Here is a 144,179-nt window from a genome sequence, read left to right as displayed (position 1 = left end):
TCTTATGCAGAGATTCAAATATTTCCTAATCATGTCTCTATCTCAGCAAGGGCTGTGTCTTCGTAGTTTGTAAAATGCTGAGATGGCCATTAGGAGTAGGATGGACACCCAGAGTGCATTTTAGGACCATCATTTAAACACCAGCAAAGCAAGTCAACCGCCATTAGCCCCAGAATACACATCTCCGTGTTTCCAAAAGTTGCAGGGATCCACATCCAAAGACCCAAAACACATTTCTCAGATTGCCCAGGGATACACCCTGAGAACATAGCCATATGGTGTGCTCACAACTAACACTCCCATATAGACCACTAGGACATATTTGAAACTCGTCTGCTGAATTTATTACTTTTTTTACAAGACCAGAGATCTAAGGTTTCATTTCTGTTTTGTGTATGTGGAAATGCACGTTCTTAATAATTCTTATCAAGTACAGAATACTGAGAAAAATTTAAACTAATACTTTCTGAGCTTCTGTATAGGCTAATGATTTATTCTCCCAGGAATCTTTCTGCCATCCACCTATTCAAACTTCTCTCTCAATTCTTTCACATTCACACTCTTTCAAAACTGTGAAATGTAAAAATATGAAAATATGAAATATAAATGAAATGAAAATATAAAAATATGAAACATCCATGCCCACTTTTCTAATTTATCCCAATATTATCTTAATGCTCTCATAAGAGTGAATATGGAGAAGACTGAGAGATTGGAAATGTCCTATTTCAGATAGCTCTGAGCCCTCTTCAGATAAACAGCAGGCTACTACTATTTCAAGCAGTTGTTATTATCATTCCAGGCCTTACTGGATCATCTTTGTGAGTTGCTGTGATCCAAAAATCATGACCCTGAAGCCAATTCTCAATTGACATATAATGAGTACATCACCAAAGTCATACTAGAAAACTTTCTGGCTTAGCCGGGCCCTCTACAATCCAAGGTGAACTCCATGACATAATTCTCCAGCACAGGAGGACCTTAGGACAAATCCCTTCACAATACAGTCCAGAAAGTTGCTAGGAACTGATGTCATGATTATGGAGCTATAGTTTGAAGAATCTATCTTTGTTCTCATTAATCTTAAACAAAAAAGTAAACATTGACCCATATCCAATCAGAAGACTTCTGTTCTCCATCATTTTTTAAGGCTCACTGATAATTGACAGAAAATGCTGAGATTTATCATATCCGTCTTTTGGAAGAAAGCTCCCACAGATTTCTGGATCAGTGAATTCCCCCATCACTACTACAACATTTTTAAATGCCAAGGTCTCCTTGTATCTTGATAGTCTGTAGTATACCACCACTCAGACATCTTTCTGTTTCTTATTACCCTACCAGATAGTCCCCACTTTCTTTTCCACCCTAAATGCATGGTTTTTTCCTTACATGAAGCAATGTACTGAAGTGGAAATGTCATTAAGTGACCTTGGTCAAATCACTTTGGATCTCAGAGTCGGTTTCTTCATGTGAAAAATTGAGGGAATTTGATGCAAAGATCTCTAAGATCTCTTCTATCTCTAAAGTCTGTGGGGGTCCAGCCTCTGTGGGGTCCTTGGAATCTGACAGGAGGGATAGAGTCGGCGAAATGAGTTGAGTCAACAAGTGGGTAAAGGCAGAAGCAGGTTGATGGATTGTCAGCTGCTTGGATTTATTTTTATAGTCTCAGAATCATATGAAACAAGCAAACTAAAATCATTTCTTTGGTTACAAAAGTATACAATTTTCATCATTAATCACATAGTTCATGTGGTTACAAGTTTGATCATGTAGTGCTTACAAGTGTGATTATCAATCATGAAGTTAATTTTCTTGTCCCTGCTCAGACCGTGATGACCTCAACCTGCCTGTTGCCTAGTTTGTTGCTGCATAGTAAAGTTATTAATTAAACAGAACTTTCTTTGTAATAACCTTTGATATAATTTAATGGAATGCTTCTATGTTTTTGTGCCACATATGTAATGTTTTCGATATGCTCCCTTGACAACCCATAGTGAGGGTAGTTATGTTTGTCCACCTGTCCGTTGACTCCTTCAATAACCAATTTTCCTTTCAGCCCTAAATGTTGGTAGATGCTACGGTTTCTATGACTTTTTATCCTTTCCCAATGAACTAAAGCTGTTAGAGTTCACACATTGGTTACCTGTACTAACTATTCTCTCACCATCTTTATCATATATTCCTGTGTATGATAAGGGGGGCAAAACTGTTAATTTCCCTGGCATTCTATCTAACCCATCTTGTATCTGGTTTCCCTGTATATATTCTGACATCTCCCTGGAACTCCCAGTGCTGTATCTTCCAAAGATTTCATAATGCTGAAGCCTTTTGTATGTCTCAGGGAGAGGCAGTCCTGTTAAATTTGGACAGAGTCGGGGCAGCTAGGTGGTGTAGTAGATAAAGCACCGGCCCTGGAGTCAGGAGTACCTGGGTTCAAATCTGGTCTCAGACACTTAATAATTACCTAACTGTGTGGCCTTGGGCAAGCCACTTAACCCCATTTACCTTGCAAAAACCTAAAAAATAAAAATAAAAAAAATAAAAATAAATTTGGACAGAGTTCACAATCTGTTTTATTCAAGGAATTTCTCTGAAATCCTTCCTTTATAGTCATTCCACTATTAGGATGAGTAAGTTTTGCAATCAATAATAGACCTATAAATATGGGTATACATGGAATCCCTGTATATATATATATATATATATATATATATTGAAGAAGGAAATGTTGTTCCATCAGGCAGTGTGACTGCCTTGAGTCTTCTTGCCGCAACTGTGTCAAACAGCTTAGAGACCCTGGCTCCCAACAAGATTCCATGAATATCTATTATTGGACATGATTCTATTGCACTCTTTTTTGGCTAATCTATTCCTTTGACACAAGTTTTATTTTCTTCTAAGGTCCTTTTCAGTTCTAAATCTCTGGCTCTTTGTTCCCAAGAGTGCCCACTGTCCAGACTATAATATTCCCTTAGATAAGCAGCCCATATAGCTGATCCATTAAGACAGAAGTCTTAAGTCAGTACTGCACTGGTGAGTTTACTGGGCCTAGAACTGTGTCAGAAGAAGAGAATTGCTGGATGGCTATTAGGTCATGAACTCCATCTTCTCCCTAAAACAAAGACCTGTGTTTTTGCATGTGCCAAATTCTTCCCATGATGCTATGCTCCTAAAACATGACCCATCATAATATCCCAAATATTAAGGTAGGAGTTTTCAAAGATGTGTGGTGGATGGAGTGGGCCACCAGGGAGTAAGTACATTGGAGAATTAGTCACTGTAAAAGGCAGTCTTTGAGAGAGGGAGGTTTAGGGGGGCAGCTAGGTGATGCAGTGGACAGAGCACTGCCCTGGATTCGAGAGGACCTGAGTTCAAATTTGGCCTCAAGCACATAATAATTACCTGGCTGAATGACCTTGGACAAGTCACTTAACCCCATTTGCCTTGAAAAACAAAAACAAAGGGCAAATAGAGAGGTTTAACCAGTGAATGGACTTTCTGTCCCAAGAGTACCCAGTTATGGCAATAATTGCAGAGGAAGATCCTCAGGACATTGGGTGGACTCCCTGTGAAGGACTTAGGAAAGAAGATAAACAAGAGATAAGAAGATGTGGGTGTGCTATGATCTGGATTGGTGGGAATATTTGCATCAAGATCACAGAGCAGGGGACAGCAAGGTGGCACAGTGGATAGAGCACCGGCCCTGGAGTCAGGAGGACCTGAGTTCAAATCCGGCCTAAGACGCTTAATAATGACCTAGCTGTGTGGCCTTGGGCAAGTCACTTAACCTCATTGCCTTGCAAAAAAAAAAGAGAGAGAGAGAATAAGATCACAGAGCAAATGAATAAGAGAACCTGGAAAGTTCATTCTCTTTTTTGTCCCTTGGTTTCCTCATAAAGAGGGCATTGGACAGAATAGTCTCCAGGTCTAGCACCAAGGATTGGTGGCAATTTGGGCTCCTAACTGGGGCTTGTCTTCATTTCAATAAACTTGTTTTCCCCTTTTTATTTCCATGTGTCCTGCCCATCCTCATCTCTAAAAATGATTCTTGGGTTCTGCCAAGCCTGGCAGTCTCTGGAACAGCTAATGATCTGATTGACAGCCCATTATCGCTGTATCAACTCCCACCCCAAGCTGAGAAATGAGGAGGGGCTAGGAAAGAAGAAGTGTTTGTTTCTTTTCTAAAAATGCACATTTAAACTGTGGGAAAAGAGAGACAACCATATGCGCCATACAAACAGCCAGGTTGTACCAGATGAGGGTGGGGAAGGGGGGCTAGAGGAGTGAGACAGAGGCAAAGAGACACAGAGACACAGAGAGAGAGACAGAGAGACATGGAGAATACTCAAACTTCTTGGAACTTTCCAAATGTGATTCTGAGTGTAACCCAGGGATGGGAGCAGGGGGAGAGAGGGGAGCATCTTTTCTCATCCAAAGAGGAGACTTGACCTCTCTGGATTTATATAACTATATATTTAGGAGTGAGTATAGCCCTAATCCACAGCTGGTGTCAAAGTAGATAGAGCACTGATCTTGGAGTCAGAAAGACGGAGTTAAAATTCAGCCTCAGACACTTACCAGTTGTGTGACCTTGAGCAAGTCACTTAATCCTGCTTGCCTTGCATTCAAGGGCCATCTCCAGTCATTCTTAACCATATCTGGTCATTGGATCCAGATGTATCTAGAGGAGAATGTGAAACTGATGTCTCAGCACAGCTCCCCGTCATTCAAATCCAATTCATGTGCTTGCCATGACATCACCTCCCTGATGTCACGGTCTTCTTCAAGAATAAAGGACAAACATCAATCCCTAATCTCACCAGCTTTGGTAGATCTGATTGATCCCACTTCTAAATCCCCTGAATATCTATTATGGTACATCTTCACAAAAATTAGAGAGAACTGGGCCTCATGAACCCTGCTGAGAGTCATTGTGATATTGGAACTTAAGAGGTCTTAGAACTATACCATGAGAAAGTTTGAGACTTAAATGCAAGGAATTGGGTGAGATCATCAAGAAAGGACAAGGCTTGAGAACTGCTGCATTCCCAGGGACCTAGAAATTTAGAATCTAGAGATATGGGTCATATGCCAGTTTGATTTACCAGTGCAGTAAATATTCTCCTGGGGGAGTTGCACCCTGCATCCAGGACAGTACCAGGCTGCAGTCTGGGTGATCAGAAGAAATACTAGTTGCTTTGATAAAGCGGATCACTTTCCATGAAAGTAGATGTGAACCCTGGCCCTTTGCCAAGGAGAACACAGGGTACACCTTGGACCAACCCCATGTGACTGGTACTGCTGTAGAGATCACTGGGAACTGAGTCTGGGAAATAGACTCGTTGGAAGAGTTTCTCCACCATGGATGGACTAGGAGTGATCGAAGGAACTGTCTGTGGGATGTCACCAATGGCTTGGTCATTAAGCCCTAAATTATCCTCCATTTCATTGGGAACAGACATATGAAGTTCTGGAAAAAAATAGATGAGTAAGAGAATCTTTAATAGAAGTGACTACAAAACTTCTGTCTTCCATGGGAGCAACTCCATTCTTTCCTTCTTTCTTTCGTTTCCCTTTCCACACACCATGGATGGCCATTAGTGTTTATGGCCTTGGGCAATGACTTCTGGCCTGAAAGATGGGGAGACTCCAGTTAGATTCCAGATGACAGACACAGGCTTTCCACGGAGTTATGAAAGCCATCCTTCTCTGGTCCCACTTCTTCATCTGTTGGACTAGATGGATTCTCCATCTCTTCACACTCAGGAATTGGCGATCTGGGAACCCTTTGTTCTAACAGTCATCCCTCTTGAGCAAGAAAAGCCATTTTCTTAAGCTCCTCAAGGATTCATATCCAAAGACCCAGGAATCACACACACACACACACACACACACACACACACGAATAATCACCACTAACTCAGCATCCACACAATTAAGAAGTCTCAGCAATTATCTCAGTCCTCAATTACTTCGACTTGCACCTGCCCCTTGGACAGAAACTCCAGTCCAGAATATTCTAACTAGGAATTAAATGAGGAACTGTCAATTAATTGTTCCTATAACTACCCAAGTCAGGAAGTCAGCGAGAACACAATTCAATTCTATTAGGCCAATACTTACTGGAGACTTGTTGTATTCTAAGTGTTATGTTCCAAACACTACAGAAGGATTAGGGAACCTTCATCAGAATCAGTTATCAGAAGTCTCACTCTGCACCGTCTTTAATTGACCCATTGGATTTAAACCAGCGAATACCCTCCCCCTTTTCCATCTGGGGCAGCTCAGTGATGCCATATAGTGGATTGAGCATTATGCTTGAAATCAGGAAGATTCCTTTTGTTGAGTTCAAATTCAGTCTTAGGCACTTATGTGACCTTAGGTAAGTCATTTCAGCTTGCTTGCCTTAGTTTCCTCATCTATAAAATGATCTAGAGAAGAAAATGACAAAGCCTTCCAGTATCTCTGCCAATAAAATACTCAAAAAGTGGTCACAAAAAGTTGGGCAACTGAATATCAACAAAGTCCCATCTGTGTATGTCTCGATACATCACTTTCTCTATCTTCTTTTGTAATTGTGTCTCTAGATCTCTCAAACACACATATACATACATGCTCTCTTCAGATGATGCAGTGGATTGAGCACTGGCCTTAGAGTAGGGAGGACTGGAGTTCAAATCCAGTCTCAGACATTTGAAACTTACTAGCTGTGTGACCTTGGGCAAGTCACTAACCCTAATTGCCTCACATGAGGGCCTTCTCCGGTCATCCTGCTCCATATCTGACCACTGGACTCAGGTGACTCAGGAGGAAAAAGTGAAACTGGTGACTTAGAACAGCTCCCCCAACTCAAATCCAATTCACCTGCGTGTCCTGGCATCACCTCTCTGATGTCATGGTCTTCTTCAAGAATAAAGGACAAGGGGCTGGCTAGGTGGAGCAGTGGAAAGAGCACCAGCCCTGGAGTCAGGAGGACCTGAGTTCAAATCCGGCCTCAGATACTTAATAATTACCTAGCTGTGTGGCCTTGGGCAAGCCACCAAACCCCATTGACTTGCAAAAACCTAAAAAATAAAAAAAAAAGAATAAAGGACAAGCATCATTAAATACATACAAACATACAAATATAAACATACAAACATACATACATACATACCCTATTCTTATGTGGGTTTGCTTAGCTAAGGCAAAATTCTTTGCTGTTTGTTCACTCCCTCTCCAAGTTCCCCTCTCCCTGTTCCCAAACTCAAAGATCCTAACTCGTTTTTAAAGGCTGGTTGGGAATGTTTTCAACAACCTGTCAAATTTTCCCTTCAATGGAAAATTATAAATTATGCATAGAATATGTTAATTTTTACCTCATATTCAAGCAACTATACAAAAGCTGCTATATTTAAAGGACTAGTGATTGGCTGACTGGGATTCTAATGGTGCCTTCCCCATAAATGCCCATAGAATCCAGTCTGATAATGACCCTTGGATGAAAGTGGTTGTGTACTAAAGGAAAATACTAGGCAAGACTAACAGCACTCAGAAGTCTGTCTCATCCTTCTGTATTTCAATATATCCCGGACATGGGACTTCATCACTGACAAACTGAATCGTATCCAGAGAAGGACAAGGAAATATACGCTGGAAAATCTCTTAGAGGAACTAAGGATAGCTAGACTAGAGAAGAGAAGACTCCAGATAGAGAGGGGCATGCAGGGGAGGGGGGCAGTCCTATGCTCAATTATTCAAAGGACTATCATTTGGAAGAGAGATTTACTCTATTTCGCTTGGCCCCAGAGTGTAAAACTCAGGGTGGGGTGGAGAGCTGAGTTATAGGTTCATAGATGTAGCCCAAAGTCCAATGGGCTGCCCAGAGACATAGGCTTGTCATCACCAGTAGAGGTCTAACAAAGGATGGGATGCCATTTCTTGAAGACTTCCTGGACAAGATTCATATATCAGGGAGGGTGGTCAGGTGACCAGGAGGATGGAGTGCAGAACTTGGAGTCAAGAAGACCCAAGTTTGGATCCTGCTTCAGATAATTACTAACCTTGTGCCCCTAAGCAAGTCAATTAACCTTCTAGCCTCCTTAGGTATAAAATGATGGTGATGATAATAGCACTGAACTCACATGCAAAGTGCACTGGAGAAATACTAGCTCTCAGGTTGTACAAGGTGACTTCTCTTGTCTCTTACAACTCTCTCATGATTCTAAAATTATATTTTCTTCTAATTTATTGTATTGGTTGATGATTAGAAAGTTAAGAAAACCTTACTTCGTTAAGTATCCTTCATTTTACAAACTACCCATGACCACTTTCATCCATCTCTTGCCCTCACCCCACTCCCTGGCATAGATTTTCTTCAAAATCAGACTTTCAAGTTCCTACCTCCCATGAAGTTGCATGATTGCATGACAAAAGATCACATTTGTTCTGCTTGGCCCCCAAAAGGCAGACTCAGAAATGGGGAGGGGGAGATGTCAAACTAATTCACTCATTCTATATAAGAAACCAACTTTCTAACTATTGGACCTATCTCTAAATGGAATGGGCTGCTTGGTTGTTAGTGAGTTCCCCCAAAATGGGGATCTTTTAGTAAATAGCCAGTTCTCATATGTTTCAGAGAGGACTCATGCTCAGGTATGACAGTCCAGACTAAATGAATTCTCAGGCTCTCCTATTGCCCTTCAGTGGAACCATTTTGACCCTTAAATCCTGACTCCAGATTCATGGATTCCAGCCGATACTAGACCATAATGGATCATTTGACTTCAATCGATTTATTGAAATCAAGTCTTTGTAGGAAATGGAAGCAACCACAAATACAGACCCCTAAACACAACAATCACCTTTTCTGTTCCCCAGTTCAACCCCCAGATTCTAGGCTGAATTATCTTAGCCTTTTTGCAATCTGCTCCTTCTCCTCCCTGCACCCTGCATTGCTATTCCTAGTTTCATTAAGATAATTGGTGAACTAATTAACTTCCATAATGTAGGAGCCTTTCCTTGCTGGCTCCATCTCCAGAAGGGATGATCTGCTGGAGCTCATATTAACATCACCACCACAATGCCTGGCTCCTCCATCCTCCTGCCCCAAATCATCTCTGATTTTGCCACTTAGCACTCCTGTAGCTTTGTTCATAATAAACTGGAAAACAGAGCCTTGGGCCCCATTCCAATGGGATTGAGGAGAGCTCTTCACCATTTATCTTCTCTGTTTACCACAAGTAAAGGTTGGAATTAATGGAAAATATTTATCATGGCTAAGTAACAAGTTCAAAACACAGTTATTACCTCCGCCCAGTCATTTCAACTCACACCGATGCTTTCTCTTTTCCCTGCATAAATAATGGCAGAGAAAATATGTAATGTTTTCAGCTGAGCACTCCCTGAGGAAAGCTAGCCTAGGGTAGTGCTTTGCAGAACTTTGAGCCAGCAAAATCAAAATGGCAGATCACCATTGAATATTGCTGGTTCTGAGCATTAATAATAAAATACTGGGGAAAAGTGGACAAAGGTCATCTCCATGAGTGCCTAGAGTAGAATGAAGGCAATAGCTCAGAGATCTGACATCACCCTCTCCCTTAAGCCTCTCTTGATCTTCCCAGCTGCTTACTTCTCTGATCTCATAGTACTTTTTCCAGCCTCAGGGTCTCAGAGGTCTCACCATATGAATATCCCATCCACCAGGACGGACCTTCTCATCTTGTAAGATGCTCATCCATATCTTCCCACCAATCTTCTTTGGGGGCAGGGGGAATTTTTGCAAGACATTGGGATGAAGTGACTTGCCCAAGGTCACACCACTATATAAGTATCAAGTGTCTGAGGCTGGATATGAACTCAGATCCTCCTGACTCCAGGACCAGTGCTCTATCCACTGTACCACCTAGCTGCCCCTTTTCCACCAATCTTTCACTGAAGATCTCATTGAGACACTGGAGACCTTCTGATATTTCCTGAATACCAAGGCAGTTCTCTCTTAACCTCTCAACTTTGAAAGACCAGCCAAAGCTCTTTGCCGATCATGCCTTTTTCAGACTGTTTCATCTTTCTTACAGTCGCATCACCATTCCTAATTTGATCCAATCTATTTCCACCTACCATATGTCTCTGCAATTACCATTTGCCTACATCATTTCCACCTTTCAGGATTCCCATCAGATGTTCATTTTCTCTCTCGAATTGCATTTATCAGCTGTCCATGCCCCCCTGGACTGTGCTCTTCTAGGCTGTGGTCCTTGTCTCATCAGCTCTTGTATATCCCCAAGAATCCAACTGGATACTCATGGTTTTCCAATCCAATGTTTGAGCATCATGTAACCCAAAGCTCTGAGGAGTCCTGAACCATGCATGTATAGATATGGATATTGATAGATAAACTATAGATATTCCTGTTGACTGAAATCCCCCCAGCATCTCTGCCTGAGAATTTTAAGCAGGAGAGTCTAGAGGAAAGAACTGAAAAGAAAAGATTTCATTAGCCAATTAGTATTTATAGGCAAATCGCCCCAGTATCTTTACTAAGAAAACCCCCAAATGGAGGTCACAAAGATTGGATGACTGAAAAATGACACCACCACCAATGTGCCAGGCACTATCCTGAAGAGTGGGAATACAAATGGAAAATAGAAAAACAGATGATCCCTGTCCTCAAGGAGCTTCCATTCTAATGGAAGAAGCCAACCTATAAAAGGGGACTTAAAAGAGGTAGAGAAACAAAGAAGCTGAGACTTGATAGAGGAAATGCAGTAGACTCTGGAGACAAATGAGACAGCTGACCTGGGCATCCTTCTTAGATGGAGCATCTATGAGGAATCATTCAATCAGAGAGAGAGGCTACAGGATGGAAATTACTTCCAATGCAAAATTTACAAAGTTGGAGTGAAGCTTTAGGATAAAGAATTGGGGGGGGGGGCACAATAGAGGAAGGTCAGATGACAACCCTGAGAGAATTTGCTCTTGATTTTGGGCTATTAACATTTTTATCAATTGCTTGGATCATAGTCTAGACCTGCAGTCAAGAAGTCCTGAGTTCAAATCACTCAGCCTCAGTGTGACTATTTCCTCATCTTTCCATTTTCTGAAGCTCTTTAATGGAGATTTGCCAGATATTTTGTAGCAAGGATTTCTGTTTGGATGGGGGCTAGGCTTGACTTCCTCTGTTGCCTCTAGGAAAGAGTATAGACTCCCATCTCTCTGATTCTTAACTCCCCTACTTGTAAAATAAGGATAATCATTTTGTACTTCTCTGTTTTACCAAGTTATCAAGAGGATAAAATGAGAAACACTGATAGAGCCCCTTTAAAACATTAAACCATCATGTAATGATGAGCTATTATCATCCTAAAGTGTTTTCTTGACAACAGGCTGAATGGGAGATAGGAAGCGAGTTGTTATCACCATCTCACAGATGCTGAATGAGCCCAGAACTGCCTTGGCCAGTTATTGCTCCATCTTCTCTCCATAAAGAAAAAAGGCCTTGTGGCTTCCAAGGGCAGAAAAATGTAAGCTAATAAAGAGTGGGGAGAGGGCAGCTCAGTTCACATACCTAGTAGAGATCAGAGCCAGGATTTGAATCTGGATCTTCTGGTCTCATTTCAGGAATTGATAGGCTGTTGAGACTTCAGTAATTCTGAGCACTGGGGAACAAGACTTCTCAAAGACCCATTTACAACAATTAAGATTCAGGGGCAGCTAGGTGGCACAGTGGATAGAGCACTGGCCCTGGAGTCAGGAGGACCTGAGTTCAAATCTAGCCTTTGACACTTAATAATTACCTAGCTGTGTGACCTTGGCAAGTCACTTAAGCCTTGCAAAAACCAACAAAACAGCAAAAATTGGGATTTAGTGATAAATAACCATAATTATTACATAGCACTCATGTCCCAGGGTTAAATGAGATCATAATAATAAAAATTAGCATTTTCTAGCACTTAGAGATTTGCAAAGCACTTTGCATGTTATCTCATTTGATCTTTACAGCAACCCTATGAGGTCTACATTTTAATTTTTTAGGGTTTTTTTGGTTAGGTAATTTATTAAGTGTCTGGTTTTGGTTAGGTAATTATTATTTGGTTAGGTAAATATTAAGTGCCTATTAGGGGCAGCTAGGTGGCACAGTGGAGGGGCGGCTATGTGGCGCAATGGATAGAGCACTGGCCTTGGAGTCAGGAGGACCTGAATTCAAATCTGACCTCAGACACTTTTAATAATTGCCTAGCTGTGTGGCCTTGGGCAAGTCACTTAACCCCATTGCCTTGAAAAAAATCTAAAAAAAAATTAAGTGCCTATGAAGTCTACATTTTAATTTTTTAGGGGGTTTTTTTTGGTTATAGGTAATTATTAAGTGTCTGAGGCTGGATTTGAACTCAGGTCCTCCTGATTCCAGGGCTGGTGCTCTATCCACTGTACCACCTAACTGCCCCAGTCTTTGTTATTATTACCCCCAACTCATAGATGAGTAAATGGAGGCCCATAGAGAATTAAATGACTTGTCCAGGATCACATAAAGCAAAAAGGGTTTGAAGTAGTATTGGAACTCAGGTTCCACATCCAACATTTTGTCCACTTGTACCACTAGCTGCACATATAGAAAATATATATAAAATGAATTGCAAATTGAGTAACGCTATATAAAAACTGTTGTTATTTAATCATGTCGACTCTTCATGACCCCATTTGGGTTTTCTTGGCAAAAATACTAGAGTGATTTGTCATGTCTTCCTCCAGCTCATTTCGCAGATAAGCACACTGAGGCAAAGTGGGTAAAGTGACTTACCCACACAACTAGAAAGTGTCTGAGGATAGATTTGGGGGTTTTTTGGGGGGGGGTTGTTTTGTTTTTAGGTTATTGCAAGGCAAATGGGGTTAAGTGGCTTGCCCAAGGCCACACAGCTAGGTCATTATTAAGTGTCTGAGACTGGATTTGAACCCAGGTACTCCTGACTCCAGGGCTGGTGCTTTATCCACTGCGCCACCTAGCCGCCCCTTGAGGTTAGACTTGGACTCAGGAAAATGAGTCTTCTTGACTCCAAATCTGTTGCTCTATCACTGTGGTACCACCTGGCCACCCCATTCATCACTTGAACCATTTTCCGGAGTCCTGGTATAGTGAGGCTTCTCCAAGAGCCAAATCCAAATTGTGCTTTCTTTCCAAATAAAGAACTATATATCCCACAGACTCTTGCTTTGAATTTTCCCCTCCTGTCCACCCCTGCAAAGGGCCCATAAGCCCATCACAGAGAAGGGTCACCAAACCTCAGAAGAACTCTGATTCTTCAGGAAGTTTTCCAGGTACCTCCTGGTGCTTCTTTCTGAACCACGAGCCATCTTTGTAGCCCTCCAGGGTTTGCAAAGCATCACATAAGGTCTGGATTGTTGGTCAGAAACAGATGGACTGACTGGTCCTTGGATTCATTCCAACTCTGAAATTCTTTGACTCTGTGTTCAAATTGATCATTATCTCCATTTGACTGGTCAGATGCCAGGAAGGGTCAGAGTCAGGACACAAGAGTGGACCTCCCAAGTCTAGGAACGGTGTTTATTACAGTATATATTCTAAATATCGAGACTTTGGGGCTGCAGGTCTCAGGAAGTTTCAACCCTACTAGTTCAACCCTGAGCAGGAGTTAACTCCAGGGATGGAGAGGCAAAGAAAGGCCAAAGAGCAGATGAACCCAAATTCCGACTCTAAAGACTTCAGCTTCCCACTTCCCAAATCCTGATCCCTAATCCCAACTCTAGAGCAGGAGAAGAACCTTCTCCTGGTGGAGGATTATCAAAAAACCATAGACCACAAAAGAAAATATTTTTTAAAAATCCCATAGACTGCAAATCTAAGATGAGTCAACTGTGTGAGTGGGGCTGCCCAGAAGCCTTCAAATGGAAACATGGTCTCTATGACTATCCCACTGCCCTCTGCTTCATCTGGCCTCATCTGGCATTTCAGGTTCAATTCTGGGAGTCACGTTTAAGGAAGAAAGCGAGGAGATCGTCTAGATGGGAAGGCAATTTGGCTGCATAATGGAGGGTGTGGAGGTCAGCAGGTCAGGTGTGGGTGCTACTGGGTCCTTCTGAGGTCCCTTTAGCTCGGAAACTGGGATCTCATGATAAATCTGGGAAAAGTCGGCAGGAATCTAATTAGGAAAGTTGATCTATGTGAAACAAAGCAGTTTAGTAGGTGATCTGAGAGAGCAATAGAAGACGTTAAACCTTCTTGAGAGGGAAAGGAGTGATTTGGTCAGATCTATATCTTAGAAAGGGCAGCTTAAGGGGTACATAGTAAACAGAGTGCTGAGCCTGGAAGACTCATCTTTCTGAGTTCAAATCTGTGTGATCCTGGGTAACTAGTTCAATCCTGTTTGCCTCAGTGTCCTCACCTGTAAAATGAACTGGAGAAGGAAATGGCAAACTACTACCAAGAAAACCCCAAATGTTGTCACAAAAGACTAAACAACAATAGGAACATCTCATTGACAGTCATTTGAAGTATAGAATGAAGGGGAGAGACCTGAGGTTGGAAGAGCTATTGGGGGTGGGGGGATTAGCCTTAGTCTGATTGGTCCCATCAAGCAGAATTAGGAGCAATGGAATAAATTTTTTAAAAAAGGAAATTTTTTTTCTCGATAGAAGGAAAACCTTGTTGATGATACAAACTGGCCCTGAGTAGAATGGAGTGCTTTCTGGAGATGGCGGATTCCCATCACCAGAGCTCTGGTGTAAGATGTAGAGGGCATTCTGTCCCACTTGGATACGAATCAGATCAGCCACACTCTGAGGTCTTTTGTATACCAGCATGATGCTGTTCCTCAAATCTGCTAGGAAGAAAAGACCTCTCAACACTGGATACAGACCAAAAACAGAATGGGCTTCCTAGAGAAGTAGTGAGCTCTCCATCACAGATGGTCTTCAAGTGCTGACTGGCTGACAATGAATTTGTGGAGATAGGATTCATGTTCTGAATGGGTTTTCCACAAGTGACTCTCTGAAGTTGTTGCCAAATCTGCAGCTCGATCATTCCACAACTAGACTTGTGGTCAGATAAATTCAAGTAGCCCCAGAGAAGGCCAGAGAGAGATGCCATAATGGAGCATGCAAATGTGCTGACAATCCCAGTAATTAGTTTAAAACAAGACATGAATATGTTAATCTGATTCCTTTTGGAATTTAAATACCCATAAACCCACATCTTGTCAAATGGAACAGTAATTTAAACATTAGACCAATCCATTAGAATATTTACCAAGCCCTAGGTGACACCCAGTCATTACAATCCCTCCTTGAAAAGGGCCCAGAGCAGTGGAGGAGGGTGATGGGGAAAAGCCAAATAGAAGGATGGAAAGTCAACTTGGACATCTCTGCTGCCTTTCTGGCATAAGAAGTATAAGCTGCTCCTCCCACAGGACATGACTCCTGAGCCCATCACTTGCCTAATGGCTAAACTGGAGCCATTAGAGAAACATCGGTCTGAGTGGGTGGGGACTGTTGTTCCAGACCTCCTGACAGGCAGAGAATTATATGGGTAATGGGCCACTGAGGTTGAGTGATGGCTGCTCACTCCTTGCCAAAGGTGACGCGTAATGGCTTGTTCCGAAAGTCTTAATGTTATTAGACTTCCCTTATCCCTGGACTTCCTTTTCTCCTGCTGGTTGTGCAGTTTCATAATGAAGAGCCATCATTAGCCTAATAGAGAATTGGCTCCACACCCTGCCCTCTGTAAGAGGGGGAGCACTTGGCTCCATGCTCTAGATCCCAAAGCAACCTCAGGGCTAATGAACCCAAATTAGGGACCTGAGATGCAGGGACTCACAAGCTGCTCATTAAACTAGCACCAGCTTCAACTATCCAGTGATAATGGAACTCCAGTCATTCCCTGAATTCAAAAAGCTTTGCCTATCAGCCGGTCAGTGACCCACGTGGACCACTTGCCCCCCATGCAGGTCTAAGTTGGTTTAATTTGAAATACCTATAAAGTAAGGGGAGAAAGGCAGGAGTCCCACAGCCCTGGGCTGTGAACTCTATCACATGTTAATGGCAAGAATGAGGCACAGCTAAAGAATTCTGAGAAGGGACTATTCATTCAACAAACCCTTGTTAAGCCTTCTGTTCAATTGAAGCCTGTTTTCTTTAGCATTTATCCATCTCTGGGCTAAGTACGGGAGGAAAGTCAGAATTCAGATGAAACAGTTTCTGCCTTCATAGAGCTTAGTTCTAAAAGGGAAGAAAAGAATATATGCCCAGAATCTTGGAGTGATCCATTTGCTTCCACCTCTACCTGGATGGATGCTTCACCTGCATCCTTCACAGCTCCTAGCCAAAGGCAAGGTGGCACCATCCTCCTACATCCCTTCCTCTTTGTTCCAACAACCACCGAGCCCTCCACAGACTATGGATGTCCTTATTAAGGTCTTTGTCTCTCCTACTAGAATAGAAGTTCCCAAAAGACAGAATCTGGTTTGGTTTTCCCTTGTATCCCAGATCTGGCAGTTAGTAAATCAGATACCACACAATGATTTCCTGGAAGTTTTGCTTAGTGACTTTCAGTTTTCAGCTTCACAGGGCTCAACAAGTCATCTAGAAATTAACTGTTGAGTAACAAATCTGCAGCATCTTTGCCTTCAGGAAGTGATGTTTTTACTCTGATCCTCTTAGTCCTTTTCTCACAGGCCCTCAGCGATCAGTTCCCATTTCAAAAGGGGCCATAACTTGCCCTCTTTTCCTCTTCTGTAGGTAAAGAGCTTGGAGAACCACTTTTGGAGATGTTTCAGAGGGCTCCGAGAGGCCCTGAGGGTTCTTCATTTCACACTCAACTAGTTAAGGTGCCCCCACTTCCAGTGCTTTATTGAGATGCATGTTTGTCCAGAGGACTAGAGCTCGACCTCCATCCAGGCCACAAGGTAATGACATTTTCATGATTGATGGCATGTCATCTTCTGTCTCTTCTACACAATCATAACTAGAGATAACTAGGGTCCCCTCAGGAAGAAGAAAACAGCTATTGATGGGGAAGAAGAGGAGCAGTAATTCATCAATGGCCCATTACTTTTTGGGGGGATACAATGAAAAAAGCAAAAATGGGCCCAGCTTCTTTTCAGGTCAGTTCAATTTCTTTCCTATGATAGTTTACTCTGAATACTTGAAGGCCCATCATGAGGAAAAGGGGGCAGGCAGACTGCTTCCTGGTTCTCCCAAAAGGTATCTAGCTAGAGATCTTAACATGGAATCTACAAACTAGTTTGGTTTTTTTAAATATATTTGATGAAAATTTCAATATAATCGTTCTCCTTTGTACTCCTGTATATCTTATCTTGTGAATCTAAAATCAAGATTCTAAGGAGTCCATAGGCTTCACCAAGCAGACAGGGTCCCTGATACAAAGAAAGGTGAAATCTGACCTTCTCCAATTACAGATACCCCAAGGGGTACCAGGGCTGTCTATGATCACACAGTACATTGGTGGCAAAGCCAGACTTCAAGCTCTTAGTTGCTATTTCTGTTAAATTTGAGCTGCCTCCCCTAGAATAGTATTAAATGGCCCAGTCCAATCCAGGGGAGAAAGCACTATCCTTTATTTCAAAAGACCTCTTCTTTTCTGTTACCACCTGGATCTGAGACAAGTGGGCAAGTCACTTAACCTTTATGAAGTTGTTTCCTTATCTTTAAAAATGAGGGCTATTCTCTGCTGGGATTATTGGGGGAAATCAGAATTGTGTGTTATTATTATTAATAGTATTACTTCTGTTATATAATACTATTATATTATATTGTTATATTACTGTTATATACTATTATACATTATATATACACTATTATATATTAATAATATTAAAGTGTGAATTGAATTTCCCACCTTGCCTCATCTCCTCAATCCTCTCTCCTGTGACACAAGGACTAAGAAAGGACAGTAAACTGAAAGAGTCCAAGACTGGGGCAGGAGGGCTTCTCTGGGGCCTCCTTGGTTTGCTGCTCTCATCTATATTCTCCAAGTGAATGCAAAGTCGGTGTCTTTTTCCTTTGTGCAAACCAGTCTAATGAAGACAAAATGACTTCTCTGAGAAGTGTTTTCTCCTCACAGTTCATGGCCACCCGGGATTCAGAAGAGATTGAAATTGTAAACACATCCCCACACCCCACTCCAAGTTGCTGAAATGATTCCAGAGTCATCTCTGGGGTCCTTCAGCTGTCAGTACAGCCTACTGCCTCCTCACCCTAGCATGGCGCCGAGGCCAGAGGTGGGTGATCTGGGCTTCCAGTGCTGGCCCCAGCTCTCAGGGGATGAGAGGATTAAAGGGGGGAGAATATAGACTCCAACCCCTTGTTGTACAGAAGAAAAAACTGAGGACCTGAGAGAGGAAAGGACTTTTTCTAAGTCCCATAGTATATTCATGTAGAGATCCAATGGAAATTAAGAGTCCAAGACTGGAAATCCATGAGGGGAAGGACAGGAGAGGTGGAGAGCCAGTCGGAGGGACAGGAAGAATTGAAGGCTAGCAAGGTGGTTTGTGGCCCAATCACAAAATCTTTTAAAAATTGAGGCATTTAAGTTTATATTTGATCTAAGAGGTAATCAGTAGCCATTGGAGGTTTATTAAATAAGAGACTGACATGGTCAGGTCTGAGCTTGAGGAAAATTACAGCTATGATTTGGATAGATTGGAGGACAAGGAAGCCAGTGGTGAAAGCATGGCGATGATCCAAGCAAAAGCGGATGGGGTTGGGGGGTGTTGCTATATGAATCCGGAGAAGAGGACAAATGGGAGAAATGTTGGGGAGGTAGAAACAGTAAGATATGTCAATTGGTTAGACGTGAGAGAAGGTGAAGTTGAGGATGTCAAGGTTAAAAACCTGGTGAAATGAGGAAGTCTGGGCTTTGAAGCGCAGATTGGGAAAATAGGGGAGAAGGTGGTGTGTTTGATTTGGGACATGTTGAATTTTAGATGTCTCTGGGACATCCTATTTGAAGCATCCCATAGCATTAAACACTATCACAAAGTATATTGGTGACAGAACCAGGCTTCAAGCTCTTAGTTGCTGTTTCTGTTAAATTGGAGCCACCTCCCCTAGATAGTGTTAAATGACCCAGTCCAGCCCAGCGGGGGAAGCACTATCCTTTAATTCAAAAGACCTCTTCTTTTCTGGTTCCTTCTAGATGTGAGACAAGTGGTCAAGTCACTTAACTTTTATGAAGTTGTTTACTTATCTTTAAAAATGAGGGCTAGTCCCTCCCAGGATTGTTGGAGGAGAGGAAAAGAGGACTTGGAGCAGAGCCTCATACTGACACCTCTTGCCACAGTGGATTCTTCTTTTGTGCTTAGTCACTCTCTCCTTGACTCCATACAATGAACTCTTTTTCTTCTTTCAAGGCCCAACTCATGAACCACCTCTTCCTTGAAGCTTTTCCAATCTCCTGGGCCTCTTTGGTTGCATCTCTCCTTTATCCCTTCAACTCTGAACTTGCTTTGCCCTTTACCTACTACCTACCAAAGCCACTCCATGGACCATAGGCAGAGAGTCTGATTCTTCTCTTTGCTTCTCCAGTGCCATCCACACATATTAGACACGTAATAGATGCTTGTGGAATTAAATAGCCCTCTTCAAGGGGAGACTAGAGGACCACTTGTGGGAGGTGGTGTGGAGAGCTGTGTTGTTCTGAGATGAGTAGAACTGGAGATCCATAATGTGTCATGATGTAGTAGAAAGATTTTGGATTGGAGCCAGCAGACCTGGGTTCAAATTCTCACTTTTCTGCTTAATAGCTACTTACTACTCCTCTCTTGCTAACTTCTGCTTGAGGTTTCTCATCTGTGAAAAGAAGGGAGTTGAACTGAGTAATTTCTAAGACCTCTCTCAAGTCCAGGATGTAGGAGAATTGAATTGAAAAACTGAATTCCTGAGTGGTCCAGAGAATGACTGAGACACCAGTAGCTGGGAGAAGGATGTGATGATAGCTTGGAACTTGAGATTCTGCATCCTTACCCACAGAGGGAGGGACTCTCCCTGGGGCCCAGAGGCAAATAAAATATGTGCTTCATTAGCATGAGTAAAGAGACTGTAATGAAGTAAAGTAATATGGCTACATTAAAGTAATATGAGAAAATTAAAAACAAAAAAACATCAGAACCTGTGATTTGATGCAGCCTCTCCCACACTGAGAAAGCCAGAGTTCTAAGACTCCTTGTTTTGTCGACCTGCTTATTAAATGGCTCACGTTCACATTTGTCAGCACCCTCAAGCTCCCTATGCAGATAAATCCTGGGGTAGATGCCATCAATACGTGGAAATTAAGTCTTCTGAAGAGAAGTTTAGAGAAATCAGGAGAGTTTGCCTAGAGAAGACAGATATGGGCAAGGATGGACACAGCCCTCTAAACTCCTAGAATGGCTAAAGGAGTTTGCAGGAATGGGTGGAGAACCACAGTAGCTAATCTTGGAGTACTAATGGAGGAAAAAATATCAGGAGACTAGAGCTGAGCAAATTTCCTCTTAACTTTCAAAACAAAGAAGTCAAATTCTAGCATCTGCAGACCAACACATCTGGTGTCAATCGCTGGCAAAAAATCCCAAATGCATTCTTAAGCAGATGGTTTGTGAGCCCTTAGAAGAGAAAGAGGAAATTACTTTGAATCAAAATAGGTTCACCAAGAGCTAGTGATGACAGACCAAGCCATTTCTTTGCATTTCAGGGCTGCTAAATTGATGATTGTGAAAATGGCAGACACAGTATAATTCATTTAACAAACACTACTGGGTACAAACACTTTCTTGGGCCCAAAACTGAGTATAAAGTTTAGGAAAAAACATGGTCATTGATCTCAGGACTTTCCCAAAGGGAGATAAGATAGAAAAGAGATAATCATAATGAATAGTATTGTGCAACAAGGCACAGATTCATTCTAGGCTCTGATAAAGAGGTGACACTTCTTGCCAAGGTCAACCCTTTTAAATGGGCACTAGATATTAGTCTTCCCTCCTTTTCAGCAGATTGTCTTTCCCGTCACCCCCACACTCTCTAATTTTCTATCTCTTCCTATCTACTGGCCATTTCCATGCTGCTACATGTCACTCATACTATCCTTGTGTCTCTTACCCTTACTTGATTCAACCATAATCACCAATAGCATCTTATATCCCTCTTCCCTTTCATAGCTAAACACTTGAGAAAGCCATCTACACTCAGGGCTTCCATTTCCTTTCTTCTCACTCTCTTCGAAACCCTCTCATCCTACCTTTCAACTAAAACTACTTTATCAATGGTATCAATCATCTCTTAATTAACAAATATATTGACTTTTTCTCAACCCTCATCCTTCTTTGCAACCTCTCTGCAGCACCTAATATGTTGACTCTATCTGGATGATTTCTAGATTTCTGTGACATTGCTCTCTCCTAGTTCCCTCCTTCCTATCCAACCACTCTTTCTCAGTCTTCTCTGTTGAATCTCCATCACAGGTCCTCACTGGAGTGTTGCACAAGGCCCTGTCTTGGGTCCTCTTCTCTTTTCTCCCTATACTATAATCCCTTGATGATCTAATCTGTTCCCACATGTTGATGTTGGCTCTGCCTACCCAGTCAGGAAATGGGAGCAAAGAGGGAAATGATGCTCTTGTGATAGTAACCTGTGGGCATGGCTAAAGACCCACAGTAGATTATATTTGAGGAGTTTTGTCTGATCCCTATCACCACCCCAATCTCTCTCCTGAGCTTCAGTCCTATATCTACAACTGTCTATTGGACATCTCTTCAACCAGATATCTCAGAGACATCTCAAACTCAATATATCCCAAATAGGAATCTTTCTTTTTCTCCTTCCCCTCTCCTGAATTTCCTTATTAATGGCAAGGGCACCAGCACTCTCCCAGGTTCACAGTCTCAGTGATGACCCCTCACTTTCCCTCAAGTCCCATATTCAATCTTGGTGAAATCATGTTTCTTCTTTCACAAAAGAAGAAACCATCTACCATCTACCATCTGTTCTCTTTTGTCCATTTACCAGCTGCTATCTTAGTTCAGATCCTCATCTACTCTCTCCCAGGTCTTTAGATTAGCTTTCGACTTGGTTTCCTTGCCACAAATTCAGTCAATTCTTCTCACTTATCTACCACCCTGTTCAAAAAACTCCAGTGACCACCTACTGCCTCCAGGATCAAACATAAATTCCTCTATTTGACATTTAAGTATCTTCCCACCTGCCCCCCCTTACCCTTCCATTCTCACACTTTACACCCTACAAGCAATCTGTGATCCTGGACAAGCCATCTCCCCCCTCCATATCTTTGTACAGGCTGTTCCTCCAGGCATGCTGTCCTTCCCCCATCTTTGTCCCCAGCTTTGTCCAAAATTGTGTTCCAACTCCCCCTCCTACCAAGGCATCCTCAACTCTCCTCAATCATCTGAATTCTCACCTGGAAGGCTAATGTTGTGACATATGTGGGTCTACTTATGTACATGTTGTCTCCCCCATTTCCTGTGCAACCCCTGAAGGGCAAGGTCTGGTTTGGTTTTGCTTTTCTGTCCCCAGGCCCTGCCTGTGTCTGGCATCTAGTAAGCACTTAATGAATGTTTGTGATGGAATTATTATAAGGAGTACATTTGAGAGGTGAAAACACAGTACTTTGGGGGCAATGTGAGCAAGAGAGGAGGGGAAGAAGCTTCTATCTAGTGGCTGCTCTTTACAGATATGGACACAGAGCCTTACAAATATGATCCCATTTTGACTTTCCCAATGACACCAGGGTGGGGAAGGGTTCTTTACCAATGTGTGTGGGAGGGGTGGTCAGAGAAGGCATTTTGGAGCAAATGGTAGCCGAGTCTGACATTAGAGAATGGGGATGGATAGGATACCACAAAGAGGGAGACAAGACACAGAAAAGGGTTTGGGGAAAAGGCACAAAAGCAAGAAAATGAGAGGAATGCCCAGGAGTCAAAGAGTGGCTATTTAGCTGAAAACCATGTGCAAGGAGGAAAATGAGCAGAGATGGGCCTGGGAAAGGAGGACCAGTTGAGTGCCTGGGGGCTAGGCAAAGGAGGGGGAATTCACAGTATGTGAGTGAAATGGGCTGGACCTATAAACCTAACTTGTAGCAAGGTGTTATTCAAAGAGAACATTCAAGTGAAAGTCACCTTAGAGTCTATCAAAGACATAGATAGTCACCCCATTGTACAGGCAAGAAAACAGAGGCCCAAAGAGAAGTGGTTTGCCCCACATTATATGACTAGAAACCTAGAGCTCAGGTGTCCAATGCCAAGGGCAGAGAACTTTTCCTCTTCCCCCATGGACTCTCAGGGTTCAGTGCCAAGATTATGAGGTAGTAGTGATATCTGGCATAACAATGAGGAAAACTAATCCATGCCAAGAGCAAGATTGCCTTTCCCTTAAAGGGAAGACAACCACATGGTTCTTACCAAGAAATGTTTCAAGTACAGCTGGAGAGTTGAGGGAAAAGGCAGCTGCTTCCTCTAAAGTAGGGTAATCAATCAACCCCATACACATGTTGGGGTTAGTACTGATACCCCAAAGTAAAATATAAAGAGAAATCAGAACTAGAAATGTCAGTAAAGGCCCATGACCAGAGGAGAGAATCCACAGTTGACAGTGAGAAGCTACTCCTAACTCCTGATGACCATAGGATTTCTGAGTCCATCTCCACACAACAGGGATAGAGACAACTCAGGTGCTTATGAGGGCAAGGTTGGCTCATCCCTAGGCAGTTCTAGTGGGTTTCCTAACTCAAAGACAGGCAGAGGGATGCCACTTTGCTGGAAGTTTTCAGACATAGAAGATTCTAGCTAGGAGAAGTGGGAAGGGACTAGACAAAAGGGAAGGGTGTACTGAGGCAGAAGGAATGAAGAGGGCTTTTGAATGCAGAACCAATAAGTAAAAGTAAAGTTGTTGGGAGTGGCTAGGTGGCACAGTGGATAAAGCATTGGCCCTGGAGTCAGGAGTACCTGGGTTCAAATCCGGCCTCAGACACTTATTACCTAGCTGTGTGGCCTTGGACAAGTCACTTAACCCCATTTGCCTTGCAAAAACCTAAAAAAAAAAGTAAAGTTGTTGGGGCTTTCCACCCAAAACTACAAGGATTGTGAACAAATAACAGTATTATTCATAGATTTGGTTTTTTAACTTTTATAAGTAATCATTAACCCAACATTAATCATTAATTCACCAAAATATTTCTTCTTCATTAAGATTCATCATTTACAGGGGCGGCTAGGTGGCACAGTGGATAGAGCAGTGGCCCTGGAGTCAGGAGTATCTGAGTTCAAATCCGGCCTCAGACACTTATTACCTAGCTGTGTGGCCTTGGACAAGCCACTTAACCCCATTGTCTTGTAAAACTAAAAAAAAAAAAAAAAAAAAAAAAAAAAGACATCCTTTAAGTCAAACAGCAAAGCAAAATTCACTGACCCTGTTGCCTCTCCTTCCCAAACCAAGATCCGAATAATGCGTCACCATCGTGCCAGACATACAGATAGGCAGGCTGGCAGACAAGGCCATCAGATCTATCTCCCAAAGGCTCTTAGGGCTAGTTTTACAAGGGGCCACAGATAGAAGGGGTCTCTGGGATCTCTCAGAGTCAGCATTTCTACTGCCTTTTCAAGAGTTTCCAGCCTTCATTAGGAATGAGTAACATGGCCAATGGAGACCCCATTCATCTTCCATCCTTTCCCTCCCCAGTCCGTGGGCTTTGTCTGACACAGCACACATCCTTGGATCTATCCAGGCACCAGGGAATGGGCAGCCCTTTTGGGGTGTTTATTTGGTCATTCATTTTGTATGACTGTTTTGAAAAAAAAAAAAGGAACATCAGGGACTGCAATAAGGCGGGGTGTACAGGATTTAATAAAGTCAACCCGATGGGGGAAGAATCTTGCATAATCATTCATTGATGGAGTCAGAGTAGACAGTGGCTCTGCCACAGAAGGTCCATGGTTATTAATGATCCTCTCCTCCTGGAAGATAATAGTTAGGACTCTCCTAATCCTGGTAAGTTGAGGAGGTGTGAGGAAGAAACTGAGTCCTAGGCCTCTGGAGCAGATGGTGTGTGTTGGGAGCATCTGAAGGGGAAAGTTTAGCAAGCAGGAAATGGAAGGCCCTGAGGTTGAGGCTGCTGGAGGATGCTCAGAGGCATCCATGGAGTTCACTAGGGAAAGGGAGTTTATGTTGAGCCTCTCTGGCCAGACTCCTGGGATTTCAGTATGTTTTTCTTAATCAATCCTCATAAATAGACTCTAGGGCCTCCCAATTTGGGTTCTTTTTAAAGTATTTATTGTCCAATTTGTTGAACCTTGTGTTATGTCCATGGTTGGTAAATTTTTCCTTCTGGTGGCTTTTTAAATTTTTATTTATTTTATTTATTTATTTATTTAAGGCAATGAAGTTAAATGACTTGCCCAAGATCACACAGAGTCTGAGGTCAGATTTGAATTCAGGTACTCCTGGCTCCAGGGCCAGTTCTCTATCTACTGCACCACCTAGTTCCCCAAATTACATGGTTTTTTAACCAGAGGACTTAGGGAAATAAATAAGTCATCCCCCCAAAGGCCCTCTCCACCCTGTAGAGACCTTTAAATCGGATCTTCCAGCAGAATGTGGGCTTAGAGTCATGTCACCAAACTGCCATGAAAGTCCCTTCCCCTCCCAGGGCCTCAGTCTGCTCATCTGTAAAATGTAATTTTTGAACCAGAGACTCCAAGGGTATTATGAAATTCTGTGATTATTATTCCTGGCCCATATGTGGGCCTTGGAGTCAGAGAGACAGGGACTCAAGGGATCATCAGGATTGAGCCAAAAGGCACTTCAGGGTTCTCTCCAGTGGCTTGCCAAATAGTCCAGGTTACCTGATTCCAGTAAATCCAACCCTCCTGACCTCCCAACTCAGTTCTGAATTTGACATTCTAAAACCAAGGAAGTCCATAAAGGAGAAGCCTCCTGGATCCCACTGCCTCTCAACCTCAGAGTCTGGACCTCACCCTTCAGTCCCAAGGCTTCTGCTGCCTTTCATGGCTTCAAGGGAAGGGGTCCTGTCACCCCGATTTCAGTCTGTCCAATGATTAAAAGATGACTATTGTCAGACCTGAAGAGAAGAACCCCCAAAGGAAGAACCAGGACCAATGGAGGCAAATTTTGATACTAAATCAGGAAAAACTTCCCAATAGGGAACACTGTGCCAAAGTGGGCTGCACTGCCCCCAGAATGGTGAGTTCTCCATTCATGGAGGTCCCAGGCAGTTGGGAGACCATAAAGTGGATTCTTGGTCTAGAAAGACTTTGAGACTTCTATGGTCCATAGAAAAGAGATCTTGGCTCCAGGAATTGCTCCTTCCACTGAGTCAACTATACTCCCAACTCCTTAGAATTTTCAGTAGCCCCCAACCTTCTCAGAGCAAATTAAGACTTACCTAAGACAGACAGATGGCAGAGCAGTTTATTTATGATTAGATTAAATGACTGTTTCCCCTGCTTTCTTGGCCAGTGTGCATAAAAGGAAATGTGTATGCCCAAGTTAAATGTTGTATATATATGTGGCTGCTTTGGGGGAAAGGAGTGCCTTTAGGAAAGAATTAAACCATATGTTGGAGAAAGCTCGGCCCAGCTGTTGGCAGACTCCCCTCCAAAACTCCGGAGGCTTTAGCTGAGTTTCCAGTTGATGGAGCCCCCCCTGCACTGAGAGGAAAACACCAGAATCATCTTCTTCCTCTGTCCAGTCTCCAGAAGGAAGCTCTCCCCTGCTCTCAGTTCATCACCTAGAGCTTCAGGGATGGTTGTTCCCAAAGTTCAGAGTGGCTGACACATCTGGAGGAGATAGATGGGTCAGATCTTTAAAAAGAACCCTCCCCATCTTATGAGGAGGTATTGCCAGGATCACACTGTCCCCATTTTACAGGCAAGGAAGCTTTCTCAGAGACAGTGACTGACAAGGCAGACAGAGCTGGACCCATTCCTGGGGCTCCTGATTCAAGACCTTCCTGGTCCCAAGCTGCCATTCGATTGCTTGGTCCTGGCTCCAATGGATTGGATGAGCTATCCAGTAAAGCAAGGACTAGCCTTGCCCTGGTAACCCCAAAAAATAGGACCAGGAAGAGTGGGGGGAGGGAAGTCAAAAAAAAGGGGATTTAGACTTAATGGTAGAATAAATGCCCTAATTATGAGAATAGCCACAAAGTGGAATTGACTGCTTTGGGAAGTAGTGAGCTCTCCATCCCTGGAAGAGTTCAGAAATAGGCAGCAAAACCCCTCATTAAGGATCTGGCAAGAGGATTCCTTCTCAAGTCCTAGCTCCTCTTCTTTCTTCAGCATTTCTAAACATTTTCAAAATGCTTTCCTCAAACAGACCTCTAAATTGTTAGGTCATGTCTTAATATTCCCATGTGACATGTGAAGACACTGAGGCTCAGGGAGGAGAGACTGGCCGAAGGACCCCTGAATGGAATGCTTCAAGGGCCCACATGCCTCTGAGTGTCTGAGTCAGCGACTCTTCTCTTGAGACATCTGAACACGGAAGTTCTCTGTCCTCATCCTTTGGACAAATCACACTAAGAGAAAATTGTTGGGTGCTCAGTTTGTTCCAGTTTCAAAGTCATCATTATCTCCACCCTCTAATTTATTCTTTATTAAAGGAAAATCTTCAAATATTCTGTTTTTGCAATAATGATACTCAGATCAGTGCTAATTGCCTTAATTGAGCTGTTTATACCTCATCTTAGCCATTATTGGATGTGCACTTCGATCTCCTAATTGCCGGGCAATTACAAGGTTTTTATTCAGCTCTCCTATTGTTGAACTCAACCACCAATGTCAAATGGGCAACATTCCCTTGCATCACCCTTGTACTGACCTGGGTTATGGTTCAAGCCAAAAGTGTCCATCCTCCAGCTAGTGCTCTCACTAGAACCCAACTCCCCACTGGTCAATGGGAGACCCGCTAAGAGGCCTGTGCCCCAGTGAAATGCTTCCTTATGAATATTCACCCTGTGCCAGGAAGGTCCCTTATTCCTTCCCTCCTCAAATGCCACCTCTGCCTACACTTCCTATCTTCCTCCAGCCAGTAATTCTGCTGTCCTCCCCTATTTCCCACAGCACCTTGTACCTTCCTTTTTGCATGGATCTTATTTTGCTTTGTACTCGAGCTACTGGGATATCACAAAGAATCCGAATCAGAATCTCAGCACTTAAAAAGGATTTCAGAGGAGACCCAAGGCCAACTGCCTCTACAGTAGTCATTCCCCATTCACCAACACCTGGGACTACACTCTCCCCTTGGACCACATTGTACCAAGGAAAAGTAGGTTCCAGCCTAAGTAATTGTTGCAGAGCATTTACCTCCAAATGTGGCACAGCCAACCCTTGGCCAACGTAGGCCAAGGGTTGGCTAACCCTGAGTCCAGGCCACCTTCGTGCTGCCTCCAATCCAACCTCCATGTTGCTGGGGAACAACCAGCTTATCACCTGGTTTTCAGAAAAGCCCCCAGATTCCACCTGTATGAGTTCTGGCATCACTCTCCTGAACTTTCAACACTTCCCCAGTCATGCCATCTTCACCTAAAAAACATGAAAGGATGAGTACAGCAGAGACCACAAGGAAGGGCTGTGTTCACCCAGTTCAGGGAGGAAAATAAAGGACTAAGTCCTTGCTCCTCACCAAGAGTTCTACTCTAAGGGGGCGGCTAGGTGGTGCAGTGAATAGAGCACTGGCCCTGGAGTCAGGAGGACCTGAGTTCAAATGTGGCATCAGACACTTAATAATGACCTAGCAGTGTGGCCTTGGGCAAGTCACTTAACCCCATATGCCTTGCAAAAAATCTAAAAAAAAAAAAAGAGTTCTACTCTACCTACAACAATCTAACACAACCAGACAGGGAAAAGAAAGAAGGCTCACTTTGACCAAAGAATGGGTGCCTTTTGAACGTACCCCACTTCTGAGGAGCTCAATAACCAATCAGTAGACGAGACCCATTGCAGAATGTCCGCCAGGGCTCTGAGTAAATGAGCAGGGCCCTTCCATTGTACATTATCTCAGAGGCATTCTCCCCAGGCTTCTCCACATGGAAACAGCCTCCGCAGAGCACACGGTACATGCTCGCCAGCCCCCTCTACATGTAACAGAAAGTGGCTTCTAGACAGGTCAGGCAATGGCCCCTAGACAAGATGCTGAAATACAGAGCCCCCACCCTCCGGGGATGCCAAGGTTCAGCATGACCAAGGATGAGAGGGGATCCTAGACTGTAGAGTTCTAGAATGTAATCTCTTTGTGGGCTGCACCTACTTCACTTCTGTCTTTTATCCTCAGTATCCAACCGGTGCTAATGTACCAGGGAGAGGGAAGGAAGGAAGGAAGGAGGGAAGGAGGGAGGAAGGAAGGAAGGAGGGGGGAGAAGAGAGGGAGGAGGGAGGGAGGGAGGGAGGAAGGAAAGAAGGAAGGAAGGGGGGAGGGAGGAAGGAGGGAGGAAGGAGGGAGGGAGGGAGGAGGGAGGAAGGAAGGAAAGAAGGAAGGAAGGGGGGAGGGAGGAGGGAGGGAGGGAAGAAGGAAGGAGGGAAAGAGGGAAGAAAGGAAGGAAAGAAGGAAGGAAGGGAGGGAAGGAGGAGAGAGGGAGGGAGGGAGGGAAGAAGGAAGGAGGGAAAGGGAGAGAGAAAGGAAGGGATGGAGGGAGTGAGGAAGAAATTTAGTCCAACACATCCCTGCACAAGAATCCCCTTTAAGAATTCTTGGCAAAGTGATTCTCCGGCCTCTTCCTGAATCCCTCCGTTGCTGGCTCATTTCCTGCCTCACCATAGCTTGTATCCATTGCACATCTGGTCAGCTCTGATTTCAAATTGTTCTGATCTTGGAGCTCAAACCAGCCGTCTGATGCTTCCCTCCCAGTCCTCCTGGTTCTCCCCTCTGAGGCCAAGGAGAACAAACCTGACCCCCCCCCCCCAGATGAGAGCCTTTGCAATCTTGTCTTTTCTTCTCCAGGCTGAACCTTCTCTCTCTCTCTTCCATTGCTCCTTGAGGGAGCTTGTCTCCAGTCCTCCTACCTCTCCAGCGTCCAGGCCTCTTGGTCCCCAGGCCGGTCCTCCTTCCCCAACAGAACCAGTGGCCAGGTAGATAGCCCTTTACAGACAAGGGGAGCAGACAAGCTGAGCGTCCCCAATAGAGATCTGGCTGCAGATATTGGGAAATCAGCCCCAGGAACAGGCCCCCATTCCTCAAAGTCTCTCTTCCTCTCTGAGCAATTCTCCAAGTCCAGTCTGGTCAGAACATGTGGGCAAAGCAAGATGTTCTTTGGGCTGTGTTAGAAAGGAAAGGGGGATTCTCCAGGAGGCTCCCACTGCACCAGCCTCACTAGCAGAGGACTGTGCCTGCTGTCTCTCTCTGTGGCCCCTTCAGGACCCCGGGAAGCAGGGGCAAGGGTGTCCGGGGGCATAGTAGGATTGTTCTGCCAGTGCAGAGGATGGGGGATCTCTGTCCAAGATCAAGAACCAGACCTTGAGCTGGAGCCCTCACAGGCTAGAAGGCAGAAGTGGCTTCAAGACCAAGGAGGGGAAAAGGAAATCAAGCATCAAAACAGTCCTGAAGCCACCTGATCTCTCCAGCCCGGGGAACCTCTCAGATCAGAGAACCTCACTCCCTAAAGCTTGGGCTTACCTCCCCTGCTTAGTAACCCCTTTCTGGATGTGAATCCTGCCTCTGGGTTTAGAAAGTTATTCGACTAAGGCTCTCCTTTCTTGGACCCTGGCCCCCTGACAGCTGGTGCAGCCTCTGGATTCTGTTTTTAAGTGCATAAAATAAAATGCAGAGGAACCCCAAAGCAAGCAATTACACTGCAATACAGTTGACACAATATTTTTTCTCATTCCAGGTCAGGGGCTAGCTGAGATCTCTGCATAGAGCCCTCAGGGAGATCTCTGAAGCTCAAGTGAAGAAGCTTGAAGTCTTTGCTCCTAAGCCAAGGCTTCTTCACCTTGGAGGATCCTGGACCCTCTCTGGCGGGCAGGCTGCTGAAGTCTAGGGAGCCTTCTCAGAATCACAATTTTCATTTCATAAAATCAGAGGGCATACAAAGGAACCCAGAAGTTGGGGACAATAAACATACTGTTTTTCCTCTCCAAGCTCACAGGCCCCCTCAATATGTTTGGGGACCCCAGGGTATGAATCTCTGATTACAGTCCAAACCTTCTCTCAGAGATTTGGAGATCGAGGTTGTGAGAGAGGGAGGGACCTGTCCAAGGTCACACAGCTGCGATTCTAAGTCAAAGGCATCGCTGGACTGCTCTGGGGCCATGGCCCCCCACCATTACCCCGCTGGGTAATCCTCCAGCCTTGATCCAGTGCTTTCCCTCCCCTGCCCTGGCCTCTTCCTCTTTCCCCTTAGTGTCCCTCCAGCTGGACTGGTAAATGGGCCAGAGTCTCTGAAGGAAGTGTGTCCCCACAGAGCAGGTATCACAGTCGTACACTCACAATTTCACAAATCACACACACACACACACACACACACACACACACACAATCTCACATACCCACACAAAATCTCAAACACACATACACACAATCTCACACACATCTCACACAATCTCACACACATACCATCTCACATACACCTCACACAATCACATACACCCACCCCACAGTCACACACACATCACACAATCTCACACACACACATTTTCACACAATCACACACACAATCTCACACACCCATACAAAATCTCACACACACAATCTCACACACATCTCACACAATCACACACAGACACACACCACAGTCACATACATCACACAATCACACACATGCAATTTCACACTATCACACACACAATGTCACACACCCCACACAAAATCTCAAACACACACACACAATCTCACACACATCTCACACAATCTCACACACACACCACAGTCACACACACATCACACAATCACACACACAATCTTACACACATCTCACACAATTTCACACACACCCCAGTCACACACAGACACACATCACACAATCTCACACACATACAATCTCACACACATACAATCTCACACACACCATCTCACACACATCTCACACAATCACACACACACACCACAGTCACATACATCACACAATCACACACATACAATTTCATACTATCATACACACACAATGTCACACACCCCACACAAAATCTCAAACACACACACAATCTCACACACATCTCACACGCACACCACAGTCACACACACATCACACAATCACACACACAATATTACACACATCTCACACAATTTCACGCACACCCCAGTCACACACAGACAAACTTCACACAATCTCACACACATACAATCTCACATACACAATCTCACACACATCTCACACAATCACGCACACATCACATCACACAATCACAACACACACACACACACACACTTCCCCCCTCCCCATGCACTCATACCTTAGGAAGGGGAGAAGCAGCCTTTACCCAAAAGAAAGGGAGGGGAGGGAGCAGCAGTTCTCTCAACTAGGCCTCCCCGGTCCCCAGGTCCCAGGTCCCTCTGCCTCCATCTCGCCCAGCTGCATCCCTTGCCATGGAAACCGCCTGAGTCTTGGCTCTCCAGGTGTGCCAGCACAGGCTGGGGGCCGTGCCTGGTCCTGTGGCGCCCCCATGTGGCCAAGTCGGGGAAGGCCGTGGGCCCTCCAGCCAAGCCCATCTCTCTCAATACCCAGAGGAGCAGAGCCCAGAAGGGCAGGGCATGGGCTTGGGCAGCCGAGCCTCGGTCACCCTGCCACACATTCAGCTCCTTTATTCAGCAACCATTTGAATGCCTACTGTGTACAGAGCCCACAGGAGAAAGGATTCAAAGGAGAAATAATCTGGGGTCCCTGCTATACTGAGGCTCTCATCTCCTCCAGCAAGCTCTGATACCCTGGAGACACTGGAAATATTGGGAAGGCAATAGAGAGCCACGGAAGATGTTTGAGGAGAGGAGTGGCGATGCCAGATGAAATGGAGAGGAAGAGACAGACTGGAGGCAATCATCTGAATCAGTGGTCATGAGGATGATGAAGAAGAGGGGAAAAGGGCAGGTGTCAGTGGAGCCTTTAAGGCAGAGTACAGGCACAAACCCCATCTCACATCCGGCCCTCCAAAGAACTGCCTCCTACCTGTTGGCTGAATCTGAAATTGCACTTTTTTCTTTCTTTTTTCCTTTTTTTATATATACAAAACATTCAGGATTAAGTAAATTGCCCAGGATCACACAGCTAGTAGGCATCTGAAGTCATATTTGAACTCAGATCCTCCTCATTCCATGACTAGCACTCTATCCACTGCACCACCCAGCTGCCCCAATCTGACCCCTTTAAAAATGAAATTTTATCTCCTTCCCATCTCCTCTTCTCCCGGCCCCCATTTGAAATTCCTTTCATTGGAACCGGACAGAACCTTGCCTCAGCAATCACAGATTGTAGCCAGATTTGGTCTCATTACCTTAGAAGCAGACCTGGAATGAAAGGTGGCCCCTTCCCCTTTCCAGACTTATTATACACATTACACATCACTCACTCTCTGCTCCAGAAAAACTGGGCTCCTGGATGAGGCCTGAACATCACACCCCATCCCTCCCAGTGTCTCCGGCTGGCTCCTGTGTCAGTGTGTTCTCCCTCCCCTCCATCTTCTTCAAGCCTCAGGTCAGGAGCCATCTCCTCCATGAAGCCTTTCCTGATCCCCTACCCCCAGAGGGTTATACTCTTTCCCTCCCTATTTCATTTCCTTCCCTTCCATGTTGCATCTCCCTAAGAAAATAAGCTCCTCGAGGGTAGGCACTGTTTCCTCATAGTCTGTACCCCTAAGGATCTTGGGCCCAAATTCAAAGTCTAATGAATGTTTGTGGAGTTGAGTGGAGTTAAATTCTCGGTTTTCCAAAGAAATGAGTTTATGACTTTAATACCATGAGATTTTATGATGATGCATTCCAATGGGACTTTTTCCAGATGTGTTTCCACCCACTCTCTCTCCTTGCACAAATAGGACACCTAATGATACTTAATCTTTCCTTTCAGACTCAGGGTCCTCCTGAGGAATCAGTAGGTCTACTGTCTATCTGAATCTGACTTATAATCATTTTCTCTTTACTTTCTTAAGTCTCGAGTCAAAGCGAGTCCCAATTTAGTAGCATTTGCTGCCAATTTCTGAGATGTAAATGTTCACGCTAAAAATTTATCATACAGCTCTTTCCCTAAAGTGGAACTCACCAAAATGGTGAGGGTTGCTCCCTAGAAAACTCACTTCTTTTCTGAGGGGAAACCTCACCAAACCATTGGGTGATACTATGAGTCTGGGGAAGGAAGGTGGCATTCCTTGCCAAGGAAAACATTATATATCAGTGTTTGTGGACTCTTCCAGGCATGGAGTAGAACAATTCTGGATTTTGAGTCAAAGAGTCTGAGTTCAAATCTTAACTCTCTTCTTTGTCTCCCATTTGCCTGGAGAAAAAGGTCATTCCCCTCTCGGGGCTTCTGTTGCCTCATCTGTAAATAAATTGAGGGAATTTTGTGACCTCAGTGGCCTCCAGCCTGCAGACTGAGGACATGAGAAGCCTCTGGAGTTATTGCAAGCACACTTCTATAGGCGGAATAAATACAATGCCTTATAAGTCCACATATTGCTGTTTTTCAAATTTGTGCAGCTGCGGGGGTTATGAATCAAACCGATTCATTGAAAAGCTGTGCAGAATTCATAACAGTTTTTTTGTTAGCATGTATTTCTTTAATCAAAAGATGCTGACAGCACAATTGCTTTCTCCTCAGATCTGTGAAATTTGTCTATGTTTCAAAAGAACCTTTCAACTTGGAAAGGCTGGGGCCCAGTGGATGGAAAGAACTAGGGTGATATCTGAATTGGATATTCTATGACTGAGAATTTACTAGGCTGTGGTCAAATGGTAGCCTTGGGAGCTACTGGGACTTGGGGGCTGGAGGCCAGTGCTTCCTCAGTCCAATGTCTCCTTTTTCCAGTTTTTCTGTCTCCTCCTCCAATTTCAGAGGGCCAGGCTCCTGGCTGACATCACTGTCTCTATCTCTAGCGGGAGCACTTCTCCCCATCCCATTGGCTTCTTTTCTGCTGCAGTTGTAGTAACTGGTGAACCAAGACTTGGGGAACTCATCTGGAAAACTGAAGGGCAAGAGTCTCAAAGGAAATAAGACAGGGAACAAGGTAGGGAGAATGTGCAGAGGAAAGAAATACCTTTCTTGCTGTACCTCATAGTACCAGATCTCTGACTGTACTACAATGCTACAATCATCAAAATAATTAGGAAATGATCCAAAACTCAAGAACTTCATCAGTGGAACAGATTAGATACACAAAACACAAAAGCAAATGACCTCAGGAGGCTAGAATCTGACAAAGCCAAAGATTCTAAAGATTGGGATAAAAAGTCACTAGTTGACAAAAATTATTGGGAAAACTGGACAGCAGGTGGCAGAAACTGGGTTTAGACCAGCACCTCACACTTTATACCAAGATAAGCTACAATTGGATCGTTCTCTTGTTTAGTCGTACCCGATTCTTCATGATCCCATGGATCACAGCGCACCAGGTCATTCTATTTTCCACTGTCTCTCAGTCTGTCCAAGTTCATGTTTGCTGCTTCCAAGACACTATCCAGCTCATTCTCTGCCATATCCTTCTCATTTTGCCTTCAATCTTTCCCAACATTAGAATCTTTCCGAATGTATTCCATCTTCTCATTATGTGGATGAAGGATTTAAATATTTATCCAAATGGGTACATGACTTAAATATGAAAAGTCACAGCATAAACAAATTAGTGGAATAAGGGAAACTAAAATAACTCCCCTACTTTAATACTTTAGGATTCACAAATCATTTTCCTTTTTTATAATTCTGGAAAGTGGCAGTTTATAATCCCTATTTTTACAGAAAAGTAAACTGAGCCACAAGAAAGGGTAAATAAATTCCTCCTGGTTACACAAGTATCAGAGATGAGATTCCACTCCTCATTCTTTATCTCCTAAACCAGGATTCTTTTTCTTATGCTCCCACTCAGCCTCAGTCACATTCTGAATTAGTGAAGCTGCCAAATGATATGTTGCAGAAAATTCAATGCATTAAACATTTATTATTAAACAACTACCGGGGTGGCTAAGTGGCGCAGTGGATAGAGCACTAGCCCTGGAGCCAGGAGTACCTCGGTTCAAATCCGGCTTCAGACACTTAATAATTACCTAGCTGTGTGGCCTTGAGCAAGCCACTTAACCCCATTGCCTTACAAAAACTAAAAAAAAAAAAAACAACCCCACAACTACCATACTGGATACTGTGCAAAGTTCTGGGAATACCCAAAAAAAAAAAAAAAAAGGCAAAAGACAGTCCCTACCCTCAAGGAGCTTACAATCTAGTGGGGAGACATCAACTGAACACATATGTACAAACCAGCTTATATGTAGGATAAATAAAAATAATTAAAAGTGCAAAAGCCCTAGAATTAAGAAGAGATAAGGAAGGTTACCAGTAGAGATCATCTATATTTCAGCACTTCCAGGATCATAAATGTGAACTTTCCATCACTGTAAATCCAAAGTGAAGAAGTGAGTCCTCCAAACCTGAGAATGGACCATCTTTCAGACATTTAAAGAGACAATTGCTGCTTGAGGGTTTATGAATTAGATCAATAATTCCTAGTCTTCACCCTTTAATAAACAATCTTCACAAGGTTTTGTGCCCCCCCAAAAAAAAGTCATCTCTGCTGATTGCTACTTGTGTCATCCATCATATTCCCTGACACATAATTTCCTCATCTGTAAAACAAAGTGGGTGGACTCACTGGTCTAGAATGACTTCTGTAGTCCCTTCCAGCCTTAAATCTGTGCAGCTTTGGTTTTCTAAAGGTATCCTTCCTTGGTAGACCCTTCCAGAATCATCATTTGGACAGAGGAGGTCAGTTATACTTTTTGACATGTTCCTTCACCCCTGAAATGTAAATGAGAAACCTTAGGACCTTTTCTGAACGTGTGTCACCAGTAGCAAGAGAAAGTTCTTACAGCGGTCTGAGGTGCTGGCACAGACAGGAGAGGCCTGATACCAACTCTAGCTGAACAATTCTAGCAGAGGCCAGTCAGAGAGGAGTCAAGCTTCCCTCCCTCTCTGGGGAGGTCCTGGAGGCAGAGCAGTAAGGGAAGCCACTTTGTCTCCCCGCCTTCTCAGCCCCCTCCTATCCCAGGGAGCAGAAGGGGTCCTGAGCTGCCACTAATCACTAATAAGGACCCATCAGCCATGTTAAGCCCCTCATCAGCCGATCAATAGCCAAGAATGGAGAAGATTTAACATGATCAATGAACTGCACAACAGAATTAAATTCAGAGGCAAGTTACTCTAAAACTTTCCAGATATTTCTGCACTATTCCTCCTTCATAATCAGTCAGCCTCCTCCCTTGGCATTCACGACACTCATAATTAGGACCCCGGACAGTGACATAGTCAGGTTTCTACACATTTACAATTTATTTGGTTTTATTCCTTCCCCTCACATTTCTTCTCCCAACTTCTCAGGCCTCTTTGAGTCTTTTCCAACCTTCAAGGGCCACTCCAATCTCCTATCTTCCTTGAAGCTTTCCCTGACTAGCCCAGCCCACCTCTGGCACAAGATGGAACACCAGATAGCTCTCAGATAGAGACAGAGAAACATGAGTGTAATGAGAGTGGTTCAATGGAAAGGACATTGGGCATAAAGGCAGGAACGGAGGCACGGGATCTATCTTACTACCTGTGTGTGACCCTGGGGGAGTCATTTAAACCTCAGTTTCCTCATCTTTAAAATGAAGGAATTGGTTCCCAATGTCCTCTAAATCTATGATCCAGAGACTTCTAGGTCACACTTTTCAGAACCCTGGGCTATTCTAGTCTTTATAGTCCAGAAAAACAAGCAATTTGTCCAAAGTTACACAAACAGTTAATACAAACCTAGGCCTCCACTTCATCCTCCAGGCTCTAAACTCTGAATTCTTTCCGATGAACCAAGAAGGTTTACCATGGGAGTGTGTGGGAGGGTTTGTTTGTTTCCCCAGATTTTGGAGGGTCTTCATTTTGAAAGAATTCTGAATGCTGCCAAAGCAGCAAGGGGTGGAAAGTCGTACAATCAAAGCAGGGACCTCCTACAACTTCAAGCGCAAAGAAGTGGTGGGCAGCTGGGACAGAATAAGGTATGCTTCTGTGTATTGAATTTATTTGCTTTGTATTGTTGTATTTGTTCGTCTCAGGAGAGGACCCTATGGAACGAAGGGGAGAACTGAGAAGGAACAATAAGGGGCTTGGGATTGTTTTTTAATTTTAAGAGCATCAATAAAACATTTTCTATAATAAAAGAAAATTCAAATACTGCAATAATTTTAATTAAAAGATCACTAAAATGAGCTTAAATGTGAACTCATGGAGAAGAAAAGTGATAGTCTTGGGAGAAGACATCACAAAACATGGCTGCCTCCTTGGGGAAAGAATAGTGTATACATTATCAGCTAAGGTTTCTGTGTTGGGTGATTTTACTTGCTCTTCTTTGACACAAAGAAGGAGAAAGGAAAGGAGGAGAGCAAAGGAGAGGAAAGGAAAGGAGACAGAGGAGAGTCTCCTTCACTCAGAAGTTTTTTTGCCAATGTCTTCTGGGTCCCAGCCTGGCAAAGGGCAGTGACAGGTTCCAAAAATAGGAGTCGATCCAACTCTGCTACTGACTGACTCTGTGACATGAACAAGTCACTTTCTTCATTTTTCCCTCACCTATAAAATGAGATTGAACCATCACACCTGCATTCTTAAATTCAAAATACTTATTAATCGAGGTCATTGCAACTCCTGTCTCAGAGAAAGCTCAGCCAGAAAATGGTGATGCTCTGTCCTCATTCTCCATTCTTAACTTCTGCCTTGGAGTTAAAAGAGCTGGTCCCTAGCCCTTCTACCTCCATGAACTGTATGCTCTTGGGCAAACTCCTCCTCTTCCCAGTTCTATGTCAGTTTCCTCTTCTATTAAATGAAGGAGTTAGACTAATGATCTCTAAAAGCCCTCCCAGATTTGGATCAGGGCACTGGCCTGGGAGTCCAGAGACTTGATGAAACCATAAGAGAAACTTTGCAGTGGGGAATGTTTGATGCCATCCATCTCATGGAAAGGAGGGTAATCTTACTCTGTCTGGGTCACCAAGATGTGGTCTTCAAACATGATATGGAGGTGACTTTCCATTATAAAATGGAGATGGTCCTTCCTGAAGAATCACAGATTTAGGGCTTGGATAAAATTCAGTGATAATCAAGTTTGGTCCCTTCGTTTTACAGGACATTGAGGTAGGCACAAGTTAAGTGACTTGCCCAAACAGTAAGTGCCTGAGGTAGGATTTGAACCCAAATCTTCCAGACTCTTTAGAACCACCTAACTGCCTCCTGAATCAGCACCATAGTCCCTGCTCTGAAGTGGATTAAAGGAAGTGGCTTTTGATTCCTAGCAGAAGGAGGTGGATTTTTTAACTCCACAGGCTACATCCCAGGCCTTGACCTTGCCTTCCAACTTCCTCTGATTTCTGCCAATGAGAGCACTCTCTGGGTGCCAATCAACTTCCTTCTTTTCCTCTGCCATAGTAGCATCACTCTGATAGCAACTCCACTAAAGAAGTAAGGTCACATAGTCTTACCTTAAAGGAATAATTGGGTAGCTTACATTTTGATGATGGATTCCATTGTCATACATCCGAGTCACCTTGGATAGAATTTTATGGGCATCATGGAGCTAGTAGTTACCATGATGGTACATGTGACAGCTCTTGTCATTTCAGGTAATAAAGTTTGCACATTTGAGGGGTGATTTCCCCTCTCCAGGAAAGGTGCCTAAATCACTCTCCTTCTCAACTTAAATGTTGTCTCTTCATGACAGTCAACAAGAGACATTTAAAGTCAGGCAATTATATTTTAAGATCTAGTTTTGATGGTGCATTATGGCTAAGATCCAAGGATGCTGGGATCATACCCTAGAAGACTTGAAAAAATATCAGGTGTAATAAGAGCTAGGGCAGCTGGGATCTCCCACCTTCAACAGGTGAATGTGTGCCCATCAGAGGACTGACTGAGCATGGCTTGAATTGTGTACAATTCAAACATATTTGCAGGTATTCAAGCTTTTTCATTTATAGTTGGACTTTGAAGACTCCAACAAGGTCAAAAATACATGAAGAGAAATCATTAGGAATGATTGAAAAAGACAATCGAGCCCTCATTCATAAGGGAGCCATTCCATGTTCCTTGTTGCCACCTTCAGCCTATGTCCTAACTTCACGAAAAATACATAGAATAAGAAAATGATCTAATGAATCTCCATTTTCTAGATATGGTCTATTAAAATATACAATGATAGTTAAGATGTTTCTGTTGAGGGGGGATATTAAATAAATATTTATTTTTGAATACAATTTTTCCCACAATTTCACTTCCCTCCCTGCACCCTCCACAGAAGGCAGTCTGTTAGTCTTTCCATTGTTTCCATGGTATACATTGATCTAAACTGAATGTGATGAGAGAGAAATCATATCCTTAAGGAAGAAAAATATAACAGATAGCAAGGTTATATAATAAGATAACTTTTTTTTAATCGAAGGTACTAGTCCTTGGTCTTTGTTCAAACTCCACGGTTCTTTATCTGGATACAGATGGGATTTTCCATTGCAGACAGCCCCAAATTATCCCTGATTGTTGCACTGATGGAATGAGAGAGTCCTTCAAGGTTGATCATCACCCCCATGTTGCTCTTAGGGTGAACAACGTTCTTCTGGTTCTGCTCATCTCACTCAGCATCAGTTCATGCAAATCCCTCCAAATCCCTGAATTCCCATCCCTTCTGGTTTCTAATAGAACAATAGTGTTCCATGACATATACCACAGATTGCTAAGCCATTCCCCAATTGAAGGACATTGACTTGATTTCCAATCCTTTGCCACCATAAACAAGGCTGCTATAACTATTTTTGTACAAGTGATGTTTTTACCCTTTTCCATCATCTCTTCAGGGTATAGGCCCAGCAGTGGTATTGCTGGATGAAAGGGTGTGCACACTTTTATTGCCCTTTGGGAGTAATTCCAAATTGCTCTCCAGAAAGGTTGGATAAGTTCACATCTCCACCATCTGTTGGGGGTTTTTAAAGGATGTTTGTAAGAACCAGGGAAGCATTTAGTAAGTGGGGAGCACTTGGAGATTCTGAGGCAGCTAGTGGTAAAAAGAGGGGGGGAATGCTAGGCCTGGAGTCTGGAAAACCTGAATTCAGATCCAAACTCTGAATTACCAGCTGTGTGATCCTGGACAAGCCACTTAGCCTCTTTTTGTCTCAGTTTTCTCATCTGTAAAACAAAGGCAATAACATTTCCTTCATTACAAAGTTGCTGTGAGGACCAAATAAGATACCATTTATAAATCTGAAAATTGTCATATCTGTGGCCTTCTCTCCTATGCATGTGCTTCTGAAAAATGCAGAAGGAAATCGCGAATCTGGACTGATCGAATCCATTGCAAATTTGTGTTACATAATCTCACCTGGGCCTTCACTGCTTCAAGGTAATTAATTATTTTGCCGTCCTCTGATTAACGTGCTATCACCTTCTTCCAAATCTTGGCTCCCATGGCTCCTCTTCTCTCACCCTCAGAGCTGTGGATTTTACCTTATATTTTACTTGAAATAATTGCAGTCAATCAATGTGAGTCCTGTCTTTTTCCTCCTCATCTCACTACCCAGATGCCTTCCATCTCTCTCCTCTCTCCTCTCACATGAAGAGATGACCCTTCTCGCAAAGGTCAATGCTTCTACTTGTTCAAACGATCCCATTTTATCCTCTGTCCTTCAATAGACTGACCCATTGGTCATCCCCATTAAATTACTTGTCTCCACTCTCTCTCTATGGACTGTCCATAAACCCACTCATGCCCTCCCACCCCATCCTCATTCGATCTACCCATTCCCATTGGCTACTGTCCCACATTTCTCCTCCCTTTTGTGAGCAGACTCCTTGAGAGGACCTACAATGGAAGCTTCCAATTGCCTTCCTCTCACTCTCTACTTAATTTTTTACATTTTGGCTCCCACTTCTATCATTCAACTTAGTCTGTCTTCTCCAAATAAAGCAGTGATCTCTTTCAATAAAGCCGGATCTAATGGCCTTTTCTCAGTCCTCATCCTTCTTGGCCTCTCTAGACCCTTACATATGGTTGAGCACTTTTCTCTCTGGCTATCTGGTTCACCCTTCTCTTCTGGTCCTCTTCCTACCTCTCTGTCTGCTCTTTCTTTGCCTCCTTTGGTTGAGTTTCACCCAGGTCACACCCACTCACTGTGAGGGCTTCCAGAGCTCTTTCCTGAACCCTCCTCTCTTCTTCCTTTATACTACTTCACTTGCTGCACTCATCTATTCCTATGGATTAAATGATCATTTTTACGCTCTGGGTTTTCAAATCTACTTATCCATCCTTCACTACTGATCTTCAGTCTCACATATTCAATTGCCTTTTAGATATCTTGAACCACGCATCCAGAAAGCATCTTAAAGTCAACATGTCCAAAGCTAAACTCATTCTCTTGCCCCTCAAAACTCTTCTGAATTTCCTTATTACTGCCAAGGGTATCACCACCCTCCCAGTCACCAGTGTGGCCCCCTCCTCCCTTTCCTTTCTCCTTTCATCTTCCTCCCTCTGCTCTCCCTGCCCTCCAAGGAACTCTGGGGTCCAGGGGCATGTGACTCCTTGCTGACCACATGCTGCTCCATTTTCACACTGACCCTATGTATTTCCTTACGTTGTCCTCCCTGCATAAGGTTCTCTCCCTCCCCATCTCCATCTCCTAGCCTCCTTCAAGTCCCAGTTAAAAGTCCTCCTTGACCCCTCTTAATTCTAGTGCCTTCCCTCTGTTATGTCCAATTAATTCTGGGTTTTAGCTCATCTGTATGTAGTTATTTGGATGTGATGTCTCTCAGTAGACTGTGAACTCCTTGAGGGCAGGTACTATATTGTGCCTTCCTTTATTTTCTTAGCACTTGACATGGTACCTTGCCAGAGAAGGTGTTTGATAAATACTTATGAACTGACTGACCTATAAATCAAATTCTAGAATTTAAAACCAAAAAAGACCTTAGAGACTGTACAGTCCAACCCCACTGGATAATAGGAATAAACAAAGTACCTGGAAATGGAAGGGAAAAGACTAGACCAAGTTCACACAGTAAATGAATGGCAGAGCTCAGATGAAATCCCAAGTCGGTTGATGCCAGATTTCCTACCATTTATAGCAGTACAAAGAAATGGGGCTATGTCAGAGGACAGTGGGTTTTCCTCGCTGGAGATCATCAGAGGTTCATTGTTTACTTACTAGGATGACATAAGAAGACCTTCTCATTCAGGTGGACCAGGTGAACCCAGGCAGCTTTTAAGACCTGCCCCAACTTGAAGATTCTGCAAGTTTATGATTATGGATTCCTCATTGAGTGTTCTGTTCTCTAAGATCCTACTGAGTATCAAGATGGACTACATATAAAAATTACATGCATGAGACTAAGATTCTCCTGAATTGGTAAATGTTTTCAGAGTTTGGAAGGCAAAGTCCACCATTGACAGATGCACTAACACTGGGAATGACCAACTCCACACCCCACCAGACTATCATTTCCATACAAGACAAGTCTTCAGGAGAAAGTCCTACATCTCCTTATTTTAATAAGTATTTCTTACTCCCCTTCCCCAACCCTTTTGCCCCTTAAAAAAAATCTCATAAAGGTTGGGACTGATTGAAAATTTGGAATTAATGGCATAATCCATCAGTTCCCAGTCATTCCCATTAACAAGGTGGAACAGCAGAAGGCCTCTGGAAGGGAAAGGGACACATTGATTATTCAACCTCAGAACTATTAATGCCAAAAGCAATGAATGAAAAAATTGACTTTAAGCCATTCTGCCAATAAATGATGTTGTTTTCAAGTGAAGAAAAAACAATTAGGTTCTATTAAAAGAGATTTATGATTTCATTATTTTCAGGAATAGTTACGGTCAAAGGAGGAAAAAAAGGAAGGAGTGAGTGAGTGAGTGAGTGAGTGAAGGTTGGAGTCTGACAGTCACAGGATGTGAGGAAATTACCCAAGATGTCAAAGAGACAACTAGATAACCATAGAAATGCTCATAAATTTAGAGCTGACAAAATCTACTCCCCACACCCATCACGGATCTTCTGGTGCCTGGACTGAGGGAACTAGGCAGTTAGAAAATGTTTCCTAAGTATGGTAATGAAAAATGAATGGATGGATAGATGGATAGTTGATGAGTGGATGGGCAGACAAGTGAGATGACAGGTTGGGGTAACTGAGAGAATGAACACTGAAAGTCAATAAATGAATAGGAAGATCAGATGTATAAGTGGATAGATGGATGGGCGGATGGATGGATGAGTACATGAATGAATTAACAAATAAATGAGAAAGATGAATGAAGGAACAGATGGGTGGGTGGGTGGTAAATGAATGGCTGAGTGAACAAATGAAAGGCAGTGAACTAATTAACAAATAAGAAAGCAAATGAATAGATAAATGGATGCATATATGAATTCACAAAGGAAGAGAGAAGAAGGAAGGAAAAGAAGGCAAGGCAAACGAAGGGGAAGGGAAGGAGAAGGAAAAGAGGAAGAAGAAGGGAAAATAGCAGCAAAGTGATTGCTGGGGGGGGGGGGCACAAGGTCCCATCACAGTTGATACTCCTGAGGAAATCAGCAAACTTGGTTAGGTAAACAGTTTTGTCTAACTGGAACCCTAAGTTTTCAACTTAGTGATGAGTCAAGATCTAAATCAGAGTGTTTCTCCTTCTTCTGGGGATTGTTCCTTTTCTGACCGCTATCCTCCTGTTTTTGTGAGTCCCTAAATTGTGCTTAGTGCCTTAGTCAGCCCAGAATCAATTACCAAACTTCCCAAGGCCCTGCCCTTTGGCATCTGGTTTGCTTAGCATATTCTCTGCTTTATCTGAGAACAAGTCTAATTATAGGACTTTCCTAATCATGGCTCCCGAGTCATTCCAAAGGGCTCAAACTTTACCAAGACTCAACTGAGAGCCGTGCCTGGGCACGTATTGGTCACGTGCCATAAAGAGCAAGATGGAACTCATATGCCTGAATATATAGGTAATAATAACTTGGGTCTGGCACTGTCCAATAAGGCTGGAGTAGAGCACAGCAAAGCCAGAGAGGGACTAAACCCTGGGAGGGATGCTCTCTAACCGCTTGCCTTGGGAACCTCAGCTTTTTAGTCTGAAAAATAGTGACAATAATGCTTGTACCACTTGGAGAGACTTTTGTAAACCTTAAATTGCTTCAAGGGGCAGCTAGGTGGCAAAGTGAATAAAGCACTGGCCCTGGAGTCAGGAGTACCTGGGTTCAAATCCAATCTCAGACACTTACTAATGACCTAGCTGTGTGGCCTTGGGCAAGCCACTTAACCCCATTTGCCTTGCAAAAAAACCCTAAAAAATTGCTTCAGAAATTTAAGTTATTAATCAATCCACAAACATTAATCACTGTGTGCCAGGCACTGGTTCTAGCATGGAGGATAGATATACATAGAATGAAGAAGTTCCTACAACTATTAAAGGAGCAGGTTCTCCTCCCACCAAGTATCTCTTTGTTAAAGAAGCCTCCCCAAGCTCTGGGCATCCTCTTGGGTTGCCCCTCCAGTGCCTGGAATGATCCCCATCCTCATCTTTCCATAGTTTCCTTCAAATCCAACTCAGATCCACCTTCTGCACAAAGCCTTTCCTGTACTTCCCCCCCCCCAGCTCAGTTCTAGTGCCTTCCTTTTATTAATAACCCTCATTTATCCTGTCTGAACATAATAGCTTGAGGTCCTTGGGAACCTTTCTTTGTTTCTCCAGTGCTTCACACAATGTCTCCCCTACAGCAGGTGCCTAATAAATGCTCATTGCCTTATTGACTCATCAAAGTGCTAGATAATGTATTTATTTGAGTGACATGTGCCTCACATTTGACTCCAGGTTAATGAGGACTTCATTATGATCACAAAATTTGAGATCTGGAAGGGACTGTATGACTAATAGTTGAGCAGAGATGGGGTTTAGGAAGCCTTTGACCAAGGGGAATCCATAGCCCTCGAGAGCAGCCTATTCCACTGTTGGACAGCTCCTGTCCTGGCAAAGTCTTTCTTTCCAACTAGCCTCAATCTGCCTCTCTGTACTATCTTAGATGGGACTGTGGCCATGGCGAAGGACCATGTTCAAGGGCCAGGCCTCGGACAGCTCTGAGAGTCCATTTCTCTCCTCCCTCCTGAAGGCCTGAAGCTCGTTTGCCCCACCCCCATCTCACCCCTCCCTTGCAACTGTTGATGCTGTATTATAAAACCAAGCCAATACAGGATCAAACCAAGCAGGATCAAATCCAGCTTAAGGTTAGATTTTCCAGTTTAAATAAAATTTCTTTTCCAGGGGCAGCTAGGTGGCATAGTGGATAAAGCACCGGCCCTGGAGTCAGGAGTACCTGAGTTCAAATCCGGTCTCAGACACTTAATAATGACCTAGCTGTGTGGCCTTGGGCAAGCCACTTAACCCCGTTTGCCTTGCAAAAAAAAAAAATTCTTTTCCACTAAAATGTATGATCACACCTGAGGCTGATGAAAAATAAAAACAAAGCTATGAATGATGGCTGGTGCTAGCCCGTTGCCACTTCTTAAATCAGCTCTGGAGTTCAGGTGTCCCTTAGTGTCTGCTCCTGCCAGACCCCTGCCGCCCCCCATGTGTGTCCCAGACAGCCAGAGCTCCCCTGGCACTGAGTGCATCTCCCAGGACCAGCCTCAGACTTCAGGTCCAGGCCACACCCCCAGGGGCCATCTATATCTTTGTCCCCCAAGGCAGCAGCACCAACCTTCAGGGCTGGACTGGCTCAGCAACCGCTCTGGACCCCTCCTTCACAGCCCCACCGAGAGAAGTATCAGTATAACCAGCCACTACTGGAACCCCTGAGAACTTGGGGACACTCTCCTCTAGAGGCACAGGCGTAGGAATTCTACTCCCCACCACTTAGTCACTGTGCAACCTTGTGCCGGTCACTCAACCTCTTCGTCTTCTGGGAACAAGGAAAATTATCCTGTTATCTCCTCCTATTAGGATGCAAGCCCCTCCTGGACAGAGACCCAACATTTAACATGTTATCCTTCATTCTCGAAGACCATGATGTCAGGGAGATGAGGCCACAGGGAAAGGGGTAAGCATTTACTAAGTACCTACTCTTTGCCAGGCCCTTTACAAATATCTCATTTGATCCTCACAACAACACTGGGAGAGAGGTGCTAATGTTACCCTCATTTTATGCCTGAGGAAACTGAGACAGACAGCGCTTAAGTGACTTGTGCAGAGTCACACAGCTAGGCAGTGTCTGAGGCTGGATTTGAATTCAGATCCTCCTGCCTCCAAGCCCAGTACTCTATCCACTGTGCCATCTAGTTACTCTATTTCTCTACCTCATGGGATTGATGTGAGACTCCAGCAAAGTTCACATAAAGAGAAACAGAGAGAGAGAGAGAGACAGAGAGAGAGACAGAGAGACAGAGACAGAGACAGAGAGACAGAAACATAAAGAGACAGAGAGAGGGAGAGGGAGAGGAGAAACAGAGAGAGACAGAGAGAGAGGGACAGGGAGAGAGAGACAGAGATAGAGAGATATGTATTCATATTTACATAAATAATAGACATATGTTCATGCAGATATACGTGTGTGTGTGTGTGTGAGTGTGTGTGTGTGTGTGTAGGTCTATACACTTACAAAAACTGCCTTATCTCAGAGATGGAAACTGAAGTTCAAAAGAAGAATAAGAAACTAGCCAAAGGGACACAGTGGGTGTTGATGGTAGATCCAGATTAGAATCAGGGTCCCCTGACTCCCATTCCCATGATGCTTCCTGGATGCCAAGCTACTTCTCCCCTGGCCTAGACAATTTAGGGTGCAAGAAGGTGAGACATAGGTTCAATCTCTCTCCGTCTCGCTCTCTTTATCTCTCTCTCTCTCTCTCTCTCTCTCTCTCTCTCTCTCTCTCTCTCTCACACACACACACACACACACACACACACACACACACACCCACCTTAAAGATTACCCTGACCACCAATTTTCCAAGAAGGAAAATCCAAGTCCAGAGGAGCCTCTGGGTGGCTCAGTGGATGGGATACTGCATTTGGAATCAGGAAGACCTGAGTTCTAATCTTGTCCTTGTCACACTGTTGTTGGGGCAGCTGATCTGGTTGCTGCTGCCCTACTCACAGGGAAGAAACAACCCAATGTTGGCCCTGTCCCAAACAAAGGTTAGAATTCTCCGGTTTGGATACAAGTTTACTGCTGAAGTAGAAAAAAATGTACTCTATACCTCCACAAATATCTGTGTATACATGCACATGCATGTGCTAAATACTGTATATATCATATCATATTATATCATACCATATATCACATCATATTATCATATATCATTATATTAATTATATATTATATTGTATTATATAATATTATAATATATTATATCATATTATATTATATTAATTATATTATAATCTATGGGAATTATATGAACTGCAAATATTCTTAAGCAAAGTGCTTTTTTTTAAAATTTGACTTCAACAGTTTGAGCCAGAATTAAGTATCAAAATGACTCCAAAGTAATTTCCTAATTTCTGTGGATGGGTCCCAAAGTCATTGACAATTCTCTTACAATCTAAAGAGAAAATAAAATAATACATAATATCCATATAAAAATCCTAGGGGACAGAAATAACATCCAGTGCATCCACAATATTATTACAGTATTTTCCAGTCCTGGGTTTGAGCAAACCAAACATCATAATAACTAGATCTACCATTTTCCATACCTGCTTCTCTCTGAAATTGTCACCTTGGGTCCCAAGGACCTCGTGCCATAAATATGTATTATATTGAGAGGCAAGGAAACACAATGGGAGGTGAGCCTGGGGGTCAGGAAGCCCTGGTGGGGATTCCACCTCTGAGGCACAAGAGATGTGTGACTTTGGGGGATTCACTGAAAGTCTCCGATAGCCAATCAGGTCTACCACTCTGGGGCCCAGAAAATCTTGTCTGCCTTGCCAAAGGGTGAGATTCAAATCCAGAGTTCTCTCTGACAATAAAACCAGAGTCAGAAGGGGAGGAGGCAGAGGGGAGAGAGGAGGGAAGGCCAGGGAGGTATAACTATGTAGATGTCTATGTGCAGATGTGCTTCTATACAGGCAAATACATCTGTGAACAATGCATTTATTATGTTTGTGTGTTATGTAGACTTTGAACGATTGATGAGATTAACACAAGACACTCTCAAAGTCTGAGTTACCAAGACTTTGGGGACACCTTGGATTTTACTTGTTGATTTAACATCAAGGCCAAGTATCACTTAAAATTATGAAATTTCCCACTCATCTCTGCCTCTTAGCTTCCCCAGCTTCCTTCAAGGGCCAGTTCCAATCCCACCTTCTGCAGATGCCACCAGCTGCTGGTGCCTTCTCCTCTCAGGGCACCTGTCAGCTACTCTGTATGCATTGATTAATTATTATATATTATATATTCATATAAAAGTAGGCGCATGCTCACATACCCACAGAGTAAGTGAAAGGTAAGAGAGTGAACGAGGGTATGTAATAGATAGCAATATTATAAGTCTACATCTGGCTAAGTCACCTAACCCCAATTACCCTACCTAAAAAAGAAGAGAGAGAGAAATTATCAAAGAAAACTGCCCTGATAGTCTAGAAACAGAGCATAAAATAAAAATTGAAAGAATACACCAATCACCTCCTGAGATCCCAAAATGACAATTCCCAGGGATATTAAACTCAAATTCCAAAACTATATATTTAATATTTAATATATAATGTTTACGATCTATGATAATCTATTTCTCATATGTACCTAGCCATTTATACATTATCTCCCTCATGAGACTGTAAGCCACTTGCAAGTAAGAATTGCTTTTGCCTTCTTTGTAATTTTCTTAGCTCACAGGAATCACTTCAATCTGATCCGATGACTTGATGTTATCCTTCATTCTCAAAGACCATGATGTCAGGGAAGTGATGTCATAAAAATATAAAAAAAAAAGGATGTGAATTGGATTTGAGTGAGGGGGCTGTGCTAAGATATCAACCTCAGTTTCCCTTCCAGGGCCATCTGGATCCAGTGGCCAGATATAGACCAGGATGACTGGAGATAGCTCTGGATGCAAGACAAGCAGGGTGAAGTGACTTGCCCAGGATCACACAGCTAGTCTGAGATAGATTTGCCCAAGTCCTCCTGACTCCAGGGCTGGGGCTCTATCCACTGAGCCACTTAGCTACCCTCATTTAATAAGTTCTTGGTGACTAATTGTAGGCATTATTAATTTAAAAAAAAAAGGAGAGAAGAAAATGGCATTTGCAGGCAACTTTCTACCCTAGATGAAATCTTCACAATTTCACCACTGAAAAACTGAAAATTGTAGAAAATCATGAGCCTACAATGTTAATTCTTTGATGACTTTGGGGGGAGGGGTGACTTGACCCAGAAACACAGTCGGAAGCTTTAAGAATCACAGACTTTTAGGGGTGGTTAGGTGGCGCAGTGGATAGAGCACGGGCCCTGGAGTCAGGAGTACCTGAGTTCAAACCCAGCCTCAGACACTTAATAATTACCTAGCTGTGTGGCCTTGGGCAAGCCACTTTAACCCCATTGCCTTGCAAAAACCTAAAAAAAAAAAATCACAGACTTTTGGAGATGAGAAAGACCTTGGAATTTATCCAGGACAGCCTGTAGTTGAACAAAACATTCCCTGCAAATCATCTTCCAGTCTCCTTGAAGACCTCTGGAAGGGGGATGCTAGCACGTCCTGAGATCACCCATCCCCACTCATTCTTGGGTAGTCCAACTGTTCCCTATAACTCCTTCTCCTCAGTCTCCTCTCCCACCAAGCTGTTCCTAGTTTTGACCTCTGAGACCTCAGTACAGTCTTTCAAATACACAAGATAAACCTCATGTCCTCCATCCACAGCCCTTACATCTTTAATTTTTAGTGGATTCCACTCTTTTTATCATCCTTCCCTGAACCTGATGCCTCAGTGGATTCAGGAGTTACATTGAAATGGCTTTTGCCTCTAATGAGGCCAAAGACAATTCTCATCCTGTGGGGTTCATGCCCTGGTAAAATCAATTCAATTTCATAAGAAATATTTATTAAATGTTGACTGGATACAAAGCCATGTACACATGGAACCAAGAATGAAGAAGTCCCTGCCTTAAGGAGCTTATGTTCTCCTGGGACTATGGGGGGACACCTAGGGGACACCATGTGAACAGCTAAATCAATGAAATAATCAGAAGAGGGAAAAAGTCCCCCATAAGGGTGCCAGTCCATGTTCTATAGATCATTCCCTAAGGTTTTCCTCCTTTCTAGATGTAGCAGCCAGGACTGTGAGAGATAAAGGATAAGGTACACAAAGAATTTATTCCCCGCCAGGCTTCCTTGTGGACTCCTCAGACTTTTCTCTGCCATGCCACCAAAGGTTCCTGCTCAACTGTCAGTTCCCTTCAGCCTTGGACTCCTCCACCCCTGGGTTCGGTTCCTCCCTGGATTTTCATTTTAAGTGCCCAGCTCTGCCATATCTTTCTTCCTCTTCCGGGTCCACTTCTGAACCCCAGGACTTTCTCCACTACACCTTGCATGGGGTCCCTCTCCTTCCCCTACCCAATTTTCTCCATCTTCCTTTGATAACTGGATTTCCCAATTGGAATGTAAGCTCCTTGAGGGCAAGGACCGTCTTTCTACTTGTATTTGTAAATGCTTGCTGATGAGACAGAGCCCAGCTACTTTCAAAGAACTCAGTCTGGTGAGAGGACAAGACCAAGACTCACGAGGATCCTCCTCAGACCCTTTGCATATTCTCATTTCTACTATAAAGTTCTCTCAGATACAGTAATACTCCATCACAGTCACACACCTCAAATATACTGGAGTATTCTGGAATTGTAAAAATATGGTGAATATGAAGAAATCAGAGAAGCACAGGAGAACTCAGATAAATTGATGCAGAGGGAAGTAAGCAGGACAAGGAAAACCATATACAGAAGGTCTACAGTAAAACTAAAACACTGTATAATTGCAATGTGAGCTAACCGCACATCCCACTTTGCAGAAGTGGAAAGTAGGGGCTATGGATATGGAATGCTGCATACATTGATAGACAGAATCTAAATGTTGGTTAGATTTATTGATGTATTTTTCCTCTTTATTTTTAAATCTGGATTATGATGTCCCTGGATGTTAATAAGTATGATTGGCAATAATTCCTATCACTGAATCCTAGCTCAATTTTTATGTCAGCAGGAATGAGCTTTCTGATTTAGGAGAGCAAGGAGAGAGAAATAGTAATTCTTTTTTTTTTTTAGGTTTTTGCAAGGCAAATGGGGTTAAGTGGCTTGCCCAGGGCCACACAGCTAGTTCATTATTAAGTGTCTGAGACCGGATTTGAACCCAGGTACTCCTGACTCCAGGGTTGGTGCTTTATCCACTACGCCACCTAGCCGCCCCGAGAAATAGAAATTCTAACAAATGAAGGGGAAATTTTTTAACAAGAATTAAATCTGTGGGTAAAATTTACTTGGGAAAAACCTCTCTGAATATTTATATTCATGCTCTAAAAGGGCCCCACTTGAGAGTCCAAATTCATAAATAAGGAAAATCTATAGATTCCTTCAAGGACAATGGATGGGCTAGCTGGAGGCTGGAAAGGAGATAAAAAGTCAAAATTTTCAAAAAGGATCTCTAAAAAGAGAAGCTCACGTGGAGTTTGAACAAAGTTCAAGGACTATTCCCTTTAATTTAGAAAAAAAGCATATCTTATTGTCTGTTCTTGCTATCTCTTATACTTTTTGTTTCTTCCTCAAGGATCTGATTTCTCTCTCATCACACTCAATTTGGATCAATGTACAACACGGAAACAAAAGTGAAGACTGACAAGTTGCTTTCTGTGGGGTGGGCTGGGGGGAAGGAAGTAAGATTGGAGGAAAAATTGTAAAACTCAAATAAAATCTTTAATAAAAGAAAAAAAAAGAGAAGCTCAGACTGACTCCTATGCCAGAAACAGAATGAACCTGGACTTTGGACCCAGGCTAGAATTAAGTGGAAAATACATTGGAAAAAAGTCTGTATTTAATTTTCCAAAACCCTCATTAAATACTTATCTCCACCCACAAAGCACTCCCAGACTGGAGAAGAAGATCAAAAACTGTATCAAGGCCTCCTCAGGTCCCTAACAATATCAAGGGTGATCTGAGATTCCACATCATTCCCATTATATTACCAGAGTTGACCCCAAAATGACAAATGTTAGCGAAGCTATGGGAAAATAGGTGCAATGATGTCGGTGGAGCCAAGAAGTGGCACACTCTCTGCAGAAGTTTGGAACTATGACCAAAAAGTTACTAATCCAAGGTCAAACCAAAGACATCCAAGAAAGAGAAAAAGAGCTCTTTTTGTGGTACCCAAGAAACGGAAACCCAAGGGGTGCCCATCCACTGGGGAATGATTCAACAAGTGTTGGTGTAGGAATGAGATAAATGCTATTGTGTTGGAAGAAATGATGAAAAGGGTGGTTTCAGGGGAACCTGGGCAGAATGAACTAAGGCAGAGGGAAGTGAGCAGACAAGAAGACAATTAATAAACATATTGTAAAAAAAGAAAAAGCTCTCTAAGACTTGAGAACAGTCATCAGTGCTGTGACCAATCACAGCTCCAAAACACCCACATGGAGAATGCACATAATCAGCTTCCTGACCCAGAGGCTGGACTTGGGGCAGAATAAGAAATAAGGTTTTGGGACATGAGTCATGTGGGAAGTTGTTTTGCTTGACCATCCATATTTGTTACAAGGACTTCATTTTTCTTTTTTTTTTTCCCCTTCAGTGGTAAGAAAAAAATTAATTTTGGTTCAATAAAAATTCCAATTCAACAAAAATACTTTGAATTTAATATCAAAGTCTATACCCAATACCTCTTGCTGTTTGAATGAGAAAACTGTAGCTCTTGGTGAATCCTATCTGTCCCCCAGGATCATGGGATAATGGACAAACAGGGCAGCACCCTCTTATTTTTTATTTTTTTTTAAGGTTTTTGCAAGGCAAAGTGGCTTGCCCAAGGCCACACAGCTAGGTAATTATTAAGTGTCTGAGACCGAATTTGAACCCAGGTCCTCCTGACTCCAAGGCCGGTGCTTTATCCACTACGCCACCTAGCCACCCCAGCACCCTCTTCTGAACAGGCCAGGTTACCCCGTGGGTTTTTGAAATGTGGTTCCTAGTAAGTCATAAGGACCAGATTGAAGGAGGAAGTTTTTTGGGCTTGTCCCCCTCTGATCCTAAATAGCCTATTCCCAGAGATACTGGCAGTGGGAAACTATCACCCTTGGAAGTGAACTGGAGAACAGTTGGATAGAAGTGTGTGGCTCAGGACTCAAGGTGTGACACCTTGGGGGGACATGCAATCTAACCAGACTGGACAAGATGTAGCAGTTAAGCTTCATCCCCCTCTTCTGGAGTCCTTCCTCTGGGCATTGAAGATCTCTTCTCCTTTCCAATGGACCATGAAGCACTCTGAGCTGTTTTTCTGCAAGAAGATAAAACAGTCCAGGAGCCCCACTCACCCCCAAACTTCTCTAGAGAAAAAAAATTACTCAAATTTAGGATAAAAGTCAATAAAAAGCCTTATTCTAACAATAGCTATAGACCACTCACATGGAGAAAAGTATTGGCTAGCCCAAAGAAGCCAGTCTATATCCATGTAGGATGATAGTCACTTGCTGATCTCATATTTGGGGGAAAGAAACAGATTTTCTAATCTGCTAGTCTGTCGTTGACCTCAGTCTGAATTGAAGTAGACCTTACAAAAAAACAAGGAAGAGGCAACCAGAACATGGACGTGACTGCCCATTTAGAAAGACAGGCTCTCCTAAACATAGCCTTCATTGCTCAAGAAATGGAAAGCCCAATGGGCAGAGGTGGATAAATGAGTAGAGATGGCTTCCCTTCCAGGGAGCTCACCCTAACCTTTATTCGTAGTGCCAAGAGAGTACCTGACTTAGTGCCTATTTATTGGATATTCGTTGACTGATTGAGAAATGATCAGAACTAACTCCTCTCACTCTTTCTCTGTCTCTCTGTCTCTGACTCTCTCCTTCTCCCTCCACTGGGAGCTGGGAAATCCCAATGGCCCCACTGAACCTTGGACAGGCATTCATACATCTTCCATGTTTAGGGCCACTCAAGAATGTTATTTTCAACCCATGATAATCCATTCTTAGTCTTTACCAAAGAGCTGCGTCACCCCAGTGGCCCATATGCTCAACCTTTCCTGGATCGATCTGCTTGTTCAAAAGTCCCCAACTCTCCTTTCTGCAGCATCCCCTTTGGTTGCTCCTTCTACCCTCTGAGGCCCAGCAGATATGGCTAACCCCTCCTGTTGGTCTTGAAGGCTATTGGACCTTCAGAAAATCTCAAAATTCAGATGGTCCATAAGCAAGACTCAGGAAAAGTCCAAATCACTGGCAAACACCAACAGAGGTTTAATCCCCTTGGGAGAGATGGGAAATTAAATAGGAAAGGGACAAAGTTGAGTCAAGTCTACAAAAGACTGAAATTAGGGTGCTAAGAAAGAAGCCTCCCCCAACTGATTAGCTGAAGATTTTCCTCAAAGGACTAGTCATGGACTTTGGAGGATTACGACCATTGGCCAACAGTTGGCATAAGTCACACCATCCCCCTGAAGCATGGAGTGCCAGGGCCAGACAGGCAGAGGCTTCAATGTAGGCCAAATTGCTAAATTCCCTGCTGCCTAGGATGACAGTGGTCTGATGGATAAGCATCAAAGTAAATGACAAGGGGCTTGGAATCTCTTCTAGGAAGCTGAAGACTCTATTCCACCATTTGGGGACTCAACATGTCTGAGCACTCAGGTCTTCCTAGTATCTGACTCATCCCCAGCTTTGCTTCTGTTATCTTCCTTGGTTCCATCCACCACCACCCAGGTACCCTCCATGTGCAGTGTGTCCATCCAGATCTTGCCATCCTTCAGCTCATTTCACCCCCTCCAAGAAGCTTTCCATGTCCTGCCTAATCTACATTGATCTCTCTCTTCTCTAACAACTTAAACAACTCTGCCTTTGTGAGCCCTCTTCTTATGCTGCTTCTCTTCTCATAATTTTTTGTTTCATTTAAAAAAAAACCAATCTCCTTTAGACCATGAGGTCCCTAAGAGTGGGGCCTGGGCCTCCTCCTCTACCCCCATTCCTATCCCTGAGAACTCTCTAAGGGCCAGTTATTCCCTGCCCCTCTCCCTAGACTGGCAGCCTTCTGAGGGTAAAGCCTAGGACTTTCCCTAACCCTAACCCTAACCCTAACCCTAACCCTAACAACCCTAACCCTAACCCTAACAACCCTAACCCTAACCCTAGGGGTTAGGTCTCCATCATCATTTAACCACAGGCTTCTAACTACAATGAACTTAAAGTGATTTTTCAAAAATAAATTGAGAAGGGTGAGACCAGGTTCCCCAAGCTGAAATGTTAGAATGGCTTTGATGAACTTCCAGAAAGAAAATTCAAGGCTTCCTGGTCATCGGGCTCCAAGTTCAGTCTTAGCCTTAGGAAGTAGTGACCTCCAGCCATTGGTGAAGTTCAAATAGGATGTTCATTCATCAGACCAGATGTCGTCAGATGCCCCTTCTAAGACAGAAATTCGAGGTCATCCACTGGCAGATACTTTAAAATAAAATTCATGAAAAGTAAAACATGGCACCTTGGGCAGGCAGCCCTTCCAGGTTCAAACTGCCACCTGAGCCCCAGGGTGCTCCTCCCGGGATGACCCACCTAGGAAGTGTCAGTCTGGCTTTGAGCTCAGATCCTCCTGACTCTGGGACCGGCCATTGGTTCTAAGGTCCTACAATCCACATTACCCATTGTCCCCATAGACAATGAGTCTAACACAGGACCACATGCCTGTGGCAATCTGTGCAAAACCACTTTGATTTTGGGGAGTCAGAAAATGATCCTGTTCCTTAGTTTCCCCTCATAATATAATGATAATATAACTTTGCTAGATAGTAGATGGCAAGCTAGTCACGAAGCCAGGGTTCAAATCCCAAGCATGGCACATCCTGCTTGTGGAAGCGTGTTCAAGTCATTACCATCCTCTCTGCACTCCAGACCAGAGTGGGCCAGGATACCACCAGGCCAAGATGTCTTTAGGAATTATTTCACAAAATAAAATTCCAAAGAAGCATTGCGTTGGCACCTGAGGATCCCCTCCCACAGAGAAAACAAAGAGGGGCCTCGAATTGCCTGACGCCTACCCATCTTTACCCTGCCTTAAGTCTTCTGCCTTGAAGATGCCCACCCCCAAAAAAAAGAGGTGCTTTCCTCTCAGTTGACCCCATGGGGCAGAAGAACAAGCCTTGAACCGCAGTTACAACCCTCCCTAGACACTTGCTCTGGGCTTGTCCAGGTCCCAGGCCACCTCTATCTGCTCAGCATGAGTCTGGCACAGTTCAGACACATATACATGCCCCTGCTAGCTAGGAACATCTGAGTTCCAGAGCTCTGGACTTGGAAGTCCTGGGCTGCACCAGCACCGGAGGCTTGCCCTGGATGCTCCTTCCACCCTCCCACATTGACCCCAGGAGTGAGGAAGGGGCAGCAAGGGAGTCCTTAGGTCAGGGGAGGCGCAGTCAAGCATCCCCATAGATGGTCCTGGATTGGGAGGTCTGAGGTCCTAGGTGAGAGAATGAAGTTCCCCTAGAGGTGGAAAGATGCTGGCATTTCTTGCCTGGTGGAGTGCTCCCTCTGGCGTCCAAACCAGAATGCAAGCAACGATCAAATCAGAAAAGACCTAAAGAGATATGGGTTAGAGAAAGACTTTTGAGTGTCCAGAGGGCTCAAAATCCACCTCGGGGCTTCCTGCCTACAGCTCTGGGAATCCGTTCCTTCATCTAAAATAGGGTCAAAAATAACAGCAATGATCTTGTTGTCCTCAAAGACAAGATCAGGGGTGATGGGAATGGGGGGGGGGGGGGGCGCGCACCTAAGTCACCAGTCTTTCTCCTCTGGAGCCGTCTGGGTCCAGTAGCCAGATAGAGATCACGATGCAACAACTGTTCTTTAGTCATTTCCATCACGTCCAACTCTTTTGTGACCCCATTTGGGTTTTCTTGGCTACGATGCTCGAGGCGTTGACCATCTACTTCTCCAGTTCATTTTGCAGATGAGAAAACTGAGGCAAACGGGTTAGGAAGATGAGTCTTTTGATCCCAGTCCCAGCACTCTATGCCACTACGCTGCCCTATTAATGTTGTAAACCAACATGAAAAAAGGATCGATAATCTGTGCCCTCCAGGATCTTACAGTCCCCTGGGGTACGTGAAGCAGAAAACGGGGTAAATAGGAGGGAAAGCCAACCAGAAAGGCTCCAAGGGAAGGGGGCAGCCAGAAAGATTCCAATACTTAACTTTTAAGGTAAAATTAGCAGCAATAAAACAGGGGCAGCTAGGAAGAACAGTGGATAGAGCACCAGCCCAGGAGGACCAGAGTTCAAATCAGGCCTCAGACACTTTTTAGTTGTGTGACACTGGGCAAGCCACAGGTCCAACTGCCTCATAGAGGAGCTCATTGGCATAAGGATGTTCCAAGAATTTCCCTTTCAGAACTGCCCAAGGTCACACAGCAAGGATGAGTCAAACTCAGGTCTTCCAGGTTTTAGGGTTGGGGTTCCTAATTACGACTGCCTTGCACAATAAGGAAAAACGCTAGGGGCAGCTAGGTGGTGCAGTGGATAAAGCACCAGCCCTGGAGTCAGGAGTACCTGAGTTCAAATCCAGTCTCAGACACTAATTACCTAGCCATGTAGCCTTGGGCAAGCCACTTAACCCCATTGCCTTGCAAAAACCTAAAAAAAAAAAACAGAAAAAAAAACACAGTAAGGAAAAAAAACATCTACAGAGCACCTGAAGGTTTGTCTTCCACCTCAGAATGGTCCTTATACTCCTATTTGCTCCAAGATTGTTTCATTCATTGTACTTCTATTCCTAGGCCCTAACACAGGGTTCAGCACACAGTAGGCCCTTGATAAGTGTGGGTGACCTTGGGCAAGTCACTTAATCCCATTGCCTCAAAAAAAGAAAAAAAGCTTGCTTGTTTGGGGCTGCATGGATGAAAGCCTCGATGTCCACAGAGGCCAGCTGGTCCTTGAACCTTACAAATCCGAGGGCTTTGGCACTCATGAAATAAACCCTTGGCCCTCTTCTTTGACACAGGTGAAAGCATTTCTACTTCATCTCTGATAATGAACAGAAAATTTCAGGCCCCAGAATTCAGGATTTTAGCGGAGGGGAAAGTGGGACCTTTGGAAAAGCTGACCAGGACTCCCTGGACTGCAACATCAGCACCTGAAAGTCCTGGGCTGCCTATCAGAGGGGTGAAAGAGGTGGGGAACCCAGGTCACAGCCACTCAGGGACTAAAGAGAACCAAGTCTTGCAGTGGGAAGTGGGGACCCTTCTGATGCTTCCACTAGTTCTTGCCTTTATGTGCATTTCCAGAGCATGCAGTAGTTGCTTAATAAATGCTTGCTGACTTAAGACTTCAGCTCAACAATTTATTCTATAAAAATGAAACCAAACTGAGAAAAAAGCGCTCACTAGAAGTGCTCCTGGAAGGCGGCCAGTCACAGGAGTCATGCTGGGCCAGAGTGCCTGGCTACTCTCTGCTAAAGTCCCTTCCCCTCGCAAGTTTCCACCACAAAATCCAGGGGCTGGACCTTCGTGGCTAGCAAGCCTTCATGGCTAGCAAGTCTGTTCCCAAGTCTGTTTCCCACCCCGAATCCAAGGCAAAAACTGCAGAGACTAGGTTGACTTTAGGTGGTGGGGTGCAGGGCCTTCAGGTTAGAGATCCTTTCCAGGATGATGGGATTCTTTAAGATGTGGACAGCCAAAGTCTATCCATCAGGCTCCAGGACCACAGCAGTCAACTCCAATCCAGTCCAAGGACCATTCATTGTAATGGTCAACTGCAGCAATGAAGATCTTTAGGCAGAAAGCCCGCTTGGAGTCACAAAAAACCGAGTTCAAATCCAGCCTCAAGACACTGGGCAAGTCATTTAGCCCAGTTGCCTCTACTTCTTAAGCTGTAAAATGGGGGTGACAGTACCCTTCTCCTGAGGTGGCCATAAACATTCAGCAGTGTCTGCTGGCACGTAGTAAGTGCTCACTATTTTCTTATTTCTTTTTCCTTCCCTGACAGCCCCACTTCCGAGTCTCTCTTCACTCTCCAATACCCAACAGACCCAGCGGACATTCCTAAACTGCAGATTTCACCTGGTCTCCTCAGGTTCAAACAGGTTGCTCCCTAGGGCTTCGAGGACAAAATACAGCCTGGTGAACCTATCACCAAACCACCCTTCCTTCCAAGCTGGCCAGGTGATCATCCGTGACCCTCACCACTGCTTGGCATGGTCTCTGTTTCTCTTGAGGCTCAGCTCAGGTCTTTCCTTCCTGACATCCCCCCAGACCATGCTCTCTAAGTCCTCACACCCCCAGTGCCCAGCACAGAGATGAGTGGCCCAGCCATCTGGGCAAGTCACAGCCGGCACAACCCACCCACCTCGGCCCAAGTCCAGCGGGAGGAGGAGGAGGAGGAGGAGAACATGAGCTGATCCCACGCAGCAGCTGCTTGGGAGACAAGACGTCTGCCAAAGGGAAGACAAGAAGGAGTAAAGAATTTTTTTTTATTTTCAAAGCTTCTAAGGGGGTATTACAAACAATGGAGAATTTAAAAAAGAACATCAAAAGCTATTTTTTAAAGTAACTGAATGACCCTTTAAAATAAAAATCTGAGATTAAACAAGGACAAATGCTAACCGATTAAATCTTCTGAAGATGAAAAATACAAGCTTTGCCTCATTTGCTAACCCGGTATCAGCAGCTGGGCACCAATGGTCTTTGCAGGCATTGGTGAAGCACGGGGGCAGACACGGCAGCCCACGCACGGCACGGGAGAGTTCAGCGGTGACGCTGCACGTGTTCCACGACAGAGCCGTCCTCCGGCAGACATGATGTTGTCTTCCCACTGCTGCCGACTCAGCATTTCAATGAACATTAAGAATAAAGTGGCGACAACGATCCAAATCCTGACTTTATTTTTTAATATAAAAAATGCAGTTCTGGAAACCCCCCCCCTCCTCTTGCCCTAACATAATGCTTTACCTCTTAAAAATAAAAATAAAGTCCTAATTCTATATACATCACATGTACCATACAAAAAGGTATCCAAAGTTTCTATTGCTACCAAAGGATTCTAAAGGAAAACGCGTTACAGAAATCCCCTCGTTGTAAACAAAAGAGTACAAGGTACAAAACCCAATCACACACAAGCCACCGGGTCCTTTTCGACAACAACTGTGATACAAGTTTCTCCCATAGCAAGTTGAACGCTCATGTGCCTGTATAAAAATGCGTATCAATAGACTTTTTCAAATTTATTTTTCATTATAAAGCAAATTAATACTTTCTACAATAAATAAATCACAGGGAGGCACACTTAAGGGGAAAAAAAAACGAAGTCACTGGGAGATGGATGGAAGGAGATTCTGAAGGGAGCTAGGTGAGAAAAAGATCAGGGAAAAAATAAGGGGCTCAGAGCCACACCAAACAAAAGCGTGTGAAAGACCAAGGGGCTCCCCGAGCCATTCTGGGCAGCAATGGAGTGTTTTTGGTGATTTGCAAGTGATGTACATAGCATAAATTGACTCTCCACCTCTTTCCACAGAGGACCCTTCAAAATAAGGTCATTTTCTTAAAATACACTTTTTTTGTCATTGTAAATTTACATCAGTCTTATTAAATAAGTGGTACTCTGTGCAAAGAGGATGATTTACAAAAATTATTAAAACATTCAAAAGTCTTTAAAAAAAAGCCACAGACCCAGGAAAGGAAGAAGAAGCAGCACCATATTGTGGGCCAGAGGATTGAAGCCGACAGACGCCTGGGATGTCACCGGGATCTCCAGTGGGATGGGGCCGCAAAGTGGTGCTCAGGTACCCAGTTTCAGGTAGAAAACATGGAAGTAAAACCACCCCCACCCCCCCAGCTGGGGACAAAAGAAAGAATGAAGGAAATTCTACTAAAAACCAAGAATAAGTTAAGTTCTGAACAATATACACCTATGTACAGCGGTTTAGGGACACTATGGACAAAGACACTTGGAGCAGGGTTGTGAAGGCTCCTCCCGGCAGCAACGCAATGATACAATCATTAATCAACGGGCAATGGCAAGCAGAGAGCACGCTGGGCGCTCAGCCACTGAGCCCATCAATGATTCCGGAGCTAGATCTTCAGGACGTTCCTTTGGAAGTAGAGAGTCCGAGCCCCCTGAGGCCTGCTCGGGGTCGCGGCTGGGCCGGGCACCTAGTCAATGTCGCTGAAGTCACTGACCGGATCGCCATGTACACGGCTCAGGTGGTTGGTGGCACGATCAAAGGCAATCCTCACAGCTTTGCGGATGCTGGAGTTCCGGCCTTCCATCATTTTTAACTTGTCTATCGTCTCATCGATTCCAAGGGGGACCATTTTGGATTTCGGGAGCCACTGCCTTTAAAAAAAGGAGGAGAGGGATCGTCAGGGTGGGGGGAACAACAGTGTACCAGACACTCACCCCATGCAAAAGGAGACTGTCCATTTCGGGCCTGTTCAAACAAAGAGGGCTTCCTGGCCAAGTCTCATCCCAAGCACAGGACGTCCTCAGCCTTCTGCATTCAGATTACTCACAAAATCAAAAGTTCTTTCAAATGATATTTTACTGATTTTAATTTTAACCTTGATTTCTCATGTGGTATGTCATCCCACACCCACTCCCCCAAACATCTTTCTTTTAACAAACTAGCCCCCAAAGCACTTTATTCTTGCCTCCCCTGAAGACTAAACTTCTCTCCAGGCCCAATGTCCAATGGCCTATTTGAAAGTAACATCCCGATCCCAGCCTGGAATCCTGCTCACCACCCTCAGGTCCCAATGCCTTCTATGGGGTGCAGAGATGCCACCATCTGGCCCCAAGGACCCTGCACCGGACAGTGCCAGCCCTTCCATCTTACACATCCCCACAGCCTTTCAAAGGGCAAACTCACCAACTTCTTTTATTATCAAAAAACAACACTAAAAAGAGTTTCTCGTCAGCCTTGGTCTGCATCTGCTCTCCAACCTTGAGCACATCCAGGGGAGGGGCCGGAATGGTGACGCCGTTGTGATGGCCAGCCACACGGGGCATCTGGGGGTCAATTATCTGAAGAGAGGAAGAGCAAGAGGAGAGTGATGAGAGGATGCACAGCCTTTCCACATCAGTGGGCACACCCCTGCCCATCTTCTCGTTCCATGTGGGAGTAGGCTGACTCGGCTCTGGCTGGGGAGGACTCTGGGGGCATGAAAACAGAGTGGTTACAGTGAAGAACAAGAGGCATTCAAAGACTTTCAAAAAGAGAGAAAGAAATGCAATGCAGCATGCCAAGAACTCTAACTAGGAGATGGGTCCCTCAAACTTGTCCCTGGCACCTGATTGCTAAAGCCTGCCATTCAGTTCCCAAGGAAATGCATGAACAACACCTCCCTCACTTTATTCCTGGGGCAGCCTGCCTTGGACCTGGCCACCTTCTGCTAGGTCAGCTCCAGGGGCTCCCTACTCTCACCAGGAGTCAAATTTAAGGAGTCAAATTCAAGTCCTGTTTGGCTCATAAAGTCCCATGTACCTGTGCCCCATGATCAGTCCCATCCCCTCCTCTCTCCAAACCCCTCCCCTGCCCCTGCCTGGCTATTCCATCCTGGCTCACTGGTTGGTCCTCCCATAGCTCCCAAAGCCCTCCCTTCACCTGTTTGGAAAGCTCCCCTCCCGGTGTTCTCTAGGAGGTCTCTCCCAGCTCCCTGGCCATTAGTTGCTTGCCCCTCTAGAGAACAGCCCCCAACCCTGATCCCACCATTCTGGAGAGCAATTCACAACTACGCCCAATAAAACTGTAAATACCTTAGATCCAGAAACACCACTACTAGGATTGATTCCCAAAGAGATCAAAAGAAAGGGGAAAAGACCCACATGGGGAAGAGTCCATTGAAGGAATGCCATCAACAGGGGAATGGTTGAACAAACTGTCACATGAATGTGATGGAGAACTATTGTTTGACAAGAAATCATGAGCAGCCAGACTTCAGAAAAGCCTGAAAAGACTAGCATGAACTGATGCTGTATGATCATCAACTATGATGGATTTAACTCTTCCTACAAGTACCATGATCAAAGAACTTGTGATGGAAAATACCATCCACACCCAGCAGGCTGTTTTCCATTTAAAAATTTTGTTTTATGCTTTGTTTTTTTTAACCCTCTCATGGGTTTTTGTTTCCTTTTGCTCCTATTTATCTTTCACAACATGAATAATATGACAATATATTTATAGTTATACATGTATAACCCATAGCAGATTACCCTCTGTCAAGAAATGGGGGGGGGGGAGCAGAAAAAAGAGGGAGGGAGAAAATATGAAAATCTTCCAAGAAGGTGAATGTCACATTCAATTTCAATGTATGTTTAGCATGGTTACAAATGCAGGGCCTATAGCTGGATTGCTTTGGAGGGGGGTGGGAGGGAGAGAAATTGTAAACTCAAAACCTTGCAAAAAAAAAATGATTAGTAAAAACTACCTTGGAATATAGTTGAAAAGGAAAATAAAATGAAATAAAATTTTTAGATGGTTAATGTTAAAACTATTTTTGCATATAGTTGAAATAACAAATGAATGAATTTAAATTAAAAAAAAAATATCCTTCTTCCCAGTGGAAATCCTGATTGCACAAGGGCAGGGACTGCTGCTGCTGCTTTCCATCTCCCACAAGCAGAGACCTGGTGCAGCAGACACTTGAGAATCACAACATTAATCAGTGTTTCCTCTAAACATTATTACGCACCACAACCAAATCATTTCTTTTTGTGATATTAGGGAGAGGGCTCCAGCCCCACCAGCACCCTGGGCCCCTCAGGGCAGGAAGGCAGCCCCCACTCACCAGGGCAGGGTAGGAGGGATATCCGCTACATTTGGCCCACACCACTTTCAGAGGCTCCAGGACAGAGGCCGCTGCGTCAGTTGAAATCCACATGTTGCTCTGGCCAACTTCTAAGTGGGGAGAAGAAAAACCACAAGTCAATGGAAATGGAGAGCAGGAGCATCACTCCCCTGGCCCCCATCCCAGCCACGGAGGGGGTGGGGGGGTGTTTTGCACACAAGGTCTGTGGAAGAGCACTCAGAAGCACTGCTTGAAAGCAATGGAAAGAGAAGATGAGAAAGACTAGAACTATGGCTCTGACTTTAACATCATTTAATTATTCCCAAGCAGCAGCACACACATGCCACCTAGAGCAGCCCCAACTCTTCTCCAGCATTTGGCCTTCCAGTCCCCTTACACTCATGCCGCAACCCCCCGCAAATAGATGAGATGAGGAGAGCTGCCCCCCCTTGACTTTCATTAAGCTGCCCTGAACCTTCTCGAACCTATGACCCTACAATTCTGCCAGTTCCCTTCCAGGGATCAGATGAAGACCCTGGTAACTACAACCAAGGTGACACCTACCACCTTCAACCCCACAGCAAGAGATTGAAGATGAAAATCCTTCACTATCCAGAGCCAATGTCCATTGCTCCCAAAGAGACCCCTTTGCTTTGGCCACCCCAGGCTCCCAGAGAGGACAGAATATTCTTCTGGAAACCAGTGTCCATGAGAAAAGGACAAGAGATGGCTCAGCTCCTCCTGGTCTTCACCTCAGCTAGGAAGGCTCCAGATCAAGGGTCTCAACTCCATCTACCCCGAGGTTAGGAGCATCCCCCTCCCCAATAGGGTGCAAGAGACCCATCAGGAGGGGACACTGTCCTCCAGGTGAAAGGGAACACAGCTCCATGAAGAAGCTGAGCCAAACAAGGCCCAGGCAGGACAGGCCGGGCATCTCAGAGGGAGGTGAGATGGGAAGATGAGAGGGGAGGACTGCCTCAATCAACAGAAGGGAAGTGCTGGCCTTCAAAGTTCCCCACCTGGGGACAGATGAGCAGTGGGCAAGGAGCAGTCCTCCCCCCAGCATTTTCCCTGCATGAAGAATGGGACCAAGTCCTTTGTGTTACAACTTCACTGCTGTGTATGGCCAGATCACTGAAGGCTTTCTGTGACTTTATCTTTCAAGAAATCCTGAATAATTTGGATGGATGAAGCCATGTAGGAAGAGATCCTTCAGGAACACTCTGCTCCACTCACCACAAGGCTTCTGCCCAGCCAGCCTGAAGCTCAGAGGCATTCACATGCCAGTCTCTCTACTTCAGTGGATCCTGGGGGTGACAACAATGGCATGGTCTACAGGCGCCATCTTGTATGAACGGCCTCTTCCTGATATAGTGACAGATGATTTTGCCAAGTCAGATGAGAAAGGGAGCAGAAGTCTAGGATCTACAATTGTGCTCAGTGTAGACGTCCAGGAGGGGCATCTGGCCAGTAGCTGCTTTCTCTGCATTCTTCCTGCCTGCCTTTTTCTAGCATTGCTCTCCAGATCAAGACCGCCCCCCCTTCTCATCTTGCTTAGGTTCTGAGCCAACTGTTGTGTTGACCAATAATGAACACTGCTGGTTACAAAGAACTCCACACATCTTTTCCATTTTCCTTCTGTTTTTTCTTCTCCATCTTTTTTGGTCCTTAAATGTCATCTGGGTGACTGTTATGTCTTTTCTCTCACCACACTTTCTTTCAATAACAACCAATGCAGTTCTGTGTTGTGGGTTAAGGATGCCAGGATTGTTCCTGCCCTGCAAGATTCTGTAAACAAGTTTATATTCAAAACTTTTGCCTACCATCTCACTACATTTGCTTGCCTGCCATTTCTGTACACTTGCCAAGTAACTAAGCCCACAGCATCCTGACAAAGGTACTCCTAAAAGTTTCCATCATTTTGTGATGGTAGCTGATGTCTATTGGTTAATCTCTGAAATGAAATTATAATCACCAGAGTCTATGTCCTTTTCTCAACAACTTGTTCATTATGTTAGGACTGAGTGGCTTCAATTGTGTCTTACCTTTTTGAACCAACTTCAATCTTTGTTCTGTTAAGACAGTAGTATGACAACAGAACTGACTCCCACCTCAAGAAACTGTTTATCTATTTGTTCAAGTGTAACCCATTTCCTTTTGATATAATGAGCTCCTATTTGGAACATGAAGGACCTATCAATCAGCATTTCTTGAAGAAAATATTCATGCTGCAGCGGTATGGGCTTCCAGGTTTGGTTTGGTTGCTCCTTCCTTTTTTCCTGATCAATGTTCTCCATCTGCACCTTTTCATGAAGACCCTAAGGACATTAACAACTTGATGTACTTCATCTCCTACAGGGGTTGGCTAACTTATTAAGCTAAGCTGTCCTTATTTCCATTTTTTTCATCTCCCAAACACATCATCAGGAGTATTACAAGAGGAAGAGACTAAATAACCCATGAGAAGACTTCTTGTTACCAAGAGAAAATCAAAATCAACTATCCTGACTGCTTTACTTTTCTAAGGAGAACCGTATAACCCTTCCACTTAACTCCAACTTGCTTTTAATTTCTGATTTCCCTTAGAATAAAAATGTCAACACAGATGGGATTTGGGTTCCTCACTGGTCCCTAGACAACATTTAGCAGCCAAGCCTAAAACACTCTGTGATTCTGAGCAGTCCTCTGGTCTACACTACTGGGGTGTTCCAAGCCCCTCCGGGGGAAGGCTTAACAAGTCCTTTTTCTGGCTCTTCATCCTCCTTTGGTATCCACTGAGACCCATCTCTCACCTGTAGCTCCAAGACGTTGTTGCACATGCAGCAGCCACACCCCGGTAAACCATCTCAGCAGATCAGCTAAACAAGGTCCGCAGGAACCCATAGGTCTTAAACCCATCAGAAAGTTAGGAGAGTACAGACTCCAAGCAGGGGAAGACCTCCTTTGGAGGAATGGCCAAGAAAGCAGCTGAAGCAGGTAGCATGGAGTACACAGAACTCAGTCCAACACCGAAGACTCCAAGGTCATGTAATGCAGCCCAAGGCCACCGACAGTCTTCCCACGATTGGCTTCTCCATAGGTCTTTAGCGAGGCCCTCTTCCTCTCTTGCCTTTTGTCACCGATTTATTCCCACAAAACAAACTTTGGACAATCTTAACTCAATGTCTCCCCTCAAAGACTTCTGTCCTCCTTGCCGTTTCTTGCCCCAGCACCATCTTTCAAAGGTAAGTTCAATTCTGACCCCTTCAGGGGTTATCTCACTCTTTTAAATCCCAAGAGCACATATTGTGCACCACTAATGTGATGCCATGAAATACCACCAGGAGTAGCAGTAAGCATTTAATAAGCACCTAATGTGTACCTCAAGGATATGACACAGTCTTCCTGTGAGGTAATCTCAGAAGAAAGGCCCCGGCACTGAGAGAGGTTAGAAGCACTTCTTGCAAAAGGCAGACTATATTCAGGAGACAAGGAAGAATCAAACAGAGGGATGGCCAAAGAAAAAGACAAGAGGTAGGCTGGGAGGATGAGAACAGCAAGAAGGTCCCATTGGTGGGTCACAGAGGACATGGAGGAGGCTCGAGTGTAAGAAGACCAGAAAGGAAGACCAAAAGCTCAGCAGAGCATTTTCTATTTGTTCCTGGAGTTTATTAAAAGGGAATTTCTACAATATTGGACTGTCTACAAGGGAGAGTGCCATCTGTATGCAGATAAGGAGCTGTGGAATTTGAACAAAGTGCAAGGACTATTCCCTTTAATTTAGAAAAAAACAGATATATTACTGTCTGATCTTGTTACCTCTTAGACTTCTCTTCTCTTTAAGGATATGATTTCTCTCTCATCACACCCAATTTGGATCAAGGTACAACATGGAAACAAAGTAAAGACTGACAAGAGTGCTTTCCATGGGGGGGGCGGGGGGAGGGAAGCAAGATTGGGGGAAAAATTATAAAAACTCAATAATATCTTTAATAAAAATAAATTTAAAAAAAAAAGAAAAGGGAGTTTCTACAAAAATATTCACAGCAGCCATGTTTGTGGTGGCAAAGAATTGGAAATCAAGTAAATGTCCTTCAATTGGGGAATGGCTTAGCAAATTGTGGTCTATGTATGTCATGGAACACTATTGTTCTATTAGAAACCAGGGAAGCCTGGAGGGATTTGCATGAACTGATGCTGAGTGAGATGAGCAGAACCAGAAAAACACTGTACACCCTAACAGCAACATGGGAGTGAAGTTCAACCTTGAGGGACTCATTCCATCAGTGCAAAAATCAAGGACAATTTGCGGCTGTCTGCGAAGGAGAATACCATCTGTATCCAGAGAAAGAACTGGGGAGTTTGAACAAAGACCAAGGACTATTGCCTTTAAATTTAGGGGGGAAAAAAAAAAAAACCTATCTTATTGTCTGATCTTGCTATCTCTTATACTTTATCTTTCTTCCTTAAGGATATGATTTCTCTCTCAACACATTCAATTTGAATCAATGCATACCATGGAAACAATGTAGGGACTGACAAATTGGCTTCGGGGGGGGGGGGGGGGGGTAAGATCAGGGTAAAAAACTGTAAAACTCAAAAGTTTTTTTTTAGGTTTTTGCAAGGCAAATGGGGTTAAGTGGCTTGCCCAAGGCCACACAGCTAGGTAATTACTAAGTGTCTGAGACCGGATTTGAACCCAGGTACTCCTGACTCCAAGGCCGGTGCTTTATCCACTGCACCACCTAGCTGCCCCTTAAAATATTTTTAAAAAATAAAAACAGAAATAAAAAAAAGGGAGTTACTAGAATTTATGGAGGAATGTGATATGGTCAGAGCTGCACTTAGAAGGATTGGCTGAAATGGGGAGGAAACTGGGGCAAAGAGAAGCTACCATAAGAGGCCAGGCAAAAAGGTAAAAGGGGCCTACACGAAGGTGACGACAGTGAGATTATAACAAAGAAGGCAATAGTCTGGATGCGTGGGGTGAGGGAGAGTGAGGAGTCACAGATGCCATAGAAAGCATGAGCCTGAGGGACTTCGAAGTACTGACCAGCTGCGATCCTTGCTGCTTTTGCATAGTTTCCATTTTCGATGCAAGAGATGAGCTCACTCCGATCTTCCAGCGTGTGTCTTCGGATCAGAGCCGGCTTCCCCTTGCCACACTTTGGTAAGCTGAAACGGCACAAATGGTACATCAAATGAGAAGGTCAGAAGTAAGGGGTCCCTGCTGTGCACGTGGCATCGGTCCTGGGGAGTGAGGGATGAGGGAAGCCACCCCACATCAGGGTCAAAGAGACCATGCACTAGACGAAGCTAGCAGCCACTCTCCTCCCCATGCTCCAGGTAGTGTCAGGACAACCTGAGGGACTGTAGGCATCCATGGAGGAGCCAGGGGCACAAGGATGGGCACAGGGCCTGAGGCTGGCATCCCTCTCCAGGGACCAATCCCTTGGCTACTTTGGACACCCATAACACTGCTGAAGAGAGGCCCAAAGGTTTGGACTTTCTGGTCAGCCTCCCAGAAAAGCTCTATCACCTGATAAAAGAATACAAAAGATGCTCTAAATCCATACTGATTAGAGAACTGAAAATTCAAACAACTCTGAGGTACCCCCTCCCCTCACACCCACTAGATTGAGTGGAATTGTGAACCAACCCAACCTTGTTTGCAAAGGCTCGCTAGCAAACTGTGCAAGCCCTTTGACCCACTAGGACTGAATGCTAAAGAGATTATAAAAAGGGGGGAAAGACCCACATGTGCAAAGATCTTTATAAGCAGCTTTTCGTGGTGACAAGCAAATGGAAATTGAGGGGATGCCCAACATGAATGGCCAAACAACATGTGGGGAACACTATTGTTCTATAAGAAATCATGGGGGTGGCTAAGTGGCACAGTGGATAGAGCACTGGCCTTGGAGTCAGGAGGAGTTGAGTTCAAATCTGGCCTCAGACACTTAATAATTACCTAGCTGTGTGGCCTTGGGCAAGCCACTTAACCCCATTGCCTTGCAAAATCTAAAAAAAAAAAAAAAAAAAAAAAAAAAAATCATGGGGGCAGGATTCAGAAAAGCCAGGAAAGACTTAGACAACTGATGCTACAAGAAGTGAGCAGAATCAGGGGATGATCAACTGTGATAGTTCGGTGATCAAGGACAATTCTAAAAGGCCTGGGATGGAAAATGCCACACCCACCAGAGAAAGAGTCTGAATGGAGAGAACAAAGTCACTATTTTATTTTTTTTATTTATTCTTTTTTCTTTCTCAGTTTTTTCCCTTTAGTTCTGATTCTTCTTTCATGACAAGTCTACTATGGAAATGTGTAACACGACTGGAATACATGGTTCATGTATAACCTATCAAATGACTCACTGTCATGAGGAGGGAGACAGAGAGAAAACTGCAACTCAAAAGTTTGTAAATCAAGGATCAATGATGGAAACAATCTTAGCAAGTTATTGGAAAAAATAAAGTAACATTCAAAATGTAACAGGGAAAAGATGTGAAAACCAGCAGAGAAGGCAGGCACAGAAGGTCAGAACCCCAAGTTCTACATAAGTCAGAGAGTGGCTTCTGGACATCTCCAGGAGGCCTTTTGTGCCTCAGGCCCAGCCACACAGATTTGCCTCATGGGCCAGAAGTCATCACCCTTCCCCACCACCCCACATCATCCCTTCCCAGGGTCCTCATCCCTGCTCACCTGGAGTTACACAGTAGGCTGTTACTCGAGGAGATGCTGGACTCCGATGCACAGCGGCGTCGGGGCTCCACTCTCCGTCCAGGGCCATCATCCGGCTCTGGCTCCTTGGCTTCACCTCCAAAGCCATTGGACAGACCTGGAAGACAAACACAGAGAATGCCCGGTACAGCTGAGCCTGGGCAGCGGGGCCACCAAGAGCCAAGAAAACAGACTGCAGGAAACCCCCCCACAAGCCAACCTGAGCTCTGCGTCTAGGACCCAAATGCCACAGTCGTCTGGCTGCTGGAGCAGCTCTGGTCTCCAAAGGCTCCTCCAACCAAGAGCCATCTCTGCCACATCATCCTTCCTCACACCTAGCTGTATTTGGACCTTACAGTTCAAATGAAACTCTATGGCAAGGAGAGGAGCTCCATGGCCCCTTCTCTCTCTCCCTTTTCTTCCCATTCCCTCGCTGCTCCTCCTCCCCCTCCATCAGTCTGTCTGTCTCTCTCCCTCTCCAGCTCCTCAACCAGACCTTGTCTTCATTTCCTGTTGCTCTCTGCAAGGGTCACCTCTAGTGACCACTAAAACCACTCCCCCATCCCCCAACAGCTTAGTGACCCTGCTGTCAATTGCTTTCCATCCAGGAGAGTTCTAGATCATGGTCAGCAGTGGCCAGTGGTAGGAAGGGCAAGGTCCAACCTCCTGGGGCACCCCCTGCCTTAAGAACAGTGCTGGAGCCCGACAGGCAGTCTCCTCCCTTCCAGTCAGAGGGCCAAGATGAAAAGGCATTTTTTCACACACCCTTTCTTGGGCCTAGACCAACCCCAAGCCTAACAGGAAGCTCCCCAGGTGAATTCTGTGACCCTAGAATTCCTAAAGCTGGGTCACCAGGGATGCTGCTCTGCCCTTGCACTCCACTAGGGCCCTATTGGCCACTGGCAGTGGGAACCTTTGATTTCTTTCTTGGCTTCTTTTCCTGCCTTCATTGCTTCCCTGCTTCCCTCCCTCTCTCTGCCAAGGCAGCAGTAAACCAGAAGAGCTGCCTGGCCCCAAGCGCTGCACTTGAGGAGGAGGGTTATGGTACCTGAGCCAGGGTGGGGCAGGGCAGGACAGAGCACCTGTTCTCCAGACAACCTGACCACTGGCTAGAAGGAACCAGGGTCCCTGAGTAAGTCTAAGCATCGCTGGCTGGCACAGTACAGACTTTCTAAGGGGTCTGGTCATGGAGTCAACTAAAACAAAAGTCTGAGAGGATCATTAAAATAAGCACTACAAAAATATCTAATTTCTCAGTTGTGGTCCCACCCGCAAAAACGGGGAAATGCCATTTATCTTTCTTGGCATCAAACAGCCTCCTTAAAACAAAATGTTCACGTTTCAAGTTTATCTGTAAACTACTACTGTCAATGAGTCATTTTTCATTGTATCTGACTCTTCATAAACCTATTTGGGGGTTTTTTGAGGGCAAAGAGACTGACTGGAGTGTTTTGCCATTTCCTTCTCCAGTTTCTGCAGAGGAAGAGGAGTCTTTCCTGGCTTCTGGCCGCAGCTCTATCTACTGAACCCTAACTTGTCCAATACAGAATTAAAAAAAAAAAGATCTCCCTAATTTCAAACTTACAAAATACATTTTTTGTGGCTGTTCTTAGGTAAACAAAACTTGGTTGTTGCCTTTTTTTAAAATACCAAGGCAGAAACCAAAGAGCAAAAATAAAACTCCCAGCCAGTACCATGGACAGGCCTCCACAAAGTCCCCATCTTCCTGGAAACCCTGGACTCCAGCTCGGCCCTCCACATCCTGCTAAGAGTCAATGGATGATCCCTTCGAATAGAGGCCTGAATCAGATCCAGGCCAGTGCCCAGGCCAAAAGGCCACTGAGAGGGAAGGCAGCAGTAGGGAATGGTCCAAGCTCTCTTCACTTCCCAGTTGTGGACGGCTAGGGGATAGTGACAGGAAGACCCCTCCACAAGGCCCCGTCACCAGAGCATCCAACACTCCTACAGGGAAATCTCCGGGGAATATTTCTTCAGAAATGTCTCTGTAAATGCTTTAGTTTGTCAAGGATTCCCAAAGTGACTGAGCAGAAGGGATGAGCCTCCCCAGCAGTGACTGAAAAATCCCTCCCACCTGTTACCTTGTGTGATCCTCCCAGCACCTCAGGGAGGAAGGGGATAGCAGAACTCCCATTTTACAGCTCAGGAACCTGAGGTAAGCAGAGGTAAACAGACTGGCCAAGGGCTGCCCAGCTAGTCCATGACTCTGGCTTTCCACTCCCCGTTTGGCCACCTGCCCATCCCCTCAACTAATCCTCCACAGAGCCAAAGAAAGGTCACTGATGACTTGGAGGTCCTGCCCTCCAGACTAGAGGGTCTGAAAATGACCCATCCCTGTTGTCATCTATGGGCAAATTACCATCCGAGATGCATTCCATAGACCCTCTCTGGGTTCGACACAAGAAGATTGCCTCCTCCTAAGCCTTGTTGGCAGCAGCAGCAGGAACAAGAAAAGCCCACCCCCAAGCTCAAGCAGGGGCTGAAATTTCTTCCTTCCCTCCCTCCTTCTGCCATCCCAATATCTAAAAGGCTTGGGGAGGGATCAGGATTTCATCTGAAGCCACTCCTCAGACCATCAACAAAACCCCACTCAAGTGGGAGATGACCAATGGTGGCTCCTCCTTCCTCAGTCTCTCAAACTCTTCTCCCTCAAAAAGGCAAGCTGGCAGCATCTGGCCCATGTTCCATGAGTACTCTATTTCCTGGGAAGGGGGGCTGATCTTTAAAACCTGACTGGATGCTAAAGAAAGGCCCACGCCCTCTGTGTCCCAGGAGCTGCAACTTGTGGTGGGTACAAATGTTTTATCGGCCCACATTTCTCTCAAGAAGGGTTAGCATAAGACAATATAAAAGGAACTCAAATACAAATCAAGACAAGAACTAAGTTATTCTTGACTCTGAGCATGAGGATGTGGTCCAGAGCCCTCCAAACCAAAGCAGGAACATGGGGCTGATGGGAATATTCTGCTTGGCAGCCAAGTGGGGAAAGCCATCAGTTGGCTTCCCTCTTCTTGCTTGGGGAGAGGGGGATTCCAACAAACCCCCTTGTCCTTGGTATCAAAGACAAAAGGGAAGAGCAAACTTTTTTTTTAATACACTTCTGAAAAATGACACAACACACTTCCCAGGTGAGCAATGATGGTGGTTAGGGGCTAGGAAGCTCCCGGATTTTTCTGAAACAACTTTAAATGAGGCCTCTAAATAGGCCCCAAAGTGCCAGTTATAACAGCTCAAGATTTTCAGGAGGAAATTTAGGAAAAGGTCTCTCTCCCATGGGAAAAAGGGGCGTGAAGCCCAGCATAGGCAGGAGAACCGGGAAGCCAGCAGCAGGCACTTAAAGCACAGCCCAGGCCCAAAATCGAAGAGCCAGTCACAAGGACCGTATCCTCAGCTTGGAAGCAGAGCTCAAGCCCGGGGAACCCTGTACAACAGGCAAGGTCAGGCTCCCCTGACCCAGGGAGCAAACTTTGGGTCTCTGAGAAGCCAGAGCAGAAAGCCAGGGATCAGACCCCCAGCCCCCTGCACAAAAAGCCTAGGTCTCTCCTCCTCCCTGGGCTCCAGGAGCAGAGCTCAACTCCCAAATTGAGCAAAAACAAAAAGCCCACTAACCATACAAAGCTACTCTGCAGACATCTCACAGGAGGAAAGCAGGGATAAAATGCCCGCCACCCATGAAGCCTCAAATCAAACACTTACTCCCTAAATGGGAAGAAACTGTGGTCTTCCCAGGATACTCCCCAAGCCCCACGTTGCCCAAACCCAGTCAAGCACAAAGCCCCTTTCCTCCTCACTCCCATAGTCCAAGAGTGCCAAGACCATGACTCCCTCATTCTGGGCAAACTGGGCCTTAATGGTACAAAACCCCACTTGGAAGGTCAAAGAGCAGGGAGCCAGCCTCCAAGTCTGGCATGACATCACCCCTTCCTCCCAAATCAGACCCACTCACATGGATGCATCCCCACGAATGCCCCTACCCAGGACTGGCCTAATGCTACCACTACGATCCCACCCTGCCCAAGGGACCCAAGAGAACTCAGTGGCCCCTTCCAAGCCACCAGCAGTCCATCAGGGATTCCCTCACCTCCACACCTCCCAGAAGAGCCTGCCTACCCCTGGGGTGTCCCTCCCAGCACCCACCCCCCCAAAAAAGACAAGATTCTGGCTTGAAGACTGTCAATTATCACACAGTCCCACCCTCCCACCCCCATTCCTGGGACAAGTTCTCCGGCCTCTCCTGCCCTATCCCCTGACCCCAAGCAATCCATCCAAGGCCTTGAGGCTGTGGCCTCTGCAAAGCTTCTCTAAAGCCTCTCAGACCTCCTCCCTGGCCTCCTTTGTGGGCTTCCATCATGTGTTCAGGAAACAATCAGCATGTCAAAGTCTCCATGATGACCAAAGAGGTCAGGACTCAATGACCCAGGGCTGATAAAACACAAATCCAACTGGGGCTAAAGAAAACTCTAAGGGAAGGCAGCTTCACTGAGTTCCCCTTCCAAAAGGCCTGCTGGCTTGCTCCCTTTCCAGGGGTGCTGACATAAGCAGCAGAGCCCCCAAGGAGGGCATCTGGTCCAGGCCAAGGCAAACAACACAGATCCTACAGATGACGGCCCATGCTCTTGGACGTTTCAAGGGCTGAGCGCCCAATCTGCTTCAGGAAAGTTTAAATGACCTCAAGACTGAGTAAGAGCACCCACTAAGTGGGATGGACAGAAAGGCTCCAAAGGACAAGCTCTGCTCTCCAGGGCTGAGAACATAACACAAAGTTGGAGAATTGAATTCGAGTTGCAACACTGAAGCAAGAAGTCCGAAAGGCCAAAGACACTGAGAAAGACTCCCCTGGAGAAGGAAATCCCCTCCCCCTTCCAAAGACAGATGGTCATCCGTGTCACTGTGCCCAGGTCCTGCTCACCCCACCACCCAAGACGCCTCCATCTGAGCAGCTTCTAGAATCCTCACCAGACTCTGGACACAATCCAGCTTGTTGTCCTTGTTTCTGAAGGGCCTCTGTGGGGAGCCTGGCCATGTCAGCAGCTGCCCAGCTGGGGGGGGGGGGGGGGCGCAGCATGCTGCAGCCTCTCCACAAAGAGGGGTCAACACACTGAGCACCCACAACTTAAAACCAGAAACTTGTGGGATTACTTTTTTTTTTTAGAAGCTCAACTGCAAGACAGTTCACTTATCCCTGGGGAGCTCCATACTCTCTTCCCCAATTCGGTCACCCCAAGAAGTAAGCATACCCTCAGTGCTCTGAGGCCTGACTGCTGGCTCCCTGTGGGTTTTTTGGGGTGTCAGGGTTTTCCTAATCTTGGAACAGTCACCACCCAGGAGAACCCATGAGATAATGAGAAGTGTGGTGGCTGCCTGGGAGGAGGGCCAGCCCCATTCAGTGCGTGTTCATCCACAAAGTCTGCCCACCACTAAGGCAGGATCCAAGGTGGCATGGGAACCAGCAACATGGCAGAAAGGGGGCTGCTCGGCCATCAAAGGAAATGTAGATAAGAGGATTTCCACACAAGCCCTGAGCCTCAGAAGGAGCCTCCACTCGGAGAAGGACTGACCCACATCCTCCCCCTGGCCTTAAAGGTCATGGTGCTATGGACAATATACAGGGGAGAAAAGCAATCCAACAGTCACTGGCATCCCAAATTACCTCCAGAGCCAAGGGTGCCTGCCAAAATAAATTAGCCACTAAAATATCCCCATTGCTACAGCCGTAAGAAAAAGACCCAAGGACCACAGAGATAATGATTAAGAAAGAAGGAATCTTACAGAAACAAATGGAACAGAAGAGTCCAACTGCCACCCTGTCTGTCCTCTCAGCTGGACCCAATTGGTGCCCTGGGGGAGTCGCACCCAAGGCTGGACGCCTCTCCTGAAGACCCACAACAGGCCCTCGGGTACTTAGGATGGGCAGCTGGTGCAGAACCATCATCTGTTACTTATGAGGGCGCGTTTGTTCTGGTCAGCTGCCTTGGCCACTGGCTACAGGACTTGATTAGACTTAACTCACGGTACTCCACCTCTCTCCTCCCTGGCCTCCAAAGTTCCCATATTGAAATTGGCTTCAATCGTAGAAGGAAAAGAGCAGAACCAAACAAAGAGGATACAAAGATGAGATGAGTTTTTTAGGTGCTTTTTTTTTAAAGTAAAGTTGGACAGGCCTAGAAGGGAGGACCAAACAAAACACTTCATTGGCTTGTTATTTGTTAATTCATTTGATTCTGTTTTATTGAAACCTAAAGGTTTTGTCAGGAGTCTTGACTCGAGCTTTATAACTGATCTTTTTAAACGATGGCTAATTTTAAAACAGGGAAGAGAAATATCCAGAAATCACTTAACATGAAAACCAATGGAATCAATAAAACATTTATGTATACAATACACAAAGATTTTTATCAACTCTTTTTAAAGTCAAATCACTGACCAGTTGGTCACAAGGCTCTGCCTCACAGACACTTCTAGGGAAAGACTTCCTTCTCTGGGAGCGACATTGCTCCATCCCTGACTGTCTGGAAGGTTCCCAGCACCAGGAGGATGTGCAGTCTCACAGCGGCTACAGCCACACTATTGGTGGCTGGGTAGATAGGGGTGGGTAGGTGGTGTGGATGTGGCTATGTGTCGGGGGGGGGGGGGGGGGGGGGGGGTCGTCAAAGTACCTTAGAACTAAGGACTTTATACCTCAGAGAGAGATACGGCAAGTCCCCAGGCTCCAAACTCTTAGAAGTTTGACCAAATTCATGAAAGGGTAGACCAGCCCCTGTCCCAAAAATCACTGTCATCTCATCAAGAGAAAAGTTCTAGATGACTCAAACTAGTTAACAGAAATATTATACCACAAATCCTGAAACTAAAAGTGTGTGAAGGAACAAGCAAGTCCCTGGTCCTGGAGAAAGATTCTTCCCAGTTAAGAGAATTTCTTGAAATGTTCAATAATGGCAAATTTCAATCTATTGCAGTTGCTGCTAATCTAAATAGAATTTAATGCTGTAAATAAATTCATCAAAAACATTAATTTTTTTTAAAAAGAGTATAATGAAAAGAAATGGAGGTATGGGATCCAAGAAGCCAGACAACATGAGCCACTCTAGATCTGCTCCATTACTTGTGATTCTATTCCACAAGGAACACAGCAGTTTGTGACCAGTGACTGCTCCAGGGCTGATGACAAGTTCAGATGGAGAAGACTTCGCTGGTGGAGGCCAATCCCAGCAATCTGTGCCTCGGCTACCACCAGGCCAGCAATCTCTGGGCCTGGCCCCGGACTCTCCTTATCAGATGAGGCTGCTAGACAATAACTTTCTTTTTCAAGACAGTGGGCTTAAGCCAACTATTCAGTCGATAAACATTACTATGCAGATCTAGAATTTTCAAGGAAGGGAAACTTGGTCTGGTCATTGAAAACCCTCACAAACAAACAATGAGCTAAGAGCTCTGGGAACTGGAGAGACGGGAAGAGGAGAAAAACGGACCAAAGTCACAGAGAACCGCAACGTGTATGACTTTTAACTTACAGAGATGGGGGAATGGACTGAATGAAGAGCTTAGGTTCATAAGTGTCAAAGATTTCCTCCAACAGTGTTCATGTTTTGGATTTGTTTTAAGGATGGCTGGTGTCTCCGACGGGATCCAGCATAATTACTTGAAATGCAATGGTCTTTCTGCGTTCCAAAATGATCAGTTAATAGAATTCCAATCCAAGTTGAAGATAATAGAAAATAATTAGGATCCAAAGAGATAAATACCCCGGCATATTAGTAAATATGAGAACCTGGAAAACAGTGAAAAAGCCATTTAGTCTGACTGAAAGGAAACAAATGCACCAGCCATCATCTTCCCACTGCAGTCCAAAGACACCTAAACATATCTATAAATCTTTCACAGTTAAGAACCAGTTAACCAGAGGTCACAAGAGGAAGCATCAAAATGGAAGCTTAGCGGCTGGCTTGACTGTTCATTTTTGATAATGAAATTAACTATTTTTGAAAAAAAAGAAAAAGTGATAACAATACAACCTTCTTCAAATGTGCCATCCATCAAGACTATGGAATATTCAGACTTTCCTAAAGATGCTCACTCCAGCTGGAGGGATTTCACTACTTTCTTCCTCTCCAAAGAGGTGACTTTCCAAATAAACCCCAAACCCCAACAGGCAAGAAAACACACTCCACCAAGTTGCATGATGGAATAAGTCTGAGTGAGCTTGAACAGGATCTGAATCCGTGACCTTGGAGGGCACTGTCCGACACTGGCAAGCATCCCCTATGGCCCAGGGTGCCCTGATGACTCTTTGACAAGATCACCAAGGCTCAGAATACTTCCAAGTCCTCAGAGAAAGAAGGCCAATTGGAGCAAGAGATCCCAGGGCTTGTGGAAGGCCACCAAAAGTTCAGATGAGGACATACATGGTTGAGAGGAAGTGAAAAGTTCTCAAACTCTGCCCCAGGTACTTTGGTCTGGATCAACCACTCCAGAGAAGCAGAGAAACTTGGGGTGAGCCCGGTGTGGGAAGAGTGTTCATTAGACAGACAGAGACATCGAATGCCAGCTTCCCTCCAGTTCCTGAATGATGGAATTCTGATTTAGTGGAAATGTTACTAAAGGCTCTTGGCAAAGTGTCGGGCCATGCCAACTTCGTGTTAAGGCTCTTTTTCAGAAGTGCATCCACTGAAATCTACTGGCATTCTGGAATAAGAAAGCAGAAATCTCCATTTCAGTCAGGCTCAAAGGTGTCAAAAGGCTCTTCCCGGAGTTGGTCCTAGGAGAAGGGGCCTCTGCTCAAATCATACCCAATGGTCACCCCTGGAGAGCTGGAAAACAGTCGAGGATTAAGCAGCAAAGAAGAAACAGTGGGAAAGGACAGCTAAGGGTTAGTTGCTCAAAGGAGCCTGGCCCAAGAAAGGAGAGTCCCAAGAACACTAAGCTACTCTAACTGCAAAAGAACTGATTGCTAGGTGGCTGCAACAGAACAGGACCCATGGGAGCAAAGAAAAAGCCTTCTAGTCCATTTAAGAGCATTTAGCAGTAATTCTGTACCAGAGTACAAATGGAGCTACCCCCCCAACACACACACACACACACACACACACACACACACACACACACACACACACACAAAATGGACAAAGCATGACATCATGGGGAAAGCCCTAGAGAGAATACACAACTAGGTCAGAGCTTCTGCTGGCCTCAACAGGCTTGATCCTGGACTTCTCTGAATCAGGTTTTTGAGACACTGTACAAAGTGAGATCCTGAATGCCCAGGTGATGGTCTCCACTGATGTGAATCTTACTCCCAGAATGGGCCACCATTTCTTTTCTTTTTGATAAAGAGATGTAGAGATCATCTACAGACATTAAGGCACAGGATTTCAAACATAGAAGAGGGACCAACTTGGCCACACGTCAAGTTAAACATCAGGATTCCCACATACCTCCCTTAATCAAGGCAAACCAATTCCTGCATCAGAAGACCCGAACACTCCCGTTTTCCCTTTATGATGATAACCCAAGAAGATGGGATCTTTTTCATAACTGGGAAGACCTTCCACTTCAGTCCAGCTTGAGCTCATAACAAAATATGTGAATACATTGCCAGAATGCTTCAGATTTGCAATAAAAGTACAATGAGTTAAAAAATAGTGAAGATACTTGGATGCAAAGGGCTGACAGTTTTATAAAACATGGCATTTTTCTCTTTTAGTAAATTCATCATCAATCTGTCATTAAGTATTAGAAACAATAAGCTTATGGAATTGTAAACGTTTATTCCTCCAGCTGACACAAAATATTTAAAAGTACATAAACCTATCAGAATGCAAACCAACTCTTCATAAAGAAAGGATCTTGGAATAGTTCATTAATTAAAATATAAAATTTCTTGTAGGTCTGTACAATTTCTTGAATCACCCTATAACGCAGGTAGGTTCAACTCCAAAAAGTTTTCAAAACCAATTTATACTGAGTGTGTGTATCACACAACTTTACCTATCTTCTATGTGAGACTCCTCTAATGAAGTGAAAGTACATGAGAGCAGGAGGACTTAAAAGCTTGCAGCTTTGGGGGTAAGAAGAGAGACAGAGTATGGAAGGAACTCAGGATCCTGGGGAGGAGCCCAGGGAGAAGCCCAGGAAGACCAGGCACCTTGTCGACAGGCGCACAGCTATCCCGGACAAGCACAAGACGAAGGCAGGGACTCTTTCTATTGCTCCACTCTGGCACTGATCCCATCCTTCCATAAAGAAGTGATCACAAAGTCCTCCAGTAAGAGAGAAGAATAAGTTCTGGCAGGCAGAGCAAGAAGCTTACATGATCATCTACCCTCAACTTCCCAAAGACAAGCAGTCAAAGAAGCCATGTCCCTGCTATGAGCCCCAGGCCTCTTCCTGGCCAGAACCAGAGGTTGAGACAACCTGACACCAGGGCTTGATTGTGGGAGAAGCACAAAACCAAACCCCAGGCTGTGGGCCTCAGGGAGCCCCCAGCACAGTCCCCCACTCCATGATCAGTCCATCACAGCCTGGGCTCCTAGAGGCCACGTTCGGATAAGTCCTACCAAAGGTCATTCCTGGTGACCACCTCTGCCTGCTGTCTATGGACCATGGCCCACAGACCACCTGGGGCAGGACTCAACACCCACAGGGGCTAGCCAGTCAGGAGGGAACCGAGTCTGTGGCCGAAGAAACTCCTAAGACAAACAACAACCTAACAAGTCTTCAGCCTTGTCTCTTCTGCCCAGCAAAGGGGCAGTGGCCAGAAAAAGCAGAGGCGCCCGGCCTGGAGCTGGCAATGCGCTCACTCTCTCCAGGGCCAGGAGATACAGAGACAAAATAAACCCTTCAGAAACGGGAGAGGAACAACCCGAGGACAATGGTAACTGAGACATTTTCCATTTCTCCCCAACAACCCTTCAGTGAGGGATTCCCTCCCAGGACAGTACAGCTTTTGAAGGAAAAAGAGCACCCAATGCTGGCACAAGGAATTTCTCTACTTTCCATGAAGGAACATAGGCTTCAGCAAAGGTTCCTGAGATAAGGGTGAACAAACCCCTGGGGGCTGGCTCTTAGGACAACAGCAGACCCCAGTCTCTACAGTACCTCAAAAGCTGTCTACAGTCTCAAAGGTGCCGTGGGTGCCTCAGAGGGTAGGATCCAAAACGCCCTGCATTTAGCATTGGAGGCCATGGATCACAGCAGCGTACCTGTGTAACATATTTGCTCTTTTCATCCCCTCCCCCAAGTCCCAGCCTAGCCCATTACATTCTTCTCCATTAAGCCTTAGCATGGTTCAGAAGCACCCAGCAGACTCAGGTTGAGCCCTGGAGAAAAAGTAGAAACAGCAAGAGCCATGGCCAGACCAGGGACAGTCTAGGAGCGAACCCAAGTTTCAACACCCAACTAAAATGGCTTCTGGGGAACATAACCATGACAAACAGAGGCTATGGGGGGGGGGGGCTACTGGAGGACGCAAGCTGGAACCCATCTCAGCATCCAGCTGTTAGACTCCAAGGGACAACAGGGGAGGGGGCATGAGGGGGAGCAAAAGCTCAACTAGATGAACATCGCAGATTCACTGGAACTAAATTAGCTGATTTTTTTTTTAAAGAATCAAAACAGTAGTTGTTAAATTATGACCTGTCTCTCCCATCCTCTCCAAACATACACCCACACCCTCACAAGCACCCACCTGCATCATACGCTGTCTCCAAGGCTCCCCCGCCACTCCACCGTGTGTGCCCCCAAAGACAGCAGCTGCCCTGTTGATGCCATTTACCTGTGTCCAGGCGCTTTCCCGGCGATTCCTCATCTGCTTCAGAATCTCCGCAGGCACTCCGGGACCTTTTCCTTGGCTGCAGAAGTGTCTCCAACCTTGGAAGGACTACAGACAAAAAGGTTTTGGTCCCTAGCTGTGGAGAAGTTGGCTGGGTCTCAGTGGTCTTGGCAGGCTTGGGGGGGCTTACACTTTTCGATTTGCAGAAGAGAACAGAGGTACGTCTGTTTACATCGGTGGATGACTCAGCTACTGCAGAGACTGTCGAATCATTGAGATTACTGTCAGGTTTATGTTCTGGAGTGTGTCCATTTACCATTTCTTTCTGAATGGACGTGCTATATAATTCATTATCAAATTTTACTCTTTTGAATAGTTTACTCTGCTCTGGATTGAGTTCTACTGGTTTGAGGGTTGGTGGTTCTGAATTAGTCTCCGAGTTTGAAGGAAGAGGTAATGCATCTGATGGTTCAAGTTTAGGGGGAGATTTATCTCCTGAAAAAATTATAAATAAAGGGTGATTTTTGAAAACTGATCATTAAAAATGTATTATAAAACTTATTATAAATGTGAAGTCCACCAAAATACTAAGTTCAGTTAAGGAAACAACACATCCTATTTTCTATACATGAATGTCCTCCAGTCACAAAGCTCTCCTAGTTAGTAAGAATCTGAATGTCTCTCCTGACTGGAACCTGCAGGGTTGAGCTAGCTGAGAGCTGATGCTAAAGGTTTCACCTGCCTGCCAGGTTGGGCTAACAGCAGAGGCCTCAGTGTCTCAGCTCTTACGGATCAGGCTTCTGGGTTGGGAAAATCACTTTTGGTCAGAAAATTCAGAAAGATGCTTTCAAACCTGCTACCGCCACTGGGAAAAATCCCCTTTGGCTCCACAAACAAGCCTGGTCTGATGGCTTGGCTTCCCTGAAGGGGAATTTTTTACAAAATGCAAGGCAACTGATTAAGAAGAGGCCATTTCCAGCCTTCTTGGAAAATGAGGTGAGGTGAGATGCGTTTGACAACAACAGCAGGGAACTTCCCTAGGGCTTTCTCTCCAAGTCAAACCTATCTCATCAGAGAATAAGTGGTGGAAGCTTAGAAGCCTGGTTTCCATGTGGAGTGAGCTCCTCCCTAAGCCAGGAGGACCCTCTACCAAGGGCCCTGACAAGAGAAGCCCAAGCTCTGTGAGAGGCAACATGTTTTGGGCCAGGAGCATAAAGGACTACTCACAAGACCCTGGAAAGCCTCCCCCCATTCCCTTAAAACATCCCAAAAGTATGATTTAGCAGAGACCCAAAAAGGGAACCTGGAATATTTTCAAGAACCAAAAAGTTGACCTATTTCCTAGTCTTATATTACTCAACTGAAGACTATTTTAATGGAGGGGGGATCTCTTAGAGTAGTCAAGAGAGTAGTCTTAAGTGACAAGGCCAGAGTTAGGACCCGGATTCCAGTACCAGACAGGCCAAAGACTCTGGACCTTCCAAGCAGATGGAAGAGACACAAGGAACGTCAAAGTCAAGCAAGGGATAATATCACAAATCGATCATCTTCCATATATTTTGAGGCTACAAGCTCAAAAAAGGCTCCAAGGGAATTTGGTTATTTTTTGAACACTAATCCTAGGAGGATGATGCTGTTTCATCAAATCATCCAGGTCTTTTCCTGAGCATTAAAACTTTACAAATCTGGAGTCGGGGACTGGTCAAGCCCCCCCCCCCCAGAGGAGTTGAAAACACAAGTGTCCTCACTTACTGCAGAGACAGCAGCAAGGATTGTTATTTGCTGTTTAAATAACCCTAAAGATTTCCTCATCTCCCCCTCCTCCCCAGAGTTCCAATTTTGAAGACAAACTTCTCCAGTTCTTATCATCTAATTGGTCTAAATTACTCAGAAAACTGGTTGGACTCTACCTACCCTCTCAAGATGCTATTTTTGTGGGGATGTATTTGGAGAGGGAGAAGAGTCATCATTATTCAAAACAGAGGAGGGTTTTGTCTAAAACTGTGGAAAAAGCAGGACAAGGAATAAGCCTTAGAGGGCGGTGCTCGGTCTGGGGCATGCACACACAGCTTTTTGACAAGTTTTCTCTCAATCCTCACAGTCCTGGGAGACAAGGGGCTGTGACTCTGCCCTATTGTACAGAGGAGGAAACAGACAACCAGATGTGAAGGGACATGCCCAGGATCATCCAACTTCTTAGGGACTGAAACAGGATTTGAACTCAGATCTTCCAGAGTGCTACCCTCAATGCATCTGCCTCTGAAACTGTCTATACATTCTCAAGACATCCAGGTGATCGAGACACGTTAAAGATTGATCAAAAGCTAATTTTGAAAAAGAAAGGCTTTTCAGAGCTAACCCTCTAAACACAAAGCCGACACAGCTCCTGACTCTCAAAGGACGGCTGTATGACCCCAGAGCAGTGGGGGAGGGGGATCTACAAGCTCATTTTGATTTCTGGTCCTGTGGGAGGAATGGAGACATTTTCTATCATCCCAATGAAAACTGGAGAGCTGTGTGTGTCCTTCTAAAGCCCTTGGGGAAAGAGGTATTGCAAGAGTTGGTCAATACTGTCTCAAATACTGAAAATAAACTAGGACTGTCTTTAAAAAAAGAAAGGAAGGAAGGTCTGTCTTTCCAGTCTTCTGCTGAGTGCTCACACCATCAGGTCAGACCCAAAGGCTAATGACAAATGGCCTTCATCCCCAGGACAACAGGTGACCAACAGGCCTAAGGCCCTCCCCAGTCCTCGGGCTCCTCCCTACAGAGGGCTAGCAATGGGCTGGCCTTCTGTCCCCATGCTCTATGACAGAACTAATCGAGACCTTCCATTACCTGAAGAAGGGCTCTCTGGGCATCAACTGCTTTTATGATTATCTATTCATTTTCCATTTTATTTTATCTTCAGGTCCCAATTCTCCCTCTCTCCCATTACAATCCTAGGTGGACATGCAAAACCATTTCCCACATTAGCCAAGTTAGGAGTTGGACAAATCCAAAACAGCAGTTTGTAAACTGATGTCTGTGGAGGGATACCAATGCCTGGGAAGCAAAGACCACCAGTACTGATTGTCTTAAGTCTATCTGCCCAAGGAAAAAAGTTCAGTGACTTTTTGGCTGACTTAATCTTCCCCAAAAAGCAAGTTAAAAAAGTCACATCTCTTAAAGATCACCTCTTTCTAAATATTCATCCATATATCATGGGAATCATCAACACAGATCAGTTCATAGAACTGCTTCTCAAAACTTAGCAAAGAAGATTTTAAATATGAAAAACCCCAAGTATAATAGCTTTAAAAAAAGTGCTATTTCCTACCACAACCTGCCCTGGGATCTGAAGAATCTGAGGAGCATGATGGCCAGGCATCCCGAGCACAGGGATGTGTGTTGTCAGGAGAGCCTGACCACCAAGACAATCTTCCTGAGGCTGGAGGTCCAGGCCTGACCCACTCTGGTCCCCGTCTACAACTGCTCTGACCATGACTTTTATTTTTCCCTTTATTTAGCCACTGTGATTTTCACTCTAAAGTGAGCCCTCTGTCATTCTACAGACTTTATTTGATACATTTACAAATAAGTGTCCAAGAAGAGGACCACGGCTGCCCCAGGACACCTCCGAGGGTCACCAGCTACTCTGGCTCGGGTGCTGAGCTAAGGGCTTTACAATCAGGACCTCATCTGATCCTCTCAACATCCCTGGAGGAAGGTGCTATTATTCCCATTGTAGAGTTGAAGAAACTGAAGCAGACAAAGGTGAAAAGACTTAGATTCACAATCAGATTCTGAGGCCTTGAGGGAAAGTGTCGGCCGGCCTTCAGAGCCAACCTGTCCAGACCTGCCCAGCTCTGATGATCTTTATAGAGGAGCACACATACTTGTAGCGGAACAAAGGCCACACTTCCCCAGTCCTAAGATCTTTTATAGTAGCCTGTGATGAGGTTCTCAAAAATCAATACTAACGTTTTTAGACTCAAAAGTGAATGACAGTGCACTGACAAAAGTTTACAAAGTGCACCAGGCTTCTAGCCTTGCTCCTCAACAAAATTCTGATTTTTTTTTCAAAACCTCCAACAGGCACTCCAAAAAACACTCCAAAAGCCCTTTTATAGAGCCTTAAAACCAAGTTTCATCAAAGTGACTCATCTTCCAATAGGGGTCTCTATTCAGACAAGGCTTCCTTCAAGAAAATATCATCCTATGAAGAGCCTCCTTTCCTAGCCATTAGGGAAGGGAGTTCAGTGGGTTTCTGTCAAACCCTCTTGGGGGGAAGAGACAACAAACTCCAATATGACCCTAGGAGGTCGCCCCAAACCAGAAAGGGAAGCCTGGTCGGAGTCCCCATTACCAAGCTCCTGTCCGTGCAGACCCAGGAGAAGGCACACTGAGGAGGAGAGGGTTAGAATGGCAGCAAAGTCTCACCCAACCAGGGACATTTTCAGCAGTCCTCCCCCAAAAGCAGAAACATCCATGGGAAACCAGGTCACTCCTCAGCACTAGACAAGAATGAACAGTGCCACCGGTGACAAACAGGGGGCCTGGTACATGGCAGAAGCTTAAATGTTGATCAACTGCTGGGGGGGGGGGGGGGGGGTGAGCTGGAGAAAATAATTTTTAAAAAGAGAATGTTTTCTTAGACTGCCAATGAAAAATTGATTAAGGAATTCTCCGTCTACACTTTTTTAGAGAACCTAACAAATGAGCCAGAAATTGTCCTCATGACAGACTCCCAGAGGGGTTCTTGAGAGCCGTGGGTCCTCTGTGGCTCTTCCTGGACCAGTCAGTCCCTGCTCCTTTAGGTAATGCTGCAGGAACCCAGGAGTGATGGGTCCAGTGACCCAGTACTCCCAGAGGTTTCTGAGGGGATCAGAAATGTGACTGGAGACTCTTCCTCCCCAAATCTCCTGAGAAAGGAGAGCCACCAATTGGACATCAAGGCCAAGGGGAGCCAGCGTTGGCTGCAGAAGCTGGAGTCAGCTGGGGTGCAGCAGGAAGCAGCCAACGCTGGCTCTGGGATCATTTGTTCTTGCTCTTTTCTAAAACCTCGTCCTTTCAGAGTCTGGGGGAGGAGGTGGGAGAGAGGGAGAGTGTGGGCAGGGGGGAAAAAATAAAATGAGTTTTTAAAACCTCTGTTGTTAAGGACAGGGTCTCCAGGGGGAGGGAAACGCCTATGGGGAACATGAGGGACCTCAATGAAAATCAAATTCTTAACAAAAAGGTTCATGGAACAAAAGGAACGGAGGCTTGTGAGCAGAGAGCTCATCACCAGATGTTCTTTTATAGCGAAGAGACGATTAGTCAAGGCTGAACTTCCAACTGCCAAACAAAGGCAAACAATGAAACCAAGAAAAGAGCAGGGAGAGGAAGACATAAGCGTGGCCCAGCCTCGTCTTCTCTGGAAGGAAAGCTCAGCTGGGAGACAAGAGAGAAAGGAGAAGGGCCATCTTCCAGTTGACGCCACGAGGAGTCACGGCACAGAAGCCACAGAGACCTGGAACTGGGCTGAGTGAGAAGAGCCCGTGGCCTTCTGGCAACAACTCCCAGTGGGGTCCTTCCTCAAGTTTTTCTTCAGGGAATGAATAACTGTCTCCCATTTCAAAATGCTAATGTCTGGACCACTCCAAAAACAGGACACCAGGGAGCCAGAGAATAAGTATTAAAAAACCTGGCATGTACTCTCTCTTTTAGGGAAGAACCATAGGAAAGACAAAATAAAAGCACACAACTACATATGTCTGGTTTGGGATCTTTTTCACCAAATTTTATAATTTTCTTTCACTTTCTTTCTAAAGTAACTTTTTCCCCCTCCACACACACATTTCAGGTTTATGCTGTATATATGTAGAGACACATGTGTGTTTTTTAAACTCAAATGAGTAGAAATATGCTCCTATACATACATGTAGACATCCATGCATGTGGGGTGGCTAGGAAGTGCAGTGGATGGAGCACCAGCCCTGGAGTCAGGAGGACCTGACTTCAAATATGGCCTCAAAAATCTGACCCTTACTTGCTTTGTGACCTTGGAAAAGTCACTTCTCCCTGACTGCCTCACATTCAGATCCATGTCCAGTCATCCTGATTCCTATATCTGGCCACTGGACCCAGAGGCTCCAGAGGAGAAAGTGAGGTTAGTGCCTGAGCACATGGGACCAACTCCCTGAAGTTGTGGTCATCTTCAAGAACAATGGATGAACCTCCTTTCCAGGCATGCAGCGTGCCTCTGGAAGCACCCATGATAGTCTAGAGGATGTATATCCATGTAAGTGCCCATGTGAACCAGGCTAGGATGTTTCTAGATCCAGGCCCCTGCATGCACACCTGATCCCTGTGCTGGCCTCTGTACAACCAGAGACATCTATGGCCCTCTCTGCATGTGTGGGATCTCAAGAGTTCCCGTTGAGGTGTATCCACACACACAATCTGAACCCCAGGACAACCCTGCAGGGGTCCAGCAGCCCTAGCTGGCTCCACACCCACTGGAGACCAGCAGCTCCAGGGAAACTGAGGCTCTATCTGCTCCTCTTCAGTCAGTTTGGGGACAAGCAGCCTCAGGGCACAACTTAGGTTATCATCCCCAGCTATACTCTGCATGTGACATGAACCCTGCAGGGACTATGTCTGGTTTAACCAAGCCCAAGTCCCCCAGAGTCTCCCAGGTGAAGGCCCAAGAGAATCAGGCCAATGAGATCGTTTCTTACATTCAAATTTTTCTACAAAATTTCTCTTGCCTACAATGGCAGTTCTCTCTGACACACACACACACACACACACACACACACACACACACACACACACAAAACAAAAAGCAGGAAAGGGGAAAAGGGGGAGCAAGAGGGAAACCAAAGAAAGCCAGGCCTGGATGGGGGCAAAGCAAAAAAGCTGAGTCCTCCCCTCCTAGCTCATTAAATGTTAGATTCTAAATCTTAAGATTCTACCCCAGCTTTTAGGCTTCTTTTGCTTATCTGCTAAGATTATAACCAATGTGGTTTTTTTTTAAATCAGAGGTTTAGATGTTTATCTTGTGAACAATTAAATTTAAAAGAGACCAAATAGAGCATCTGCACAAACTGAATCCATGAAAGCAAAGATGTGTCTCATCGGGAAGCCCTTGGGCCAGAATCTGAGTTCTCAGAACGTCTGACAAAATGTCTCGATACTGAATCATCCAGATACGGGCCCCCATTCTCATCTGGTCCCCAGAGCACAACCACAAAAGCCCCCACCCAGCCACCAGAAAGCCCCAGTGAGAGGTGCCCTCCTTACCTTCCTCATCCGCTTCCTGTTCTAATGGCGCCCCTTCCTCTTCAAAGCTCCCAATACCTGACTCCAGTGGAGGGGGTTGGCTGGCGGGCTGACTGAGCTTGTTGCGAATGACAGCAATTTCTTTTTTTAATAGCTTTGCTCGTTTACTTCTCGACCCACTGGACTTCATGGAGCACGTCAGATCCAGTTTGTCCAGTAACTCTTTGAGCTGTTCTTCCAGGGACATGTGCGCCCGGTTGGCTGGATTGAGTAAACGATCCACTAAGGTGAGAGTGAGAGTGAGAGAGAGAGAGAGAGAGAGAGAGAGAGAGAGAGAGAGAGAGAGAGAAACTGAGACTTGATCACCAATGGGATGTGGGGCAGTCAGGAATGCAAGGAGCCCAAGAAAGAACCACCCCAGATGCCGGTTTGCCTCTCAAGAATGGGCAGCGGGGAGGGCAGGTTCTGGCCCAGAAGCCAAGCTTTCTCCTTCTCTGACTTGAGAAGTTCATCAGATGAAGATGGAGGACAGCACACGGACCAAGGACTGAGCTGCCTGCCCCAAGATGCATGCAGAGAGTTTACCTAGGGTCCCAGTCTATAAATCAAAGATGAAAAATCATGACTTGTTAGTTAAAATTGCAGGCCTAAACAAGTGACTCCAGGGCAGCCAGCTGCCTCCCACCAGTGGCCTGAGAACGCAAGGAAAAAATCAATACATTTCTAAAATCTGTTCTGTTATCACAGAATAAAAACAAAATAAAACCCTAAGCCCTCTACTCAAGTCAAAAAAATGAAGGTCAGTAGATAGAGCACAGGCTCTAGAGTCAGGAGGTCCTGAGTTCAAATCCAGCCTCATACAATGATTACCTGGGCAAGTCACTTAATCCCATTGCCTTACCAAAAAAAATGTGTACCACCTCTGATCCAGCAATACCACTACTGGGGGGTCTGTATCCTGAAGAGATCACAAAAAAGGGTAAAAAATCTCACACGTACAAAAAATAGTCATAACAGGTCTTCTATAGTGGCAAAGAAGTGGAAATTGAAGGGATGCCCATCCTTTGGGGAATGACTGAACAAACTGCGGTATATGTATATGATGGAAGACTATTGATCTACTAGAAATCAAGAGGGATGGGATTTCAGAAAACAAAGATTTGAAAGAAGTGATGCTGAGTGAGAAGGACACTGTCCACCCTCACAGCAACATAGGGGCGATGATCAACCTTGATGGACTTGCTCATTCCAGTGCAACAACCAGGGACAATTTTAGGGGATCTGTGCTGGAGAAATCCATTCATATCCAGAGAAGGAACTGCAGAGACCAAAGCCCATTATTTTCAATTTTTTAAAAATTGTCTTTTGTATTATGTAATCTTGCTCTCTTCAATGTTTTCTTTCTTCCTTTTGGATCTGATTCTTCTCTCAACACATTCAATTTTGATCTATGCTTATCATGGATGCAAATATAAAGACTTTATCAGACTGCCTTCTGATGGGGCAGGAGAGGGAGGGAGAAGAATTGTAAAACTCAAAACCTTGCAAAAAAAAAAAGACTGGCAGAAATTACCATTGTATGTAATTGGAAAACAAAAGATTTATATAATTTTTAAAAAGAAAAAATTTGCTCTGAAGGCCAAGAAGTCATTCTGGGTCTTACTTATCCAAAAAGCTTTCCAATTGCCATTTCTAAGATGTAAGAAGGAATCCCATTAAGGTGCACTTAAGGCCTTTCCCATTCTGTACCTCTTTTCCCTTGGAACAAATAGTCCTAGACTAGGCTCTTCTAGGGCTAACGCCTAGGCCAGGAATCCTTCTGCAACAAGTCCATCAGGCACAGTCGGCATCCTGAACAAGGCTGGAATTTTGTATTTATTGGAAAAAAGTGTGCTGTTGATAAAATGAAGAAACCCTAATCATCTCACTGTAAGATGCCCAAATCCTGAGTAACCCAGAAACATTGTCCTAGAGTCGCAAAGAAAACATGCCAGTCAAGCAGCAGGCAGAGCACCCTGGCAGAAGCAAAGTGAGAAGGAATCCCAAAAGATGCCCCAGCTGCTGTTTGCTCCCCAACTACAGATTTATAAAGAGAACAGACATTTTGAGGTCCAAGAATCCTGGCCTCTTGATCACACTATCTTTGGGGGGGGAGCTTTGGCAGTGACCTTTCAACTACTGTTTGAAGAGTTGAGTCTGGCCAAGCCCAGGGAAAGGGCATATTGTCCATCAAGGCCTCAACTGATGCTTTCTCACCCAGGGCCACTGTACCTAGGTGGGTAGACAAGCTTCTCCTGGAGCTCAGCCCAGCGGTTCAAGGCCACTCCATCACTTTCTTTGTTTTCTTCAAGGCAATGGAGCTAAATGACTTGCCCAAGGTCACACAGCTAGGTAATTACTAAGTGTTTAGAGCTGAATTTCAACTCAGGTCCCTCCTGACTCCAGGACAAGTGCTTTATCCACTGCACCACCTAGCTACCCCAAAACTGGAAAGTCCACATATCTTTTTTTTTATTTATTTAAGGCAATAGGGTTAAGTGACTTGCCCAAGGTCACATAGCTAGGCAATTATTAGGACTCTGAGGCCACATTTGAACTCAGGTCCTCCTGACTCCAGGGTTTCCTATACCTAGATGGCCCCTACTCCATAAGCTTTTTTTTTAAAGGTTTTTGCAAGGCAATGGGGGATAAGTGACTTGCCCAAGGTCACACAGCTAGATAATTAAGTGTCTGAAGCCGGATTTGAACTCAGGTACTCCTGGCTCCAGGGCCAGTGCTCTATCCACTGAGCCATCTAGCTGTCCCAAATCTGTAATTTTCAAAGCACCTTTGTAGGAACCTGTTGAAAGGGCAAAAGACAAGGGGAACTTTTCCCCCCACTGGACAGCTCTCCCACCAATGGGAGGCAGCTGGCCTAGCCCCCAAGCCCTCACCACTGCAGAGTCTTCAATCAATTGCCACCTGCCCCTCTCTCCACAACACTTTCCACCTGGCCAGTGTCTTTCTCAAAAAAGAACGTGTTCACAATGGCTGGACCAGCATCCCCTTACTGCCAATGAGATTTAAGCTGTCTGGAGGAGCCAGTCACCTAACCCTAACCTCCTCCAAAATCCTCAGGTCTCTTCCCCCCAGCCTCTGACCTCTTCCTCTCCAGGACGCTTCCTTGAGCCCACGTGTAAGATACTAATCTTTCTGTTCTTCATGTGCCTCCTGTTGGCTCAACCCAACATTCTAAGCCCTAGAAATCATTCTGGGATCTAACTTTGCCATGGACCAGTCAGGTCACATCCACCTTTATTTACACAGGCACTGCCTTTCCAGTCGAGAACCAGGACTGCACTGGGGGTGCTACATCGTCCTTACTCCCAGCCACATTACACCTCTCATCTTGTCCATCAGGTCACACGACAGACTCTTGTCAAAGGTCAGCTATCCCATCCACTCTCTTCCACCAGGCTGGGAACCACATCCCATAGTCAAAGGAGGAGAAAGCCACCATTGCTGCTAGCTTTGTGACCACACTTCCATTCTAACTCCTAATAATACAAGTTTCTTGTACTTCTCCCAGCAGCTGAAGCTAGTGGACTTGCCAGCCCAAATTCTTCCGTTCTAGCTACCTCTCCATTCTCTAGTCTTTCAAGATCACGGACAGTGACTCAACAGTAACCTGAATGTGGTGCATCTGGCTGAGACTTGAACACAAAGGTATCTAGTGGTGGACAGGGCTGCGGCTCATGAGGCAGTAAGACCTGAGCTCCAACTGGGCCTGTGACTCTGAGCAGTTTCCTGCCTCAGTTTCCTCATCTGTGAAATGGGAATAATAAAGATAACCTCCCTCCAATGAGATAATAACTGTAAAGTACTTAGTCCTAGATACACAGGAAGAACTCAATAAATGTTACTAGTATCAACTCCATTTTTCACCATTTCAGTGGAAGAGCAGCCTGACCTTGGCTCCATTAGGAGTCCCTGCCCTCTTACCAGATGGCCCTCACCAATCCATCTTGGCGCCCCAGTTCCCACCCCATATGTTCACACATGCATGCCTTATACAAGCCCATGAGGGTCAATGAAGGGCCCTGGGGCCCACATTCCACCCCACTCCACCCCCAGAGCTCTACACCACTCCCTGCACTTCTTAGAGTGCAAGTCATTCCTCCTGAACCGACTTCCAACCCCAGGCTCAGACCTTTCCTCTTCCTCTGCACAATACATCCTCCATGAGCTAGGGGCATGTCAGGGTCTGCTTCATCCCCAGTCACAAGCCCACCCCACCACAAATTTCCCTCCATTATTTCTAAACCGGAGAGCTAGAATCTAATGCACAAGGACTTGGATCCAAAATGCTCCTCTGCCCAACTTCTAGAGTGACCCCAGACAAGGGATTTTACCTTGATGGGACTCAAGTTTCCTTAAATCTCAAATGAAAGAGTTGAAATACAAATCGATGTTCCTATGGAATCGTCATTCTTCTGTCACCCTTTGGCTCACATCTGTCTGGCAGCCCGTTGGAAACCTCCAACAGACATAAGACTGAGGAAGGACCCCCAACACAGCTCCAGGCCTCAACCCCTCCTATCCGGAGCTATATGACATGTATCAATGGCCATGGTGATTCTCTTGCAGACCCACTGTCTTCCCCCAAGCACCCTTGAACACTCTTCCTCTTACATTTCTTCCCCTCCTACTCCTAAATTTCCTCATAGGAAAATATACCTCTGGGTTCTGGTATATGATTGCAGATTCAAATTCCAGTTCACATTAACAAAGCCCTATAGGTTGCTGGTGATGACCCAGAACTCCCATGGACATATCAAAGGACATGAGTTTTCTTACCTATACTTTTCCTGAATTTTTAGATCCTACATTTTTAAGGATTTCTAAAATTCTTACACTACAGGTTCTCTAACTTAGCAAATATCCCCAGTGAGTATTCCGCTCTCAAATCCTTTTCAATGAAATATCTCCAAGTTGATAGTACCATATGTCAAAGACTAGTTTAGACTAAGACAATCCTGTTTCCCTCTCTCAGATAAAATAAAACCCTATAACTCCTCAGAAACTCTTAGAACACTCTGAAATGACCTGAGAACTCAATCTCCTGCAAAACTAAAGTAAATGACCCACTATGTAAGCCACTGCACACAAAAGCCACAAGATTAAAAAACATACCAAGGGGCGGCTAGGTGGCGTAGTGGATAAAGCACTGGCCCTGGAGTCAGGAGTACCTGGGTTCAAATCTGGTCTCAGACACTTAATAATTACCTAGCTGTGTGACCTTGGGAAAGCCACTTAACCCCGTTTGCCTTGCAAAAACCTTAAAAAAAAAATACCAGCAGGCTAAAATAAACTCTTAATTAAAAAGGACTTTGACTTTAAATGTTAAGGGTAAAAATTGTAAGAAAAAAAGAGCAAAAAAGAAAAGTATCTCACAGGCTTCTCGATTTTGGGGTGGTTAGGTGGCACAGTGAGTAGAGTACCGACCCTGGAGTCAGGAGTACCTGAGTTCAAATCCGGCCTCAGATGCTTAATAATTACCTAGCTGTGTGGCCTTGGGCAAGTCACTTAACCCCAATGACTTGCAAAAATAAAAATAAAAAAGAATTGACTTGAATGTTAAAACTCAGGAGTTCCACAGGGTGCAGAGGGGTCCCTGAGTCCAAGTCATAGTTGACTGTAAACCCCCATTCCAATCAATCCAGGTGGTTGTTCAGCCTGCATCAAGGCCTCCAAACCTACCAAAACCTATTTTTGAGAGAAAATGAACTACAACACTGCCCCATCATAACTCCCTTGTCTGCTCCCTATGGTGGAGCCTTTGGAATACCCACTGAACATCTGCTTCTTCCCCCCTTGTTCCTTCTTTCATCAACCTTCAAATGGCTCGTTCTCCATTCACCCACCAGCCAAAGTGTCCTTTGCTGAACACACTTGTCAAAATCCTTTCTAAAGCAGTGTCCAAAACTGCCCAGGATACTCCAGGTATGGCCAGATGCAGAGGAGGACAGCAGAGTCGCCCCGCCATTGTTCAGGCAGACTATTAATGGGGCTTTTGAGCATAGATCACAGCATCCGCTGTGTTCATTGAACTCCAGGGCCTTTCCATTCCTGTCTACTAACTCTATCCAGTTCACAAGCTTAAAAAAACGTTCACTACAGACACAACTTACCATCTTCCCAAGAAAAGGGCCGAGGAGGCTCCAACTGTGGCCGTTCAGGTAAGTGCATTCCAGTTTCATGATCAAAACCAACCCCTTCAGCTTCCCGTCGGGTCTGCCTCAGGACAAGCCCGCCCTGGTCTCTCAGTCGTACAGCTGCTCTATAAAATATGGTATCCTTGGCATTGTACTTCATACAATTATCTATAATGAGATGAAAATCTTCTTCAAACTCATTGAGGTCTCTGTAACCTTGAGCATCTAACCGTTTTCTCATTGTAGCAAAGTCCATGGGGTGCTTAATGTGATCCAAATAATCAGGAACCTGAGATTTGAGATTAAAAAACAAAAAACAAAAACAAAAACAAAAAACAAAAAAACAAAGAAAATTATCTAAAATAAAAAACAAGAAAACAAGGTACAGTTTTTCTACTTAACAAAGACATACATTTAAACCTCAAATCTGCCATGAAATCAAGCGTAAGAAAATAAAATGTAAAGTTATGTATATTGTCCAAGAGAAATAGAAATCAAAACACAAGGATTTTCCCCCTAGGTATACAATAACTTAAGAAACAAATCATTCTCAAATAAAAGCTTAAATAAATACTAAAGATTGAAAAATATGCCACCCAGAACCCAAGGGTGGAAACACCTTGCAAGGAGAACAAAAATGCAAGCATACCATCTCCAGCAAAAACAAACCAATTAAGTCCTCCTACTAGAAAATAAATAGGGAATTAATACTTTGTGCTTTTGAACATTCTTCCAGAAAGGACATTCAAAGGAAATTTCAAATTAAGACAAACTGTGTAAACCGTTATGTACTGAAATATGGCTTGGGCAAAGTGATGGCAGGCAAGGAGGCCAAGGCCAGGCTGGCAGCCAAGCACACACCTCTTTCAGATTCACCGGCTGGGCAAAGATGCGGGCAGGGTCTTTCTCTTGCAACTGGTCCAGGACTGACCGCAGGAGGACTGTGAATGGTGTCAACTGTAACTCCAACGCAACTTGCTCCACCTTCACCTACACAAATTAGAGGAGGTTCAAAAGTGGAAACAGAGATTCCAGGCACATAACTGGTGAGCAACAAGCCTCCCCTCTGGTAAATTCCCAGCATCTTTATGCAAAGGATCTATAACCCAAAACTGAGAAACCTGCTGAGCTGCAGGTCTGTATACTTGCCCATGGGTTGATCTGCTTGGGGGGGGGGGGGGGGAAGGCTCCTCCCCACCCCCATCAAGGGTTACCTGTCAGGGAGGATGTTGTGCCATAGGTGCAACGACAAGACAACAGCAAGAAAAGCCAGTGAACCATTATCCTGGCTGCAGGTTTCCAAGAAAACTCCCCTCACCTGTTCTCGCTTCAATTTCTCCCGTTTCCGGATAAGTTCCACCAGTAGCCGTGCTCTCTCCAGATCGTGCCGCAACCTTTGCCAGTATTTTAATTTTTCTTTCAAAGCTTGAATTTCTTCATCATCTTCTCTCTAGAGAAGTAAATGAAAATTTTTTGAACAAAAAAATACAAAGTCTACAACCAATGTTGCTTAAGAAGTTCCCTGCTCCACTGCCTCGGCTGGGTGCCTAAGTGAAAGCCAATGCATGATGTCCCCAATGGATTCTTGTGCCCTTGTTCCCCTGCTCAGCACCTCTCACAAGAACCCCCAGACCTCACCAGGGTAGCAAATACAGGTGGGATCACACACAATGGCAGCTCAAATTGGGGAACTTCAGAAAACCTGAAGGGGAGACTGCACGCTGCCAAAGTCTTCCCAGGGACCAGGTCCTTCCCGCTCCCGCTCTCCTTCATCTTCTGAGGGCCTCTCATGACAATCCATGGCAGGCAATACCACTTTGGAAGTTGGCCCCATTATGTCACAGAGAGGCCTTTTGATAGGGTTTCTGTCCCTGTTCCTCTCTCTTCCTCTTCCCTCCTCCTCTCCTATAGGTATCCTATAGGGTTTTGTGTTCCAACTTTGGTGCTCACTTAGTTCCCAGATCCTCACCAACGGCCACTTCTTGTTTTGCTCCCCAACACACAGTCTCTCCCCTCCTGCCAAAGTCACTGTGATCTCTGTCAAACACTGCCCACCCCAGCTCTTCATTGGAAGCCAGTACAGCTGAGTGCAGCCAGCTCCAGGACAGCACAAGCAAGGTCACTCGCTTGCGGAAGAGGTCAGCCTCTAAGGGAGCCCCAGATACCACCCACCTCACCTAGTCCTGAGCTAAGTGTTTTGTGAGCCTTTGAGCATTGACAGAAAGGTCACCATGACCAGGAAAATCTGTGGGAAGCTCACTCCAAGAGACTCTAAGACAAGATAAAGCACTTTAGAAAATGGGCTGGAGGTGATGCAAGTGAAACAAATCCAGCAAGTCCTGCAGGCATACAGACAGTGATTTAAAGGGAGGGGAAAAAACCACATTTTGAAGCAAATGCGAGACTCAAAATTACAAAAGAAAGATTAAAGGGACAACTCTGCACCTGAATGTCCAAGATACACCATCAGAGCAACTCAGATATGTATGTGACCAACATTCATTCCCTAAGAGATAAGCAAAGCATATGAACAACCAGTTCTCCAAAGAACTGCGAAGAATTCACAGAAACATGAAAGAATGCTCCAAATCCCTAAAAATCAAAGAGAAATAGACATCAGAACCTCCCTGAAATTTCACTTCACACGCTGCAAACTGGCAAAAATGACCCAAAATGGCCATAATCACAATGGTGGGGAGATGTGGAAGTATAGGCACACTAATACATAGTGGGTGGGCCTGTAAAATGGTACAATTATTTTGGAAAGGAGTTTGGAATTATGCAAATAAAGTGACTAAAATGCTCATAGCCTTTGCCCCAGAGGCTCCATTCCTAGAATTCTATTCCAAGGAAGCCAGAAATAAGAAAAATAGTCTCCACATATACATAATTATTTATAGTAGCACTTCTTTGTGATTGCAAAGAACTGGAAACAAAGGAGTTGCCCCTCAACTGGGGAAATAGCTAAACACATCACAGACCATGACTATAATGGAACACAAGTGCACTATGATAAATGATTTATTGGGACAGAAACAGAGACAGTCGGGCAGAACTACATGAACTGATGCAGAGATCAGCAGAGGCAAATGAGGCAAGAATAAGAAGAATGTGAAAGATTAGAAGTCAATGAAACAAAATTATCAAAGCTAAACAGAAAGAAAAAGGATGAGAAGAGATTTCCAGCCCACCCCTAGGGACGAGCGGGAAGTTCAAAAGACCTACACTTGGCCCAGTTTTCTGGACTTTTGCAATGTATCCATCACTGGGCCTGACTTATTTTTTCCTCTCCAAATTATAATGGCTCTCTGGAAGGGGAAGGAGGGAAAGCTACATGGGTTACTATGGTAATATAAAAAAGAGAAGACAATAATGAAAAATATTTTTCGAAAAGTCAATGAGAAAGGAAAAAAGAAAATCAGAGTCAAAGAATCAAAACTTCAGAAGGGGACATAAATCTAGCTTCTTTTATTGTTTAAATGTTTTGTTTTAATTATTAGCATTTATACACAAAGTCCTGACTGAAGAGATGTGAGCTTCCCAGTGCTCTTCTACCACTTTACACTTCATTGAAGAAAGAACGCTCCTGACTGCAGCACAGATAGTTCAGTTTTGCTGAAATGAATTCCGACCATGGGCTAATGTCAATCTAAACCATTTCTTTTCAAATTTTTCTGTTCTACATAAGGAATATGGGCTACTGAAAAGAGTTCTGCTATACAAAAAACCATGAGTTGGTAATGGATATAAAGCATCTACACCAGAGCAAACGATGAAGGGTGGCCCGGAACAGGTTGATCCTTCACACTGAGAAAGGCAGAGAGGGGCCTTAGCTTGGCATCCGGGGAAGAGCTTCCGCAAATCAACTGAACCACCAAGCCAAGCTATCACAAACACCAGCCATGGGCAAGCCTGATGCCCAAGAAAGTCAAATGGGGCCCCAAGAGAAAGTCAGGATCAATCAATGACCAACCTGTAGCCAGCACACACATCTTGACAGATTCCATTAAGGTTCACAATAGATGGGATTTCTGAGGGCCCATCCTTCCTTCCCTAACAAAGTAGAAATTCATAGGTAACTGATATGGCGCAGAAGTCGGAACAGAAACCTTCCTCCAGGCACCCCATCCAAGCAGTTCAGCTCCAGAGGCATGGGTCAGGCTCAATGCATGGAAGGATCCAAGGAACAGGGCAACTCTGGCTGAGATAGTTCCATCTCCCTCTACAGGCTGATGCTCACTCCCAACAGAGAAGCACCTCCAATCCTCTTCACTCTTGGGGTCACAGAATATGCAATCTACTGAAGCAGCAATGGGTCCCAAGCCCTTATCAAAGTCTACTACTAATGCTCATATGGATGAGGGTCTGAGACTTGACTAGTTGTGGGAGTAAGGTCAGAGATGAGATTCAGGAGAGCTAATTTGGAAAGGAAAATCAACAAGAAATCAGGCTCAAATTAATGCATTGACAGAAGAGTTGTGAAGTGATACATTAATTAATGTTCCATTGCTCTGTAGAGCAATTTGGAACTATGCCTAAAGGACTAGAAAACCAGGCCTCCCCTTGACTAGCAGTGCCACTGGCACAGAAGAAATAAAAACAGGAAGAAAAAAGACATCAATATAGATGGCTATCTGTAGCAGCTCATTCCTGGTGTCAAGGACCTGGAGACTGAGGGGATCTCCATTGGTTGGGAAATGGCTGAAATTGTGGTATGTGATCTAGAAGAAATGCTACTATTATAAGAAATGATGAACAGGATGCTCTCAGCAAAAAAATTAACCCAAGCAAATGCAAGTCATAGCAATGTTGTGGGATGATCAGCTGTGCTGTGACCCAAAGAACTCAGAAAGAGTTAGGGTAAAATAACAAAAACAAAGCTGATGACATTTACTCTTACATGATTGCTGTGATAATAGTTTTCATGATTCCACATTTTTAATCTATATCAAATAATTTGTTTTCTCAATGAGGGGAATTGGGGTGGGAAGAAAGGAGAATTTGGAGCTCAAGGTTTTAAAAGTGAATGGTGAAACTTGTTTTTGCATGCAACTGGGGAAAATTAAATTAAATATTAAAAAAAGAATGAGAAAGAAACAAACCTGGCTCAAAGTCAGGCTGTTTCCATCTGTCTCAAGGATCCCAAAGTCACTGCAATGACTCTTGAGTGGGCTTTCCTCCCACGTGGTCATCCAAGTCCAACGTAAACCTGGATCTCAAGCCCAGCCTGGCAACCTGGAGCCAGCCCAGGAGGCTCCGGGGCAGGCCAGTCTGGCTATGGCAGGCCCCCACTGATGAAGGGCTTGAGCAGATCCTGGCCAAACTCAGCCACAGGTTTCTCACCCTGGCTACAACATAAGCTTAAAACTAACACTACAAAGAAAGGTGAACCTTATGATGTTGCTGCCCCCACCCACCCAGGACAGGACCAAGCAGGACTGAAGGCATGTCTGGGTACAGGGTAAAAGTGCTGACCAAAGCCTCACTCTCTGGCTCTATATGCTAGCAGCTCTTCTGCTCTCAGGCAGCCCCAGGGGCACAAAGCTGGCACTAACATCATGCCCGACTAGTCTAGCCAAGCCAGGAGGAAGGATCCCTGAAAATTCTGCCTCAAGAATTTCTGTACCACACTTATCCAAGAGTTAAAGACACTTAACTCTGATGATTCTGACCTTATGTATCCCCCAGGTTAGGAGGGGGCAGGTATTAACCACCCCTACCCCTCTCCTCACAAATGGAAAAATGGAAGAATCCAAGAATATCATGAACTTGGTCCAAGGTCACAGAGGCAGGGGGTAAGGTCAAGCTGGGCCCCTGATTTCCGAGGCAGATCATGTTCTGACCTTTAAACACAGCTCCCAACAGCAGAGGGAGATTACACTGATGATTCACACAGGGCAACAGTGGCCCATCTGAGACAAAGGAAGTCTCTGAACTATTAAGATTTTGGATCGGGTGACGCTTTGAAAGAAGCCAAAAATAACAAGGTGAGCTGTACAAAGAGGGAATGCTGCCTTGCCTGTTGAACCTCAAGGAGTGAAGTTACTACATAATTAAAAACTCATTCTTCTCTTCAGGTATTAATGGGCATCTAGAAAGGTTGGTAGTCCATAGATTACACTAATATCTGAATCCCTTCATCTCCTCCTTTTGCTACCACCTGGGTGGCACAACTGTCCCAAATGGAGGAACTGGGAGCTGCGCTATGCACAGATGATGAATTAAGATGAAGCCTATATAGACTCAGATGGATCTGGCCAAGGGCCAGTTCCCGACAAAAGATTACAGAAAATTAATTCATTAGGTCCTGCCTTTAATAGCAAAGACTAATAATCTGTTTCAGGCACTCCTCCAAACACACCCTACACCACTATAGGAGGCACTGTCCCAGCCCCCACAGAGGCCACAAAAATGAAGTAAAACAAGGTCCTGCCTTAATCAAGAAGAGTTGACCATCTAGCAAAACGACAAGAACAAACAGTGACAAATACCTCCTAGAGGTGAAAATATAGTAAGGTTCCAGGAGGAATCATGTCAGCAAAAGTTTCAGGGACAAAGGCCCAGGTCCAGTTCAGCAGTGACCTGAAGCCACGCCCTACCTCTGAGGCAAGCAAAAGACTCAACATTCCCTTAAGAGAAAAACTTGAATGAGGTCTCCACCACACCAAGTCCGGCCCTCTCACTTTTTTGCAGGTAAGGCAACTGAGGCTAGACAAAGATTAGTGATGGCCTGGACAAAGTCCAACAGCTGCTCCCAGGGGGCCGGCCAGATCCCAATTCAAGTTCAAGCAACACTTCTGGTCCAATACCTTTCAGTGGCAATGAAATAGAAATTTGGATGTCAAAGAAGGCAAGGTGGCTGACTGGAGATGATAGTATAGGACAGGTCATGAGGATGGGACCAACCAAGGACAATGGGAAGCCCAGGCAGCTTCAGGTAACAGGTGGCAGCCACTGTGAAGAAGCAGAGTTTGAGCTGGTGGTTCGATAATGGGGGAGAGAGGTCCTGGTTTGGGATACATATTCAGGGCTATCTTTAGTAATGAGATGACATGAGCAGATCTATAGAAGAGATCAGTCTGGAAACAAATGCAAAAGGTAAAGTCAATGAGTGACCTAAACCTAAGAACTGCCCTAGAGGAGGGTTAGAATTTCTCTTCAGTGCTCAGTTCCCCTACTTGATCAACGGCCCGAAATGGTGTTCTAGTTCCTACATTCTTGCCTTGGGAGATTTCCTTAAAGACATCATGCCTACATCCATACTTCCAATATCTACAGATGGAGAGAGCCCTAATATAATCTCTCTCTCTGATGCTCCCTTCTCCAGCCAGGTCTCCTCCACACCTCTCGGATTTGAGTCCTGCTGTCCCACACCACCAAAGCCCAAGGTGAGGAATATCAGACAGAGCCCTTGGAGCTGAAGTCTTTGGCCTGCAGTTCAATCTCAGCTCCACTTTTTATCACTGGAATGGACTCTGGTTCCATCACCCAGCAAGTCACCCAGCCTCAGGGTCCTGACCTCTCAAAAGGTCTGTGAGCTCCCTTCCAAATTTGAGATGAATAATCCCGCTCCTCCTCTCTCTCCATCATCCAGTCTGATGACCTCAAAGCTGCCCCATTATTTCTGAGGCACACATCTGCTCATGTCATTCACCATGCAGGTGGCTCCCTACCTATCAAAATAGGATCAGTGATGAGGACAGTGATAGCACCACCACGGTCTGCTCCTCAATATGGCTCTACTCTCCGCTTTGTGTCTTAATTCACATCACCTCACAAGCACCTCCCTCTGGACTTCCATGAATTGGCACAAACCCACCCCCCACCCAATCACCTTCCCCAGCATGTTCCTCCCTCCTTATACCAAAATGTCAAAATCATTACTTTCTTTCCAGGCTTATCAGATACCACCTCTTTCTTTCTCCTCCAACCTAATACTACAATGTCAGCAAAACTCGATGTTCCCCAAGGGGCAAGAAGGTTTGCTAAATTAAATTAATTAAATTTTTGGTCACAAAGGAGCAGAGTTCTATCATGGGAACTTAAGATCACTCTAGATTGTCATCCCCAAAGAGTCACAGCAAAAGAAGGTCAAAGATTTTTATCCCAAAAGTAAGACATTATTATCAATGTAGTAGTTCCAGGATTCCTAAGCCTTCCTCTGAACAGATTTTTTTCCCTCCAGAAAAAGAGAATATAAAGGTAAACCAGTATGCTTCCCTGCACAAATGACTTCCAAGTTGAATAAAAAACAATATAAGAAATTAAATTCAACAACAAAAAAATTTTAGAAGTTTAGTAGTACAAGAGAATTAAAATCTGAATCTGATAATGTTCTTTGTTGAGCCAAATATAGTGGTTGTGTATTCAAGAATGAGATTAAGACCAGCATCATACTAGAACAAAGTCCCCGACTCTCACCCATGCCAATCCCCATAGCACCGCAGGACTAGAAGTAGCAGAGCTGAGATCAGAAAGTTAGAACTTGCGACCCCCAAGGTCAAAGCCCAGCGTTGGAACTAGCAGAGCAGAGGCCATTTAGTCAGACCCTCTCCTTTTTTTCAGATGAAGACACTGATCCAAACAATTCTAGTGACTCCCTACTTTAGGTCAAGGACACAATATAAAATCTGTTTGGCTTTTCAAGCCTCTCACAAGCTTCCTCTTCCTCTTCCTCACAGAGGCCCAAGCTGTTCTTCCAACAAACCCCACACCTTGCCATTTTCACCTCTCTTTTATTTCCCTCTGCAGGTCTCCTGCAGGTCTTACTCCCATTTCAACTCCTCCAGGAAGCTTCTCCCATTCCCACAAGCAGGGCCATCAAGACCTTCCCTCAAGGATGACCTCTGCACTAACCTCATATTATCTGCTAGGAGCTACCTGTTTGTTTTCTCCCCGATAGAAGGGGAGCTCCAGGAGGACAGGCTGATTCTGCCCTTGGATCATGATGCTAAATGTTGACTGGCCAGGCTATGGGGCAGAGCTGGGGTTGTCTTCCCCCTCCGCCCTTCATCCCACTCCCAGAAGGAGCATGCCATCACTGACTGCTCTAATTCAGCAGGCATAGTCTGTGTGCTTCTGTCCTCCTCCTGTGGTACGGTCCTCAGCTCCTAACAGTAATCTTAGATGCCTGAATAGGCAGCTTACTGACTTTGGCCGCCAGCCTGGGGTGCCACCTCCCCTGGTCCTCAAAGGATGGACACCACCTTTCAAAGTGACTTCACTGTCCCCTTCCCTAGGAAGTCAACACAAAATCCCTAGAGAGCTCCAAGACATCAAAGAGTCCTTGGTGCTTGGCTCGCTCACTGGGAAATAATATTGATTATTCAAAATCAATGGTTTTCTGCCCACCAAACTAACCTTCTTAAGGGCAGAAGCTATGTTTCAGCTAATATGTGTGTCTTCCCAGAGCAAACTGCTGAGGTCATAGGAAAAAGCTTTCTAAAAACGGGCAGGATGGCCCCAGGCTTCTGTATCAGGTTGGGAGTAATGGCAGAAGCTGAGTATCATGTCAACTCTATCCCATTTCCTGGAAACCCTGAGAAACAGGTCTATGAATTAACAAGTCAAACTGAGGCTATAGTCTTCACAACAACCCAAGTGATAAGATGCAGTTTTAAGGCAGCATGTTCTCAAGGTTTATGTCCAACTAAAGTAGAAAAATAAATGCCTTTGCAATTTTATTCTTAAAAACCAAATAGACAAAGAGAATCTTCCAGGAGCTGACTGGTAAGCTTTGTCTCCATTTTCCACAGAAGCTCAGGGAAGGTATTTTACCCTCAGGTTCCTCATTTTGACATTCCTTTATTATCTAATGGCAATGAAACTGCTAACTATTAAAATCCTCTCCCCAAAGGCTAAACACTTTGACAGCTTTTCCCTCTTTTGTATCATTCAAAAGACCATAAAGGAACCTTAAAAAGGAAAACCATTACAGCCTCTTATTTTACAAATGAGGAAAGTGAACAAAGGAAGCCACCCAAAAAGCAGGCTCTGAAGCCAGAGGCTGGGCCTCTCCTCTTCACAGCCACCTGCCTGCCTGCCTGCCTCCCTCTGGCTTGGAGCCTTTTCCCACTTCAAGCCCCCTTTCTCGCCTGGCTTTGATCTTCAGACTCAACCTCCTTTGGGTCAGCCCCAAACCATCGTCACAAATTGCCAAACTGACAAGACTATTTTCATGTGCTTTGTAATCCAGCAACATTTCCTGTTTCGGAGGGATCCCTATTGAATTCACACATTTTAAAATGAACTATTATAATAATTATCAGTTTCACTTGTAAGGTCCTCCAAAAGAGATAGACCAAATCCATGGATCCACTCCCCCACCCTCCACTCCATCTCCTTGGAAGTTATCAGCCCAAGTCTATGCTCTGCCATCCTCAGGGAGATGGCAGACAGAATGCAAACCCAAATGTTTCCTAAGCCCTTGTCCAGTAGCATCTACCTGGCAGGGCTCCTATGTGGAACTGAAAATGAGAGAATGGATAGAAAGTCCTTTGGCTTCTGAAAATACTAAGCATGCACATCAATGCATCTTGCTGTCAAAGCCTTAATTTTGGCATACAGCTTTTAAAAATTATCATCTAATGATTTCTCTCTCATCACACTCAATTTGGATCAATGTACACCATAGAAAAAACAATGTAAAGACTGACCTTCTGTGGGGGTGGGGGGAGGGAAGTAAGATTAGGGGGAAAATTGTAAAACTCAAAATAAAATCTTTAATTTAAAAGAAAATTATAGCTAATTTTTTTAAATAGTCTTAGCTTGCAACTATTTAATATTAAAACAATCCAAACCACACCCGTTAGTGTGCACAGAATGGGCAAAGTGGGAGGGACACATTAACATACAAATGATGGAGTGGCAGGAATGAATGACTGGGGCCCAAACCTTCCCGGACTAGAAGGAGGAATACTGTTTGTTTGTTTTTAAAATGCAATGACAAACTGGGTTAGAACCAAGAAGCTATTTCAAGTTTAATAAATTAAGTCAAACCATGAAATTTTTACTTCAAAAGGCGAAGTGTTTTTAAAATTAGCTGGCATTTCTACAGTGCTTTTCATTTACAAAAGCACCTTCATAGGTTATGTTTGATCTGAATCAATCTGATTGGCCAGCTGGCAGGAAATACCATTTTAACTACATCTAAAAATTCAAAGTGATGCCTACATTTTAAAAGCATTTAAAACGCATTCCCCCCCCCCCAGCTTACAAACAGACCAGAATCCAAGTCAAGGACAGCTCAGAGACCTGAGCACCCCCCCCCATTTTCTAGTTCTAGAAAGTCCTGGGAAGATTTACAGAGCCCCTCTCTTCCTAATAAATGGCACCAAAGGGTAGTGGAGAGAGGGCTAGACTTAGAGTCAGGAAAAACTGGCTTCAAGGTCCTCCCTTGACATGTCTTAGGGCTGGGCTGGTGGGCAAATCACTTCACTTCTATGTATCCTAGGGAACTCTGGATGAAATCACAGCCACCCTCTTCCAGATTCTTCCCAATAATCCCCTGACAGAGATGGCACAAGAATTATGGTCCAGATTTGACAATGAGGAGACAGGACTAGGGGCTCTTGGACCTCGGGCTCAGATGGGGAGCCACCTCATCTGGGCCTCTTTTCCCAAAGGCCATATGACCTTAAGGTTACTCTACAATCTAATGGGCACACTGGGCACCCAACGGGACGCTCCAGTGAAGACAGTGGTCACAAAAACTCAACAAAAAGAGGCTTCTAGGATGAGGAAACCCAATGGAGCTTAAACTAAGAAGTGGCCCTGGCCTTTCCTAGCATGACCAAATGACAGAGCCCTTCTTGTCTACACTTTCCCCACCCATGCAGGAGGGACCCAAGGGCTTAGGGCCTTGTAGACCAGCACAGAGGCTATCTGGAGGGTGGGGAGTAACACCACACAAATGCTAAGGTGATTCCCTTATTTTTCCATCCCTCTCATCTCTGACCTCCTGGGTAGAAAATGTCCCATTAATGAAGCAGCGGGGGGGGGGGGGGTCAGTCTAAGGATCCACTGAATGGGGAGAAGAAGCCAGCCAGTTACCAGGTCCTCTCTGGAAGAGGCACCATCTGACCAATCTGGCTCCAGATTCTAATGAGTTCAGGAGGCAGCATGGAAAAACACACTTATTTTCCCCTCTTTCCCTGTTCAGTGCTAGCTGAAACTAGGAGAAACACACTTAGCCTTCCCCTGTTCAGTGCTAGCTAAACACTCGGCATACTCCACTGCTTCAGTGCAGTCCAAGGCTTCCACCAAAAGCCTCCTCTAGAACTGAACGTTAACAAAATGGGAAACTGAAGCTCAACCTTTGATTTTTCTATATTTTAAGAAGCAAACCCATGGCCACCCCTCACTTAAAATATCAAACTACCCCCTAAACTTGTATTGGGGTTGACTTTTTTGGGGGGTAGGGGTTGGGACAGGACAACAAAGATATTTATAAACTAATGAACTGAATGTTTTCTTTTGATTAAAGAAAGAAGTGCCACATACCTGTTGTGTGTTTCTTTGGGACTGTGAACTGGACTGCAGCCTCCGCAACAAGGGCACGCCGTTCCTAGACAGTCTTTTTAGTAACCAGTAACTGTGAGCTCTCTCAACAAATTGCTTCTTCCGTTGAACGGCCACCTGAGTCATAATCTTATTTAATCTAAAATATGGAAAAACTCAAAGTTTAATTTTTGAAGCAACACATTAAGAGAGGCTTTGATTATGGAACTTAGGAAAAATCTCATGGGAATACTCCATTATTATTTCAAAACTACTTAAAACCAAATAGACATTCCCCCCAACATAATTACACCTCATTTATCTATGCTGCTTGGATTTAAATGAATTTAAATCATGAATTGGAGAAATGTACTATTTACCTAAAAATCTGCCCAACTTCAGAAAGCCACTGTTACAACCTGAGCCATCCCTGGACATCTTTTCTCATTTTTTTCACTAGCTTCTTTAAACAAGTTGACTTTGATCAACTACAACACCTTCTGTGCTAAACAATTATTTTAAATTCTGGCCGTTCACATTCATAAGAGAAGCAATCATTTAAGTGACTGAAAAATGCAGTTTATGAAAAAATGCTATTACATCTGTCAAGATTTCTGAAATAACTGGGGTTTTTTTCCTTCATCCAAAGAAAATGGTTAAATATATTTAAGACTCAGGAAACGAGTCTTTAAAAAAAAATCTAAAAACTGATTTGCAGAAAAAGTGAAAATCATATTTATAGTTAACCCTTGAAAGAGGAGGCAAAACAGACTCTCAGGGATGCCAGTAGAGTAACCAGGCTCTGCCCAGCCTCACTGAGCATGTGGCAACTTTGTTATTTTACAAAGTCATCCAAGATACCAAAAGAGCAATCAATGGGAGTCTCCCTTCAGCTGCTCCACTGAACAATGCCAGATGTAAGCACCCAACTTCTTTCTGTTTCTCCAAGCAGACAGATTTCTTTCCCATTTCTTCCCCAAGCCCTCCCTTTCCTTCCCTAAATCACTGCCAGATCAAATATGCCCAGGAGAAAGTGCAGTGTACAGGGTGGCCTCCCACTGGAAGTCCAGGGTTCAAGTTCCACCTCCTGGCTGGGGGACCCTGACCCAAGAGAGCAACCCTCAGAGCCAGCGAAGACAACTCTGCAGATTACCTAAAGGACCCCCTTCACCAATAACATCATAGAACATAGGTCGTGAAATAAGGAGTAGAAAAAGGTATTTGATACAGCAATTCTTCCCCCAAGAAATATCTCAAGAAGTTAGCACGGGTGAGTCAAGATTCCTCAAAAAAGACCTGCCCAACCTGAACAGAGGCCTGCTTAGGAAGGCACCGTGCCCAGTACTTTCTTGCCATCCCATGTGCTAAAGGGGAAGGACCAAGAACAAAAACAGTGGTTTTCTCAAAGGCAGGAGTCTAGTATAAATGCAGTTGACTTTCCTGTTGTAAAAAGTGAAGTCTTTTTAAAACCTAGTGATCACAAGCTTTTCCTAATAATGCCAAAGATTCTTCATTGCCCCCCTACTCCTGCTTAAATATTATATTTCAAAAGGGGGAAGGGAAGACCTATAGAAAAGCAGAAGTGAGAATTATAAATATTTCAGTTCAGAAACTTAAAGCAGCTTCTAAATCATTCATGGGAAACAAAAGACAATTGGAAACAAAGAAACCAAGTAAAAATGATTCATCACAATGAAAACACACAGTTCTATAAAAACCCAACCCATGAACAACGAAGGCGCAGGTCCCTCATAGGCTGAAGGCTTTCTGTCTACTTCAGCGGCCACAAGGTTCAGCAAGTCGGGCTACAGGGTAACAGAAAGAGGCCCCAGCTCAGAATCCAAAGCCCTGCTGCTTCGGTTACTTCCAAGTCAGTTTACTTTGGAGCCTCAGCATCCTCACCTGTAAAGTAGGGGAAAGTTGTGCCCAGGATTCCCAAAAGAGAGTACTTTCTAAATCTTAAGGCTTCCATAGAAGTGGTTGTGGGGTTAATTATTATGCTCTAATTGCATGTTAACTCCTACATCAGTCAACAGTATTAAATGAACTTGGGCCTTCCCTATGGAAGGCCAGGGCAATGCAAATATATGTGGCAATTCAAACACTCCCTTCAGGAACTAGAATTCTAAGAAAGAACTCTGGCAACACAAGTCCAAGTACTCTTTACCGAGCATTTATCAAACACGAATTCACTCATGTACATACCGTTCTCTCTAATGGAGACTGTTGCCCTAACTACACTTCATCAATCTTTCTTGACAACTGACTGTCCACCCAAGTCACACTCACAAACACTGGACTAAGAAGACTGAGACCCAAGTCTCCACAAGAGACAGCCCTGGATGTGTCCATGTGAGCCTGCTAGGACAGACTGCTGGCTGAGCCTCTCCAACACATGGACAGGAGGCCTGGACAACCTAAAAGAAGTCACCCATCTCAACAGAAAACCATCTGAATGATCAACTTAAGAGAATGGGGGCACTAAAACTTAGCAAATTATACTATCTGTAATTTTAAAGTACGTTTATTTTATTTAAATTGCTTTCATGGCTATTACATAATTATGATTTCTGATTTCAACACGACAACAACCCATTAGGCAGAAAGATAAAAACGAAGGCCATGAGCCTCAAACTGGAGTCCTTATTTAACACATAGTCTGTCTGAATGTACCTTAATCATGGCCTTCTAGAAGTCCTCAAACTCCATGGACATTTCTGGACTCTGCCCTTGCTTCCAAGACTCCAAACCCATCCTCAGCCCTGACTCTCATAATCCTCTTGGGTGTCCCGGTTCTCTCTGGTTTCCAACCCTTAAGCTGCCATAGAGATCTTGCGGTGGAACAGCTCTGAACCTCACTCGAGCTACTCAGTGGTTCACCAACGGCCAATGAAATAATATACCAATCCTTCACCGGGGAATCTTAGCTTTCCCCCACCATCTGGCCAAACTCAATCACCTTTCCAGACAACCAGGATTATTATCAGGTGCTCCCTAGGTCTTCCTGGGCTGTTCTCTGACACCCACAAGGTATACCTGCCACACCTCTCCCTGTGGAAAACACTGGTCTCCACCTCCAAGGCCAAGTTCAGGTTCCATCTCCTCCCTGAAATCCTGCCAGATTCCTCAAGCTCAAAGTTAACCTCTCCTCATATTTTCCCAGAGCATACAAAAAATTAGGCAATTTTGTTAATACCATGCTAAACTTAAGATATACTTATAAACATTTAATTTAATATAGACATTCCAAGTTTCATATACAATCCTCTTTTGTGTTCACCAGTATCCTGGAATGTTCACCATATTTGTTGATGTTTAAGGTCATAATAAAAGACTTTTTTTGAAAACTTGCCAAAAAAACTTAAAACCAGATGACCTTGAAATGAGAGACATCTCTTCAACACTACACTTCTCTCCTAGAGGTTTGCTGTGAGGCTCGTATAAGAGCATGCTTGCAAAATGCAACATATAAATGTCAGTCATGTTCTTTGAAAGGCTAATACAGGTATTCCAACCCTTGTTTCCCTAGAGTACTTGGTGGAGTTCTTTGTTGTGTTTATAGTCTATGGTGTGTAGGGACCACCCACCAGCTTTCATGTTTCCATCCAGATCCCTAGTGGAGAAAAGACCCTCATTAAATCTATTTGTAAATGAGGACATCAAAAACATTCAAATCAAGAGGCAGTAAAAACACTGCTCCTAGGGAGCACCTGCTGTTTCATGTGCTTCACAAACCCCAACTTGAACTGAATGAAGTCAGAAGGGAGATAAGGTGATCAGCAATGGAGAAGCCCAAAAGGAATGAACTCCTCAGCCAGCCAAGTTGCTTTGGAAACCAAAAGAAACGGCCAACATACGCCTGGATCTCTACAGCAAAACGGAGAGTCAGCTGCTGAGCACAACTTGTTGGCTAGGCACTGCATTTGATGACAACCTGCACACCAAATACTCATAAAAATATCCCAAGTCCTCTGATTAAAGCGGGGGGGGGGGGGGGGGGGGGGGGGATCTTAGCTTCTCCTGGCTTTTTGACCCTGGACGAACCTCTTAAAATTACATTCAATGTCTGTTAAATGGGGATTCTCAACAGCTTGTCTACCTCATAACCAATATATATGAAATGATTCAGAGGCAAAAAAAAAAAGCTATACACACAATTATGCAGATAATAATGGAAATAAAATCTAGAAAAATGCAGTTGAGACTCAATCAGTGCGGCCCCTGCAGTAGTCACATATATTTAATTCCCAATTATAATTCAAAGTTATAATTACATAAAATATAGTAATAATTAGTTGCAGCCCAAAGGAAAGGATAGTTTGAATTCAAATGAGACGACTTCGGGATTCAGAGCAGGACATTTCATGAGTTTATTAAAGTTAATACACACCTACCCTTTTTTTTTTTGGCTCCCTGGTGCGACTACACATTTTTGGATCAATCCATTCACACTAGAGCTAAGATAAGTCCCAAAGGCTTTTTTTCCTTGTACAACAGCAATGCCTTCACAAATTCGGAAAAGAGCTCTATGACTGTGTCCAGTCTCAGCTACTCTCCTGTGAGACCCAAGGAGTGGCCTGCTGGTAGTCAACAGCCCTGCTTGGTCACTTCCTGCCTGTATGATCTTTGAACAAGGCCAGGTCCCCTCTTTAAGGGGCCTTCCAGGGCTAAAGCCTATGAACTAGGAAATTGCAGGTCACTTGCAGTTCATGCATGTAAGGAATAGGTTTGAGACAGGAAGAAACAATGACCATGAGAAATTCTGAGAAGAGCTTGGGAAGACTCGAATGAGCTAACATGAAGTAAGCAGAGCCAGATCACACAGACCACTTGACTTACTTAAACAAAACAAACTAAAATGCTTCTGAAACCAGATTAACTGCAATGGTCCATCATTTTTCTGGGCCAACCCCAGGAGAGATGGAGAAGAGCATCTCCTTTCAGGAGTGAGAAATGTTGAACACAGTCAGACCCGGTCACGTGTTGGTGACCCTCTGCGTTTAATTCTTTAATACAAGGAGATAGAGTATAAGAAACCACGGGTTGTAAACACACACCAAAAAATAAAAGAGATTTGCAAAATTAATCATATGAACCATGAACAGGACCTGTGGGGAATCTTGAGTTATCATTTTTGGAGTAACCAAAGCATTATGAATAAAGTAACTTTATCAACTGATAATATTCACTCAGACTTTTTCTAAGCCTTCTAAGAAGTTTCCTCCCATAAAACATAGCCCATCTAAGGTGCATCATCCATCTCACTCATGAATATTTCCAACCCTGGATGTCTTCACAGAGGACCCCAGTCACCATCATCTTTGGGCCTGCATCTCCCTCCAGAAAGAGGTCCTAACTTCCAATCTTGGCCAACTGTCATCCTCTGACGTCACAGATAAAATAATGATGCCCCCAGATCTCTCAGGACTTAGCTTAGTGGCCAGAATCCATCCTGGGCCCCCACACTCCCAGCCCTATGCTCCTTCGGCTGGTTAAGCTCTCAGGGAAGGCTTGAAGCCCCTTGAAGAAATAACATGCCCACAGACACCCCAAAGCAAAAAGCAATGAACTGGCAAAGAAAGTGACATAATTCCAGACAATTTCTTGCTTTCTAAAGCTCCTCAAGCTCATCACTCTTCTTTAAAATTGAAATTTTAACAACCCTCATGACCTCCAGAAAATACTCTGGCTAACGGGGTGAGGCCACTGCCAGCTGGTGCCCAGCACTTTTTATTCCTTGTACTTCTCTCTACCCAAACAGATCTGCTCACCAAATGTTCTTTATTCAACCCCAACTGAGGAAATTCCGGAATGAAGACTGGATGGGGAGTCAGCCCCCCTCAGGCGTGGTTGACATTCAAGAGCTTTCTCCAGCTCCATCCATCACCTTCAGACCCAAGACCTTTCTGCCCTGATAAGATGCCAACAAGCAGACCTTGCAGCCCTGCCAGGAGGCAGCGATTCCCTCCATTTCCTACCTGGAGACATCAGGTACCTTCAATCCTTGCATTTAATGACAACCTCAGGCAGACTTAAGATTACCAACACCCAACAGGACTAATCCATCATATAAATGGCACACCAACTTCCCCTGTCCTCCTGAAAAAAAAAATCTCCTTTTTTTTTAAAAGAATCTGTGGTTTAAGCCAAGTTGGAAAAGGGATTGGAAAGGAGAGTTAATATACCCAAGACCCCAGGCAGGGTAATTTTGCCCAAAATATCCCCTAGATGCCTGAACTTCTACTTCACTGCCTGAAACAAGAGATTCATTTGAGTTAACAAGCACCCTTTATTCAGAATACTTCCCTAGGGGAATTAAAAAAAAAAAAAGCTCCTGGGTCATACAGAGTGTGACATCAATCCAAGCAGGTTGCTTTTATCTCTTATGCCACTTCACACCTGCTGTAGGAACAAGTCAAGAGTTGCTATTTGGGGAGGAAAGGAGAGCAAGAATTTGGGACCAGGGAGTCCTCTGGAGGACAAGATAGGGGATGAGAAGAAGGATCTGAGGAGAGAGTATGACAGCAGCAGGAAGACACTGGAAAGGACTGGTGAGAAAGGTCCAAGGAATGGAGATGAGAAGGTACCCAAGACAAATAGCCTTTAGACCATTTCCAAGTCCCACCAAGCGGCAACCCTGACACCCAAAGGAGTCTACCTTCATCCTAATCTTGCCTAATCCCTTTCCAAATCATTCACTCAGTGTCTCTTGGCTACATTTTGGATTTAAAAGAGAGGCAGTGACACTGATAAAGTGACAACGGAATATAACCAGGCCACAAGTTATATGCCAGACAGGATGCCAATCAATGGTGATCCAAAGGGAGGCAAGGTCAGCATCTGCCCACAAGTTCACATTCCAAAGGGGGAGCCACGACATGCACACAGAAGATACATCTAGATAAGATATGTAACCAACACTGACAACACTGTTTCCAAGGAAGAAAGGGTTTCCAAGTTTCAAAGAGAATTGCAAGGGAATTTTTGGAACAAAATGTGTCAGAAAAACTGAGGTCTCCACCTGCAATTATAGTAACACTAAATGTTCTCAGAATTTCACACCTCAAGGATCAAGCAGTATCAATTGGCACAGGACAAAAAGGGTGAACATTTTTAAGTCTAAGTAAAAATTTTAATGTTTCTGCATCAATTGGCCTGCATAGGCCTAGTGTTAATTTAGTTAAAAGCTAATAGTCCTTTATCTTTTATAGCCCCATTTGAATGACCAACAGGATAAAGAACAAAATCCTTTGTGTTTACAGTCATTATTTCAGAAAATTACATACTGCTTCTTGCCTACCACTCTGACCCCAAGTCCAAAGACAGTGTGAACAGGGCAGGGCCTGCCTAGTGGAACCTCATGTGGTACCACAACAAGTGGGAAGCCCTGGCTCCAAAAGCTCCAGTAATCTTTAGAAAAGGACTTGTGTGCCCAACACCCAGAGCAGAGCAGGCCAGAGTTTGAACAGATATTCTCTCCTGCTTCTCAAGTACTGTTTGTCCGTTTTCATCAATTCCAAGATAAACCACCACAACTCAATCCTTCGAGAAGGGCAGTGAGGTTCTCGCTAATTGAAGGCCTCTCCTTTACCTCTGCCCACTCTCGTTCCCATCCCACAGAGCCTGTTGGGTCCCCATCCTTCAAGTCTGTGAATCACCTAAAGGGACAGTGTAAAGGGAAAAGGGAGGAATCAGAAGGAAGGTGAGGAAAATATAATATGCAAGAATAATAGAATATATATAAAAGAACAGAATATAAAAGAATCAGCAGGGAGAGTCAAACAAGTCCACAGGTCTGAGAGAAGGCCTGGCTGAATGGACTATCGAGTTCTCCCGTTACTTCCCTGCTCTTCAGCATTTAAACCCAACAAACCCATCCTCAGAGGTTCCTTTCTCACTCTCACCCAGAATAGTTTCAGCCTCAAAAACCCTCCCAGATCTTTTGCTGAAGGTTGGAATTTTATCAGCAGCTGGCTGCCCTGGGTGGTCTTGGGTCAGATGGTAAGGGCCCTCATCTTTCCAATTAAATAGCTACTGACTGAAAGAACAGGTGGTGCCCACCCTGTCCAACCCCGGAAAAGCAACTGCAACTGACAGTTATGTCCTGAAAGAGCTGACCGATGACTGAAGTGACTCCTGAGGAACAAAAACCTCAGTCAGCCAACAAGTACTGGCAGTAAGCCTCATGACACTGCCAGCCCCGAGCCTTGAGCAGGCATACCTGGGGCTACCTGAGCAACCTATTCCACAATTCTGGACAGTCACACTCCTCCTCACATCACAGTCTTCTCCAAACATCTCCAAAGCAAAATCCCCAGAACAAGGACCAGGTGCCTGGTTCTTTTCAGCTCCACAGCCTCTTGTGTCTCAGCACCAATAAGGAAGGTCTCACTGAGATCCAAGAGACTCAAGGTCCTATTGGCATCTGGTACCCAGGCCTAAAACTGCCTATGTCACATAGTTTAAGAGTGATGATCCACAAATCAAGAAAAGCCAGAGATAAAGAACATCACCCAGGGTCTTCATTTCTCCCGAGGACTGAACTCCCCACAAGACACTGAATCCTAAGGGGAAGTCACAGAAACTCAGACCTTCACCCCAGGCTTCTGTTTCACTGTGTCTGCAGGAGGATCAGGACAGAGACAAGTGAACTAAGAAAACTGGCTGCTGTCTCTGATAAGAGGACCAAATCATTTGGGTGAGGGACCAAGACTGCTGAGGAAAAAACAAAGCTGTCAATCATCCCCATGGGAAAGATTCTCTAGTAACTGGTCAAGATGGAATATCACCAGGGTCTCAAGGCCTTTCCATCGGATCCCATATTTACAATGGCAGCTCCACGGTTTGGGGGAGCTTTCCTCAGAACAGCCCAGGACTCAAGCACAGACACTTGTGCAGAGATGACCCTACTAGGGAGTCTGGGGCCCAGTCAGCTCAGGTGACCAGTCCAATGACCAACAACTGCTACTGAAAGGCAGGAGCTCAAACCCAGGCCCTCTCACTCCAGGTGACTCCCTTCCTTCTCCTCCAAGACTGAAGATCATTTACAAGTCCTAGTAAGGTTCAAGTCAAAAAGTGAAGCAGAAGACTCCCATGATTGCCAGCCCTTCACTGATGATTCTCAAATCTACCTGTCCTGCCCCAACTCCCTATTATCCTCCAAGCTCACAACTCCAATGGCCTCACTTCTTGAGCTCACAACATCCAAAACAGAACTCATGATCTTTCTCCCAATTCATGTCTCTCCTGCTGAGGGCATCTCCTTCCTCCTCTACCCTTCCCTCCCCCCACACACATCTAATCAGGTGCCAAATTCTCCTCTGGAACATCTCTCCAATACACACCCTCTTCTACCCCAACATTGCCATGTTATTTTCCCCTCATCCTGGATGGATATGGTGGCTGCTGGAGGTCTGCCTGCTTCAAGTCTCTCTGCACTTCAAGTCAATCTTTGTAGTCTTTGTCCCTACCACCAAAGAGATCTTCCAAAAGAATGTCTGCTCTCTATAAACTCCAGGGGCTCCCAGATGCCTCCTCTACCTCTCAGATCCAGTCACCATGCCTCCTCCTTGCTGCTTCTTACCAAGACTTTCCCACTTCCCACATTTCCATTTCCCAGGCTGAGAAGACCCTCCTCCTTCATCGAGCCTCCCTCCAGTCTAGCTTAGATCCTATCTTCTACAGGTGTCTGGTGATTATTTCCTCCCTGTCCTACTGTCTTTACCATTTGGTTGTGAGTTTTTTGCCTTTCTCCACATCCCTGCTAGCAGGGTGCCTGTACAGAGCAGGCATGAAACAAATCTTTACTGACAGTTGACTGATTCATCAAGATGGTCTTGCCTCAGGACTCCTGTCCACAGCATCCTTGACCTCTGCCGAAAGCCTTCCTCCTGTAAAGGGGGGGGGGGGCTCACCAACACCTCCAAAACCTGTCCAGTCCATTCACAGATGACCGCTTCCTCTCACAAGGTGAAATCCACCTTTCTGGAACTTTCATTCTAGCTCTCTTCTTCAAGAGAAAATTGATTTTAATTCATCTTCCACCTAGGAAGCGTTTAAATCTTTTAGACCAGGCTAAACATTCTTATCTTCATCCTCTCCTCTCCTCTTCGGAAAGGACCCAAAGGAATGACAAAGACTGCAAGAACCAAAGCTTCTAGGCCTCTTTAGTTAAATCTGACCCCAGGGAAGTCAAGTATCATCTCTGGGCCTCAGTTTCTTTGATTCCAAAAGAGGGATTGGGAAGATACAGGTGGAGAAACTCCCTTCCCTTCCCTCCCTTCTCCAAGCCCATGATACTCTGTGCTCAGCAGTGAATCCATTTCATTTATTCTTGGGGTGAAAAAAGGTTCTCACTCTCCTCTTGGGTTCAGAGAGAAGCCAGAATCCTCCCTCCACCCCCACTAAGGAAGATTATGTCAGAAGACAAAGTCTCAGTGTCCTTGTGAACAACATCCTCCTGGCCACTCTGGCTGGCCTCAACTTCCCCTGAGCACAACTAAGGTGCTAGGGGGAAAGTTCAAATTCAACCTCCGACACTTCCTAGCCATGGGACCCAGACTGGCCCCTCAGCTTCCTTAACTGTAAAATGGGGATCATAACACCACCTCCCTCCCAGGCTTATTACTACTGTCAAACACTAGCAGAGTGCCTGGCCCACACAAACTGCTGACTCCAGCTTTTTCCCTCCTCTCCCCGCCGCCTCCTGTCCCAGAATCTTCACTGGCAGGCCAGGCTGCCTGGCCCCAGGGCCTACTCCTGCCTGCAAGACTCCCCGGCTGCCCTCAGCACCCTCCTCCTCCTCTCTGATCACTGAGGCCCAGCCCAGACCATGTTCTTATGCCCACGCACTCCAGGAGTTGACACACAAATCCCTGTCACTGTTCTGGACTAGTTTCTCCCTCTGGCCTCCCCTCAGTCTCCCCCAGATCTGCTAGCCCACCCTCTGGAAGGCCTGTTCTAAGCCTCTTTCCATTTTCTGGCCCTGACTAAGACCCAGCTCTGGGTACTATACTCTTTCATTTACCTCTAATTCCTCTTCGGAACCTTCCCTCAGAAGTCCCCTGAGGTACCAGACTGCGGCTGCCCCAGGAGCCTCCTTCACTTCTACTGCCACTGGTACTGAGCAGAGCTGAAACAAAGGACAGACTGCCACAATCTCATGTCCTCCCAGTGACAAGACCAACAACTGCTTCTTCCCTAACTCATTCCCTCTTGGTGCTGAGAGCTCACTTCCTCCTTGATCCCACCACCCAGAGCTCCCTCTTCTCTCCTGCTCATCTCCCATTCCCCAGATAACTCCCTGATCACTAGTCCTCTTTCCTGGTTCTGCTCTCCCGGCCAATGGAAATCCTTCTCCTGGCCCCAGCAAGTATCATCCTGGGAGAAGGTGTGGATGGGTGTGGATCAAATCGCTAATAACTCCCATCTACTGGATCATTATTTGTATTTCTCCCATCCTTAAAAACCCTTCACTTGATCCTACCAGGCCTCTTTTTTCCCTAAGCTATGTGACTAGATGATCTCAACAACTCCCACTGGATTTATTAGGATCTCTAAAGAGATGACTCTGGGATCTCTAAAGAGATGACTCTGGGATCTCTAAAGAGATGACTCTGGGATCTCTAAAGAGATGACTCCGGAATCTCTGGTCTCTGCAGAACTGAAATCATGCAAATGTTTCTTGATCTCAACCTGGATGCCCCCTGCACTTCTAAAACTCAACAACAAACCAAAGTGTGTTCCCTTGAACATTTAAAGCTTCCCACAGCCTGGTGCCTTCACTTTCACCCCTTTGCAAATTTCTACCAGCTTATTCCCTATCTCCCCATCCTCCTCTTTGCCTCTTAGTCTCTCTTCAAGACTAGGCTCAAATCCCCTTGTCCTACAGGAGACTTTTCCAAAGATGCTGATGACTTCCCCTTTCAGATAAATACCTATAAATTCTGAGAAAGTGTGTGTATATCTATCTTGTACCTAACTGGATGTTTCTATGGGCCTCCATCAGTATTAAGAGTGTAACCTCCTTGAGACCAGTCTTTTTGGCCTCTCTTTTCCTCATTTCAAATCTTTCAATTGCCTCCATATTTTAACCTTTCAACCAAAATTCTTTATTGCTCTAAGTAATCTCAACAGCCAAAAAGCAGATTAATACATTCAGCATGTACGATGCTAAGAGTATAAAATTCCATAAATTATAAGGTTTACTGCACAGATCTTAGGTAAAACAGCCCTAGGTAGGTGAGGGCAATTATCATTCCCACTTTACAAACAAGGAAACTGAGGCAAATCAGACTCACAAGAAATGGACTCAGTCCCAACACCTTCCCCTCCTTCTCACAAAGTGAGTCTTGATCTGACTTTACAGACTGCAAATATCAAAAGGCGCCGAAGACAAACATCAACACTGTACGCAGAAGCAATTTCGGGTTTTCAGACCATTTCAATATAACATTTCCCATGAAGCAATTCCCAGAATTTTAATTAAACATGTCCCTTTTTTCAAAAAGCACCACCTCAAGTTTGTTTACAAAGTCAATCAACTCCCATTTCCCAATCCCCTTTGGGGGGGTTACCCATCACTTTCCCCCTCCAATTTCTAATAGGAAGTGAGTGTTCAGCTTTTTTTGCCCAAGCTAAAGGAATGTTTCGACCTCCAGCAACCTTCAACTCTTGACAGCTAAGAGGGGCCCAAGATGTCAATCACTTGTTCATAGCTAAATTCTGAATGGATTTCAGTACTTGTGACAATATAAATACAAAGAATTTACAAAACACTACAGTATCAAGTGATCTTTTGTCAAAACTCTAATAATTAATTTCTTGAAATTAGTGAATTTTCAAAGTTATTCTCAAATCAATTTTCCTCCAAAAGGTCATTTGTTTTTACATGAGAAGCATAAAAAGCCATCTTCTCAAAGTGACTGAGGCTCACATTAAGCCTTGCCACTTAACTATTATAAAAGTCCTGAGAACTGGTGGTGGCCCAGGCCACACAGGGCTGGGACCAGCCCTCCTGTCCAATGACATGCCCATAGAGAAACTATCAGGGTCATGTCACTAACCTCAAAGGAAAGGGCCCACCTTGGGAAGGCAAGGCCAGAAGCATAGGACCTACCAAGAAAACCATGGGGGGAGCGGGGAGAGCTAATTCACATCCGTTATCTCAACTAAATAGGCAAAGGCATGGAATTAGTCCATAATATGGGCAGCTGCAGCCACTGAAAATCAGCACACACCCTCGGAATCAAATGCAAACTGGCAATAGACCTGGTGGGGAAAGGCCTGGCCTGTCTGTCTGCAGACATTCCAACTATGACAATGATACCAATTGCATCAGAAGAATTGGAAAAACTGGCTGTGCATCTTGGAACAAGTCACTTGGCCTCTCTGAAACCCTATTTACTTCCCCATCCTCCAAGCTCCCACAGTCAGAGTCTAGAATCTAAATATTTGACTTGGTGCTAACGGAACTTGGTGGTGTGAAACATTACCAGAAAAAAGGGGACGCCTAGATGGACTGGGGGACTTTTGCTCTCCTATATTTGGTTGTGAATCTACTTTGGGCTGGAATAAATGTGGAGAACCTTCTTCACTGGGCTACTGGACTCTCCATCAGCCCCAACATTATCTGTTCACTCCCATTCCAACCAACTGTTTAAAGGGCTCCCCAGGCAGGATACCCAAGCACGGGGTGCAATGGGGGGGAGGGGGCAGCTCCTTTCCACCTTTATGATCGTTCTGACTGCTCCAGTCCTTGGACTTGCTTACCTCTGAGGGGGAATATAAGGAGCAGACACTGTGGGCATAACTGTACAGGGCTCAGCCAAAGTTTTCTTGGCCTTTTTTGTTTTCTTCCTGACTTTGGATGTTGACCTGACAGTTTTGACAGCTCCCTCCTTCCGGCAAACCCCATTTTTCATCTCAACATCCCCATAAATATTGAGAGGCCTGCGGATGCAGCCTGGGGGGGTGTGCACATCACAGTAAGCAGTCTTTTTGACAGAGAAGGTAGTGCCACTGCCCGTCACCTCCTTCACAGGCTCCATTTTCATATAGAGGCCAGCCTTCTGGGCACATGTCACATGGAATGCTGTGTAGCAATTGGCTTTGTGGCACTGGATGCAGGCACCAACTCCCTTCTGCTTACAGAGGTAACACGTGAGCTTCCACCGGGCTGGAGGGATGTTCCGCACCCCATCGATGGGCTCAATGAAAACCGTGTTGGCAAAGCCCACCTCGGGAATCCACAGGGCACAGACCACGTGGCCCCAGCGGTCATCGTCCGTCTTTTTGAAGGCCCCTCCCTTGTTGGGGCAGAGCACACAGTCGACAGGACGGGCACGGGACTGCAGGCAGTGGCGGCAGAGCCACTGGCCCTCGGGGATGTAGGGCACCCCATAGCACTCCTGGTGAACGGCCAGATTGCACAGGTCACAGAACAGGATGACATTGCTGTTTTGACACTCCCCGTCCATGCAGATGCAGCATACCGCATCCTCATCGATCAGAGACTGGGGGTCGCCCTGCTTCTGGTTCTCACAGTAGGACTCCTTCTCAAAGCGGTCCATCAGGAACTCAAACATATTCTGGGATACCACAGACACGCCGTCGGCCTTCCGCCTCTCATTCATGATTTCAAGCCAGGCGTAATCTTCCTCATCCATGTCATACTCCACCTCGTTGTCAAGCTCCTCGGCCGACTTCTCGATGAACTTGTAGTAGACCGGGGGCCTCCTGGGCGCGGAAGGTGGGCTGTACTCCACGACCCGCACCCGGGGCTCAGGGAGGGGGCTGGCTGCAGCAGGGGCACCATGGGCCCCAGGCAGGGTGTCATTCTTCTTCTTCACCTTGCTGTTCTTGGGCCGCTTCGTTCGCAGACAGACCGGAGGTCTCTCGCTGTTCTCTTTATTGCTGTTACATTCACTCAGCTCTTGAGCCGTGAGGTCATCTTCTAGAATGATCTCTAAAGGGTCAAAAATGCTGATCCTGTGCAGGCGGCCTTCGATCTCAATCTCAACCATTCTCTGGGCTTGGGCATACGTCAAGGTCTCTCTTGTCGGGGAGTGCTTAATACTGCACGGGGAAGAAGAGGGCCTGGTTGCAGATACTCGATGACATCGTCCTTTCCTCCTCATTTGGCAATGATTACCTGAAATTACAAGGAAAGTTAGGTCAAGACTTCATTTGCAAAGCAATCAGACAGGGTCAGTCCAGCTAAAGCCAAAAAAGATGGGCACTGGGTGGGCCTGAGCATCCTGACGTAGCCCATCCTGACTTGGCTCGCCAGTCACAACCATAACTACATCAATTTTGCTGAGAGTGTAGGATAGACACTATGTGAAGGCTTATTCCTAACCCTGCCTGAGAAGCGAAGGTCTTGCAAATTCACTTGAGATCAAGTCTCAAATTGCCCCCAGCATCCAGAGCCCTCATCTCCTCAAAAAAAGACAGTGAATAGCATTAACCCAGGAAGCAAAAGCAAGAGGCACAGGGAGAGAAGATAATGAAAGATAGCCTTACTTACTTAGGGACAAAAGTAATGTGGATGAAGAATTTTTAATGAACAATGGTATAGAATCTCAGTCATAGAAATGTCAAAAGAAAAAAAGAAAAGTTCAAGAAAGGAGGAAGTTCAAAAGGACCCACAGACAATAATGGCAGTTGGCCCTACATGCTCAACCTCATTTTTTAAAGCGATACAGACACTCACATTTCCAGATACTCTTTCTGTCTTTTGCACACGGAAATATTCTTACTTATTGACCACAGATCATAATAAAAGTGTTTCACGTTTTTTTAAAAGAAGTGCAACATTCTTTGTCTCTATCACTCACACCTACATGCAGGAGATCAGGTCAGAGGTGAGTGTGTGTTTGAAAGCACAGACAGACCCACAAGGGATAAAGTGGGGGGGGGGGGGGCGCCCTCTCTCCAACAATCAAAATCTGATTGCAGGGGACCAAAAGCCCTGAATACTGGCAAAGAGAAAGACATGCAGCAACCTTTGGAGGGAGATCTCTTTCCTGCTGCCTATATTATCACTTTAATCACAATGAATGACAGTGCTTTTGTGGTTGTACCCACAAGGACCTGCCCTGCTCAGTCCTGTTTCAGGCCTGGGCAAATTAACTTATTAACCTGACCCAGAGTCCCCTCCCTCCTCCAGGTTCATCTTTTCCTTCTTTCCCCACCCTGTGGCTTGTGGTTAAGTCAACCGAGAGACCAGAGCAGTAAGGGAGTCCACACAAAGAATGCCGGCGGGAGGGGAGCCCCCTGGACAAGCTGCCAGGAGCAGGGAAGGAGAAGGCACGAGACAAGCCAGAGGCCGGAGAGGCCGGAGAGGCCGGAGAGGCCGGAGGGGCCGGAGGGGCCGGAGGGGCCGGAGGGGCCGGAGGGGCCGGAGGGGCCGGAGGGGCCGGAGAGGCCGGAGAGGCCGCAGAGGCCGGAGAGGCCGCAGAGGCCGGAGAGGCCGGAGAGGCCGCAGAGGCCGCAGAGGCCGCAGAGGCCGCAGAGGCCGCAGAGGCCGCAGAGGCCGGAGAGGCCGGAGAGGCCGCAGAGGCCGCAGAGGCCGCAGAGGCCGGCCCTCCTCCGGGAGCGGAGTCTGCCTTCCTTCCCGGGGCGCCAGGCGCCCTGCAAAGCAGCAGCACGGGCTGGAGCTGGTCGGGCTGGCGCCCAGGGCGCCCTTGGCCTTGGGTGGACGAGGCCCCTGGCGGGTCTTGGGTTTCTTTACGAGCTTTTGTTACCCAGAGGGCCGCGAAGGCTGGGGCCCCGAGGAGCAGGCGTGGGGGGGAGACCAGGCTCCGGAGGGGCGAGCTCGGGGCCTCCCGGCGCCGGCCGGGCTGCAGCCCCGGGCCCCGGGCCGGCCTCCGTGACGGCCCGGCCCGAGGACAGGCCTGACAGCGCCGGGGCGTCCCGGGACAGGCGGGGCCGGCCGCCCTGGCGGGGGGATGCGAGGCTCGGCGCGGCCCCCGGCCCGGCCCGGCCCCGGCCCTGCCCCCGGCCGCCTCGGCCCTGCCCCCGGCCCCGGCCCTGCCCCCGGCCCGGCCGCGCCGCGGGGCTCACTTCCTGGTGGGCCGCCCCGGGGCGCGGGGGAGCGGGGGAGCGGGGGAGCGGGGCCCCCGGCCCCGGCCCCGGCCCCGGCCGGCCTCCGGCCTCCCCCGGGCCCCCCTCCGCGCCGGGCCCCATCGGGCGGCGGCGCCCCGGGCCCGGGCCGGGCCGGACAAAGCTGCGGCCGCAAACATGGCGCCGCCGCCGCCTCCCGCCCCGCCGCCCCCGCCGGCCGCCCCCGGGGACTCACCCACCTGGCTCCGGGGCTCCGCCGGCTCCGGGGGCGGCGCTGGGGCGCCAACGGCCGCGGAGGCCTCGGGGACGCGCGGGGCCCGGGCGGGGCCGGGCCGGGGCCGGAGCCGGGGCCTGCGCGGCGGGCCTGGCCCGGCGAAGGCGGCGGGGCGGCGGGGCGGCTCGTCACGCGAGGCCCCGGCTCGTGGGGGGCCCCAGGCCGGGCCGGCCGCGCTGCGCGGCGCCGCTCTCCAGGGCCGGGGTCGGGGCGGCGGCGGCGGCCGGCGGGCGGGGAGCGGGCGGCGGCGGCGGGCTGGGCTGGGCTGGGCTCCGGCGCTCGCTCGCTCGCTCCCTCGGCGGCTCCTCCTCGGCCCGCTCGCTCCTCGCTCGCTCCTCGCTCGCTCCCCCCCGTGAAACAAACAATGCGGCGGCGCTCCGCCCGGCCGCGCTGCGTGACGCCGCCACGCCCGGACACGCCCCGACGCGCCCGCGGCGCTCCTCCCCCACGCGCCCCTCGCACTGCGCCGGCGTGCTTCCGCCCCCCGCCCCGCCGCCTCCCCGCGCGCGAGGGCTGCCGGGAGCCGCGGCCTGAAAGCGGCCGGAGCCGCTCGGGTGAGAGCTACGCGCGCCCGTGCGCGCCCCCCCGCGACCCGGCGCGCCCCCCGCGGCCCGGCGCGGCCCCCCCCCCCCCGAAACAATCCGCCGTCCGCACGCACGCCGCCCGGGCGCACGCGCATGCGCAGAGCGGAAGCCTCCCGCGCCCCAGCGCCGCGGACACCCCCCCCCCCCCCCCCCGAGAACGAGCCCTCCCTCGGCCTGCCCTGCCCACCCGGGAGGCCGCGAAAACCGGGGTCCGGGCGAGAGGAGGGGCCGGAGGAGGAAGGGGCCCCGAGACCCCCGCCCGCGGAGCCGGGCCTGGACTGACCCTCCCGAGCCCCCCACTGACCTCCTGAGTCCCCCCAAACTAACCCTCCCGAGCCCCCCACTGACCTCCTGAGTCCCCCAAACTAACCCTCCCGAGCCCCCCACTGACCTCCTGAGTCCCCCCAAACTAACCCTCCCGAGCCCCCCCCCCACTGACCTTGCTGAACTGCCCTCCATGCCCACATCAGGCTGACCCTCCCGAGCCCCCCACTGACCTCCTGAGTCCCCCAAACTAACCCTCCCGAGCCCCCCACTGACCTCCTGAGTCCCCCCAAACTAACTCTCTCGAACCCCCCCACTGACCCTGCTGAACTGCCCTCCATGCCCACATCAGGCTGACCCTCCCGAGCCCCCCCACTGACCTCCTGAGTCCCCCCAAACTAACCCTCCCGAGCCCCCCCCCACTGACCTTACTGAACTGCCCTCCATGCCCACATCGGACTGACCCTCCCAAACCCCCCTACTGACCTCCTGAGTCCCCCCAAACTAAAGCTCCCAAGCCCCCCCACTGACCTCCTGAGTCCCCCCAAACTAACCCTCCCGAGCCCCCCCCACTGACCTCCTGAGTCCCCCCAAACTAACCCTCCCGAGCCCCCCACTGACCTCCTGAGTCCCCCCAAACTAACCCTCCCGAGCCCCCCCCCCACTGACCTTGCTGAACTGCCCTCCATGCCCACATCAGGCTGACCCTCCCGAGCCCCCCACTGACCTCCTGAGTCCCCCAAACTAACCCTCCCGAGCCCCCCACTGACCTCCTGAGTCCCCCCAAACTAACTCTCTCGAACCCCCCCACTGACCCTGCTGAACTGCCCTCCATGCCCACATCAGGCTGACCCTCCCGAGCCCCCCCACTGACCTCCTGAGTCCCCCCAAACTAACCCTCCCGAGCCCCCCCCCACTGACCTTACTGAACTGCCCTCCATGCCCACATCGGACTGACCCTCCCAAACCCCCCTACTGACCTCCTGAGTCCCCCCAAACTAAAGCTCCCAAGCCCCCCCACTGACCTCCTGAGTCCCCCCAAACTAACCCTCCCGAGCCCCCCACTGACCTCCTGAGTCCCCCCAAACTAACCCTCCCGAGCCCCCCACTGACCTCCTGAGTCCCCCAAACTAACCCTCCCGAGCCCCCCACTGACCTCCTGAGTCCCCCAAACTAACCCTCCCAAGCCCCCCCACTGACCTCCTGAGTCCCCCCAAACTAACCCTCCCGAGCCCCCCCCACTGACCTTACTGAACTGCCCTCCATGCCCACATTGGACTGACCCTCCCAAACCCCCCCACTGACCTCCTGAGTCCCCCCAAACTAAAGCTCCCAAGCCCCCCCACTGACCTCCTGAGTCCCCCAAACTAACCCTCCCGAGCCCCCCACTGACCTCCTGAGTCCCCCAAACTAACCCTCCCGAGCCCCCCACTGACCTCCTGAGTCCCCCCAAACTAACCCTCCCGAGCCCCCCCACTGACCTCCTGAGTCCCCCAAACTAACCCTCCCGAGCCCCCCACTGACCTCCTGAGTCCCCCCAAACTAACCCTCCCGAGCCCCCCCCACTGACCCTTACTGAACTGCCCTCCATGCCCACATTGGACTGACCCTCCCAAACCCCCCCACTGACCTCCTGAGTCCCCCCAAACTAACCCTCCCGAGCCCCCCACTGACCTCCTGAGTCCCCCAAACTAACCCTCCCGAGCCCCCCACTGACCTCCTGAGTCCCCCCAAACTAACCCTCCCAAGCCCCCCCCACTGACCTCCTGAGTCCCCCCCAAACTAACCCTCCCGAGCCCCCCACTGACCTCCTGAGTCCCCCCAAACTAACCCTCCCGAGCCCCCCACTGACCTTGCTGAACTGCCCTCCATGCCCACATCGGACTGACCCTCCCGAGCCCAGCCACACACTGGCCTCACCCACCAGAGCCCCACACCGGGCTGCCCTTCCCCTGGCCACAGAATGGGGGGCGAGAGCAGGCAGAAGCGCCGGGGACATGTCTGTAGACAGGGGCAGATGGAGGTCTAGAGAAGATGCGGGCCGCTGTAGATGGACTGAACCACGGTCCGGAGACACCGCTCTGTGTGAAATACAGAAGAAATAGTGCAGGAAGGCTTCTGAGTTGTTGGAGGAAGGAAAGCCAGGAGGAGGTTTAAGGAAGGTTAAGGGTGGGGAATGACACCTGCCTTGGGGAGTCCAGGACTGACTGGGGAGAAGGACCTACTCTCAAATTGCTGTCATCTGAGAGGCGAAACCTAGACCTGTATTCTGATGGTGGTGACTATATCCTGCCCTCCCCTAGGGAGTACATCACTACTCCCTCGGTGACCCTAAATTGAGGAATATGATATCCCTGCCAAACTTTGGGGAGTTCCAGCATGATAGAGGAGACACAGCCCCTGCCCTTGAGAGGCATAAGCTGATGAGAAGAACTTGGCTCCTCTCTTTTGGGACTCCCTTCAGGACAGATGGGAAAGACGAGGTCCCTTGGGAAACTCCAAGTCTGATGGGGTAAATAGGACAAAGAAATCTAACAATGTGTAAGAATACATAACACTAGAATCATATTTTTCTGCAGGAAAGATATAACAGCACAAATAATACCTGTCAACTTTAAATTCCTTCTGCTGCTTCCCCTCCCCACCCCACACAATGTATCCAAATCTCTAAATCACTTGTTCAACTGGTCTTTCTCCAAAGCCAAAGAAGGGTCTTCATCATAAATGTATGCAATCGCACAAAAGCTAGGAAAATCTTGTTCAAATAATATGCTTCTGGACAAGGAAAATGACTTTTGACCTGGAAATAAAACAAAAATGACTAAGAGGAAACTGATCCACAAAAGGGAGATAGTGAGGGAGCACCAAGCTGCCCTTGGAAAGTTCAAGCCACAATGTCACCTGACTCAGTAGATGTGATACTGAAAAAAATGAACTAAAAGAAATGACCTTAAGGACCCAGTTGGTGAGAGTTCATGAAATGTGACACAGAACCACCACGCACTGCCCTCCAATCATCTTCATTGTCACCAATTACCCTGTTTCAATATCTTCCACTATTCCACTATCTGACAACAAATCAACACAAATATTCCTAGGAATTGCTCATCTATAACTAACATCAGACTCCTGAGACCTGAAAAATCCTCCTCTATCCACCATTCTTCAACTCAGTGTCATCTAATGTAAGCTCCTTGAAGGCAGGGGCTCTTGATTTTTGCCACTGAAACCACTTCATCTAGCACCTAATATGCAGTCAAGGCCTTGACAAATGCTTTTTCATTCTGGTACTTGGCTGTGCCACTTGTTGGTGATCTTCCAATAACTGGAGAGACATCCAACCTTTTCTGGAGAGCAATTTGGGATTAACGCCTCAAAGGGCAACAAAAAATGTGCAATAAAAATACCCTTTGATCCAGCAATACCACTACTGGGTCTATACCCTGAAAAGATCATGAAAAAAGGGAAAAACATCACTTGTACAAAAATATTCATAACAGCCCTGTTTGTAGTGGCAAAGAATTGGAAATCAAGTAAATGTCCTTCCATTGGGGAAATGGCTTAGCAAACTGTGGTATATGTATGTCATGGAACACTATTGTTCTATTAGAAACCAGGAGGGGATGGGAATTCAGGGAAGCTTGGAAGGAGGGATTTGCATGAACTGATGCTGAGTGAGATGAGCAGAACCAGAAGAACATTGTACACCCCGAAACAGCAACATGGGGGTGATGATCAACCTTAATGGACTCGCTCATATCCATCAGTGAAAACTATCAGGGACAATTTGGGGCTGTCTGCGATGGAGAATGCCATCTGTATCCAGATAAAGAACTGTGGAATTTGAACAAAGACCAAAGACTATTACCTTCAATTTAGGGTAAAAAAAAACGTTATCTTGTGTAATTTTGCTATCTCATACTTTGTTTCTTAAGGATATGATTTCTCTCTCATCACATTCAACCTAGATCAGTGTATATACCATGGAAACAATGTAAAAGACTGACAGACTGTCTTCTGTGGGGGGTGGGGGGAGGGAAGCAAGAATAAGGGAAAAATTGTAAAACTCAAAATCTTTCCTTAAAAAAAAAAAACCGTAACTGGAGAGAGTGCAGGAATGTGAAACAATGCACACGATGCATTTTTTCCAATATACAAATACTTTTGCTGATTTTTTCCTCTTTTTTTTCCTTTAAAAAATACTTTTTTTGGGGCAGATAGGTGGCGTATTGGATAAAGCACCACCCTTGGAGTCAGGAGTACCTGGGTTCAAATCCAGTCTCAGACACTTAATAATGACCTAGCTGTGTGGCCTTGGGCAAGCCACTTAACCCCATTTGCCTTGCAAAAAAAAATAAAAAATAAAAAAACAAAAATACTTTGTTATAGGAGATGACTCTCTGAAAAGAAAAATTACAGGGAGAAATTTGAGCTATGTAAAAAATATCCAATTATTTTGAGTTTTTATATCAATTTGCAAACAAAGATTGGAGAATGGGAGAGGTAAAGTGCAACTTGTGAAGGCAAAAAAAAAAAGGGGATTAGTTTGCAAACTATAGTTAGTCAAAAAGCTTTAAGTCTCCACTAAGTGATGGGAATACCACGAAACACAAATAACATCCCTGCCTTCAGAGAGTGTACAGATGAATGCAGAGGATACCATGCTAGCAACAATATACAAACAAGCTATCATCAAGAATACAATGAGGGGCGGCTAGGTGGCGTAGTGGATAAAAGCACTGGCCTTGGAATCAGGGAGTACCTGGGTTCAAATTCTGTCTCAGACACTTAATAATTACTGCTGTGTGGCCTTGGGCAAGCTACTTAACTCCATTTTGCCTTGCAAAAACCTAAAAAAAAAAAAATAATAATACAATTGAGATCTATTTGGCTTTTTAAAACAGTGACTGTCTAGAATTAATGTAGAATTTAGTAAAACACTTGGTAAAATTGCCATGCTCCTCTTGTGGAAATGATGAGGATATGTGGGCTATGTTTGTCATTAGCACAATTAGATTTTTAACTGGTTGACTAGCCAGAGCCAAAAACACATCATTAATGGCTGCTGGTCAATTTGAAAGGAGTTAGGGAGTCAGGAAGTTTTGCTTGATCTTGTGCTATTTAATATTTCTAGTAGTGATTTGAACCAAAGTAGCAAGAAACAGACTTGTCAGAATTTGAAATAGCAAGAAGAACTCATATATTCAAAAATTTAAAAGTATGTTAATATACTGGAATGATATAAGAAATGATAGAATGAAAAAACCAGAAAGACTTGAATAAACTGATGCAAAGTGAAGTGAGCAGGACCCTTTATATAGTGACTGCAATATTACAAAGGAAAATGAAAAGACTGAAGAACTAGGATCAATGCAATGATAAGCCAGGACTCCAGAAGACAGAGGATATGAAACAAATCTCCTTCTAGGTAGGAGAGGTGATGGGTTGGCTACAGGAACAAAAGGAAATCGACCAGATGAGCCCACAACAGCAACAAATTTTCTAGGATTCTACTTTTGGTTCAAGAGATGGGTTTTTTGTGTGGAGGTAAAGACAATACCTGACCTTGACAGGATCAAATTGAATATGAAGCATAAGAGGAGTAAATCTAAAATATATTGAAGAAAAGTCAAGTTTACATAAGTCTAGAAAAAAGTTCTACTTCAGAAAAAAAAATTGTCTTTTTTTAAATGAACTTAATATAAACCAACAGGATCAAGAGAAGTTCAGCATCCAGAAATAATTAACCAACCCTGGAGAGTTGTGCTTAGTTCTTGATGCCATATTTTTGTGAACAATAAAAGGTTCATATTTACCTATTTAGTTTCTTAAGGCCTTGATTTACATTATTTCATCAGATAATGTATGCAACAGCATTGTTAAGAGAGTGTCCAAAGGACAACCAAGATAGCTTGGCCAAGCTTGGTCATAAGTTCATGGAAGGAATTGGAGTATTTGAAATTGCAGAAGAGTCAGGGTAGGAGAGATATTTGAAAAGATTTTTACATGAAAAATGGATTTGCCTTAAGGCTGATCCCAGATGGACAGAATGGCGGGGAGCCATGGGGAAAAAGCTGTAAGACATCAAACTTAGACTTCATATGAGGAACAACTTCCCAAATCCTATCAAAAAACTGGAATGCACTACTACTGGAGGTATTGACTGTTTCTCACTTGAAGTCTTCAGGCAAAGGCTAGAGGCTCCTGTGTCAGGCCCTTAATAGGGAGTCCTGTTTTTTAAGTTACAAGTTGGTCTAGTTGGCTGCTAAGGTCAATTCCAACTCATAAACTCTGTGAATCTTTGAAATGGTATAGTGATACATTCCCTGAAATGGGGTGTCACAAACCCAAAGGCAATTCTATTCTAGGAGTCTGCCACAATTACATTAGTACTTGGGCAAAATTCCTCCCCTTTCTGGGTTACAGCTTTTTCACTCATTAAATGAAAGTGTTGGATTTCATTGCTAAGATACAGTACCTTTTGTTCAGGATGTTGTTCTATCCCTTTTCAGTTGGGTCTGACTCTGTGTATCCCCCTTTGGGGTATTCTTGGCAAAGATACTAGAGTATTTTGCCATTTCCTTCTCCACTCATTTTACAGATGAGACAACAGAGATAAACAGGGCTAAAGGATCTGCCGTGGGCTACATGATTAAATGTCTAAGGTCAGATTTGAAGTTAGGTCTTCCTTGACTCCAGGCTCAGTACTCTACCCACTGCACCACCTACCTGCCCTATTATAAGGTCCTTGAAGACAGAAAATACATTCATTTCTGAACCTTGATTTCTTTAACAAAGGTCATTACAGATGGTATGAACTTAATTTTGTTGTTGAATTTGATTCTGAAGGACTCAAGGGGAAATGTCTATAGAAAGCTCATGAAATGCACTTAACCAAATGCTGGGGACAGTTTTTAATTCACGTTTATCCTCTTTGGAATGACACCAGGTTTCTCAACTACAGGCCTATGTGGAAAATTTGGTTTGCTTTCTATGAAGTGGTGGGGGGTCAGAGGAGAGAGAGAAAATAAATGCTTATTAATTGAAAAAAAGCACAATTTAATTTTTAAAAACATTAACTGAATCCTGATGACACTAGCTACTCTGCCTTAGTAGAAAGAGAAGCTCCCCAAGCTTCTTTCTAGCTTTGAGTCCAACTGGAAGATAAGGAAGACTGAAAACTTCTTTTAAATGGCAGCTATTGTTTTTTGTCCCCCAACATTTATCAGCCACACAATCAATTTTATTAGAGTCATAACCTTATAAAAGCTGGAAAAGACCTTAAGCGTCATATACATTTGAGCCACAAGAGATCTTAGAAACAATTTAATCCACCTTTCCATTTTACAGAAGGAAAAACACAAGTTGGGCAGTGGGCTTCATTGATGATCCTCTGGACCTGTGGTTGGTCAATGCACTGATGAGAGTTCTTAAGTCTTTCGAAACTTTCTTCAATGTAAAAGTTATTGTCAGCGAATCAACAAACATTTGTTAATCACTGTGTGCTAGGCATTGAACTTAGCATGGGGAATGTAAAGAAAAGCCCAAACACAGTTCTGGAAAGGAAACTACTTATAAATATGATTCAGTTATACTAGAGGAACAGAGAAGATGAGAGGTAATTTCCAAGAAGACTGGAAATGAGCAGAAAGGGTTCCTCGAGGAAAAAAACCTTCTGGGAAAGCTGAGACTGGGAAACAAAGAAGCTGAGTGCAGAACATAGCAAAAGGAGAAGATACAGGGGATGGTAATTCATGTTTTGAGCAACCCCAGGTGAGACCATGTGGCTGTATCAAAAAGGGTGTGGAAGGGAGCAGAAGTGTGAGAAACCTGGAAAGATAAGGAGCCAACATGGGAGGGGCTTTAAAGCCACCAGAGGAGTTTCCAGGCTAGGGAGCCTCCACATGTGAGTGGGCTGTTTACCAAGGGTCTTGAAGGGAGACCCAAGGAGACAGCTCTAATGTCTCCTTCCCCCCATCCAACCTTAGTCCCAAGGGAGAGGAAAGGAAGAGGAGCAGAGCTAGGGCTTAGAAGCCGTACTCTCTTCAAAGGGATAGGGAGTACCAGGAGAATTATGTCTATCTACTCCTTTAAGGACTGTTGCTCTAGGAAATAGAATGGAATTTGAGCTGATTTCTCATTGCTTTGACATTTGGGGGAAAGGGAAACCCCAAGGTCTTTATTCAGTGTTTGAATCCTTTCCTGCCTTAATGCCATTCCACATGAACATATAGTGAAGAGCAAAGGAACTCATTTATCCAAATCATAGCAAAACAAATCATAGAAGTTTCTACATCTGACCTCCTGAGTCCCCCAAACTAACCCTCCCGAGCCCCCCCACTGACCTCCTGAGTCCCCCCCAAACTAACCTCCCGAGCCCCCCCCACTGACCCTGCTGAACTGCCCTCCATGCCCACATCAGGCTGACCCTCCCGAGCCCCCCACTGACCTCCTGAGTCCCCCAAACTAACCCTCCCGAGCCCCCCACTGACCTCCTGAGCTCCCCCAACAACCTCAGCCCCCATACTTATCCCCAAATACTCTCTCGAACCCCCCCACTGACCCTGCTGAACTGCCCTCCATGCCCACATCAGGCTGACCCTCCCGAGCCCCCCCCACTGACCTCCTGAGTCCCCCCAAACTAACCCTCCCGAGCCCCCCCCCACTGACCTTACTGAACTGCCCTCCATGCCCACATCGGGACTGACCCTCCCAAACCCCCCTCACTGACCTCCTGAGTCCCCCCAAACTAAAGCTCCCAAGCCCCCCCACTGACCTCCTGAGTCCCCCAAACTAACCCTCCCGAGCCCCCCCACTGACCTCCTGAGTCCCCCCAAACTAACCCTCCCGAGCCCCCCACTGACCTCCTGAGTCCCCCAAACTAACCCTCCGAGCCCCCCCCCCCACTGACCTTGCCTGAAGCCTCCATGCCCAACAGCTACCCTCCCGAGCCCCCCACTGAACCTCCTGAGTCCCCCAAACTAACCCTCCCGAGCCCCCCACTGACCTCCTGAGTCCCCCCAAACTAACTCTCTCGAACCCCCCCACTGACCCTGCTGAACTGCCCTCCATGCCCACATCAGGCTGACCCTCCCGAGCCCCCCCACTGACCTCCTGAGTCCCCCCAAACTAACCCTCCCGAGCCCCCCCCACTGACCTTGCTGAACTGCCCTCCATGCCCACATCGGACTGACCCTCCCAAACCCCCCCTACTGACCTCCTGAGTCCCCCCAAACTAAAGCTCCCAGCCCCCCCACTGACCTCCTGAGTCCCCCAAACTAACCCTCCCCGAGCCCCCCACTGACCTCCTGAGTCCCCCACTAATTGAACCCTACCCAACCCCACTACCTCTCGAACCAGACCCTGCTGACTGCATCCCTAGTGACCCTCCGAGTGACCTCTGAGTCCCCCCAAACTAAAGCCCACCATGACCTCCGAGTCCCCCAAACACCTCCGAGCCCCCTGCCTCGAGTCCCCCAAACTAACCCTCCCAGAGCCCCCCCACTGACCTCCTGAGTCCCCCCAAACTAACCCTCTCTCGAGACCCCCCCACTGACCCTCTGAACTGCCCTCCATGCCCACATCAGGACTGACCCTCCCGAAGCCCCCCACTGACCTCCTGAGTCCCCCCAAACTAAGCCCTCCCAAGCCCCCCCACTGACCTCCTGAGTCCCCCCAAACTAACCCTCCCGAGCCCCCCACTGACCTCCTGAGTCCCCCAAACTCACCCTCCCGAGCCCCCCACTGACCTCCTGAGTCCCCCCAAACTAACCTCTCTCGAACCCCCCCACTGACCTGCTGACTGCCCCATGCCATCAGCTGCCCTACCCATACTCAGCCCCAACAACCTCCCGAGCCCCCCCACTGACCTTGCTACTGCCCATGACATCGACGCCCTCCCAAACCCCTACGACCCTACCCCCACTAAAGCAAGCCCCCCCGACCTCCAGTCCAATAACCCGACCCCCATGACTCCTGAGCCCCATACCTCCGACACTGACCTCTGATCCCAAACTACCCGCCCCCCACACTTGGTCCCCCACTCCCCGAGCCCCCCCCTACCTACGAATTCCATCCCACTCGGACCCTCAACCCCTGACCTCCTGAGTCCCCCCAAACTAACTCCCGAGCCCCCCACTGACCTCCTGAGTCCCCCAAACTAACCCTCCCGAGCCCCCCACTGACCTCCTGAGTCCCCCCCAAACTAAAGCTCCCAAGCCCCCCACTGACCTCCTGAATCCCCCAAACTAAACTCCCGAAGCCCCCCACTGACCTCCTGAGTCCCCCAAACTAACCCTCCCGAGCCCCCCACTGACCTTGCTGAACTGCCCTCCATGCCCACATCGGACTGACCCTCCCGAGCCCAGCCACACACTGGCCTCACCCACCAGAGCCCCACACCGGGCTGCCCTTCCCCTGGCCACAGAATGGGGGGGCGAGAGCAGGCAGAAGCGCCGGGGACATGTCTGTAGACAGGGGCAGATGGAGGTCTAGAGAAGATGCGGGCCGCTGTAGATGGACTGAACCACGGTCCGGAGACACAGCTCTGTGTGAAATACAGAAGAAATAGTGCAGGAAGGCTTCTGAGTTGTTGGAGGAAGGAAAGCCAGGAGGAGGTTTAAGGAAGGTTAAGGGTGGGGATGACACCTGCCTTGGGGAGTCCAGGACTGACTGGGGAGAAGGACCTACTCTCAAATTGCTGTCATCTGAGAGGCGAAACCTAGACCTGTATTCTGATGGTGGTGACTATATCCTGCCCTCCCCTAGGGAGTACATCACTACTCCCTCGGTGACCCTAAATTGAGGAATATGATATCCTGCCAAACTTTGGGGAGTTCCAGCATGATAGAGGAGACACAGCCCCTGCCCTTGAGAGGCATAAGCTGATGAGAAGAACTTGGCTCCTCTCTTTTGGGACTCCCTTCAGGACAGATGGGAAAGACGAGGTCCCTTGGGAAACTCCAAGTCTGATGGGGTAAATAGGACAAAGAAATCTAACAATGTGTAAGAATACTTAACACTAGAATCATATTTTTCTGCAGGAAAGATATAACAGCACAAATAATACCTGTCAACTTTAAATTCCTTCTGCTGCTTCCCTCCCCACCCCACACAATGTATCCAAATCTCTAAATCACTTGTTCAACTGGTCTTTCTCCAAAGCCAAAGAAGGGTCTTCATCATAAATGTATGCAATCGCACAAAAGCTAGGAAATCTTGTTCAAATAATATGCTTCTGGACAAGGAAAATGACTTTTGACCTGGAAATAAAACAAAAATGACTAAGAGGAAACTGATCCACAAAAGGGAGATAGTGAGGGAGCACCAAGCTGCCCTTGGAAAGTTCAAGCCACAATGTCACCTGACTCAGTAGATGTGATACTGAAAAAAATGAACTAAAAGAAATGACCTTAAGGACCCAGTTGGTGAGAGTTCATGAAATGTGACACAGAACCACCGCACTGCCCTCCAATCATCTTCATTGTCACCAATTACCCTGTTTCAATATCTTCCACTATTCCACTATCTGACAACAAATCAACACAAATATTCCTAGGAATTGCTCATCTATAACTAACATCAGACTCCTGAGACCTGAAAAATCCTCCTCTATCCACCATTCTTCAACTCAGTGTCATCTAATGTAAACTCCTTGAAGGCAGGGGCTCTTGATTTTTGCCACTGAAACCACTTCATCTAGCACCTAATATGCAGTCAAGGCTTGACAAATGCTTTTTCATTCTGGTACTTGGCTGTGCCACTTGTTGGTGATCTTCCAATAACTGGAGAGACATCCAACCTTTCTGGAGAGCAATTTGGGATTACGCCTCAAAGGGCAACAAAAATGTGCAATAAAAATACCCTTTGATCCAGCAATACCACTACTGGGTCTATACCCTGAAAAGATCATGAAAAAAGGGAAAAACATCACTTGTACAAAAATATTCATAACAGCCCTGTTTGTAGTGGCAAAGAATTGGAAATCAAGTAAATGTCCTTCCATTGGGGAATGGCTTAGCAAACTGTGGTATATGTATGTCATGGAACACTATTGTTCTATTAGAAACCAGGAGGGTTGGGAATTCAGGGAAGCTTGGAAGGAGGGATTTGCATGAACTGATGCTGAGTAAGATGAGCAGAACCAGAAGAACATTGTACACCCGAACAGCAACATGGGGGTGATGATCAACCTTAATGGACTCGCTCATTCCATCAGTGAAACTATCAGGGACAATTTGGGGCTGTCTGCGATGGAGAATGCCATCTGTATCCAGATAAAGAACTGTGGAATTTGAACAAAGACCAAAGACTATTACCTTCAATTTAGGGTAAAAAAAACCGTTATCTTGTGTAATTTTGCTATCTCATACTTTGTTTCTTAAGGATATGATTTCTCTCTCATCACATTCAACCTAGATCAGTGTATATACCATGGAAACAATGTAAAGACTGACAGACTGTCTTCTGTGGGGGGTGGGGGGGAGGGAAGCAAGAATAAGGGAAAAATTGTAAAACTCAAAATCTTCCTTAAAAAAAAAAACCGTAACTGGAGAGAGTGCAGGAATGTGAAACAATGCACACGATGCATTTTTTCCAATATACAAATACTTTTGCTGATTTTTTCCTCTTTTTTTCCTTTAAAAAATACTTTTTGGGGCAGTAGGTGGCGTAATGGATAAAGCACCAGCATTGGAGTCGGGGGTACCTGGGTTCAAATCCGGTCTCAGACACTTAAAATGACCTAGCTGTGTGGCCTTGGGCAAGCCACTTAACCCCATTTGCCTTGCAAAAAAAAATAAAAAATAAAAAACAAAAATACTTTGTTATAGGAGATGACTCTCTGAAAAGAAAAATTACAGGGAGAAATTTGAGCTATGTAAAAATATCCAATTATTTTGAGTTTTATCAATTTGTAAACAAAGATTGGAGAATGGGAGAGGTAAAGTGCAACTTGTGAAGGCAAAAAAAAAAAGAGGATTAGTTTGCAAACTATAGTTAGTCAAAAAGCTTTAAGTCTCCACTAAGTGATGGGAATACCACGAAACACAAATGACATCCCTGCCTTCAGAGAGTGTACAGATGAATGCAGAGGATACCATGCTAGCAACAATATACAAACAAGCTATCATCAAGAATACAATGAGGGGCGGCTAGGTGGCTAGTGGATAAAGCACTGGCCTTGGAATCAGGAGTACCTGGGTTCAAATTCTGATCTCAGACACTTAATAATTACTGCTGTGTGGCCTTGGGCAAGCTACTTAACTCCATTTGCCTTGCAAAAACCTAAAAAAAAAAAATAATAATACAATGAGATCTATTTGGCTTTTTAAAACAGTGACTGTCTAGAATTAATGTAGAATTTAGTAAAACACTTGGTAAAATTGCCATGCTCCTCTTGTGGAAATGATGAGGATATGTGGGCTATGTTTGTCATTAGCACAATTAGATTTTTAACTGGTTGACTAGCCAGAGCCAAAAACAGCATCATTAATGGCTGCTGGTCAATTTGAAAGGAGTTAGGGAGTCAGGAAGTTTTGCTTGATCTTGTGCTATTTAATATTTCTAGTAGTGATTTGAACCAAAGTAGCAAGAACAGACTTGTCAGAATTTGAAATAGCAAGAAGAACTCATATATTCAAAAATTTAAAAGTATGTTAATATACTGGAATGATATAAGAAATGATAGAATGAAAAAACCAGAAAGACTTGAATTAAACTGATGCAAAGTGAAGTGAGCAGGACCCTTTATATAGTGACTGCAATATTACAAAGGAAAATGAAAAGACTGAAGAACTAGGATCAATGCAATGATAAGCCAGGACTCCAGAAGACAGAGGATATGAAACAAATCTCCTTCTAGGTAGAGAGGTGATGGGTTGGCTACAGGAACAAAAGGAAATACTTATTGACCACAGATCATAATAAAAGTGTTTCACGTTTTTTTAAAAGAAGTGCAACATTCTTTGTCTCTATCACTCACACCTACATGCAGGAGATCAGGTCAGAGGTGAGTGTGTGTTTGAAAGCACAGACAGACCCACAAGGGATAAAGTGGGGGGGGGGGGGGCGCCCTCTCTCCAACAATCAAAATCTGATTGCAGGGGACCAAAAGCCCTGAATACTGGCAAAGAGAAAGACATGCAGCAACCTTTGGAGGGAGATCTCTTTCCTGCTGCCTATATTATCACTTTAATCACAATGAATGACAGTGCTTTTGTGGTTGTACCCACAAGGACCTGCCCTGCTCAGTCCTGTTTCAGGCCTGGGCAAATTAACTTATTAACCTGACCCAGAGTCCCCTCCCTCCTCCAGGTTCATCTTTTCCTTCTTTCCCCACCCTGTGGCTTGTGGTTAAGTCAACCGAGAGACCAGAGCAGTAAGGGAGTCCACACAAAGAATGCCGGCGGGAGGGGAGCCCCCTGGACAAGCTGCCAGGAGCAGGGAAGGAGAAGGCACGAGACAAGCCAGAGGCCGGAGAGGCCGGAGAGGCCGGAGAGGCCGGAGGGGCCGGAGGGGCCGGAGGGGCCGGAGGGGCCGGAGGGGCCGGAGGGGCCGGAGGGGCCGGAGAGGCCGGAGAGGCCGCAGAGGCCGGAGAGGCCGCAGAGGCCGGAGAGGCCGGAGAGGCCGCAGAGGCCGCAGAGGCCGCAGAGGCCGCAGAGGCCGCAGAGGCCGCAGAGGCCGGAGAGGCCGGAGAGGCCGCAGAGGCCGCAGAGGCCGCAGAGGCCGGCCCTCCTCCGGGAGCGGAGTCTGCCTTCCTTCCCGGGGCGCCAGGCGCCCTGCAAAGCAGCAGCACGGGCTGGAGCTGGTCGGGCTGGCGCCCAGGGCGCCCTTGGCCTTGGGTGGACGAGGCCCCTGGCGGGTCTTGGGTTTCTTTACGAGCTTTTGTTACCCAGAGGGCCGCGAAGGCTGGGGCCCCGAGGAGCAGGCGTGGGGGGGAGACCAGGCTCCGGAGGGGCGAGCTCGGGGCCTCCCGGCGCCGGCCGGGCTGCAGCCCCGGGCCCCGGGCCGGCCTCCGTGACGGCCCGGCCCGAGGACAGGCCTGACAGCGCCGGGGCGTCCCGGGACAGGCGGGGCCGGCCGCCCTGGCGGGGGGATGCGAGGCTCGGCGCGGCCCCGGCCCGGCCCGGCCCCGGCCCTGCCCCCGGCCGCCTCCCCCGGCCCCGGCCCTGCCCCCGGCCCGGCCGCGCCGCGGGGCTCACTTCCTGGTGGGCCGCCCCGGGGCGCGGGGGAGCGGGGGAGCGGGGGAGCGGGGCCCCCGGCCCCGGCCCCGGCCCCGGCCGGCCTCCGGCCTCCCCCCGGGCCCCCCTCCGCGCCGGGCCCCATCGGGCGGCGGCGCCCCGGGCCGGGCCGGGCCGGACAAAGCTGCGGCCGCAAACATGGCGCCGCCGCCGCCTCCCGCCCCGCCGCCCCCGCCGGCCGCCCCCGGGGACTCACCCACCTGGCTCCGGGGCTCCGCCGGCTCCGGGGGCGGCGCTGGGGCGCCAACGGCCGCGGAGGCCTCGGGGACGCGCGGGGCCCGGGCGGGGCCGGGCCGGGGCCGGAGCCGGGGCCTGCGCGGCGGGCCTGGCCCGGCGAAGGCGGCGGGGCGGCGGGGCGGCTCGTCACGCGAGGCCCCGGCTCGTGGGGGGCCCCAGGCCGGGCCGGCCGCGCTGCGCGGCGCCGCTCTCCAGGGCCGGGGTCGGGGGCGGCGGCGGCGGCCGGCGGGCGGGGAGCGGGCGGCGGCGGCGGGCTGGGCTGGGCTGGGCTCCGGCGCTCGCTCGCTCGCTCCCTCGGCGGCTCCTCCTCGGCCCGCTCGCTCCTCGCTCGCTCCTCGCTCGCTCCCCCCGTGAAACAAACAATGCGGCGGCGCTCCGCCCGGCCGCGCTGCGTGACGCCGCCACGCCCGGACACGCCCCGACGCGCCCGCGGCGCTCCTCCCCCACGCGCCCCTCGCACTGCGCCGGCGTGCTTCCGCCCCCGCCCCGCCGCCTCCCCGCGCGCGAGGGCTGCCGGGAGCCGCGGCCTGAAAGCGGCCGGAGCCGCTCGGGTGAGAGCTACGCGCGCCCGTGCGCGCCCCCGCGACCCGGCGCGCCCCCGCGGCCCGGCGCGGCCCCCCCCCCCCGAAACAATCCGCCGTCCGCACGCACGCCGCCCGGGCGCACGCGCATGCGCAGAGCGGAAGCCTCCCGCGCCCCAGCGCCGCGGACACCCCCCCCCCCCCCCCCCCCGAGAACGAGCCCTCCCTCGGCCTGCCCTGCCCACCCGGGAGGCCGCGAAAACCGGGGTCCGGGCGAGAGGAGGGGCCGGAGGAGGAAGGGGCCCCGAGACCCCCGCCCGCGGAGCCGGGCCTGGACTGACCCTCCCGAGCCCCCCACTGACCTCCTGAGTCCCCCCAAACTAACCCTCCCGAGCCCCCCACTGACCTCCTGAGTCCCCCAAACTAACCCTCCCGAGCCCCCCACTGACCTCCT

At 46.1% G+C, this 144,179-nt stretch overlaps 1 protein-coding gene across 7 annotated transcripts; it reads right to left on the bottom strand.

The window, feature by feature from the left end:
* Positions 1-60,709: 60,709 nt before the first annotated feature.
* Positions 60,710-126,948, bottom strand: BRD1 (bromodomain containing 1). Of its 7 annotated transcripts, XM_074227252.1 has the most exons (14): positions 126,846-126,948; positions 123,313-124,693; positions 109,546-109,702; positions 98,363-98,494; positions 97,906-98,034; positions 97,275-97,333; positions 97,021-97,169; positions 90,872-91,132; positions 83,612-84,103; positions 71,806-71,941; positions 70,159-70,280; positions 65,127-65,236; positions 63,206-63,360; positions 60,712-62,673 (listed from the first exon to the last, which is right to left on the bottom strand). In XM_074227252.1, the coding sequence occupies exons 2-14, from the start codon at positions 124,677-124,679 to the stop codon at positions 62,490-62,492; spliced, it is 3,453 nt and encodes a 1,150-aa protein (XP_074083353.1). In that variant the 5' UTR covers positions 124,680-124,693; positions 126,846-126,948; the 3' UTR covers positions 60,712-62,489. The 7 variants fall into 7 exon arrangements, 6 of the variants coding, with proteins under 6 accessions (XP_074083355.1, XP_074083353.1, XP_074083354.1 ...); XM_074227254.1 differs by having other exon boundaries at positions 60,710-62,673; positions 83,612-83,716; positions 97,021-97,333; XM_074227253.1 differs by having other exon boundaries at positions 83,612-83,869; positions 97,021-97,333.
* Positions 126,949-144,179: the final 17,231 nt, after the last annotated feature.

This window comes from Macrotis lagotis, chromosome 2, assembly GCF_037893015.1.
Source record: "Macrotis lagotis isolate mMagLag1 chromosome 2, bilby.v1.9.chrom.fasta, whole genome shotgun sequence".
In the NCBI taxonomy this organism is placed as follows: Eukaryota; Metazoa; Chordata; class Mammalia; order Peramelemorphia; family Peramelidae; genus Macrotis; species Macrotis lagotis.
This window is presented reverse-complemented; position numbering and strand designations above follow the sequence as displayed.

Bases quoted from the DNA above. Each gene is read 5' to 3' on its own strand.
- BRD1 (XM_074227251.1), bottom strand. From the start codon at position 124,679: ATGAGGAGGAAAGGACGATGTCATCGAGTATCTGCAACCAGGCCCTCT. The intron at 109,703-123,312 runs GTAAGCAAGTCC...TCCATATTTTAG, and splicing joins CCTTATATTCCCCCTCAGAG to ATTAAATAAGATTATGACTC. The intron at 98,035-98,362 runs GTGAGGGGAGTT...TAATTTGTGTAG, and splicing joins AGAAATTGAAGCGAGAACAG to GTGAAGGTGGAGCAAGTTGC.